At 45.4% G+C, this 116,321-nt stretch overlaps 2 protein-coding genes across 2 annotated transcripts; both read right to left on the reverse strand.

Annotated features, from left to right (window-relative positions):
- Positions 1–34,545: 34,545 nt before the first annotated feature.
- SELENOH (selenoprotein H) lies at positions 34,546–73,054 on the reverse strand. Its single transcript, XM_030186150.1, has 7 exons — positions 73,049–73,054; positions 65,081–65,088; positions 56,445–56,487; positions 53,185–53,343; positions 52,624–52,769; positions 44,890–45,017; positions 34,546–35,609 (listed from the first exon to the last, which is right to left on the reverse strand). The coding sequence occupies exons 4-6, from the start codon at positions 53,334–53,336 to the stop codon at positions 44,920–44,922; spliced, it is 396 nt and encodes a 131-aa protein (XP_030042010.1). The 5' UTR covers positions 53,337–53,343; positions 56,445–56,487; positions 65,081–65,088; positions 73,049–73,054; the 3' UTR covers positions 34,546–35,609; positions 44,890–44,919.
- Positions 72,581–114,915, reverse strand: TMX2 (thioredoxin related transmembrane protein 2). The gene is made up of 8 exons (XM_030186137.1): positions 114,669–114,915; positions 112,869–112,929; positions 102,895–103,008; positions 102,588–102,664; positions 102,365–102,471; positions 98,392–98,457; positions 76,293–76,422; positions 72,581–73,911 (listed from the first exon to the last, which is right to left on the reverse strand). The coding sequence occupies exons 1-8, from the start codon at positions 114,855–114,857 to the stop codon at positions 73,738–73,740; spliced, it is 918 nt and encodes a 305-aa protein (XP_030041997.1). The 5' UTR covers positions 114,858–114,915; the 3' UTR covers positions 72,581–73,737.
- Between the last annotated feature and the right edge of the window lie 1,406 nt (positions 114,916–116,321).

Consider the following 116,321-nt stretch of genomic DNA (forward strand, 5'->3'; position numbering starts at 1 on the left):
CTCAGCTGTTTTTTTCCAAGCTGAAGAGCCCTAGCTGCTTTAGCCTTTCCTCATAGGGAAGTCGTCCCATCCCCTTTATCATTTTCGTCGCCCTTTTCTGCACCTTTTCTAATTCCACTCTATCTTTTTGAGATGCGGTGACCAGAATTGAACACACTATTCAAGGTGGGCACCAGACTGCAGAATTCACTCTCTACAATAGGAATTGTAAAAGACATTGCCCCACTGTCTGGACTAATGTTGCAGGACTTGGTCTGAGGTTGAACTGAGAGGTTATGCTATATTGTCTGTTTCCTTGCCCCAATTCAGCAAGGAGGAGAAAAAAGGACCCCCTCTAGGAAAGAGAGCCTAACATCACCCCATGTTTCTGTTGTTTTCCCCAAATGACTAGACCACCTCGATTCAGTTTCCCTGGTGTTCAAGCTAGCTATGAGCTATTGGCCTGGCTTCATACTGTGGAGAAAGGTATAAATCTTTGGGTCTAGATAGCAGCCAGGAACCATTGGATCAGCTTTGAGGTTTCAAAATGGGTCTCAGTAGCAGCCAGGAACTACTGGAACAGCTTTGAGGTTCCAAAATGGCCTAGTTCACTCTTAACATTTAAGAGCTGCTGGAGTGTCTGACTAATCACTGCCAGTTCCACAGGCCCTGGACCCCAGAGCAGCTGTGTAAATTAAGCATGCACTTGTCCTCATCCTGACTCTGGGCTTCAATACTGCCATTTTGTTTTGTTTACAGGCAGGATGAAATCAGCCACTCTAATGATTAATTTCTTCTGATGTGCCAGCACAGGCCCCACTCTTTCTAAGTGACTACAAAAGGGCTCTCTGAGCATGTTTAGGATCTATTTGACAGTACAGTTAAGAGAGACAGTCTGATTTAAAGGTCTTTACTTGACCCTCCAAATAGTCACTCAAAGGAAGCATTCATATGCTTACTGCAGATTCTTTCCCTATAACCAGAAGTCATATTTTCCTTTTTAGTGTCGGAGATTTCAACCACTTCAACCCCAGCAGCTGCAGAGAGAGACACAAGATTAAATGTCAGCAGCAACCTCAAGCCCCAAAGATAGTGCAGAAGGGCTGTTGGAAAAAGTTTACATTTTTCTGGATGGTACCAAAATCTGCAACAAGATAGACATTCTGAAAGGTGTGAAAAACATGAAGGATTTAGCAAAACTTGAGGAATGGTCTAGATTTTTTTTAAGCACATAAAATAAAAAGCAAAGTAATACATTTTGGCTGCAAAACCCCAAGGAAGTGGATACGGTAGAGAGAGACATTCTGTGCACAAAACAAACAAGATCCAAGGGTGATTTGTATCTGATGTTAATAAGGTAGCCAAACACACAAAGTGAGAGCAAAAGCCACAAGGATGGCTGGGGGTGTGTAGGGAGAGGAATGCTCAGCATAAAAAAACAAAAAACCCAAGGTAAAAATAAAGTGATGTTGCTTCTGTATAAGTCTCTGGTGAGAGACCTCATTTGGAGTACAGTTCTGGAGATCACACTTTAAAACTGCTGACCATTTTAGTAGCTTCTGCCCTGAAGCAACTTTATCTGGTTTATATGTTCCTGAGTCATAAAGCATAGGGCCTTGCCTTTGACGAATCCCCTCTCCAAAGCAGAGTTTCTGATTTTTGCTTTTTATGTTCCTGCTTCCTTTTTCCTTCTTGCCCTATCAGTGCACATTAGAGTGATCTTATGCCACATTGCTCCTGGTGGAGCAGTCTCTCCTGATATCTCAGGGGCTGATGCAGCCTTGGAGGAGGTTCATTTACATGACAACAGTGGTGGCCAAAAAAACGATTTCAGTTCTGGACATCTGAGGAGCCTGTGCCTTTCACGTGCTGGGTTTCAAGAGTGACTGAGGTGGCTAAATACGAAAATATGTTTTATTCACGTGCCTTAAATGCGAATAATAGACAGTACGCGGCTCTCTGTCTGCGACGTCTTGAGATCTTGAACCACCATAATTCTCAAACACTGCAACCCTGACGGGGAGGGTGGGGATGAAGGGGAGGGGGGTTAATGAATGGAGAGGATGGATGCATGGTGAAATGAACGTTGGCTTTTCTCCTAAGTAAGTAAATGTGCATGATTGGAATAGTTGGCTTGTTAAATATAAAAGTCAATATGGGATTGTTATCCTTCGGGCTATTGTGTAACTTCTGTCAATGACTGCTGATGACATCTGCAATGTAATAGTACCAAATGTAATCCCTGTGTGAGTACTTTACCTCTATTGACATGGAAAGATATAAATTAAAAAAAAAAAAAAAGAACTTGGTACTTGATAGATGAGAGGCTGGCACAGATGCAGCTTACACTTCCACGGACACCCCACAGAACTGCTTCCATCCCTGCGGGAACCGCGCAGGAACTGCCTCCGTCCCCGCAGGAACCCCGCAGAACTGCTTCCGTCCCCATGAGAACCCCACAAAGCTGCTTCCATCCCTGCGGGAACCCCATTCCCGTGCAGCGCTCTACTATTGAATTCTCCTGGACCTGATGGGCTGGGAGCTGAATTGTACGAAATAGTAAGTCAGGGCTGTCCATCGATTAAAAATTTTAATTGTGCGATCAGTCGCATGATCCAAATATAAAAGAGTTCAAATAAATTCAGCATGTACACGTGGGGGCGTATTTCCAAAACACGTAGGCTTACAAAGTTACATAATAACGTATGGAACTTTGTAAGTCAAAGTGCTTTGAAAATGAGCCTACTACTACTACTTAACATTTCTAAAGCGCTACTAGGGTTACGCAGCGCTGTACAGTTTAACACAGAAGGACAGTCCCTGCTCAAAGGAGCTTACAATCTAAGGGACAAAATGTCAAGCTGGGTAGTCTAGATTTCCTGGGTAGAGGTAAAAGGTTAGGTGCCGAAGGCGACATTGAAGAAGTGGGCTTTGAGCAAGGATTTGAAGATGGGCAGGGAGGGGGCTTGGTGTATGGGCTCAGGGAGTTTATTCCAAGCATAGGGTGAGGCGAGGCAGAAAGGGCGGAGCCTGGACTTGGCAGTGGTGGAGAAGGGTGCTGAGAGGAGGGATTTGTCCTGTGAGCGGAGGTTTCGGGTAGGAACGTAAGGGGAGATGAGGGTAGAGAGGTAATGAGGGGCTGCAGATCAAGTGCATTTGTAGGTTAGTAGGAGAAGCTTGAACTGTATGCGGTACCTGATCGGAAGCCAGTGAAGTGACTTGAGGAGAGGGGTGATATGAGCATATCGGTCCAGACGGAAGATAAGACGCGCAGCAGAGTTCTGAACGGATTGAAGGGGGGATAGATGGCTAAGTGGGAGGCCAGTGAGGAGTAGGTTGCAGTAGTCAAGGCGAGAGGTAATGAGAGAGTGGACGAGAGTTCGGGTGGTGTGCTCAGAGATGAAAGGGCGAATTTTGCTGATTTTATAGAGAAAGAAGCGACAGGTCTTGGCTATCTGCTGGATATGCGCAGAGAAGAAGAGGGAGGAGTCGAAGATGACTCCGAGGTTGCGGGCAGATGAGACGGGGAGGATGAGGGTGTTGTCAACTGAGATAGAGAGTGGAGGGAGAGGAGAAGTGGGTTTGGGTGGAAAGACAATAAGCTCGATCTTGGCCATGTTCAGTTTCAGGTGGCGGTTGGACATCCAGGCAGCAATGTCGGATAAGCAGGCCGATACTTTGGCCTGGGTTTCCGCAGTGATGTCTGGCGTGGAGAGATAAAGCTGGGTGTCGTCAGCATAAAGATGATATTGGAAGCCATGAGATGAGATCAGCGAGCCCAGGGAAGAGGTGTAGATTGAAAAAAGGAGGGGTCCAAGGACAGATCCCTGAGGAACTCCAACAGAGAGCAGGATGGGGGTGGAGGAAGATCCATGGGAATGTACTCTGAAGGTACGGTGAGAGAGATAAGAGGAGAACCAGGAGAGGACAGCGCCCTGGACCCCAAATGAGGACAGTGTGGCAAGAAGTAAATTGTGATTGACAGTGTCAAAAGCGGCAGATAGGTCGAGGAGGATGAGGATGGAGTAGTGATCTTTGGATTTGGCAAGGAACAGGTCATTACAGACTTTAGATAGTGCCGTTTCTGTTGAGTGTAGAGGACGAAAGACGGATTGAAGCGGATCGAGGATGGCATGAGAGGAGAGAAAGTCAAGGCAACGGCTGTGAACGTTCAAGTATCTTGGAGAGGAAGGGTAGGAGGGAAATGGGGCGGTAGTTGGAGGGACAGGTAGGGTCTAGTGATGGTGTTTTGAGGAGTGGTGTGACTGCAGCATGCTTGAAGGTGTCAGGGACAGTTGCGGAGGAGAGAGAGGTTGAGGTTATGACAGATGGGGGGGGGGGGTGACAGTAGGAGAGATGGTGTTAAGTAAGTTGGTGGGGATGGGATCAGAGGAACAGGTGGTGCATTTCGAGGAGGAAAGAAGGTGGGCGGTTTCCTCTTCGGTGATATCAGGAAAAGAGGAGAAGGAGGCCTGGGTTGGTTGGTTGAGGGAGTGGGTTAAAGGGTGGAGAGGAGGAGGTGGCTTGGTGGTGAATTCGAGGTTGATCTTCTGCACCTTGTCGCGGAAGTAGACAGCTAGCGATTGAGGAGAGAGTGAGGGGGTGGGAGCGGAGGGGACTTTGAGGAGAGAGAGTTAAGGGTGGCGAAGAGACGACGAGGGTTAGAGCTGAGGGAAGTAGTCAATTGGGTGTAATAGTCCTGTTTGGCAAGGAATAGGGAGGACTGGAAAGAGGATAGCATGAATTTATAATGAATGAAATCGGTATGGGTGCGAGATTTCCTCCAGAGGCGTTCAGCCGATCGGGCGCAGGAGCGAAGGTATCGGATGCAAGGGGTCAGCCAGGGCTGGGGATTAGTACGTCTTGTGGGATGGGAGATGAATGGTGCAAGGGTGTCTAGAGCAGAGGAGAGAGTGGCATTGTAAGCGGAGACGGCCTCGTCGACAGACTCGGAGGACATGATGGAAGGGAGGAGATTACAGATACTAGAGGATGGGGGGGGGGGGTCAACAACCTGGAGATTTCTGGAAGTAGTGGTTAATAGCCTCATAGTTTACATTTTTTATTGATCCTAAATATTCAACCAGTAACTTGGATTCCATCTCCCTCTCCTCCCATCCCTTCCCTCCATTGATGATTACCATTTTTTCCCTTCTCTTTTTCCTCCCCCCCTTCTATTGGCACCATTCTCTTCTTTGATTCTTCCATCCCCTATTTCTAGCATCTGGCCCTCCCACCCCCTCACCCATCTTTCTTTCTCTCTCTTCCTTTTTTATTCTTATGGCACCTCTTTTTACCTCTCAGGTGCCCGCTCACCTGCCCGCATCTCTCTCTCTCCCTCTCTCTCTCTAGAACCCCCTCCTCTGCATCTCTTGCTCTTCTCCTCTTTCTCCTGCCGTGGCCCCCTCTTCCCCCCGCATCTCTCATGCTTCTTTTTCTCCTGCTGCTACCGCTGCCACCCTGCATCTCCGACTCTTCTCTTTTTCCTGCTGCCACTATTGCCCTGTCCTGACCTACCCCCAGTCTGCATCTTTCTCTCTGTCTTTTTTTTTTAATGCTGGCAATGGCACCTCTTACCTGTCCAGCACTCGGGCAGCACCCTCTCCTCTGCATCTTCTTCTCCCTGCTCCTCACAGGTGCTATAGTGAAAGCCCACTGTGTCACCTGTGCCAAAGCCTCTCTAACAGAAAGTTCCGCCTCCTCTGACAGAACTTCCTGTTTCAGAGAGAGGCTTGGAGCTGGGCAACATGCAGCGTGCTTTGAGTACAGTGGCCATGAGGAGCAGGGAGAAGGAGCTGCAGAGAAGAGGAGAGTGCCGGAGAGGTAAGAAGTGCAGGTGGGGGAGAGACACATTAACTTGCATTAAAAATTGTAATGCAAGTTAAACATTTAACATTTTAAATTTGCAGCCCTGCTAATAACAAACCCAGTGAATGGAATAATTGAAAATACTCTTTGCATAGGAATTTTAGGCAGAGAAAAAAACCAGTACATTTTGCTGTGAAAAATGGTAAAGACTATTATAAAGAAAAAAATTACAGAGCATCTACATAAACATGGATTAATGAGACAAAGCCAGCATGCATTTAGTGACGGGAAATCTTGCCTCACCAGTCCACTAGATTTCTTTAAAGGGGTGAACAAACGTGGATAAAGGTGAGCTAGTTGATATTATGTATCTGGATTTTTAAAAGGCACTTGACAAAGTACCTCATGAAAGACTCCTGAGGAAATTAGAGAGTCATGGGATAGGAGGTAATGTCTTATTGTGGATTAAAAACTGGTTAAAAGATAGAAAGAGAGAAGGGTTAAATGGTCAGTATTCTCAGTGGAGAAGGGTAGATAGGAGGGTTCCCCAGGGGTCTGTACTGGGACCATTGCTTTTTAACACATAAATGATCTAGAGATGGAAATAACTAGTGAGGTAATTAAATTTGCTGATGATACAAAATTATTCGAAGTTGTTAAATCGTAAGAGGATTGTGAAAAATTACAAGAGGACCTTATGAGATTAGGCATCCAAATGGTAGATGACATTTAATGTTTTTACTCTTTTTGACCATCTTTCTTAGTTTCTATCACTGTTCATCTCTTTATTTTCACTTGGTGATAAACGTGTCTTTTGTTCTATTTTACCTCTTTCTATTTCCCCTTTTTTCTGTCCTTATTATGGCATATGCCTGTTCAGTTAGCTGTTTTATGTTCTGTTTTATTTATGTCTTGTATATTATATTATCTTTAGATCTCTGAGGGAGGCTTTAAGCAAACACGGCCCATGTGGTGTCACTTGATTTATCCTTTCACTGCTTTGTGGACTACTGCTTGTGAATTTTTAAAATAAAGTTTTTAGACGCTTCAGATTTTGCCTGTGTCTTTTTGGCACAGTCTTCCTTCCATGTTTGTTTTGGTACCTTTGGGTTTTTGTGGAAGTTGTATGGACCCCCTGTTTTGCTTGTACTAGCACCTTCTGGGAGTTGATCTAGCACAAGCCAGTTCTGGTCCTGTCAGACAACGCCACAGCGGTGGCTTATGTCAACAGGCAGGGCGACATGAAGAGCGCATCCTTGGCCAAGGAGGTGCTGTTCCTCTGTCAGTGGGCGGAGATGTGGCTAGTGCTCCTCTACATGGCCCATATTGCAGGCGAGCTCAATGTGCAGGTGGACTTTCTCAGCCGCAATGAGTTGGACCTGGGGGAGTGGGAGCTCTCCCTGGAGGCGTTTCAAGTCATCATGGCCTGTTGGGGTTGACCGCAGATGGATCTCTTGGTGACAAGGCGCAGTGCCAAGGTGACCTGGTTTTTCAGCACACACTGGAACCGAGAGGCAGAGGGCCTGGATGCTCTTCTTCAGCCATGGCCGGCAGAGGGTGTAGTGTATGTGTTTCCTCCATGACATATGCCTCCTGGGTCGCGTCCCAACCTCGTGGTATTGGTAGTGCCGGACTAGCCTCGTCTGTGGTACGCGGATCTGATGTGACTCTTGGTCGATCATCCCCTATGCCTCCCAGTTAGGAGGGGGCTCCTGCAGCAGGAGCCCATCATCATGGACGATCCCCTCCCCCATTGGTCTTATGGCTTGGCTCAAGAGGGCGCGTTGAGTCATAAGGGGTAACCAGAGGCAGATTACTACCTTGCTGCAGGCGCAGAAGAAGTCTACATTGGCTTGCTTATGCAAGGATTTGGAAGGCCTTTGAGATCTGTTGTGCCTCTAGAATGCTGGTGGCGTCCACATCTTCGGTGGTGGACCTGCTTGCCTTCCTTCAGGAGGGCCTGGAGAAGGATTTGGCCTGAATTCTCTGAAGGTGCAGGTCGCAGCATTGGCCTACTTTCACAGGTGGATTAGAGGGTTCTCCCTGGCAGCACACCCCAATGTAGTGCGCATTCCGCGAGGCATTAATCTTTTATGTCTGTGTCGGAGGCCCCTCTGTCCCGAGTGGCAGCAAAATGTAGTGCTGTAAGCATTCCAGCGGGTACCCTTTGAGCCTCTCAATCGGCTTTCTGTGAAGGATTTGACTTTGAAGATGGCATTGTCTTCTGCATGGTGCATCTGAATTGCAGGTGCTGTCATGCAGGGACCTGTTTCTTTCATTCATGGAAGCTGGAGTTTATATACGGACTGTTCCGTCCTTTCTGCCCAAAGTGGTTTCTAGTTTCCATGTGAGTCAGTCGATCTCTCTCCCTGCCTTTTGGCAGGAGGATTACACAGAGGATTTCCGCGCACTCCGTGTAGCTGTTGTGGCCGCTTCCTCGTGCAGTTTGGGCTTCAATACCCATGCACATTCTCAAGGCTCTCGGGCTGACCTCTTGGAGGAGGTTGGTGTTCTGGTTTTGTGGAGGCAGCATTGTTCAGTTTTCCTGCTTGGGTATCGATTATACTGAAGTCAAGGCTGCTGTACAGGGTACTATATGGCAGAGCTCTGCGTTCTCTCTATCTCCACCTGCTGGTAGACAGACATAACCCACAAGTCTCTGTATTGATCTATCGGGACTAATGGAAAGAAAATTATCAGGTAGGGCCTAATTTTACCTTACTCTTTCCAAAAATACTAGGACTAGGGGGCATGCAATGAAACTATTAAGTAGTAAATTTAAAACAAATTGGAGAAAATATTTATTCATTCAACGTGTAATTAAACTCTGGCATTCATTGCCAGAGAGTGTGGTAAAATCAGTTATCTTAGCAAGGTTTAGAAAAGGTTTGGATAACTTCCTAAAAGAAAAGTCCATAAACTATTGTTAAGATGGACTTGAGAAAAATACATTGCTTATTTCTAGAATAAGCAGCATAAAATCTGTTTTACTATTCTGGGAATATGCCAGGTACTTGTAACCTGGATTGGCCATTGTTAGACAGGATACTGGGCTTGATGGACCTTTGGTCTGTCCCAGTGTGGCATGTTTATTTATTAGGTCTGCCATCTCTGTTGCGCAGCGGAGCCATGGCCCTTTTACTACCCTGGACAGAATTGTCCATCCCCTCTAGGTACTTAATTACCCCAACCTTGTATCTGCACATGTCAGTTTTACACAGAGCAGCAGCAGGCTCCCCAATTAGAGAGAAACCCAGTAGTCAGTAGATATAGTAATATAGTAATATAGTTTATTAGCATTGATATCGCACCCAAAGATAGTACAGGCAGATCAGGCATTTACATGATGGAACAGCACTTCACGACACGTCTGCAGCCTTCTGGAGTCCTCTGAAGCCTTCTTTCTCTGATCTAATACCCCTCAGACTGCTCCTTTTATACTATTTTGGCCCCATTGATTCCAATGGACCCTAGCTTTGTCACCAGGGCTCTTGGCCCTTATCAGTTGATCAGAATGACTTTACATATTCTCAAGTTCTAAGTATAAACAAGATATGTTCAGAGCGCATCTGTGAGATGACTTCACAGGTCATCTTGCTCTCTTCAGCTCCCTCCTCCCTCTACTTGCATCTGACCCTCTACTGTCTTTCATTTTAATCAAAACATCTTAGCTCATGACTTCTTGCAGGTGCCAGTCTCAGGATTGTGGACAAGAGCAAATGCCCCCTCCCTTGCCAGCTCTCAATTACCTCATTTCAGCACTTGCCACAGTGAAATATAACTGTGTCAAAGGTAATCTCTGATTTTTACAGGCCTAGCTCTCTGGGAACTCATTTCAGCTTGAGCTGCAGTGAAATATATTTTGTATCAGAGATTATTTTTGATTTTAAGAAGCCTAGCCCTTTAGCCTGAGCCATTGGCCTGTATTTTACTGAGAGCAAGGGCTAGCATATTTCTACATTTCCCTCTTACCGGACCTCCAAAGGGCCGGCACACATGACTACTAGTGGGTGTGGCCGTCCTTTCCAGAGGGCTCTTAAGAGTCCTTTGGGGGGGGGGGTGGATGTGTATATCTGAGGTGACAGGGGTGCTCTGACATAGTGAGGGACAAGGCCATAGCAAGAGTCAGCATGTGGATACATAATTATATGCTGGATGAAATGCAGAGTTGGGATTCCCCATTTATCAAAACCAACTCAAGGGGCCTAACTATCCTACAACGACCCTGTTTCCTTGATTTCTTTGTAACACCAATTGTATTCTCTACCCTGGGATGGCGATGCCATAACAGGTCTTTGTAAGCCACATTGAGCCTGCAAATAGGTGGGAAAATGTGGGATACAAGTGCAATAAATAAATAACTTGGAAACATGAGAAGTCAAGTCTAGGTATCATACAATGGACTCAATAAATGTAAGTGTATATATGATTGCAATCAACTAATATATCATTAATACAAAGCCACTCATTAATCAAATTTTGATTGTATGAATATGGCTAAAACTGGTGTTAATAGGGAACAAATATTTCATTTTAGCATTTAAAAAGGGTTAATATTGGCCAAATAATGAATAACTACTGCAAACTAAAGAGCATTATAATTATGAGTGTTGCACTGTTTAACCTGCAGTAGTTTTATAATTATGGGCAAGATAATAGTTTTGCCATTATCTTACTGCTGGGTGTAATAGATCTAGATCATATATGAAGGCACTGTTGAGTTATAGTGTTTTTGGAAAATACATAGGAACATAATCTTCTTTCTTTGTACAGAAAATGAAGCAAATCAATTCATTTCTCTCTTGATAGTAACATAGTAGATGACGGCAGAAAAAGACCTGCACGGTCCATCCAGTTTGCCCAACAAGATAAACTCGTATGTGGTACTTTTTGTGTATACCTTACCTTGATTTGTATCTGCCATTGTCAGGGCACAGACCGTATAAGTCTGCCCAGCATTAACCTCACCTCCCAACCACCAGCCCCGCCTCTCCCCACCGGCTGTACTACTACTACTCAACATTTCCAAGGCGCTACCAGACTCACGCAGTGCTATACTGCCACCCAATCTTGGCTAAGCTTCTGAGGATACCTTCCTTCTGAACAGGATTCCTTTATTTTTATCCCACTTACAAACTAGATAGACAGACAGACAGACAGACAGACAGAAAGGGGGGATTCTATAAATAGCGCTTTCAAAAACGGGTGCCAAAAAATTGGTGCTAAGTGCTACTCTATAAAGAGCACATGTCCTTAATAAAATAGCGCATACCACTGGATCCTATATATTGTGCCTAGCTTTCTGCGCCCAAATCCAAACATATTCTATAACAACTTGTGTAATTTAAGTGGCTGAACAAGCTAACTCGCCAAACGTATTCTGCAAAGCACAGCGCCTAAATTCTAATGCACCGAGCCATAAAGGAGCATGGTTATAGGCAAGGAAATGGGCGCTTCATGGGCATTCCAATATTTATGTGCAGTTATAGAATATGCCCCCCTGCGCCTAAATCTACATGTCAGTATTTATGCCACATTTTCATTGGGGTAAAAAATCATCAGCAGTAGAAGACAGTCTGCTTAGTTACCATTTGAGGTACAACAGTTTAAAAATGGAAAGAAAACAATCTAAACCTGTCTATACAAATTGGCAGAATATAGCAAACTAAAAAGAAACATATGATAGTTCAATTAAACAGCTTAAGCAGAATAAATATCTTCCTTAATAAAAGAGGTATACTTGCGTTACAGGCATTAAAAGTAAAATAGGTAAAATAAATAGCAGTCCTACACAAAATTTATGATGAAAATGTAGTTTGTCTTGTACTAAGAGTAATGCACCAGACAACAGTATCAACACCTGATTTAGTAGCTAATTTTGTTGGCTAAGGCAAAAAGGTCTTGTAATGCCTTTATAACAGAATCATCAGTGTCAGTATTATTGGGAATTTAAGTGCAACAATGATGTCTGGCTTTAAATTGATCAAGTACCCCTCTTGATACTGCTACAGCATTTATAGTGACAATAGAGGTACGGCACCTGTTAATCCGTTTGCGGAGTAAAGTTTATAAATTTCAACATATCTATTTCCAGTTTTCCGGATGAAAAACTAAGGATGCCACCCACTTTGAACAATGTTATAAGTGGCATACCAAAAATATACAGGTTCTCTGGTAGAGAGTCTGATTGTTGGATGTGTACTCTGTTCAATTTTAATTTGTCCACATTCCTGGAAATTTTCAAAGTTATCATACACGGACCTAATAGATACAGTAGTCCATGTATCAAATAAAGGGTATCAAATCTAGTTAAAGGGTCCCAGTTGTATGGTGCACTAAGGCGTGTTGATTTTTCTCCAGACCTCGACCTGGTGTTAAATGATCATGCCTAAATTTCAGCACACGAATGCGGTTTTATTTATAGTGTTTCAAGCGTGTCCAGATGCCGTTATACAATTGGTGCTCAGTGTGCACCATTGTGGCACCTGCATCAAGGTGTCAGGTTATAGATTTTCCCCTAAGTGACATGCCCAAGGAGTGGGAGAAGCAGGATTTGAACCCTGGCTTTGAGCTTACTGTTCTAATCACTGGAAGAATATTCTGGAATCATGGAGGTAGATGTGCTTGCGAGAGCTCTTGCATATTCTCAGAAGGACCACTTTGGTCTTCCTAAGGTCTGAGAATGTGGGGTCTGTGTCAGTGTCATCAGACAAACTGTTCTCCAGCACAGTAGCCTTAGTACTGAACTGAGAATTGCCACTGAGTGGTTTGTCTGATTATATATTCTGCTTTTTTGTGAAGAGCCTCCATTACAGGTAAGCAAAAAGGGTTGGGGAGAGGAATCATTAAGGAAGGGTAAGGAGAGGACTCAGAAGGGGACAGTGGTTGGGAGGAAAGAAGATCTAGAAAAGTTGGCAGAGAAGAGAAAGAGGAAATATAGAGGGGAACTTGTAAGAAGAAGAGGATCCTGTGGAGAGGGCATTTGGGAAAAGAGGACTGTATACAACAGTGCTTACCAATCATTTTCAAGCCGTGTCCCCACTGAGGTGTGTTGTAATGACACACACGTACTTATGGGCCAGGTTGTGACCCCAAACGTGCTGTGCATGACCCACAATTTGGGAAGTGGGGGGATTCAGGATAGAAGATGGCAGTGGGAAGATGAGAGAAAATTGAAATTGGATTAAGATATGGATGGCACACTGGAAAAAGTAAAAGAGGGCAAAAAACAGTGGAAAGATTGAAGACTTGGAAATGGAGGAAAGTGTCTTTATTTTTTTTCTAAACTATACTGTATGATTCTTTTATTCCACTAAGTTCAGAGCAGATTCTAAGCGGATTACAAACAAGAGTTCCTTCATTCAGGAGAATTACAATAGAAACGTCTAAAAACTTAAATCTAAAATATATCCCTCATCATCACTGTAAGACACCTAACACCCTTTTCAACAAACAAAAATGACTTTAGCACTCTTTGAAAAGCATAGTACTGTACAGTGGTATTCTCCAAATTTCTAGGGGCAATCTGTTCCAAAGCTTCACTCCCTGATATAAAAAGGACAGCTCTAACATGAATTTCTTTTGAATGCCCCTAAAAGATGGATAATTTATTTCAAATTACGTTCTGATCTAGCCAAGGAACAGATGATGGAAAATCCAAATAATTAATCAAATTACCAGGGCCACAACCATGTAACAATTTATGTATCATAAAAGCTTTCTTAAATTGTAATCTTGTGTACACAGGAAGGCAGTGTAATTCCTTTAATAAGGGGGATGCTCTTTCATATTTTCCCAAACCATAAATCAATCTTGCAGCTGTGTTCCATAGAAACTGCAACCTTTGTAACACCTTTTTAGTAAAACTTCCAAATAGTGAGTTGCAATAATCCAAATATGGGAAGTAAAACTGCCACTGTTCTAAAACTATCGGAGTGGAGCTTAGAGCGAATTGCGCTTAGTTGCCGTAATTGAAAAAAAAATGTTTAGACAAGGTCTTCCACATGTAACTCAAAAGTTAGACCTGAGTCAATTATAACGCCTAATACTTTTAATCTTAAAATTTAATCTCACACTGGGCTAAAAAAAAACCCAGGACGTTTTTCTACAAGGTCTTTTGAAAAAATTATTTTGCATCCTGTATCCATCTCAAATGAGGAAGGTGCATGAGGGGAAGCAGAGTGATGCAATATCAGACCCAGGCAGAGAAGGGAAAATGGTTGTTATTTTTTGCAAAGCTTGATTCATTTTGCTTAAAGGCTAAACAAACCCTGGCTGCAGTAGAGAAGTCTTTGTTGAGGAAAAGTTGCATTGCTGCTGAGCAAATCCTCTGGATCATAAAACTTCTGTAGAGGACTCGGAGCTAAGAGTGTAGTACAGGAAGTGTTAAGGATGAGAGATTTTGCTTTTATGCTGTGTTCTGTGTATAACCTTTGCTCTTTCTCCTGCAGAAACTGGAACTTGGCCACAGAAACATGTCTGCTGCTCCAGTACCTAAGCTTTTCTATCACAACTCCCGCCTCATGCGTACAATCTTCCTGCAGCTGCATCGCCAGCAGAAAGACAACACTTTCTGTGATGTCATCCTACAGGCGGAAGGTATGATGGTAATGGGAGAACAGGGGGAGGCTGAAATCTCAAGGGAAAATACATAAATATGTGGGGATAGTTTAGTATAAGCTAAGATGCCCCTTTCTCCATAACATCCTTGATGAAAGAGAAAGTGTCAGTGTATTCATATTGGGTTGTGACTACAGGATAAAGTGACTTGTCCTCCTCTCTCCCTGCCCCCACCCCTCCCTCTCCTTTAAATGTGTGGTGAAGGTGAGATTTTGATTGTTCATTTCTCCACAGGTATTCAGATTCCCGTGCACTCCTGCATCCTATCTGCTTGCAGCCCCTTCTTCACTGAACGCTTGTCCCTCATGAAGCCAGTGGCCCAGCAACTTGTAGAGCTGTCAGGGATGAAGGCCAGTGCTTTGTCTCGACTAGTGCAATACATATACACGGCTGAACTCGAAGTGACGCGGGATGAGGTGGAAGAGGTGTTGGCAGCAGCTCGCCAGCTGCGTATCCTAGAGTTAGAGGCACTGAGTTTAGAAGGTGGGAAGCTGGTGAAGACAGATCTGGGCCGTCGCCTGAACAGAGACTGTTTTCAAAGTCGGACATACTTCCCTCGCAGTGGTATTAGCATCTCTCCAGTCATAATACCAGCTGTTGCAGTCAATTCTCACGTTATAAAGGGGTTGTGTGACTCCACAATCAGTAGTAGAACAGGGCCTTGCAGGGAGGTGGCAGTGACAGCTCCAGAAACTTGTATCAAGCCCCAAGAAGCACCAGCAACAAAAAAGGAGAAAGTAGACCTGCCTCACAAAGACTTTGACTGCATCATGCAGAAGCCAGCAGTGGCTGAGAGTGGCACTAGTAAATGCCTCGCCCATAAACTGTCTAGAGCTGTCTTCAAGAGGGATTCAGATGACAAAAATAAGAGGAATGCTGATCTTTCCATGGCAAAGCCCAGCCATGCAAAGGCTACCATGCTGGGGAGCAGCTTGTCCAAGGCAAGTAATGCAGCAGATATTGGTGGATTGCAGCCAGGCAAGGTAAAGAACAAATCCCTGAAGTATCATGCACCTGACACCACAGTCACTGGGATTAGTGAGTGTTCCATTGCTGCTTGCATGGAGGGTTCAGAGTCTGTGGCTAAGTATGCCAGGGAACAGAAAATGCCAGTGAAGGAGGTGGCCAAGGTCTGCCCACAGTGGGAAAGTGAACCTGATCTTAACAGGCTGTCTCATACTGAGCTAGCCCTATCTTCTGACCACCTGGCCCTTCCCAAGCCAGATGTCTCATCCAATCCTGCTAGTTTGGTCCTCCATGAGATGGGCGTCCCCTCGGACCACACCAGCCTGGCCCTGTCTGTACCAGAACCCTCCTCTGTCCTCACCAGTTTTAATGCTGCGATGAGCTTTCCCATCCACTTCACTAACCTCTATACTGCATCCCATTCAGAGCTGTCACCCACTACCCAGCGAAAAACCTTTATCAAAAGCCCCTGCATAACTAGGAAACAGAGCACTAGCAGTGACACCTCTGGAGATGAAAGCCCTGTGGGACGCATGAAATTGAGGAAGCGCGTTAACAGTGCTTTATGGGAGGTGGTCCATGAAAGAGAACCAGAAGAGGAAAAACAGGGCCAGAGTGGAACCTGTCTCAGAGAGGCAGATACAGCAGTAGACCAGTTCTTGAAGGTCAACCCTGCCAGCTCTGATAGCAGGGTTCAGAAGGAGACCTCGTCTGTATCAGCGGCTGTAACCACCTCAGAGCTCCTACATAGATCATTGGTGAAGCCAGCAGAAGAACAAAGCCATGTTGAGTTTGCAATGCAAAGCTCAGACCAGCTATGCCAAGCAGAGTATAGCATAGGAAGTGCTCAAGAAGTCGAGGAGCTGCTAGACATTGTACTTAGCACATCTGAGGTTAGCGAATTCAACTGCGTGACCCCTGATCTAGAAGAGTACATCATGACTGAACCAGCAGTAGCAGAGTCCAATAATAAGGAGGAAGGAAAGGAAAGTATTCCATGTAATCAGCAAGTGACAGCAGCAAATCATGTCTTCAGCTGTGATGAGGGAGCAGAGGGGAATGTCCCTGCTGATCAGCAGAACATGGTTCTCGAGCATGAGAAGTATACCTGCTCTGGAGAGAAAGATCAGATGCAATGTTCAGGTGCTGAATCTGCTCCCTCAATGCCAAGATCCCCATCGCATGGAGGCACAAGCAACCTTAAAGGCAAACTAGAAGTGTTGATGTCATCGCAGAATAAGCCAACAGGTGCCTACACCTCCAGGAAACAACAGCAAGCCAAGTCTACTACAGCATCCTCCTCTGGGGACTGCAGTGATAGTTGTAGTACTGGTCTAAAGCCCGAAGTTGCTCTACATCACCGTCGTAGCCTGAGGCAGATGAGGAAAAAAAAGATGCAAACACCTGATGGTGCTGTGGTGTCTCCAGCAAAGTATGCAGAAGCATTGCTCGTGACAAATTGGTGTGGTTCTGATGAGTGCATCATGCCAAAACGAAGGTGGCACTCCAGAACCCCAAGGTGTGTTGAGTCTGTGGAATCAGGGAAGGGGTCATTGCTGTCTCCCAAAACCTCAGGGCTTAGAGAAACTGCTGACTGCCCTTCCCTTGGCAAGCAGCCCCTGACCTCCAACTCATCTCCCGAGGTAGCACAAACATTGTTGGACTCTGAGGAAGAGATTGATATCTTGGGTGTAATTGGAGGGGAATTGCCTATCATACCCTGTGGTATAAGGCCAGAGCCATCCTCTGAATCGGACACAGATACGGTTATTGTGGACTGAAGGGGTCCAGCTCCTGCTGCTTCCATGACCTTGTCCTAATAAGAGATTCACAAAGAACTGAATAGAGACACTAACTGAAGCATTCATTATCACTTGTTTACAGCAGGCTGCCAAACTTACATTCCCAGTTCATGGGAATTCATTGTCTGCAACCTCATGTCTTTGGAAATGCCATTCTTCTCTAGAGAGGGAGCTAGGTAAATGTGCCTGGAGGTTCTTGGGCTGTTTTGCATACATTCTGTTCTGTGGTGTGTTGTAAAGCTGAGCCGTGTGACATCACATAAAAGCTAGTGAGGACAACCCTTGGCAAGTATATTCAATTATTATAGATTAATTGAAGAGGGTCCTAGTGGTCTGTTAACCTGAGAAACAAGTGTCTATTGTGATAGAAGCTTGTGTAAGAGTACTTCTTTGAGAAATACGGCCTTGCATGCAAGGGGAGGAATATCGATTGATGAAGGCTTCATCAGTCTGTCTTGAAGCTTTTGTATTAAATATATTTTGAATTTCTAGCTTCTGTTAGACAACAAAGTTACATAGTAGAAGATAGTTGGACCATTTGCTTCAATTAGCCTGCTCTGTTCTTCTGCCTACACTCCTATACTTTAGGAAATATAAGTATGAACTAGTTATGGCTTAGCTGTGAGCCCTATATGTTTGACCGCCTGCACTGCTGCTGCTTTAGGCATTATAGATTAGGATGACATAAGTATCTTCTAGGTGGGAACTGTACAAGCTTAACCGCCTTCAGAATAGCTCTTCTTAATCAAGTCAGATTTTTTCCTTCAGTCTTCCACTGCCCTTGTAGATCAGCATATGTGTTTCCATACCTTGAAAATGTCTCAGAACAGCTGCCCCCTCCCCAAAATATTTTCTTTAATTCAGCCTCTCGCCACTCTCTGTGGCTTCATTTCTGTCACAGCTTTGGGCACTCCAGACATTAGTTACCATTGTGGCCCTGCATTTCTTAACAAGCTCTCTCCCTCCAGCTTCATACCTTGAGCTTTCCTTTCTATGGAAAAATGCACTTGTATGTTCACTATTAGAAAGTTTCCAGTCTTCTTGAAATTCAAATCACTGATGCTAGTTCCATGTCCTAGGCCAGTGCTTCTGAAATCTGTCCCTGCGACACCACCTATCCAGTCAGCTTTTCAGGGTATCCACAATGAATATGCATGAGGGAGATTTGCATTCACGGTCTCCACAGTATACAGATCTATCTGTTGTCTGTTCATTGTGGATATCCTGAAACCTGGGCTGGGTTGAGAAGCACTGCTTTGAAGGACGGAAACATTCATAGGAACTATAAAGTGACTTAGTCATAGGCTAGAGCCCAGCACACTGGGGTAGCTTTGGACAGGAGCAGGGGTTAACCAAAATGCAGAATGACATACGTGATTTCATAACTGGCGCAGTGGTGTAGCCAAGGGTGGGCCCAGGCCCACCCACTTTGAGCTCAGGCCCACCAGTAGCAGCACACCTATGATGTGGCTGGCAGAGATTCCCAAGCTGAAAACTCCCAACAACTATCCCTCCTGCATACGTTACAAATAGCAGATCTTCGCCTGCAGGAAGCAGCGACTGATACATACTGCTCACACTGACCCCAAAGCCTTCCCCTCTGATGTATTCCCGCCTAAGGAGAAAGAGGAAGTTGCATCAGTGAGAAGGATGTGGGGCCAACATGAGTACTGTGTATTAGTTGCTGCTTACTGCCGCTGAAAATCTGCTATTTAAAAGGTGTGCAGGAGAGGGGGGATATTTGAGAGACCATATGGCATGCAGGCGAGAGAAAGAGAGACCAAATCACCTGTGGGATGGGGTGGGGTTCTGCCCACATCTTGGGCCCAGGCCCATCCAAAATTGGGTGTCTGGCTATGCCCCTGGACTGGAGGCAGATGTAGAGAAAGAGGTCTTAGGAGAAGAATGATATGTTTTGTAGCACCAGTGTGTGCAGATAGATGCTGCATGTTTCTAGTTGGATGTAACTGCACTAACTTAAACCAGGCCTAGTATAATCGTAACATTAATGAACTGATACGTCTGTAAATCCTGAAGCAAGATGCTTGCTTGTTTAGGCACATTTCTACCAACCATTCTGTCTCACACACTCAGCTCTTATCAGCACATTAGCCTTCTGCTGTGTTCAAGTGTTCCCATAGGTCACCCCTCATGTCATTAACCATTATTAATGGTAGTTCTTGAGTGACACATGGCAATAATGAGCCTTCTATGCAGGAGCACCTTAACCTAGTACAACACTTCTAGGTCCTGTTTCTCATTTTCATGTTAGCGTTGTGGCTTTGGAAAAAAAAAAAAGTGATTGCAAACCAGTAAACTGAGCAGCTCTTACAATGAATATGCCAAACAGTCCAGCATTAAACCCATGGACTTTTGTTTTCAGTTCCCAGAACTACCATGGAAGAGTGTAGCATTTTGCTCCATTGAAAGGCAATTGAAGATGAGGGTTTCAAATACATAAGGTTTTCATGATAAAATAAAAATAAGTATAAAAGTGTGTAAACTTTGACTTAATGTGATAGTTTTGTATAGCCCTTGGCTCACATTAGTTGCTAACTCACTGCTGGCTGATATGGAGAAGTGAACAAGGCTGTACAATGTCAGTATTATCCACAACTTCTGGACCTTCCCTTCATTTGAGACATCTTAATCATGCCCTAAGCTAGGAAAGAGAGCATATGCAGTGTTGTGTTACCAGTGTGCATGGAAGCTGCTACTGAAGGCTTTTGAAACGTGGATGGAGTAAAAGAAGACCCTGTGGTTGAGTGGAACGGAAGACACCCTGAGGTCTAGGGGAGGAAATAATGGGACAATTGTAATACAACAGTGCATTTTGACTGCTAGATAAAAAAAAAAACTTGTCATTTGTACACATAAAGCAATGTTTGAACTTTTTATTCCTCATTTCTGTCCTTGGATCAACTGGGTGAAATTTGGGATACCAGTGAACAGCAACTTGACTCAGTTGTTGTCATTAATATCTTGTATATTAGCTTTTTACATGATCATATATAGTAAAGGCCAGCTTAGGTCAAACTTCCACAATTGTCATAAACTTCCACATTGACCAATCAGCTTTTTGAACCAGTTGCTAAGCAACCAGATATGTACTCCACCACCATGTGGCTCAGAATCCCACTTGTCTCTTAATTGCTGAAAGGATGGCCTTTTGTTTACCCTCCCCCCCCAAAAAAAAAAAAAACAAACAAACCCACAACAACTTAAATTCAGAAGAGGTGATACTGTTGACCCATTCTGCTGAGGTAAGGGCATGAGCTGTTGGTTAGGGCAATGGCTGATGTAACATGGGGAAGGGGGAATTAAGGTGGATTGGCGTAATGAAAATGTACTTATACAATTGTATATACACATTACACCATATACCAGAGGAAGTTTAATGAATGTAGTTAGTATTCTAATAGTAAATTTGAGAGTTTGAGATTGCATTCAGTATACCTGGCTTACAAGCAAGGTTATATATGCAAAGCAAACTGATTTGGAGACTCACAGCCTCACATCAAGAACTGATACTTTCAGGGTTGATGACCTATTCCACTGAGGTATGGAAATCAGCTCCTGGCTAGAGGACTGAGGTGAATCAAGTGGGGGTGAAGAGTTGAAAACACCCATTAAAAATTCATTTGAAGATACGTAAATGTAGATACATTCAGCACCTTTTCTGCCTCCCTCTCCTGCATCTCAGGTTACAGTTTTCACCCAGCAGGAACTCCAGCATTCATTCTCCTCTCGCCTCCACAACTTTCTGCCCTGCTCCCTTCTACCTTTCTGCAGGACAATAGCAGTTGTTTCCTCCCTTCAGGCCTACCCATGTCAAACCCTTCTTCCAGGCAATGCACCAGCTGCTAGGGTCTGAGCCCTCTCTGAGGTTGTGCAACTATTACAGGTGAAGGGCAGCGTTCCTTACACATGAACTGTGCCACGCTCAAGGTTCCTCACAGTTGCCACACAAAACTTCTACAGTGTAACACACAAAACAGATTAGTGGAAACCACCAACTTGCATGGCCTGGTCTATTAATATAATTTACTTGTAGGAGAAAAGACCTCGTGGCCAGCAAGTGAAAATTCACACACTTCTATCTATAATCATAGGTCAAAAACTTCCATTGTTACAAAACATTTATTTATTAACTTTTTAGTTGATTGATGTGCTTTTAAAAACAGACTTTATTCAATTGTTCATAATATTTATTTATTATGGCATTCTGCTTAAATTACTTCTAGAGTTCATAGTCACAATACCAATCCTCATCGCACAGGTTATAAATTCAGTTGAAGTGGCACTTATTGTGACTTTTCTATCCCAATGGGGATCTCCGTTTCACCAACAGCTTCATCAAGGGTTAAGTAAATAATGCTGCCTCTATCCTTCAGTATATAACATTTTTGCTTCTGAAGCACTCATCTTGAAACACCAACACAACAGAGCAATTGATGAAACAATAAATAAACTAATAATCTTTAAATCAATAAAACTTGACCCTTGATGCAACCTTCGGTGCAAAACATTGCCAGGTTGGGTCTTATCTATTTAAAGCTGTATTAAAGTGTATTTATTGTTTGACCTGTTGGACCGCTGTATTGGTGTTTACAACTGCTATATCCAATTTAATCTGCCCCATGTGAGCCCACTTTCTAGATGTTTGTGCAACAGACAAACGCTGTTCTGCTTTACATAAGTTCTTACAGGTGGAATTAGCTAGGTAGGAACTCTTACCCATTTTAGTAGGCCACTACATCCTGAATTTTTGAATATTTGGACTTTGTTTTGCACTATATTTTTGGAGATTGTGAAAAGAGGTCTGTGCTACAGTGGAACACAAAGCTGAAAGGTTCATGGCATGGTACTAGCAGTCACATTTCACCCTTAAATTTATCAGCTGGCTGTGATCAATCAGTTTCTAGCTGGGAGGCCCCCAACCCCTATTGTTTGTTCCTAGCAGTGACCATGTCTTAATAGCTGGCATGTGGACAGAACATAACCAGTAAATGCTGCTTGTATTATGATTGACTTTGAGTAATCTAAACAGGCTCCAGCTTGTTCAGAAAACTGCTGCATGTATGGTAGTTAGAGGTAGAAGAACTGATCATGTAATTCCTATTTTGAAAGAATTACACTGGTTGCCTGTTCCTGCTGGAATTGCTTTTTAAGACTTTGTGTTTTGTTTTTAAAGCTCTTTTCCTGAATTATTCGGGTTGTCTTTCTGTTGTATTAGTTAAAGAAGAACGTCAACGCCTTTTTCTGGTCTCTTCTTAACATTGTTTATTACAACTTCCTTCACTTCAGGAAATCAAATTAACAACCACAAGGAAAAGAACTTTCTGCTACATGTACATTCATTGTGGAACATGTTGCCCCATAATGTTAGTATCATGAACAGTTATTTAGGATTCTGTAAGTTACTGAAAACTTGAATGTTTGAAACTCATTTTAATTGGTCACTGGTATGACTGCCATCATGTTTTGTATAGTGTTGCGTTTGGATTTTCTCTTTTTTTTTTTAATGTTTTATGGTTTATTTTATATTTCAACAATTTTATTGATGGAACATTTCACAGTACATAGTATCCATAATATACAGGACAATAAATGTGATATTATGGTTTATTTTAATTGTGTTTTATATTTAATGTAAACCACTTTAAAACTTTGAATTAAGCAGTATATTGTTAAAAAATCCAATACAAGCCAAGTACATAAAAAAAGATGCAAGAAAAGAGGAGCGGAGGGTCAGAAAATATAAACTCAGCATGGTATTGTCTCTCTTCTGTATGTGCAGATGTAGGCTACACTGTGGGTTTGAGTATGACGTGCCCTGAAAAACAGGCCAGTTGTTTGTAAGCTTGTGCTAAGGCTGATAATAATGAAAAAGAATTGAAACTAATCATATATGTATTTTACTCTAAATTTGGCTCTAACTCATATAGACAATGATTCATAATAACTATCAAATGGAACCGCAACTGCCCTGGGGTGCCTACAGCGATGGACTACCTCCACTACAATGACTATTATCACTGGTACCAATACAACCTCAAACTCACTGCAAGAAAAACAACTCCATAATGAAGAGAAAACCTTACAGTCAAAAAAACAGGAGAATGGCAAAAATCCAAATGTACTAATATAATGAGAGTCAATAATATGTTCCTGACTTAAATATGAAGTGCACATAGGGAATCCTGTTCACTTAGCTTAACCATCTGCGTGGTGACCGTCGACTTTGAAACTTCAAAAACAGTATCCAATTCATCCAAATCCCACCGGGAGTCGGTTGAGGTATTCCAACTGTAGCACTATATAATATCCCCAACAGAAGGCCTCCAGTTTCGCTTCTGCATCAGAAAGACAGCATTACGCCAAACACAGCAGGAATACCAAGCCATCCAGCCCAGAGGCATGATTAATCATGGCATTAAAATTTTTAATCGTTCACCCCTAATTATATAGAATTGGGGAAAGCATGCTGAGCATGTCTCATGGAAATCTTTTTAACCTCGTATGTGCATGCACCTACACCTTGTAGCTATTTTGTATGTGTATTTCTGTGGGCTGGTATGTCTTTGCTGTTCATATGTATGTGTGTGTGGCTGTGCATGAGTGGGCGTGTTAGTATGTGTGTGTTTATAGCTGGGCTGGTTCTCTGTGATCAGGAGCAGAAAGAATAGGGCAGCACTATTTGAAAGGTGCAGTTCTATAGATAATTGTGAATGTAGAATTCAGCAGCTGTTGGAAGAGAAATGGAGCCACTTCCCAGCTGTAAAAAGAAGCTCCATCTCCCACCACATGGAAATAAACTTCTGGCTTGATATTTAGCCGGCGGCAATCAACGTTTTGCTGATTGCTGTTGGCGTTATACCCAGAAATTCAATGCCAGACCATGTCCAGAGTCTGGCATTGAATTTCTGGGTATACAGAGCTGGCAAATAATACAGATTATGTGTGATATTTGGTAGTTAACTGGCTATGAATAGCTACATAGAGATAGGCCTGTGTTTTATACAGTCCTATTTATGGTTAACTTAACCAGCTAAGTACCAACTCCACCCCCCTGAACACCCCAAATGATACACAGGGCTTAAAAATGCAGTACAGCACAGTTAGGGAATTAGATGTAAGTTATTCTGATTTATATTTGGTTATTTCCACTGTGGCTGAATTACATTGCTTGGCTTTATCGGTTCCTGTGTGTAGTGCTAATATTTGTTGCCATGGGCAGAGCTACGTTGAGGCATTGGTAAACTAGGAACATACCTAGAGTCCAAAATTTAGAGGAGACCTGTCAGATGTGCTTAGGACTCGGGGTTAGAATTGACAAATGTTTTGGATGATGTTGATTTTTACATTAATGTCTGGAAGCTAGAAGGATAGCAAACGTTTTGGACATTTTTCAAAATTCCCGGGTGAGCCTGCCCTGCCTGGTTCCAAGGTAACTAGCAGTAGAGAGTGTGGGTAGGATCCAGCCAATGAAAAGGCTGAGGAGTGAAGCACTGGAAGGCAGCTCTACTCACAGAAAGGGAGGTGATGAGCTCTGTGCTGTAGTTACTCAGTTGTAATGGGGGATTCTCCTTGGACAGCAGGATAAACCAGCCATGCATCAACGATAGCACTCGACAGCGCCTATTGGGTTTGATTTACCAGAGCCCAAACAACTCTAGAAAGCTTTATAAGTATATGCAAAGGCCCTATCCTAGTGGCTGTAGCACTCTTTGTCAGTCTGTGCCAGAATTGAAGACCAATTGGATAATTCAACTATAGAGGGAGGGATAGGGTAGCTGGCGTATCTTGCTGTCCACAGAAAACCTGTTACAGGTAAGCAAACTAATGGTTTCTGTGGGCAAGCCAAATAAGGCTGCCACATATAAGTAACTCCAAGCTGAGTGTATAAGATGTGGTACAGCTTCTGCATAAATTCTTACACCTGCTCACTGGGACAGGTTGAATTGGAAATGCATTAAAAGGATCTAGCAAACTGGAGAAAAATCTCAAACATGAGAGAAGATGTTTATTGTAGAACGGTGGGAAAACACAAAGAGGTTGCACAGGAACTATAGATTAGTTCCTTATCCAGGAAGACCAACATATGAGTTTATTGCATTACAAGAAACTCTGCAGCATAGTCTGTCTGAAACTAGCACCTGAACTAGACTGCTAGTAATAGGTAATGAACCGATGAGCAGGTGACAGCTTTATAAATGTGACCGAGGGCCTTCACAGATGTTCAGAAAACATTCTAAGATTTCAACTCTAATAGAGCAGATACAAGTACCATCAAGTGGTGTCACCTAGGTGTGGCTGCCTGCTCTAGCTTATGTGTGTGATTTGATATACTGCTAAATCAAAATATCTAAGCAGTTCACATTTAAATATGAGTGCAGAATATATATTAGACAAAAAAATAAAGATAGCCTTAGGTTAAAATGGTAGTATTAAAAGCATTAATGAGAGTAATAAAACACATTAGCAAGGCAGCTAGCTAGCTGGGCTAGGAAGGCTTGGCCAAATAAGTTTTCAGAGCTGTTTTGAATTTCTTACAAGATAGAAACATGATGGCAGATAAGGGCCAAATGGCCCATCCAGTTCTTCCTATCCTCAGTAACCACTAACTCCTCCTTTTCCTAAGAGATCCCTAGTGCCTGTCCCATGCTTTCTTAAATTCTGACACAGGCCTTGTCTCCATGACCTCCATCCAGAGGCCATTCACTCATCCACCACTCTTTACGTGCAAGAGTATTTTCTTAGATTCCTCCTAAGCCTGTTTCTTCTTTAACTACATCCCATGCCCTTTCATTCCAGAGTTTTCCTTCATTTGAAAAAGGCTCACATCCTGTATATTAATGCGTCTGAGGTATTTAAAGGTTTCTAACATATCCCCTCTCGGCTGCCTCTCTTCCAGTGTATGCATGTTGAGGTTCATAAGCCTGCCCCTATATGTTTTATGACAGAGACCACTTACCAGTTTTATAACTGCCCTCTGGACCGACTCCATCCATCTTTCTGTAGATATGATCTCCAGAATTGCACACAGTACTCTAAATTGGACCTCACCAGAGACGTATACAAGGGCACTATCACCTCTTTTTTTTCCTGCTGGTCATCCATCTCCTTATGCACCTGAGCATCCTTCTGGCTTTTACCGTTGCTTTACCTGTTTCACCACCTTAAGATCATCAGACACAATCACCCCCAAGTCCCGCTCTTCTTTCACACACAGAAGCACTTCACCTCCTATATTGTACCATTCCCTTGGATTTTGTAACCCAAGTGCATGACACTGCATTTCTTAGCTTTAAATCTTTTAGTTGCCAATTATTGGACCATTCTTCAACTTTGCTAGATCCTTTCTCATGCCATCCACACCCTCTGGGGTGTCCACCCTATTACAGAGTTTGGTATCATCCGCAAAGAGACAAACCTTACCAGACAGCCCTTCCACAATATCACTCACAAAGATGTTAGAAAGAGCCGGCCAGAGGACTGATCTCTGCAGTACACCACTGATAACATCCCTTTCCTCAGAGAAAGCTCCATTTTCCACTACCCTCTGTCTCCTTCCATTTAACCAGTGTTTCCATATCATCAAGCTGATCAATCCATAGACTGGTGGGTTGTGTCCATCTACCAGCAGGTGGAGATAGAGAGCAAACTTTTGCCTCCCTATATGTGGTCATGTGCTGCCGGAAACTCCTCAGTATGTTCTCTATCTCAGCAGGTGGTGGTCACACACAGCAGCAGCTCTGGCTAGGCCTCCAAGCCTAATTTTTAGGTTTTGTTGAGTGCCTGGGGTTGAGGGCTCTTTTGAGCAAGTGCAAACCTGGTGGTGCCAGGTCCCTCCTTTTCTCCCCCCTCCCGCTGGCTCCGTTAAAAAAAAAAAAAAAAAAAAATTTTAAACATCCTTAAAGGCGTTTATTTCGACGTTTATTTAAACGTTCATTGCAGCTACTCACTGGGACACCAGTTCGTTACAGCTCGGAGCGGACAGCAGGTAATTTTTACCTTTTTATAGCGGGCAGGGGGTTCCCCGATTCTTCTCCTCGTGGCATATGGCGTCGGAGGGCGAGGGCGCAAAGGGTCGCTCCCCGGATCGCTTGAGCGCTTCTAGAGGGGATGCGGGGGTCTTACAGCCTGATTCGCCCTTGTTGGGTGACAGTTTCGTGACCGATGAATGTCCCGGTCCTTCCTCCGGCGTGGCGGTTTTTCCCGCCATAAACGCCCATCCCCCGCTCCTCGCCTCCGCCATCTTGGCCGGCCACGCAGCTCGGACGGCTTCTTCGTGGGCCGCCCTTGAGGTTGGAGACATTAATGCCATGAACGCCCTTAATTTGGGCGACGGCACAAAAGCGGCTAAAGTTAAGCGCCGTTCTTCCCGCGCGGCTCCTTCGCGGAGTGTCGCGCCGGATGCCATTTTGGATGCGCAGCATGTCTCTCCCCCGCTCTTGCAAGCGCCGGTTGAGGGTGCGTCTAGGGCTGTTGCCCAGGCTGCGGAAGTGCACAGTCTGGGGGGTTTCTCCCCCGAGTTTGTTTTGCTGCTGCATCAGGCTTTCCTCATGCAAAACGCTGCCCCTGCTCCCTCGTCTGGTAAAGAGGTTGAGGTTCCCAGAGGTAAACGCCCTCGGGTTGATTCCCAGGCCTTGGAGGAATTTGTCTCCTCCGATGTAGATGAGGGCAGCGTGTCTGAGATCTCCCAACGGTCCTTTGCAGATTCCTTGGAGGAGACGGATCCCCGCTCGGATGGAGCGGATGACCCCTCTGCAGCGCGGCTTTTTAGCCCAGAGGATTTGCCCAACCTGTTGTTACAGGCCATGGACACTTTGAAGATTTCCTCTCCGGAGGACGTCTCTCCCTCAGCCCCTGTTGGCTCTGCCATTATGCTGGGGACGAAGCGCCCGCCTAGAACCTTCCACGTGCATGATGCCATGCACACCCTAATTTCGGCTCAATGGGATGTCCCAGAAGCGAGCCTTAAAGTGGCTAGGGCTATGTCCCGCCTCTATCCTTTGGCTGTGAGTGAACGTGAGGCCTATCTGTGGCCTACCGTGGATTCTTTAATCACTGCGGTGACTAAGAAAACGGCGTTGCCGGTGGAAGGTGGCACGGCCCTAAAGGACGCCCAAGACAGAAGATTGGAGGCGGCCTTAAGGTCGTCCTTTGAGGCGGCTGCTTTAAGTTTGCAGGCCTCAGTTTGCGGCTCCTATGTGGCCAGGGCGTGCCTGACTATGGTGCAGCGGGCTTCCCCCTCGGATCATTCCTTGAGGGCTGATTGGCCGGCCCTGGAACGGGCTTAGCCTATTTGGCAGACTTGCTGTATGATGTCTTGAGGGCCTCAGCGAAAGGCATGGCTCAGACAATCTCTGCGCGGCGGTGGCTTTGGCTGAAACATTGGTCTGCTGACCACACCTCTAAATCCCGCCTGGCTAGGTTGCCTTTTAAAGGCAAGCTGCTCTTTGGGGTCGAGCTGGACAAAATCGTGACCGATCTCGGCACGTCTAAGGGCAAGAAATTACCAGAGGTCAGGGCTCGGGCTAGTACTCGTCCTGGTACCTCCAGAGGACGGTTGCAGGAAGCCCGTCGGTACCGCCCGGGCAAGTCGGGTTCCTCTGCCCCCTCTTCCTTCAAGAGGAATTTCTCCCCCAAGCAGCATTCCTTTCGCAGAGACCGCCGTCCCGGAGGTGCTCCCTCCGGTCCTCCCCCAGGGTCTCGTACCCAATGACGGGGTCTTGGTCCACGCCCCAGTGCAGATTGGAGGACGGCTGTCCTCGTTTCTGGGCGAGTGGACCACAATAACTTCAGACGCGTGGGTGCTGGAAGTCATCAGAGACGGCTACAAACTAGAGTTCTGCCGACCCTTAAAAGACGGGTTTGTACTCTCTCCCTGCAAGTCTCCGGTCAAAGCTGTGGCAGTGCAGCAGACCTTGGACAATCTGATCCGCCTGGGCGCGGTCGTTCCGGTGCCAGAAAGTCAGCTTGGCAAGGGACGTTACTCCATTTACTTTGTGGTACCAAAGAAAGGAGGTTCTGTCCGGCCTATCCTCGACCTCAAAGGGGTCAATCGGGCCTTGAAAGTGCGGCACTTTCGCATGGAGACTCTCCGCTCTGTTATAGCGGCAGTGAAAGCAGGAGAGTTCCTGGCATCCTTGGACATCAAGGAAGCGTACCTGCATATTCCCATCTGGCCTCCTCATCAACGCTTTCTGCGTTTTGCAGTCCTGGGACGACACTTCCAGTTCAGAGCCCTCCCTTTCGGGTTGGCTACTGCTCCGCGGACCTTTTCCAAAGTAATGGTGGTCATCGCGGCCTTCCTACGAAAGGAAGGGGTACAAGTCCATCCTTATCTGGACGACTGGTTGATCCGAGCCCCCTCTTATGCAGAGTGCGGCAAAGCTGTGGACTGGGTAGTTGCTCTTTTGAGCTCCCTGGGATGGATCATCAACTGGGAGAAGAGCCAGCTGCGCCCGACTCAGTCCCTGGAGTACCTGGGAGTTCGATTCGACACCCAAGTGGGCAGAGTGTTCCTGCCAGACAATCGGATTGTCAAACTTCAGGCTCAGGTGAACCAGTTCCTAGTAGCCTCTCCCCTTCGGGCTTGGGACTATGTGCAGCTGTTGGGCTCTATGACGGCCACGATGGAAGTTGTGCCCTGGGCCAGGGCTCATATGAGACCACTTCAACACTCTTTGCTGCAGCGCTGGACTCCGATGTCGGAGGATTATGCTGTGCGCCTTCCCTTGGACCCAGCAGTGCGCAAGGCGCTGAGCTGGTGGATGCAGACAGACAAGTTGTCTGCGGGAATGCCTCTGGTGACCCCAGAGTGGATTGTCGTCACGACGGACGCCTCGTTGTCGGGCTGGGGAGCCCACTGCTTGGGAAGGACAGCGCAGGGGCTCTGGTCTCCTGCAGAGGCAAAGTGGTCTATCAACCTCCTGGAACTCAGAGCCATTCGGTTGGCGCTTTTGGAGTTCATCCCGGTACTGGTGTTGAAGCCTGTACGGGTCCTGTCGGACAATGCCACGGCTGTGGCCTATGTCAACCGCCAGGGAGGTACCAAGAGCGCCCCTCTAGCCAAGGAGGCTATGAATCTTTGCCAGTGGGCGGAAGCGAGCCTGGAGCAGCTTTCAGCGGCCCACATTGCCGGAGTCATGAATGTCAAGGCGGACTTTCTCAGTCGCCATACCTTGGAGCCCGGAGAGTGGCAGCTATCTGCTCAGGCGTTCTTGGACATCACGAAGCGCTGGGGCCAGCCGAGCCTAGATCTGATGGCGTCATCGGCCAATTGCCAAGTGCCGCGCTTTTTCAGCAGAGGACGGGACCCTCGATCCCTGGGAGTAGATGATCTTCTCCAACAGTGGCCGACACAAGAGCTTCTCTATGTGTTCCCGCCCTGGCCCATGTTGGGCAGGGTGCTAGACCGGGTGGCAAAGCATCCCGGCAGGGTAATCCTGGTGAGTCCGGATTGGCCCAGGCGTCCCTGGTATGCGGACTTGATCAGGCTCTCAGTCGACGATCCTCTGCGGCTGCCAGTGGAGCAGGGCCTGTTACATCAGGGTCCCGTGGTGATGGAGGATCCCTCCCCCTTTGGTCTTACGGCCTGGCTATTGAGCGGCAGCGTCTGAGGAAGAAGGGCTTCTCAGACAAGGCCATCGCCACTATGCTGAGAGCAAGGAAGCGCTCTACTTCTACTGCTTACGCCAGGGTTTGGCGTATCTTTGCAGCGTGGTGTGAAGCAGGCTCACTTTCTCCCTTCACTGCTCCAATTTCTTCAGTGTTGGCGTTCCTGCAAGAAGGTCTGGAGAAAGGCCTGTCGCTCAGTTCCCTTAAAGTCCAGGTAGCGGCTCTGGCTTGCTTCAGGGGCCGCCTGAAGGGTGCTTCCCTGGCTTCGCAGCCAGATGTGGTGCGCTTTCTCAAGGGAGTTAATCACCTGCGCCCTCCTCTGCACTCAGTGGTGCCTGCGTGGAATCTCAACCTGGTACTAAGAGCATTGCAGAAGCCGCCTTTTGAACCCTTGTCGAGGGCATCTCTGAAAGACCTGACGTTGAAAGCAGTCTTTTTGGTGGCTATCACTTCAGCCAGAAGAGTTTCCGAGCTCCAGGCACTCTCATGTCGAGAGCCTTTTCTGCAGTTCACTGAGGCAGGAGTGACTATTCGCACAGTGCCTTCCTTCCTGCCCAAGATTGTTTCTCGCTTCCATGTGAATCAGCAGCTCTGTCTCCCTTCCTTTCGTAGGGAGGACTACCCAGAGGAGTACTCTGCTCTTAAATATCTGGATGTGAGACGAGTCATCATCAGATACTTGGAAGTGACCAATGATTTCCGGAAATCGGATCATCTGTTTGTCCTGTTTGCAGGTCCTCGTAAGGGTCTGCAGGCTGCTAAGCCTACAGTGGCAAGATGGGTCAAGGAAGCCATTGCAGCGGCTTATGTGGCCGCGGGGAAGGTGCCGCCTATCCAGCTGAAGGCTCACTCCACGAGAGCTCAGGCGGCCTCGATGGCAGAGGCCGGATCCGTCTCCTTGGAAGAGATATGCAAGGCGGCAACTTGGGCTTCGGCTCATACATTCTCCAAGCATTACCGTTTGACTGTGGCTGCACGGGCGGAGGCCCGGTTTGGAGCTTCAGTGTTGAGGTCAGGGATTTCAATGTCCCGCCCTGGGTGAGTACTGCTTCGGTACATCCCACCAGTCTATGGATTGATCAGCTTGATGATATGGAAGGTAAAATTATGTATAATCATACCTGATAATTTTCTTTCCATTAATCATAGCTGATCAATCCATAGCCCCTCCCAGATATCTGTACTGTTTTTATTCTGGTTGCATTTCAGGTTCAAGTTTAGTCTTCAGTTACTTCAGAAAGACTTCGTGTTCAAGTTTTTTCACTTAGATTCTTCAAGAGTTAAGACGAGTTTGTGTTACAGTGAGCTGCTGCATTCCTCTCCCCTCCGTTTTACGGGGCTGGATTGAGACTTAAAATTCTGCCGGCACTCCCTCCCGCTTCGTGCGGCTGTAGGGCAGCTTTGTACCCCTCCCGCTTCGGCGGTGTTAGGGTCAGTCAGCTCCTCCCGCGGTTGCGGTTGCAGGATAAGCCAGATCCCCCCGCATCGGCGGGTGTGGTGTCCCTCCCCCGCTCCGCGGGGATGAGCTGGACGGATTCCCCTCCCCCACTTGTGTGGGGATGAGCTGGGTTAATTCCCCTCCCCCGTTTCGGCGGTGGTGAGCTGGGCAGAGTGTCCCTTCGTGGGTGTAATTCTCTAAGTGCTGAGTCCTGCGGATGGAGCTTTGATATCGACATACTGAGGAGTTTCCGGCAGCACATGACCACATATAGGGAGGCAAAAGTTTGCTCTCTATCTCCACCTGCTGGTAGATGGACACAACCCACCAGTCTATGGATTGATCAGCTATGATTAATGGAAAGAAAATTATCAGGTATGATTATACATAATTTTACCTTAACCCACTTAGTCACTTTAAGTACCATGCCAAGGGCACTCATATCAGTCGTCTGTGCGGAACCGTGTCAAAGGTGTTTCAAGATGGATATCTAGGGGTAGACCGTTCAAGAGGTTGGTGCCACTACACAGAAAACAGGAATTCTTAGTACAGTCAAAATAACTGATGAGAAGGGATAACCAGGAAATTATGTTGTGATGAGTATGAGCTGGAATATATAGTATAAACAAGTGGAGGAGAAGCCTAGTGGTTAGTGCAGCGGACTTTGATCCTGGGGAACTGGGTTCAATTCCCACTGCAGCTTTTTGTGATGGTGGGCAAGTCACATAACCCTCCATTGCCCCAAGTACAAAATAAGTACCTGTATATATATAAACCGCTTTGAATGTAGTTGCAAAATACCACAGAAAGGCGGTATATCAAGTCCCATTTCCCCTAAATAGGAAAAAGGGTAATCCCAAGATTTTTTTCTTTTTGTTTTCCTTCTATATTTTTTTATAGTTACGTAAACCACTTAGTTGCCTATGTGTAGGCCTTTTAGCAGTATATCAAGAGTTCAAAATAAGTAAATAAATAAGATCTTAAATGGTATCCAAAAGGAATCAGAAGCCAATGTTCTTTGGCCAGAAGGGGAGTTAAGACAAACATTTTTTATAGCTCTGAATAGCAGTTTAACAGATGTGCTGTGATTTAACTGTAACCTTCTACTGTGAGGAAGTTTTGAGCTCTGAAGCAGTAAACCTCAATAGTCTAAATGTGACTGTAACATAGTAGATGACGGCTGATAAAGACCTGTACGGGCCATCCAATCTGCCCAACGAGATAAACTCATAGTAGAAGGTATGATATGTATACTTGATTTGTCCTTGCTATTTTCAGGTCACAGACCATAGAAGTCTGCCTGGCACTGGCCTTGTTCTCCCTTTAAAATCAAAAGGAAAATAGATAGGAAATCGGATGGCTCCCAAACCTGATCCTGGAGGCACCCCAGCCTGTCAATTTTTTGGGATATCCACAATGAATATTCATAAGAGAGATCTGCATGTTTTTTTTCTGGTTTCCTTGTAAATGTGTTGAATCATTCACAGATTTTTTTTTTTTTTTTTTAACTTTCTCAATTCTTTGTTTTTGAGTGATAAATTAGTGGTTACTGGACAGGCTCCTCCAGCTAGGATGGAGGATCCCCAACCTTGAATATATTAGCCATCTTGCTGGAATATTTATGTATTAGGTCAACCTCTAGGGTGTATTTCTTATTTTCTGGTGTATAGTGATTGTGCTGTTTTTTCTTAACTCAATTATCTCTCGTCCCCCTTACTATTGTGGGCTGGTTCAGCAACCATGTTTTATTTACTTTCTTGGATTTTCATTATTACATCATTGATTTTGATTGTAACAGGTTTTCTGTACAAGTACATTTTACTTATTTATTAAAAAGTTTTAACAATAAACTATTTTAAAAAAAGAGAAGTATCTGTTTAGCACATTCACTTTATCATCATCACTTTCCACATGGCTATTCTCAGAATCTTTCAGTCTAGCAATTTCATTCCTAGCTTTTCTCTTTACATCTTTAGCCATTTTTGCTTTTGCTAGTCATATTTCCCTCTTCGCTTCTGAGTTTATTCCGGTAATTTGTTCCATGAGCCTCTTTGTTTTCTTCTGTATTTTTTGAACACAGCCTCTTTTGCCTTTATTTTATTTCAGCCACTTGTTTGGAGAACCATATAGGTCTTCTTTTTGTTTACTTTTACATAGTACTACTACTTGTACACAGTACTAAGGAGCGATATAAAAAAAGGGAGACCATGATTTTAAAAAATGTAATATCTATTCAATTTTGTAAGGATAAAACAAGGATTTATTTGTAAAACCTGAAAATGTATAACAAAATTTAAATGCCTATCAAAAGTGATCCCCACAACTTTAACTAAGTCATAAAATGGAATGTGAACAGCATTAGGCAACAGTTGCTAGGAGCAAAGGGAACATAACAGCAATTGATTTTGCATGATTCAGTTTAAGTCCATTCTTTAAAAGTCAGTTTCTACAGATGGTAAGGGACAGAAAAGAAATGGAGCCACTCCCCCTATGGGAAAAGTAGTTCTAGTACCTTGCGCATACAGATTCACAGTATTACAGAACTGCACCTTTCAAACAGTCCTCCCTTCTCCTAATCGCATGCACACAGAGAACCAATAGATATAAATGCACACATTCACCCACCTGCACACATACACACAGGGATGCACATGACAAACACTTCCATATATGAACAGCAGACCACAGTGATTAATTTTGTACTTTTTGAGATTCCAACCACTCTGCATGTGTGTAAAAATTCCACAAGTTATACACTACCTGCTTTCCCTTTTGGTTACTATAACACACATACAAGCAGCAAGCGTCTGGAAAAGGAAAAAAAAAAAAAAAAAAAAAAAGGAATGCCCTACAGCAAGATGTCAAGGCATGAAGCTCCAAGCAAATACTCAAGAGCTGACAGAAAATATTTCTTCTAAAAAAGGGGTGAGCTCCAAAGAGAAACCATGAATACAGAAGTCAAGAAAACATGGATAGCCACAGAGGCTCCCCTAGATACAAATTTAAGGTAAGCCCAAGAAGTAGCTAGAGGGTCGCAAGGAATTAATCCAATGGACGTGAGGAGCTTTGCAGTTTTCATCTATAGTTTCCCCACCACGAACTCAATGCTGCAGAACACACAGCTATCCTAAAACAAAGCCTCTTATGTACTGCTCAATATTATTTATTCCTTTATTTTAAAAAAAGTAAACAAAAGCAAGGACTCTTGCCCAGCACCCTTTGCATTTGGTAAGATCCAAGCTTTATCTTCTCGGCCATCTTCTCATCTGCCAGAGCTCCAAAAGGCATCAGAGGTACGACTGGGTCTGACAGCCCATTAGTCGCTTCTCGTCACAAATGCTCCAGTATCTGGGATTTGATGGCTCTACCTGGAAAGAAAATACATAAAAATATTTCAAAAATGTACAGTGCAGCTCCTGGGCAATAAAGTGGCAGGTTCGGGAGAATTCTACACAATGTAGAATTTGTGCAGAATTCTGCACAGAACCCAATGCAGCTCAGCATTAGGCTTGCTTAAGAGTCCCCACATCCGCCTCCAGCATGCACTGCTCCATTTTCTATTTATTTCCATAGGCCCTCCCCCATGTTCAACACAAGCGAAAGAGCAGGAGTAGAGCAGCTGCATGTCAGGCCGCATCCTCATCTGCTGTTCTAATTCTCACTGCTAAATTCTGAACCATGCCAGATATCATAAAGCCTCTGAATCTCCTTTAGGAGAAAAAAGGAATGTTTATTAAATACATTTTACTGTAACACATTTTGATGGCTTGAGCAACAGAGGCAGGAAAAAAAAATCAAATCTTAATTTGAACAGAAAGAGGAAAGTTCATTTTCAAATCCTTGATGAATGTTTTTTTTTTTAATATTGCATCTGATCTGTGCAACTAATTTTAATACCTCAGGTAAGCTGATTGACGGTCACACCATTAGGAGCCATCTTGAGACTGCTCCTTATAATTTTTATGTATCTAATTTTAAAAAATGATGTTCAGTCTTTCCACACGTCACTTAAGACGGCTACACCGTTATTCCTTGTATATACTACCGGTTCTGCACCAGACCTAGATTTTGTGACATGCAAGTGTGAAGAACCACATCCAATGTCAGGGACAGTGGGGTGCCACTGCTGCCATCATAGTCTGCTACTACCCTGTTCAGCAGCAGCAATTCCTAAAGATAATTTAGTGCAGGGTATGCCTCCAGTCTCAGCGGCCATTTTGAAGAGCGATCCAGCAGCGGGGGAGTGCCGGCAGCGGGCAGGCAAGACTGGGGTTCTTTCGTGCCTGCCCCAAAGAATTCGCTGGACAACCTGGGTGGCTGGAGGGGGGGGGGGCAGGGGAGAGAGGAGAATTGCTGGACATAGGTGGCTGAAGGGGGGTCAGGGGGAGAGGAGGGGCACTGGACATGGGTGGCTGGAGTGGAGCAGGGGAGGGAGGAGGGTCGCTGTATAGTGCTGTGCACGTTTAGTATAGCGCTTCAGAAATGATAAGTAGTAGTAGGTGTTGCGGTTATGATCAGCTGACGTCGGGAGAGACCTGTGACGTGCCGCGCATGTGCAGAACAGCTGCTCTCTACTGCGCATTTCCGTGTGAGTCGGTCACCTCTCATTTATATAGTTAGATAAGCAGCATAAAATGTATTGTACTGTTTTGGGATCTTGTCAGGTACTTGTGACCTGGATTGGCCACTGTTGGAAACAGGATGCTGGGCTTGATGGACTTTGTCTGCCCCAGTAAGGCAATACTTATATTTCTAGGAGATATGACATCCAGTAGCCTATCTACCACTACACTCGGCTCAGAGGTATTCAGCTCTATACTGCAACAAGCTCTGCCCCTTCAGAACTACTGCTGAACTGGAGTTGGGTCTTCCTTGTGCATTTTCTCTGCCTTTGGGAATGCGTCACTTGGAGCCAATGGTGATTTGTAGGCAGAGCTAATGACACTAGAGGGTGAAGCCCAGTGCCAGAGCTGAGAAAGCACGGCAGAAATATCAACCTTTCCCTTAGTCTCTCAAGTTGAGGTATGGACATTTTTGAACTAGGATCTCTTTGTGGAGGAGTAGCCGAGTGGTTAGTGCAGTGGACTTTGATCCTGGGGAACTGGGTTCTATTCCCACTGCAGTTCCTTGAGACTCTGGGCAAGTCACTTATCCCTCCATTGCCCCAGGTACAAAATAAGTACCTGTATGTAAACTGCTTTGAATGCAGTTGCAAAAACCACAGAAAGGCGGTATATCAAGTCCCATTCCCTTTTGTGTTAGATTAAACTGATAATTTGGGGTTTTTTTTTACATTTAATAACATTTCCAATTTCCAACCAAGAAACATCTCCTACAGCAAAGTTTAGCTATCCAACATAATTACATTTTTCTACTTAAACACTAAAGTAGCTTAACTCAAGTCCACAACTATTGATCCAAGATTACATATAGTAGACTAATAAGAGGAAAATTTTTTTAAATAGAAATTTAGCTCAGATATACTAGGAAAACCCCCTTTTAAATTAGAGCCATTTACCCCTCGGTCCATTTGCCTGCAAGAAAAAGAGCAAGTTGGGAAGGTTCAAAAAAGAACATATTTTACATCTTGATGCCTAACTACACATTTACAAGAATATCACAAGTAAAATGTAGCTCCTATCTGAAGAACACCTGGTTTAAGTAAAAGAAATTGTTGACATTTCTTTTGGGTTTCCCTTGTTACGTCTGGGAAAATTTGAACTTTAAAGCCCAGAAAAGTTTTTGGCCTATTTAAAAAAAATAATTTCAACAGTCAGCCTTTATCTGGTGCAAGGGTAATAGTTACAAGCAATGTTGAAGATAAGGCAATCTCAGTGTCCGAGGACTCCAAAATATCTGAAATATTCAAAGGTAAATTATCCTGAACCAAGCCTTTTTGCTGACCCTCTAGATTTTTACTTTTTTCTGGCAAGTAATACACTTGGGAAAACGGACGTATATTGTCTTCAGAAACCCCTAAGATTTCTTTAATATGTTTTAACATCTCTCTAGGAGATATAGAAAAAATCTTTGGAAAGTTCAAAAAACGTAAATTAGTTCTTATGTTCCCCAATGTCTATCTTCCTACGGAGATCAGTTATATCTTTAATTATAACTTCCTGTATCTTCTGTATATTTTCCATTTCTTTCTCCTGTTTTTAAATTCGTCCCTTTAATTGCTTAAATTCAGTCAACAATTTCCAACTTTTTATCTTGAGACACAATTTTTTAATTTTTTTTAAACTTGAGGACATAGCTCTTTACCCAGGTTTACAATTAGGACTCAAAGAGTGTCCAAGGGTTACTTCAGCTGGTTTGCTAGTCAGAAAAGAAGAAAATTGTGAAGAAGGCATCAAGTCTTGTATCTGAGGACTTACTTCTTGCTCACTGTCTGCTGCAACTGGAGCGCTCACATTAGCTGAAATTCCCACTGCATCAAGCTGTGGGTCCGTAAAAACTGTCACCCCCTTGTCCGATGCTGGCTGGTTAAGGGCCTCTCGGCGTCAGGTCTCCTCCATGCTTCCCTGCATGGAACTGCTGATTAGCGGCTGTGAGGGGGGAGCTCTACCATCGGGGCTCAAGGTGACTTCCAGCCCAGGAGACGCCACTCGATCTCTACTCTCTCCAGGTGTCTCAAGCAGGTTTCCTCTCGACCGAACTGGGTTTCCTGGCCTCACCACAAAGGACTCCATGGAACCGAAGACATGCGGGGGCGGTCACAGTGAGGCTCCAACCACCGACTTTCCCCTATGCTTCGGCATCGCGGACACTGAGAACAATGAGGAGAGGCTCAGCGTGTACCAGATGCGTGTCGCCATCTTGGATCAACACACTCCCTAACAATTGAATTTAATGTCCATTTAGCAAAAGGCTCTTTATAAAGTGACTGACTGAATGTAGCTTGCCCTGACTGATCACAACTGCAGATGATAAAAAGAGAACCGTGAGGAGAGAGAAAAATTTGCAATGTCTCCAAATGTTTCCAGAGTTTTGGAAGTGGATCTTGACTTGGCTCCTTCCCCAATGTCACCATCAGTCTGGCTGTAGCAATCCTCACTGTGCATAAAGAAAAACTTTTACAACTCACCATACCACCTTTAACCACTTTTTATTGGCAGGGTACTTCCCAGGGACAAAGAGGAACCCAAGACAGTAGATTCTGGATAATAGGAACACATTGGGACTCCAGTACTTTTTCCAATTAAGTGGATGACCCAAATAAACAAAGTTTAAGTCCAGAGAGCATAGCCAATTGTCTTTCTGAAATATTGAGAGAAGGGTGCCCACGAAAACAATCCTGAACTTTTCTCAGACTAGGAATTTGTTCAGGGCCCTTAGGTCTAGGATGGGACATATCCCCCCCTCCCCCCGTTTTCTTCTGCACAAGGAAGTACCTGGAAAAGAATCCCTGCCCTTCCTCCCCTAGTGGAACAGGTTCGACTGCACTTGCCTTCAGAAGGGCGAAGAGTTCCTCTGCAAGTACTTGCCTGTGCTGAGAGCTGAATGAATGAGCTCTCAGTGGGCAATTTGGAGGTTTGAGATTCCAATTGAAGGCATACCCGAGGAGGACTATACGAAGAACCCACTGGTCGGAAGTTATAAGAGGCCACCTTTGGTGAAAACATTTTAACCTCCCTCGACCGGCAAGTCGTCTGGGTTGGATACTTTTACTGCGGCTATGCTCTGCTGGAGCCAGTCAAAAGCCCGTCCCCTGCTTTGCCTGAGGAGCAGCAGGGGTCTTAGGCGCACGCTGTTGACATGAACGAGCGCCCTGGGGCTGAGTCTGAGTAGGCTGGTGAGCCACAGGATTGTACCTATGCCTAGGATAGTAGTAGAACTGTTGCTGGGCTTGCCAAAAGTTCTAGCTGAGGAGGTGAATGCAGAAGGCGCCCGGTGAGAGAGAGTAGAAATAATATCGGTGTGTATCTTGATTTGGTCAGCGACCTCCTCAACCTTCTCTTCAAAAAGGTTATCCCCCCGGCAAGGGGCATCCGCCAATCCCTGCTGAACAGAATATTCCAAGTCAGAAATACGCAGCCATGAGAGTCTGCACATTCCTATACTTTGAGCAGAGATCCTGGACGCCACATCAAAAGTGTCGTAAGTGCCCCTGGCCAAGAATTTTCAATTCACCTTCTGCTGCTTGACCAATTGGTGAAAATGCTTGGCGTGTTCTGGAGGGAGCGCATCGACCATTTTCATCAGCTGTCTCACCAAGTTTCGCAGGTAGATGCTCGTGAAGAGCTGGTAGCATTGTATGCAGAAGATGAGCATTGAAACCTGGCACATCGTCCTCCCCCAAAAATCAAGCGTTCTAGCTTCTCTTTTGAGAGCAGACTCCACCATCATGGAATTGTGAGGTAACTGAGGCCTAACAAAACCAAGTTCACTGTGGATCCGATACTGGATGTCAATCTTCTTGGGCACGACAGGGACCGATAGAGGGGATTCCCAGTTCCTGACGAGGACTTGAGTACCTTGTGGAGACGGCAATCACAGCCTCCTCAGGAGGAGATGCTCGAGGTTCTGGACTACACATCTTTGCCCTGGGCTCATCCTCTACTTCCAAAGGAAATGGAATTTATTTATTTATTACATTTGTACTCCACATTATCCCACCTGTTTGCAGGCTCAATGTGGCTTACAGAGTGTTATTATGACATATTCATGAGGGAATAGTAGATATAGTCGGTGGTAGGACGAAAATATTTAGAGAAAGAGAAGAGGGTGTTGAGTAGGGTGATGTAGGAGGTGTAATTGGTTGTGTGGGTGGGTTGTGTAGTGATTTGTGTTTTTAGAGGGTCTTTTTGTAGGCTCTGTTGAAGAGATGTGTCTTCAAGGATTTGCGAAAGTTACTTAGATTGTCCATGGTTTTTAAGGTTGGGGGTAGCGCATTCCATAGCTGTGTGCTTCTATACGAGAAGGTGATGGCGTATGCTTGCTTGTATTTAAGCCCTCAACCATTTGCTTAACAAAAGATGGAAATGAAAGTCTCCACCAGAGAGCCTGTCTTTCAGCTGGAGGGGAGGGGTTCAGAGGGGATCCCATAAGACTCATCTGAGAAGTATCTGGGATCCTCCTCTGAATCCCATGAGCGCTCTTCCTCGGCGTCGGACAGTATCTCTCTATGGGATTGCAGAGGCCAAACCTGCCTCAATGCTGAGGAACCATGCCCTTGAGAGCGGCGTCAAGAAGTCAGCTCCTCTCTTGACTCCGGCAAAGCTTCCTCCACCGACGAGAGGGTGCCGGCTTCGGGGTGCCACAGGCTGAGGGCCAGGCGGGGCCGCAATGGGATGTATGGCAGGCACAAGCACCCCTGATACTGATGCACACCGCTGCATGAAGCCATCCAGCAGCTCTGGAAGCAAGGCCCGGATGCGCTCATCGAGGGCAGACACCGGGAAAAGATGGGCTGCCAGTTTGAGGCACAGGTTGCAGAACTGCTAGGGTTGACGCGGGAATAGGATCTTGGCTGCTTGGAGAGTTGCATCGGCACCTCCTATGTGGAGTGAGAACGATCCTCCCAGCGCCAACGCTTCCTGGGTGCTGAATCCTTCGACGCCCTGAAGCTCACAACACCATGTATCAAGGGTGACCGATGATAATGCTTCTTGGCCTTCGCCTGAAGTGTTTCACCAAGGCTCCTCGGTGCCAACGAGGACAACGTCGAATCCTTATGTTGCCTTGGGGTCGGGTCTGACGATGGACGGTCCCGGGGGCCCTGAACAGAAGGGAGGCCTCGAGACAGGTGGAGACCCACTTGATGCCTCACTGCTCCCAGTGTCTAAGGGTCTCGAAGCAGCCCTACTTACCGACGCTCCTGATACCAGTGCGATGCTCGACGCCTCCGACTTTGATGCCGAGGAACCAGACTTGGCTCCAAAAATCTTCTCTTGTTGAGCCTCTCAGGAAAGCAGGGTCCTCTTCTTCATACGAAGACAGAGAACACAATGAGCAGGGCTATGGTCGGGCCCAAGGCACTGCAGACACCAAGAATGGGTGCCCTTCCCTGAGATAGTCCGATTTCACCGGGTACAGTGCTTGAAGCCACTGCGAATCTTTGTAGACATGGACAGGAAAACTTCACCGGTTAAATCAAACGACTCAATGGTGCCTGAAAAAAGGAGGCAAGGCACGGAGAAAAACCCAAAGAAAGAACCCGGCCGAAGTCAGGGCCTAAAACCGGCCCGATGACAAAAAACTAAGAAAACTTAAAACCGGGCAAAATGTAGTAAAAAAATAAGGGAAGGGTAGAAAAATGATTCCTACAAGAGCCAAAAAGAAACCAACAAAAAAACAGCCGGAAGGCACAAAAAAGAAAGTGCTTCGACTGGACGTGTGAGAAGACAAAAACAGCACCTTCTTCTCAAGTGGAAAAAAAAGGGAATCGAGGGGACCGCATTTGTGCAACAGGTGGGAAGGCGCTCACGCTCCACAAAGCTCATTTTTTAGCTTTCGCAAAATGCCGGACCAGGTGACACGGATCAGTGTCACCCACTTGTGAGAATATAGAGGCCTGCTTGTCCTCAGAGAAATGTGATAACACTTTCCTGCAGCTCTTTTGTACTTCCAGCAAAACTGGAACCAATTTATAACTATTCAAGGATTCTTCACTGCCTTATTTTATATTCCTCCATACACCCAATCCATGCCCTTATCCACCTGTACTAAGCCATGCGGTTGTGTCGGCATTAGTGCGCAGCTTAGTAAACAGGGAGGAGCTAGTCTAATCAACAGGGGCCATGTGCTGGGCTCCTACTAGATTTGGCCACAAGACCACCTCCTCTAGGGGCTGTGAATGCTGCATCTACAGCCTTGCCAGCCAATCCAGGGCCACTTTTGACATTTAACTTCCAGCCTCTATTTTCCTAAGATGGCCTTCCTCTAGTACAGTGTTTACCAAACTTTTTATTATACGTTCTCTGTGTACATCTGTATGCTGCACAAGCCAGCATGTTTGAAAATATAAGCAAGATTAAATAAAAAATGCTACCAACAATAAAGAATGATAACGTGGATGCAGCAGCTTATAGGTTGGCTTGCTTTATTTTGAATGGGAAGGGGAAACAGAGATTGACTTATTGGCTTCAACCTTTTGACTTCATCCCATCTCCTAGGCAGCAAACCTGAGTCCCGAAGGCTGTCTGCTGTGTTCCCTGTGGCCGTGACAAAAAACACACACAAAAAAAAAGGTAAACACGGGGTCACAGCAGCCTTCAAGCATACGCTGTCGGCTCTGCTGGTCCTCTGCCCCTGCTGTTGTCGGGGCAAGAGGACCGGCAGAACTGACTGCACATGCTTGAAAGCTCCTGCAGCCCTGTGCTTGCTTTTTTTAAAAATTGTTTTGCCACCGCTGATGTCTGCAGTTCAGGTGGTGGCAGGAGGGAGGTCAGGATTTGCTGTGGCACCCGAGAGAGTTTGCTGCAGTGCACCAGGGTGCCGCGGCACAAAGTTTCAAAACTGCTGCTCTAGTATTTTGACATTGAAAAAGTTGTCTTGTTTTCAAAGAGAAATTTCTTATCTGGGATCCCAGATCAGGATTTTTCCTGACCCAACAAGAGAAACCCAGGAAACAAGGAAAAGTATCTTATTGCTTAGACCCGGCGTTCTCTAACTGGGGGCACTTTTTTCCCTAAAATATCCAGAAAAGTGTTGAAGTTGGTTCAAAAAGATGTATTTAACTTTCTCAGCTGTCGAGACAGCAGCAGTTTAAAGTCTGCTATATAAATTAGAGTGATACACGCTACTAGTTTGCTTTGTTTGCTTGAGTATTGTATTTATCAATTTTTCTGGGCTTGATGAACCTTCTTCAGTCTGTTCCAGTATGGCAACGCTTATGTGCTTCTCCCCACAATGTTATGGACTTGATTATAAGTTTATTTCATTATAATTATCTTAGCATAAAATTTCCTACAAGTGATCAAGCACTGGTTTTACAGTACAGTCTCGACTATCCAACGTAAATGGGACCAACCTGTTGTCAGATAACACAGAAAACACTGCGAAAATCCATCAATGCATAAACAGTTCCCGGTTTTCAAAAACTGTTCCTCCAAAACAAAGATTTTTAATAGAAATAAATGTGATGACATCAGGGAGGTTTGTCAGATATGCCGGATGGTCAGATAATTATCTGACCATCCGGTATATCTGACAAACCTCCCTGATGTCATCACATTTATTTCTATTAAAAATATTCTATTAATAATATTAATAATATTCTGTATGGGAACAATAGCACACCAGCAATTTGTAGCTTGTTTTCATTGCGTTGGAATAGGTGGCAGGCTTTCTTTAAATTGTTTCCTAACCACCACCATGCAATGAAGACAGTTTTTATTATTTTTTTTTAAAGTTTTTGACATTTGTGAAATGTAGTACACACTCTATTTCACAAATGTCAAAAACTAAAAAAAATAAAAACTGTCTTCATTGCATGGTGGTGGTTAGGAAACAATTTAAAGAAAGCCTGCCACCTATTCCAACGCAATGAAAACAAGCTACAAATGCTGCTGGTGTGCTATTGTTCCCATACAGAATATTAATAAAACATCACCAGTGGACAGCATGCTCTGGATAACAGATTTGTTAAAATACTGCATAAAACCCAATGTAACTTCTCAAACTCTGCAGTATCACTGTACTCACCTTTCTTAAATATCATTAAGACCTAGGCTCTTACATATTCTCTCTTAAAATACTGACAACCTGAATGGGCTCTGGAAACTTCAGTTTGCGTGGAGGTCCCTTCTTAATCCCTGTCCACAATTCCACTGCTAAAATTCAGAATAAGAGAAAGAGGTCACACAAACAAAAGACTAAACTAGTACTACCACAAGGATGCTTGCATCAGAGACTTGACATGCAATACACAACTTACCGATTACTTAAACAATTTTTCAATATTACATGCATCTCAATCAGGATTCCGAACCAGTCATAGCACTGAAACAGTGCTAATAACACTGTTAACTAAATTTAAACAAATAATTGCAGAGGGCAACAATGTTCTCCTTTTACAATTTGACATGTCCAGTGCGTGTAACATGGTCAACTATAATATTCTATTGAACATCCTATTTTGGTATTGGAGGTAATGTACTAAATTGGATTAATGGCTTCCTAACCGCAAGAACATATCAAGTGATTTCAAAGTCGATTACATCATCACCATGGAAACCTAAATGTGGAGTGCCTCAGGGATCGCCGCTTTCACCATCTCTCTTCAACTTAATGATGACTCCACTGGCCAAATCACTATCACATCAAGGCCTCAACCCATACATCTATGCAGACGATGTTACGATCTACGTCCCGTTTAAAAATAATCTCACAGAAATCACAAACAAAATCAATCTCAGCTTCCAAATAATGACCTTATGGGCGGATGCATTCCAACTGAAGCTTAATGCAGAGAAGACACAATACATTATCCTTTCATCGAAATATAACAAGATCCATCACACCAACATAAATACCCCAAATTAAAAACTCTTCCTATTTCGGACACCTTGAAACTTCTGGGAGTCACTATTGACCGAAATCTCACACTAGATTGCCATGTGAAAAATGTAACAAAGAAAATGTTCCACGCAATGTGGAAACTCAAAAGGATAAAACCTTTCTTCCCGAGGGAGGTATTCCGCAGTTTGGTGCAGTCAATGGTGTTGAGCCAAGTGGATTAATGCAATTCCATCTATGCCGGATGCAAAGCACAAATTATTAAGAAACTCCAAACAGCCCAAAACACGGCAGCCAGACTCATATTTGGAAAAGTGAATGATACATACCTGTAGCAGGTGTTCTCCGAGGACAGCAGGCTGATTGTTCTCACGACTGGGTTGACGTCCTTGGCGGCCCCCACCAACCGGAACAAAACTTCGCGGGCGGTCCCGCATGCAGGGCACGCCCACCGCGCATGCGCGGCCGTCTTCCCGCCCATGCGCGACCGTTCCCGCTCAGTTGAATGACAAGCAAAGGAATGAGGAAAAACGCAACTCCAAAGGGGAGGAGGGAGGGTAGGTGAGAACAATCAGCCTGCTGTCCTCGGAGAACACCTGCTACAGGTATGTATCATTCGCTTTCTCCGAGGACAAGCAGGCTACTTGTTCTCACGACTGGGGTATCCCTAGCTCTCAGGCTCACTCAAAACAAGAACCCAGGTCAATTGAACCTCACAACGGCGAGGGCATAACAGAAATTGACCTACGAAGAACAACTAACTGAGAGAGCAGCCTGACCAGAATAAATTCGGGTCCTGGAGGGTGGAGTTGGATTCAAACCCCAAACAGATTCTGCAGCACCGACTGCCCGAACCGACTGTCGCGTTGGGTATCCTGCTGGAGGCAGTAATGTGATGTGAATGTGTGGACAGATGACCACGTCGCAGCCTTGCAAATCTCTTCAATAGTGGCTGACTTCAAGTGGGCCACTGACGCTGCCATGGCTCTAACACTATGAGCCATGACATGACCCTCAAGAGCCAACCCAGCCTGGGCATAAATGAAGGAAGTGCAATCTGCTAGCCAATTGGAGATGGTGCGTTTCCCGACAGCGACCCCTTTCCTATTGGGGTCGAAAGAAACAAACAATTGGGCGGACTGTCTGTGGGACTGTGTCCGCTCCAGATAGAAGGCCAACGCTCGCTTGCAGTCCAATGTGTGCAACTGACGTTCAGCAGGGCGGGTATGTGGTCTGGGAAAGAATGTTGGCAAGACAATTGACTGGTTAAGATGGAACTCCGACACCACCTTTGGCAGAAACTTAGGGTGAGTGCAGAGGACTACTCTGTTATGATGAAATTTGGTATACGGAGCATGAGCTACCAGGGCCTGCAGCTCACTGACTCTACGAGCTGAAGTAACTGCCACCAAGAAAATGACCTTCCAGGTCAAGTACTTCAGATGGCATGAATTCAGTGGCTCAAAAGGAGGTTTCATCAGCTGGGTGAGGACGACGTTGAGATCCCATGACACTGCAGGGGGCTTGACAGAGGGCCTTGACAAAAGCAAGCCTCTCATGAATCGAACTACTAAAGGCTCTCCAGAGATGGCTTTACCCTCTACACGATGATGGTAAGCACTAATCGCACTAAGGTGGTTCCTTACTGAGTTGGTCTTGAGACCAGACTCTGATAAGTGCAGAAGGTATTCAAGCAGGTTCTGTGCAGGGCAAGAACGAGGTTCTAGGGCCTTGCTCTCACACCAGACGACAAACCTCCTCCACTTGAAAAAGTAACTCTTTTTAGTGGAATCCTTTCTAGAGGAAAGCAAGACCCGGGAGACACCCTCAGACAAGCCCAACGAAGCAAAATCTACGCCCTCAACATCCAGGCCGTGAGAGCCAGAGACTGAAGGTTGGGGTGCAGAAGCGCTCCGTCGATCTGCGAAATAAGAGTCGGAAAACACTCCAATCTCCACGGTTCTTCGGAGGACAATTCCAGAAGTAGAGGGAACCAGATCTGACGGGGCCAAAAAGGCGCTATCAGAATCATGGTGCCATGGTCTTGCTTGAGCTTCAGTAAGGTCTTCCCCACCAAAGGTATGGGAGGATAAGCATACAGGAGGCCGGTCCCCCAATGGAGGAGAAAGACATCCAACGCCAGTCTGCCATGTGCCTGTAGCCTGGAACAGAACAGAGGCAGCTTGTGGTTGGTCTGAGAGGCGAAAAGGTCCACCGAGGGAGTGCCCCACTCTCGGAAGATCTTGCGTACCACTCTGGAATGGAGCGACCACTCGTGCAGTTGCATGACTCTGCTCAGTCTGTCGGCCAGACTGTTGTTTACGCCTGCTAGGTATGTGGCTTGGAGAAGCATGCCGAACTGGCAAGCCCAACGCCACATCCCAACGGCTTCCTGACACAGGGGGCGAGATCCGGTGTCCCCCTGCTTGTTGATGTAATACATTGCAACCTGATTGTCTGTCTGAATTTGGATAATTTGGTAGGACAGCCGATCTCTGAAGGCCTTCAGTGCGTTCCAGATCGCTCGGAGCTCCAGGAGGTTGATCTGAAGATCCTGTTCCTGGAGGGACCACAGTCCCTGGGTGTGAAGCCCATCGACATGAGCTCCCCACCCTAGGCGAGATGCATCCATCAGCACCTTCGTGGGCTGCGGAATTTGGAATGGACGTCCCAGGGTCAAATTGGTCCGAAGTGTCCACCAGAGCAGCGAATTGCGGCAACTGAGGGACAGGCGGATGACATCATCTAGATTCCCGGTGGCTTGCCACCACTGGGAAGCTAGGGTCCATTGAGCAGATCTCATGTGAAGACGAGCCATGGGAGTCACATGAACTGTAGAGGCCATATGACCCAGGAGTCTCAACATCTGCCGAGCTGTGACCTGCTGAGACACTCTGGTTTGGGAAGCAAGGGACAGGAGGCTGTGGGCTCTCGCTTCGGGAAGAAAGGCCTGAGCCGTCTGTGAATTCAGCAGAGCTCCTATGAATTCCAGAGATTGGAGTGGCTGGAGATGGGACTTTGGGTAATTTATCACAAACCCCAGCAGCTCCAGGAGGTGAATAGTGCACTGCATGGACCGGAGAGCCCCTGCCTCTGAGGTGTTCTTGACCAGCCAATCGTCGAGATATGGGAACACGTGCACTCCCAGCTTGCGTAGATACGCCGCGACCACCACGAGGCACTTTGTGAACACCCGTGGGGCAGAGGCGAGCCCAAAGGGCAGCACACAATACTGAAAGTGCCGTGTCCCCAGGCGGAATCTGAGATACTGCCTGTGGGCTGGCAGTATCGGGATGTGAGTGTAAGCGTCCTTTAAATCCAGGGAACATAGCCAATCGTCTTTCTGAATCATTGGTAGAAAGGTGCCCAAGGAAAGCATCCTGAACTTTTCTTTGACCAGGTATTTGTTCAGGCCTCTCAGGTCTAAGATGGGGCGCATCCCCCCCCCCCTGTTTTCTTTTCCACAAGCAAGTACCTGGAATAGAATCCCTGCCCTTCCTGCCCGGGTGGTACGGGCTCGACCGCATTGGCGCTGAGAAGGGCGGAGAGTTCCTCTGCAAGTACCTGCTTGTGATGGGAGCTGAAGGATTGGGCTCCCGGTGGGCAATTTGGTGGAGTGGAGGCCAAATTTAGGGTGTATCCACAACGCACTATTTGGAGAACCCACTGGTCGGAGGTTATCAGAGGCCACCTTTGCTGAAAAAACTTTCAACCTCCCCCCGACCGGCAGGTCGTCTGGTACGGACACTTTGATGGCGGCTATGTTCCCATTGATCCAGTCAAAAGCCCATCCCCGGCTTTTGCTGTGGAGGCGCAGGGGGCTGCTTGGGCGCAGCCGTTGACGGGAACGAGCGCGCTGGGACTGTCCCTGTGCCTGAGGAGGCCTTCGGGCCGGCTGGGTGTACCTACGCTTGTTGTAGGCGTAGGGCGCAGCCTGCCTGGCCTGGGAAAAACGTCCACCTGCTGAGGTGGATGCTGAAGGCGCCCGGTGGGAGCGCTTGTCGAGAGCGGTTTCCTGCTGGTGTAGTTGGTCCACCAACTGCTCGACCTTCTCGCCAAAGATGTTATCCCCCCGGCAAGGGACATCCGTCAGTCGTTGCTGGGTGCGGTTGTCCAGGTCAGAGGCACGCAGCCAGGAGAGTCTGCACATCACTATACCTTGGGCCGCAGCTCGAGATGCCACATCACAGGTGTCAGATACCCTTGGACAGGAACTTTCTGCACGCCTTCAGCTGCCTGACCACCTCCTGAAAAGGCCTGGACTGCTCCGGAGGGAGCTTATCGACCAGGTCCGCCAGTTGCTTCACATTGTTCCGCATGTGAATGCTCGTGTAGAGCTGGTATGACTGGATGCGGGTCATGAGCATGGAAGATTGGTAGGCCTTCCTCCCAAACGAGTCCAGAGTGCAAAACTCCCGCCCCGGGGGCGCTGAGGTGGTATCCCTCGAACTCCGTGCTCTCTTGAGAGCAGAGTCCACGACCGCCGAGTCATGAGGCAATTGGGGCCGCATCAACTCTGGGTCAGAGTGGATCCTGTATTGGGACTCCGCTTTCTTGGGGATGGTGGGGTTAGATAATGGCTTCAGCCAGTTCCGAAGCAATGTCTCTTTGAGGACATTGTGCAACGGCACCGTGGAAGACTCTCTAGGTGGTGATGGATAGTCGAGGACCTCGAGCATCTCAGCCCCTCGGCTCATCCACAGAGACCATGGGGAAGGGAATGCAAATAGACATGTCCCTGACGAAGGAGGCAAAGGAGAGGCTCTCAGGGGGCGAGAGCTTCCTCTCCAGTGAAGGAGTGGGGTCGGAGGGAAGGCCCTCAGATTCCTCTGAGGAAAAATATCTGGGGTCCTCCTCCTCCCCCCACGAGGCCTCTTCCTTGGTGTCTCAACTGCGAGGAACCATGTCCTCGATGATGGCGTCGAACGGTGGACTCCCGCGCCGGCGGGGATGAAGCTCCCTCCATCGACGTTGACTCCACTTGTGTGGCGGTCGACACCGGTGCCGCAAGCGGCGTCAGAGGCCTCGGCATCGGGCTAGAGCACGCCGGCGCCTCCATCAACGGCGCCGGGGCACAAGCACCCCCGGTGCCGGCAAAGCCTGGCGCATCAGCCCTTCCAGAATCCCTGGAAGGATGGCTCGGAGGCACTCGTCAAGGCCCGCTGTCGGGAAAGGCAGGGGGCCCGGAGTGGGTGTCGGTGCCGGAAGCTGCTCGGGTCCAGGAGACGGTACCGAAGCACCCATGGACTGACGCAGCGACACTTCTTCGACCGAGGGGGAACGCTCCTCTCGGCACTGCCGCTTCCTCGGCGTCGCATCATCTCTGGAGGCGCTGGAGTTGGTAGTCCCGTGCGCCGTGGGCGACCGATGACAGTGCTTTTTAGTCTTCTTTCGGTGCCCGTCATCGGCGCTCGGCGGCAGAGATGAAGAGGAGGTAGAACCCCCCCCCCCCCCCGGCCTCGAGGGATCGGGTCTGACAGGGTTCAGTCCTGATGGCCCTGGGTAGAGGGAGTGGCCGGGGCCGATTGCCCGCGCGGCCGCTCACCCCCGCCGGTAGGCCAACGGTACCTGTACTCCTGGGGTCGGTGCCGATTTCGTCGACATCGGTACCGAAGATCCGGCCGTAGACACCGATGTCGACGTCGAGGGGCTGGTGCAAGTTCCAAAAAGACGGTCCCGAAGAACTTGCCTCGCCACCTGTGTCCGCTTCCGCAAGCCGAGACACAAGGTGCACGTCTTGGTATTATGTTCCAGCCCAAGGCACTGGAGACACCAAGCGTGGGTATCGGTTTGCGAGATCTGCCGGCCGCACCGACCACACTTTTTGAATCCGTTCGGGACCTTCGAGGACATTGACGGAAAAATCGAGTCGGCGAAGTCAAAGTCGTCGATGGTGGCGGTGAAAAGCACACCCGAAAAAAGAAACGACCGTGAGGCGCCCCTGCGGCTAAAGACGACGAGGGGACAAACTTTTTTTTTTTTTTTTTAAACAGAAGAAAGAAAAGAGGCGCGAACGCGCACGAAAAGAGAAAAAAAACTATCCGGTTTCCGGGGCTGACAGAGAGAGAGACGATAACACGTCTCTCTTCAGCGCAGAATCAAAAAAAACTGAGCAGGAACGGTCGTGCACGGGCGGGAAAATGGCCTCGCATGTGCGGTGGGCGTGCCCTGCGTGCGGGACCGCCCGCGAAGTTTTGTTCCGGTTGGTGGGGGCTGCCGTGCACGTCAACCCAGTCGTGAGAACAAGCAGCCTGCTTGTCCTCGGAGAAAGCGAAATACGAAAGAGCCAAACCCCTCAGAGAAAAATTACACTGGCTCCCATTAAGAGATCGAATTACATTTAAAACCTGTACCCTGGTTCATAAAATTGGCCATGGCGAGGCCCCGGTTTATATGTTACACCTCTTAGACCTACCAGCAAGGAATACAAATAAATCATCACGCACATTTACCCCAACTGCAAAGGCCTCAAATATAAATCAATTTATGCATCTAGCTTCTCCTATATCTGCACGCAACTTTGGAATGCATTACCAAGTTCCATAAAAGTAACGCACGAATTGCTAGCCTTCCGGAAACTATTAAAGACTTACCTGTTCAAAGAGACTTATCATTTGGACCCGTCTCAATGAACTATCATCACAACTTTACCAGAGCAAACTAACATTGAACTCTTTTTATTTGTTTACTTTAATCTCATTGATATTATTGAATGTTATACTTTATCCTTGTTCTCAAATATCTGAAATGAATTGTATATCTACTCATTTCTACTACATTTTCTGTACCTTAAACACAATAATATTCTGTATTTCTCATTCCGATAATGGCGATTACCACGCTGAGCCTGCAAAGAGGTGGGAAAATGTGGGATACAAATGCAGCAAATAAATAAATAAATATATATATATATATACTTACAGGTTCCACTTTCCTTTACCAGGGTCACCTCAAAACTATTTCTTCTTGGCTTGTTTGGATTCACCTCCACCTTAAGATCGGGAAAGTCTTGGCGCAGTGCCTGACTCACTGCATCAGCATTGCGCCCATAAACACGTCAGCTTTTACTGGTAAGAAAGTGAAACATTAACTGATTATTCTGCTGGAGGAAAGGAGGTTCCATTGGGGGTAGGGGACATGGTACAGGGAAGGAAAGAATAACAAGGAGCAAGCAGTGTGCATAGATGAGAAAGGGGAGAGAAGCTGGGAAATTCGAACTACTACTACTTATTTCAATAGTGGTACTAGATGTATGCAGCGCTGTACACTGAACATGAAGAGACAGTCCCTGCTTGACAGAGCTTACAATCTATTTAGGATACATAAACAGGACAAATATGGGATAAGGGAATTACTAAGGTGGGAATGAACATAGAGAACTGCAAGAGGTCTGCTTCAAGAATAAGGCATTATTTTTGTACCAAATCTCAAGATTGAGTTTGTAACATAACTCATGAGATACTGGGGATAACACTCACTCACCAGTGTTCAATAATGATGTGACTGGCCATAGTCTCACCACCTAAGTGGGGGGTTTTCTGTGCCCTCGCCTCAGTACCGCTGGCTTGTGTATCTGCATTCCCATTTTTTGGTGCAGGGCTCAGAGCCTTCCTCTTCCTGCCCTTTGGAGCCATTATATTTCTGCAAAGACAGCAACTCATATTCAATCACGTCTTAAATCTCTTACTCTCTTTACACCTCACCCAAATTCTTCTCTCACAAATTGAAGCAGTTGATATATCCAGGGGTGAGGTACAGTCCTGCAGGTTTCTCCTGTTCCTTTGGGCTTCCAAATCAATCAATAAGTAGAGGAGTGTGGTAGCCGTGTTAGTCCACTCTTAAGGTTATCAACAGAAATCAAACAAAATAAAACATGGATAAGATGATACCTTTTTTATTGGACATAACTTAATACATTTCTTGATTAGCTTTCGAAGGTTGCCCTTCTTCGTCAGATCGGAAATAAGCAAATGTGCTAGCTGACAGTGTATATAAGTGAAAACATTCAAGCATTACTATGACAGTCTGACAGGGTGGGAGGATGGGGGTGGGTCGGAGGTATGCATGGGGACATATCATTGATATTCTAACAGGATGGGTGTGGATAGGTGAGGGGTGGGGTGATCAACAGAGAAATACAACTTTATGGTTTATAATGGGCTAGGAACCCCAGGTCCTTGTTAAGTCCTTTCTGTTGGGTGTTAAAATATTGAATCATTCTGACTTCAAAGGTCTTACGTTCTTGTATGGTTTTAAAGTTACCTTTCAGTATTCTCACTGTGAAATCACTGGTACAGTGTCCTGGTTCTGTGAAGTGCTGTCCCACCGGGGTGGGGGCCCTACTGGCTGTATTGTTCATGTGATGTCTATGTAAATTGAATCTTGTCTTAAGCATCTGGCCTGTTTCTCCAATATAGCATCCTTCGTTACATTTTTTACACTGAATGATATATACCACATTGGAAGATGAGCAAGTGAAAGATCCCTTTATGTTGAATATCTTTCCTTTGTGGGTAACTGGACCATCAATACTCACCAGAAACTATTACAAAATTAATCAAATTCATTTTAACTCACAACTACTTCCGCTTTAACAATGATATCTATCTGCAAATAATGGGCACTGCAATGGGCACCAGGACAGCACCCCAATATGCCAACCTTTTTATGGCTGAGCTGGAAGAGACATTTCTGAATACACACCAGACCAAACCTCTAAAATACTACCGGTACATCGATGACATTTTTATGATTTGGACGGAGGGTGAAGAAACTCTGAAACAATTTTATTCTGCCTTCAATACATACCATCCTACAATCAGATTCAAAATTGACTACTCCCCAGAAAAAGTCAATTTTTTGGACACCACGGTCTCAATCAGTGATGGCTGTATACAAACATCTATATACAAGAAACCCACAGACAGATGCAGCTACCTCCACAACTCCAGCTTCCATCCTTCACATACAAAAAGATCCATCATTTACAGCCAAGCCACAAGATACCACCGTATCTGCTCTGACCCAGGGGACAGAGACAGACACCTTAAAAGCCTGACTGCAGCCTTCAAACAGAAAGGCTACAACCCCAAAATAATCTCCAAGAATATTGCCTCCTCCCTCAAAACACCCAGGGAGAATCTGCTACAGTACAAAGAGAAAAAATCCACAGACAGAATTCCCCTTGTAGTGACATACAATCCAGAGCTGGAAAAACTGAGGAAAATCATAAGAGATCTACAACCTATACTCCAGGAGGATGAATTACTGAAAGAGATATTCCCATCCCCACCAGTACTGGCCTTCCGACAACCACCCAACTTAAAACACAAGCTAATCAGAAGTAAACTTCCATCACAGACTGAAAAGGAACAGAAGGGCACACGTCCCTGTAATTTATCCAGTTGCAAACTATGCCAAAATATTTCACAGGACCCCACAGTTACCCACAAAGGAAAGATATTCAACATAAAGGGATCTTTCACTTGCTCATCTTCCAATGTGGTATATATCATTCAATGTAAAAAATGTAACGAAGGATGCTATATTGGAGAAACAGGCCAGATGCTTAAGACAAGATTCAATTTACATAGACATCACATGAACAATACAGCCAGTAGGGCCCCCACCCCGGTGGGACAGCACTTCACAGAACCAGGACACTGTACCAGTGATTTCACAGTGAGAATACTGAAAGGTAACTTTAAAACCATACAAGAACGTAAGACCTTTGAAGTCAGAATGATTGAATATTTTAACACCCAACAGAAAGGACTTAACAAGGACCTGGGGTTCCTAGCCCACTATAAACCATAAAGCTGTATGTCTCTGTTGATCACCCCACCCCTCACCTATCCACACCCATCCTGTTAGAATATCAATGATATGCTTTGATGTCCCCATGCATACCTCCTACCCACCCCCATCCTCCCACCCTGTCAGACTGTCATAGTAATGCTTGAATGTTTTCACTTATATACACTGTCAGCTAGCACATTTGCTTATTTCCGATCTGACGAAGAAGGGCAACCTTCGAAAGCTAATCAAGAAATGTATTAAGTTATGTCCAATAAAAAAGGTATCATCTTATCCATGTTTTATTTTGTTTGATTTCTAATGATAACCCTAAATCAATCAACAGAAACCAGAATAGGGGTCTGGGCTTTCATTTAAAACTCCGCAACTAACTTAGACCAGTCATTGAATCTTCCCAATTGCAGACCCTAAATCTGGCCACTAGAAGACGTAGTTGTGAATATATGGCTCCATCTTCCTCCTCGCCCTCAGGGGCTATAAACGCTTCTGCTATTAACATATCTAGCCAGGGGCATAGGAGCCGACTCTGTGGGTGCTTGAGCACCCCCAATATTGAGAAAATTCCTTGTGTCTAGGGAAGGATTATATCCACTGGGTTTAGCACCCCCAATAATTTTGAAAAGTTGGCTCCTATGGCCAGGGGTGCCAACTGGTTCCAGAGTCACCTGGTGGAGTAAACCCAGGATTGAATGTACCCAATTGTATGCAGCGGTTTGTAATTCCGTTTGCCTAGAAGACACCATGTCACACACATTCGACTGCCCTCACACACCGAGCACCTCTCTCCAACATGCATTCGGGAACCGCTCTCCCCTCCCTGTGGTCTGCAGTCTCTACCTCTCTCGTTCATGCTCCCGCTGCACGCGATAAGGCACCTCTAGCTGAACAACCCCACCTCACATCACATCCTACCGTCAAACTCATACCCGAGAAAGTCGCCCACCACCACTACTCGCAGCAGCTTTGCTTCTTCCACTTCAATTATGGGCCGCTCCCTCGAATACTTCCCGCCTCGCCAGAAGCAGAAAGTTAACGACAGAGAAAAAGAGGACGCAGAATTGAAAAAGCTGGGTCACAGGAAGGCGGACGCCGCCAGCGGCCAGACTCGGAGCTGCAGGGTATATCGCAGACGGGGGAAGCAAGCAAGGACGTTTGATTGAGCAGAGGGTCGGCATGACGTCACAAAGTTGAAGCTAATTTGGTTAGTATCAGTTTCCCCTTCCTCGCGCAGCCGTCCTTTTGCGTTCACTCAAAGCAAAGCAAGCAAACGTATGAGCTGCTGCATCCTACTCCTACTATAAATCACTTCTATAGCGCCAGTCGCATCCACCACGTTTGTCGTTCTTTATTGTTGCTGGTAGCATTTTTATTTAGTCTCACATAAATTTTCAAACATGCCGGCAATAACGTTTCATAGGTAGAGTACATATTATAAATCATATTCGGTGTGTCATTTGGAGGGGTTGGTTATAGGGACACCCTAGCATCAAGGGCGTAGCCAGACACCCAATTTTGGGTGGGCCTGAACCCAAGATGGGTGGGCAGAAGAACTCCGCCTTGTCCCACAAGTGATTTGGTCTCGCCCTCTCTTGCCAGCATGCCATATGGTCTCTCAAACATCCCCCTCCCCCGTATACCTTTTAAATAGCAGATTTTCACCGGCAGTGAGCAGCAACTAATACACACTGCTTATGTTGGCACAACAGCCTTCCCTCTGATGCAACTTCCTGTTTCCACATAGGTGGGAATACATCAGAGGGGAGGCTGTGGGGCTGGTGCGATAAGTATGTATCAGTCGCTGCTCGCTGCAGGCGAAGATCTGCTATTTACAAGGTTGGCAGGAGGGACAGTTATTGAAAGTTTTCAGCTGGAGGGGCTTCGGGATCCCTGCCAGCCACATCATAAGTGTGCTGCCACTGGGTGGGCCTAAGCCCAAACTGGATGGGCCTGGGCCCACCCTTGGCTACGCCACTGCCTAGCATGCGTTATATTCATGCAGATTTTTTTCTCTTGGTAAAGGGCCACTAAAACTGACATCATGTTGTGAGAATCAGGTAATCAACATTCAGAATATCTAATCTATCTATTTTATGACATTTATATGCCATATTCAACATGAATTAGGTTGAAATCTGGGAGCATTAAAAAAATGTTTTTTTTTCCTGTGCTTAGATCAAAACAGAAAGATGGTTTGTGGGAGCTGGCTCCTTTTGGTTTTGTGGAATGCAGTGATTTATTATAAAAATGCACTTACTATTGTTTATTACTAATATTTAAAAGAGATATTAAATAATGAGGGCAGAGCTACTTTCATGCAGAAGTCCATAGTCAGTCTAAATGTGCCAACATTTTTCAGTTCTGTGATATATATTTATTTCTTCTTCAAGTCATTTTTCAACAACATTTTCTCAATTACCCAAATGTGAACACAATTATAATCTTAATTAATACATTTTGGATGTTACTGAATTCTATTATTCTGTCTCACTGTATGTCTAGTTTTGGCACAGTATAAGTCATCATAAGGACAAAATATAAGAAAAATAATAGACTGCAAGAGGGGCTTATAGAATGAAAGAAAATATTTATTTTTATTATTTTGACTTATGAAAACCACTTGGCTCTGAACATGCTCAAAATAGAATAATCAAAAGAGATGAGGTGAAGATGTGATTCCATGTGCCGCAATGAAAGGAGTGTTTAATTTTACTTCCAATCTTTATAACAGGCGTCCCAAGGCAGATTACAACAAGTTAAGATGAACTCATCAGAAAATAATTTAAGGTGTCGCACCCTCCAGAAATCTCATAAGTAGTTGAAGTGGAAAACTTTAGATAATTATTTATCTAGCAAATAACTCACAGAGGTCAGCATTATGTTAACCAAGAATATTTACACTTTTATCCTAGATATACATTCCCCAAACTCATGTTTTCCCTGTAGCACTTTGTTGTACTGGTTTTTTTTTTGTTGTTACATTTGTACCCCGTGCTTTCCCACTCATGGCATGTGGCTTACATGGGGCAATGGAGGGTTAAGTGACTTGCCCAGAGTTATAAGGAGCTGCCTGTGCCTGAAGTGGGAATCAAACTCAGTTCCCCAGGACCAAAGTCCACCACCCTAACCACTAGGCCACTGTTCTTGTTACTATTATACATTTGTAACTTGTTTATACCTGAATTCACTCTTTATTTTTGTATTTACTATTATATCATCTCCTGTTCTCACTCTAACCTCTTTGGCATGGGATGGGGTTTTTGGGAATGTCACGGGGATAGAAATAGTTTCTGTGGGATTCATGTGGGACTGTACAAGCTTCTCAGTGGTCAACTACCTACCAAGGGTTCTCCAAGATGTCCAAATACCCCCTCCTTCTTCCTCCAATAATTCAACTCAGCCGCACTTGCTCTGTGCTCGGGCTGATGCAGCCAAGAAGGTTATCAAAAAGCTAAAGCTGTATCCCCTGCACAGCCACCATATTGGTGTACCCAACAAAATCTATGAGCTGCTGCATCCTTGTTGGCAGAATTTTTATTTAATCTCAGTTATAGAATTATGCTGCTGGTTTGTGCAGCAAACGGATGTATAGAGAGGCACCATCAGAACAGAATATCCTTTATTATAATTAGGATAACAAGAGCAATGTTTTCTTTAGAGTTTTAATTACATTCTATTAGTTTATGAGAAGCAAACACTAAACAAATTACACATTATACCATTTAATCTTAAGGCTCTTTATATTCATCTAATATCCCTAATACCTTAAGAAGTTTTAATTAAACAGCTCTCTAATACTAAGATGCAGACAGCAGTCCAGCAGTGAGAGGGATGCTATCCAGTCTTTTGCACTGAGTGTCAAATGTATGATTATCTCCCAGTTAGGGAGAGGTTATATGTGTGTGCTAGATGCAAGGAGCTCCTAGCTCTCAGAGAATGAGTCTGTTCTCTTGAGGCTAGAGTAGAAGACGGAGGAGCTAAGGGAGACAGAGAGGTACATAGAGGAGACCTACAGGGATGTTGTAGAGAAGTCCCACCTCCACTCTGGCAAACCCTGTGCTATCTTGGAGGAGGGAGGTCTCCTAAAAGGAGAGCATCACCCTGGTGAAGTTGGAAGTAATCCTGTAGCCAGGACCAGCTCACCATAAACATAAGAGTAGTCATACTGGGTCAGACCAGCGGTCCATCTGGCCCCCAGTATCCTGTTTTCCAAACAGTGGCCAAGCCAGGTCATAAGTACCTGACAGAAACCCAAATTGTGGCAACACTCCATATTACAAGCTTCTCATGTCTGTCTCAATAGCAGACTATGGCCTTTTCCTCCAGGAATTTGTCCAAACCTTTTTAAAATCCAGATATGCTAACTGCTGTTACCACATCCTCTGGCAAGGAGTTCCAGAGCTTAACTATTCGTTAAGTGAAAAAATATTTCCTCCTATTTGTTTTAAAATTATTTCCTTGTAACTTCGAGTGTCCCCTAGTCTTTGTACTTTTGGAATGAGTAAAAATTTGATTTACTTCTACTCGTTCTACAACACTCAGGATTTTGTAGACCTCAATCATATCTCCCCTCATCCGTCTCTTTTCCAAGCTGAAGAGCCATAACCTCTTGCACTCGGGATGTCTCTCATAAGTATTGCCATACTGGGAAAGACCAAAGGTCCATGCAGCCCAGCATCCTGTTTCCAACAGTGGCCAATCCAGGTCACAAATACCTGGCAAGATCCCAAAAAAGTTCAAAACATTTTATGCCGCTTATCCCAGAAATAGTGGATTTTCCACAAGTCCAATTTAATAATGGTCTATGGACTTTTCCTTTAGGAAGCCGTCCAAACCGTTTATAAACTCTGCTAAGGTAACCGCCTTTACCACATTCTCTGGCAACAAATTCCAGAGTTTAATTACACATTGAGTGAAGAAACATTTTTTCCGATTTGTTTTAAATTTCCTACTTTGTAGCTTCATCGCATGCCCCCTAGTCCTAGTATTTTTGCAAAGTGTAAACAGACGCTTCACGTCTACTCGTTCCACTCATTATTTTATAGACCTCTATCATATCAACCCCTAAGGTGAAATTAGGCCTTACCTGCTAATTTTCTTTCCTCTAGACCCTCCAGACCGGTCAAGACGCGTGGGTTATGCTCGCCTACCAGCAGAGGGAGACTGAGAACACTAACTTCAACTATGTACATATAACCTGTGCCCATCCCACAAAAGCCAGTATACGCTTAGCAAAGCAGAGAAAACCCCCTGCAACCTGAACTCTGAATCTAGAAAACCCCTGTACCTGGAAAACCAATAGTCAACACCAACAGTGTGCTCAGACAGACGGAACGTCAAGCGCCCCGCTCTGTCAAGTACTATGGACGAAGAAAACTCTCCGACCCAGTGAAAGATAAAAGGAATAGTCATAGCAGAACACGGCTCAAATACTTCTGATACGAACAATATCTCTGAAATCCATAGGGCGGGCTCTTGACCGGTCTGGAGGGTCTAGAGGAAAGAAAATTAGCAGGTAAGGCCTAATTTCACCTTCCTCAGCGACCCTCCAGACCGGTCAAGACGCATGGGAAGTACCAAAGCAGTAGAAACTTAAGGGTGGGACCCTCGCAACGCAGAAGACAGCACAGCCGCTCCAAAACATGCATCCTCTTTTGCCTGAATATCAATCCTATAATGCTTCACAAAGGAATGAAGGAACGACCATGCCGCTGCTTTACAAATGTCCTGCGGAGGAACAAAACTACTCTCCGCCCAGGAAGCCGCAACCCCCCGAGTTGAATGCGCCTTAAGTAACGGGGGCACCGAACGCCGCCTCAACAAATAAGCCGAGGCAATAGCCTCCTTCAACCACCTGGCCAGAGTCCCCTTGGAGGCCGCAGCTCCTCTCTTGGGACCTCCAAACAAAACGAACAACCTATCCGAAGCCCGGAATTCTCGCGTTCTGCTCAAATAGGACCGCAAGGCGCGCCGAACATCCAACTTAGCCAACCGACGCTGAGAGGCATCCCCCGAACGATCCCCCAACACCGGTAACGAAATCACTTGATTCACATGGAACGCTGAAACCACCTTAGGAACAAAGGAAGGAACCGTCCTCAAAGTCACTTTCTCTTTCGCAAAGGACAGAAAAGGCTCCCTACAAGACAAGGCTTGCAACTCTGAAACTCTCCGAGCGGAAGCAATGGCCACCAGAAAAACTGTTTTCAAGGTAAGATCCTTACATGTGATGGACGCCAATGGTTCAAACGGAGGACCCACCAGAGTCTCCAAGACCAAATTCAAATCCCAAGGCGGAACCATCGGACGACGGGGCGGCCGAATCAACTTCACTGCCCTCAGGAACCGCCCTACGTCCGGAGAAGCTGCCAAGGAGACTCCTCCAATCTTATCTCTGAAACAAGACAAAGCAGCAACCTGCACCTTCAGGGAAGAAAGGGAGAGCCCCCTGTCCAAACCATCCTGCAAAAACTCCAAAACCTCCATCACCGAAGCCAGCAAAGGGACAACATTCCGTTCAAGACACCAACTCTCAAAGATGCGCCACACCCGCACATAAGCCAACGACGTGGACTTCTTACGCGAACGCAACATTGTATCAATGACCCTGGCCGAGAAACCCTTCTTTCTCAATCTGTGCCTTTCAAGAGCCAAGCCGTAAGCAAGAATGGAGAGGGGTCGGCCATCTCGATCGGCCCCTGCACCAGTCTCACCCGAGACCCCAGGGGAAAAGGATCCTGCACTAACAACCGCACCAGATCTCCATACCATGGCCGACGAGGCCAATTGGGCGCTATCAGAATCACTAAGCCGGGATGACGACCGATCCGCTGTACCACGCGGCCCACCAGCGGCCACGGCGGAAACACATAGAGCAACTGCTGAGTCGGCCACGGCAGAACCAACGCGTCGAGACCCTCGGCTCGAGCATCTCTTCGACGACTGAAGTACCGCGCGACCTGCGCATTGTCGGCCGATGCCATGAGATCCAACACCGGCCGACCCCACTGCAACACTATCCGCTCGAACACTGAGGGATGGAGAGCCCACTCTCCGGGATCCAACATGTGCCTGCTCAGATAATCCGCGTCCACATTGTCCACTCCTGCTACGTGGCCTGCCGAAAGAGCCTGAAGATGAGCCTCTGCCCACCCCAACAACTCCGCTGCCTCTACGGCTAATCCCGGGCTCTTCGTCCCCCCCTGCCGATTCACATAAGCGACGGCCGTGGCATTGTCGGAAAGAACTCTGACCGCCTTGCCCTCTAGCAGACTCTGGAAGGACCGAAGAGCCAACCAAATTGCCCGAGTCTCCAGGCGGTTGATGGACCACGCCGCCTCTTCCGACGTCCAGCGCCCTTGGGCCACCTGCCCTAGACAATGCGCCCCCCAGCCTAACAGACTCGCATCCGTGGTCAGTACCACTCAATTCGGCACCTCTAGCGGCATACCCTTCGCTAGATTCGGAGTGTGAAGCCACCAGCGGAGGCTGCGCCGAACCCTCTCCGGCAGCGCTAACCGCTCCTCCAACTCCTGGGACTGAGGGGACCAACGAGTCAACAACGAACTCTGCAACTGTCTCATGTGGGCCCTGGCCCAAGGTACTACCTCTATAGATGCCGCCATCAGACCTAACACCTGAAGATACTCCCGCGCCGCAGGCGCCCTCTGAGCTCGGAGCTGACGTATCTGAATCTGCAGTTTGGAAATGCGAGGAGCCGTCAAAAACACCCGGCCTCGCTCCGTGTCGAACCGAACTCCCAGATATTCTAGAGACTGTGACGGGACTAGGTGACTCTTGGCCAGATTGACAACCCAACCCAGCGACTGCAAAAAGGACACCACCCGGGCGGTAGCCTCCTCGCTCTCCGCCTGCGTCTTGGCTCGAATTAACCAGTCGTCGAGATACGGATGCACCAAAATGCCCTGCAACCGTAACGCCGCTGCCACGACCACCATCACCTTGGAGAAAGTGCGAGGAGCTGTAGCCAGGCCGAATGGGAGCGCACAAAACTGAAAGTGACTCCCTAACACCACAAAACGAAGAAAACGCTGGTGCGCCTCTAGAATGGGGATGTGTAAATAAGCTTCTGTCAAATCCAATGAAGTCAGAAATTCCCCTTCCTGAACCGCTACAATGACCGAGCGCAATGTTTCCATCCGAAAGGAAGGGATCTTTAGAGCCGCATTGACCCTCTTGAGGTCTAAAATGGGCCGAAAAGAATCCTCTTTCTTTGGAACCACGAAGTAAATGGAGTAACAACCGGTACCTCGTTCTTCTGGCGGAACAGGCACCACAGCGCCTAACTACCAGACGTGACAGAGTGTCTCGCACTGCCCTTGCCTTGTGCCTTGAATGACAGGGAGAGACGAGAAAGAAATCGGACAGAGGACCGTCGAACTCCAGCGCGTACCCGTCTCGCACTATCTGCAGTACCCACTGGTCTGACGTGATTTGGGCCCACCTCTGGTAAAACAAGCGTAAGCGAGCCCCCACACGAACCAGAGGCTGGACCCCCAAACCATCATTGCGACCCACGGGACGTACTGGCCGCTCCAGAAGAGGCAGCTCGCCCCCCCCAGCGGCCCCCACGAAAGGGCTGGGTTCTCTGAAAATAACGACCCCGGAACCCCCCCGAGGACCTACCCGGCCGATACCGTCTAGCTTCCTGAAAACGGCCTCGCACCGCGGAGCCCCTAGACGCCTTGGGCCGAAGCTCTGGAAGCCGCGGGATCTTAGTATCACCAAGACCCCTAACCAACTTATCCAATTCGTCTCCAAAAAGCAAAGCGCCCTTAAAGGGAAGCGAACACAACTTTGCCTTGGACGCAGCATCTGCCAGCCAGCCCCGCAACCACAGGGCCCTTCGAGCCGCCACTGCGAGGGTCATGTTCTTCGCCGATGCACGCAACAAATCATATAGCGCATCTGCCAAGAAGGACGAGCCCATCTCCAACTTTGCCAAATCCTGCACTAAGGCGGCTCTATCAACCTGCGGAGCATCTAGCAGCCGCTCAGCCCAGCGGAAACATGCTCGAGCCACCAGACCTCCACAAACTGAAGCCTGCAAAGCCAGCGCCGATAAATCAAAACTGCGCTTCAGGAATGTCTCCAATTTCCTGTCCTGAGGGTCCCGCAAGGCAGCCCCTCCATCTACAGGAATTGCAGTAGCCTTAGTCACCGCCGTCACTACGGCATCCACAGTCGGAGGCTTTAAAGAGTCTCTATCTTCCTGCGGAAGGGGATAGAGCTTAGCCATGGCCCGTGCCACCTTACAAGGCGCCTCTGGCGAGAGCCATTCCTGCGTTACCATCTCTCTAAGATCCGCATTCATAGGAAAAGTCCGAGATACCCTGCGGATCCCCTTAACCAACGGGTCCTGCTTTTCAGAGGGAGCCGGATCTACTGCCGGGTCAAACTTGAGCATAGCAGACACCTGCTCAATAAGATCCGCCAATTCCTCCCTGTGAAAAATGCGGACCACCGACGGATCCTCCCCGGGCACTGTCTCTCTATCTGGCCCGGACAAGGACCCCTCCTCCTCCTCCAGGGGACTAAAGTCGCCCTCTGACTCTGGAGGAGAAAAACAGTCCAGGTCCTCAGCCCACTCAACACGTGGCCTCTTAGCGCCCAAGCCCCCCCCCCAGACTAAGGGGCTCCGTGCGCGATGGTCCCGCCTGCCAGGCTTGAAATAAGGACCAAACAAATTCCGGAGGGAAACCCATCCTTCCCGAAACGTCCCCTCCAGAAGCACCAGCCACCGGGCTGCCCTGAGGACCGCCGACTAAATCCGGTATTCTCGGGCCCAAATCCAAGATGGCGGCGGTTCCCGCCAAAACCGGGACCGCCGCTGAACCGCTAGCCGAAGCCCCTGCAACCTCCTGCAAGGCTGGCGCGGGAAGCTCCGCCGCTAACACCGGCGGAGCTGAGGACTGAGGCTTCGGTTCCCCGCAAAAGCGGCAGGAACCGCCAATCGCATCGACCCCCCGACGCGCGCAAAAACGACAGCGAAGCGGCTTCGAGGCCATCTTCGCGCCAAAAACTCCCCAAAGGTAAAAGAACTGGGACTCACCCCAAAGAAGTCACTCACAGCCCAACTCGAACGGCTGCCCAGCTCCGGCACTCCGGAGTGCAGCTGCACCGCTCTCCACACTGTCTGGGTCTTTATGAAGTTTTTTTTTTTTTAACTTTATTGCAGCCCAATTTGAGCCCTGCTGCTATTAAATCCCTGGCACTCAAGGCTGCAATATAACAAGTGCAGCCGAGGCACAAAGCTGCCCAAACTGGAGAGCTAGCTCGGGGGAGGGACCCGGCCACCCGGGTGTGACACCCCAGGGGGGACAATGGCAGGCCCCACTGGCACCACCAACCCCCAGCACACAGAGTAGTCCAGGCACAGGGATGTTCCTCAGGAATGAACAATAGACCAGGCTAAAACTCTCCTGATCCCTGACTCCTACCAGACCGGACAAGCTGCACAGGCTGCCTGTCTACCCTCTGCTGAGACTGAGAAAATACTGGCTTTTGTGGGATGGGCACAGGTTATATGTACATAGTTGAAGTTAGTGTTCTCAGTCTCCCTCTGCTGGTAGGCGAGCATAACCCACGCGTCTTGACCGGTCTGGAGGGTCGCTGAGGAAGTCGTCTTTTCTCCAAGCTGAAGAGCCCTGGCTGCTTTAGCCTTTTCTCATAGGGAAGTCATCCCATCCCCTTTATCATTTTTGTCACCCTTCTCTGTACCTTTTCTAATTCCACTATATCTTTGTTGAGATGCAGCGACCAGAATTGAACACAATATTCGAGGTGCGGTCGCACCATGGAATGATACCAAGGCATTATAATGCCCTCATTTTTGTTTTCCATTCCTTTCCTAATAATACCTAACATTCTATTTGCTTTCTTAGCCACAGCAGCACACTGAGCAGAAGGTTTCAACGTATCATCGACGACGACACCTAGATCCCTTTCTTGATCTGTGACTCCTAACGTGAAACTTAGCATGACGTAGCTATAACTTGGGTTCCTCTTTTCCACATGCGTTACTTTGCACTTGCTCACATTAAACATCATCTGCCATTTATACAACCAGTCTTCACAGTCTCGTAAGGTCCTCTTGTAATTTTTCACAATTCTTCCGTGATTTAATGACTTTGAATAACTTTGTGTTATCAGCAAATTTAATTACCTCACTAGTTACTCCCATCTCTAGGTCATTTATAAATATGTTAAAAAGCAGCGGTCCCAGCACAGACCCCTGGGGAACCCCACTAACTACCCTTCTCCATTGAGAATACTGACCATTTAACCCTACTCTCTGTTTTCTATCTTTTAACTGTCTATGCTTATGGCTATAATTTATGAACATGTGGTATCATTAAAGGACAGACTTTTAAATGCCCAGTTTAGGTGTGTGTGCTTATCTCAACTTTGTTAAATGTTTCAGTCATATCCAGCTACTTGGTCCCATGATGTTACTGAATTCTATTAATGTCCAAAGGAGAAACAGGAACCAACCTCTACAGGGATGGAAGAAAAAAACAAAGAGTACAGGATAACAGAACGACTTCCAAACCAGGAGTAGAGCTGAACAATTCTTTATTGAAGCACCAGAATAAGATCGGACACAGGGCCATGTTTTGGCGGAAACAGCCACCTGCCTCAGGGGTCACAACAAACACTTTGGAGATTACAGCACTGTGTTTGGTATCTGGGGCAACTGCTGAATTATTCACAAGAGATCAACAGGCCACACTTCTCACTATTGCACAGTGCCTAGAACTAAACCAAACGCCATCGGTTTGGAAGTTGTGTCATCCTCTACTCTCTTTGGTTTTACTGAATTCTATTATTTTGTCGCACAGTATTTTCAAATGTAAGCCACATTGAATCCAAGTTTGCTTGGTATAATGTGGGTTATACATGTGAAAAAATAAATAAATCTTTTATTCTCCACCTTTTAAGACACTGCCTATCCAACTGGATGGTGATGGCACAAGGAAAGCAAGTTTGGTCCAGTGAAGACTAACTCAAAATAACCTGTTCCTTAGCTGGGTTCTAGTGTTGCCATATTGAAAATGCAACCATACCATGCCTCTGTGGTTATGTTCCACTAATAAGTTAAATGATAAACTGGCTTTCTTGAAAGGATTATATAACCTTTGGATTCATGACTAGAAACAAAAACATATTTATTTAATCCCACAAACAACCTTTTAGGGTGGATAGTGTTCACAATGAGCACCATTTATTATCCATTAGAAAGGAGAGGTAAGAGTTGTCAGTTCTGGCGCAATATAAGTCACCATAAGAAAACCAATATAATGTATTAGGGGCTTATAGCCCATTTAGTTATTTTTAAACAAATGAGAGAACGGCATAACACAAAATATTTATTTTGATTATTTTGACTTATAAAACCACTTGTCCCAGAAACATCTCAAAACAGAATCCATTTGTGTATCTAAAATGTAAACTTCTACAAAAGAGATGAAGTGAAAATGTGACTCCATGTGCCCCAATGAAAGGAGAGTTTAATTTTACTTCCAGTTAATTTCAATATATTCCATCTTTATAACACCAGGAGGGGCATAATCGAATGGGGCGCCCATGTTTTCATGAGGGCGTCCTCGCAGGACGGCCCCGCGAAGGGGCGGGGAAACCTCTATTAATCGAAACAAGATGGGCATCCATCTTTCGTTTTGATAATACGGTCGGGGACGCCCAAATCTCAACATTTAGGTCGACCTTAGAGATGGTCGACCTAAATGTCGAGATGGTTGTCCCCAGTTTTCGGCCATAATGGAAACCAAGGACGCCCCGGTTGTGGGAGGAGCCAGAATTTGTAGTGCACTGGTCCCCCTGACATGCCAGGACACCAACCGGGCACCCTAGGGGGCACTGCAGTGGAGTTCACAAATTGCTCCCAGGTGCATAGCTCCCCACAACTGTACACCACTACCATAGCCCTAAGGGGTGAAGGGGGGCACCTACATGTGGGTACAGTGGGTTTCAGGTGGATTTTGGAGGGCTCACATTTACCACCACAAGTGTAATGGGGGGGGATGGGCCTAGGCCTGCCTGGCTGAAGTGCACTGCACCCACTAAAACTGCTCCAGGGACCTGCATACTGCTGTCATGGAGCTGGGTATGACATTTCATGCTGGCAAAATTTTTTTTGACTTTTTTTTTAGGGTGGGAGGGGGTTGGTGACCACTGGGGGAGTAAGGGGAGGTCATCTCAGATTCCCTCCGGTGGTCATCTGGTCAGTTCAGGCACCTTTTCATGGCTTGGTCGCAAGAAAAAAATGGACCAAGTAAAGTCAGCCAAGTGCTCATCAGGGACACCCTTCTTTTTTCCATTATTGGCCAAGGACGCCCATCTCCTAATCACACCCCAGTCCTGCCTTCGCTATGGTGCCGACACGCCTCCGTGAACTTTGGTCGTCCCCACGACGGGAAGCAGTTGAGGATGCCCAAAATTGGCTTTCAATTATGCCGATTTGGGCGACCCTGAGAGAAGGATGCCCATCTCCCGATTTGTGTCGGAAGATGGGCACCCTTCTCTTTCAAAAATAAGCCTGCAGGCTGCCCAAGGCAGATTACAACAAGTTAAGATGAACCGATCAGGAAACAGGATATCCTCACTGAAATTTGGCCATGTATTACTGTATTCTCTACAACAGTATAGAAAATGAGCACAAAATACAGTTTATTACTGCTGTTTCTACCAGCTACAATAATCTTTTATGCTGTTTTAGGGCCTCTCTTACCAAGCTGCAGAAACATGAGCCCTGCAGTACTGAGGCCCCTTTTTCTGCAGCAGATAAAAGGCAAAAAAAGAAAAAGAAATGGCTGTGAAGTAAGTGCACACTTGCCGTGCAGCCATTTCTAGGGAAAGCCCTTACTGCCACCTATTTCAAAGGCAGTAAGGTCTCCTGCGCCAACTCAGTAGTAAAAAGAAAAAATTTCACTGCACCGGAAATGGCGCAGAGTGGCACTACTGCCGGCTTTTGGGGAAGGCCAGTGGTCGTTCTGGATTGGCGCACAACAGTTCCCCAGTAGCTCTTATCGTGGCACTGTTATTTTCAGTTTTATTTCATGATATATGTGTACATATGGAAAGGTTTGAAATAAATAAGCTGTCGGGGGGCAAAGATGAGCTCGAAGAAAGATGGATGCCTGATCCTTTTGCTCCCTTCTGCTCTAAGAATCCGGCGAATTCAAGTACTTAACTTCTGATACAACCGCTTCTAATAACTTTATCAGATAAGCTTAATAATGTCTGCAAAAATCTGAAATCGCTCTTTACCAGCACCTAAATGGCAAACACAAGTGCCTCACTCTCCAAACAAGTCGTCATTTTAAGAGGTTTGCCTATAGGTGTTCCCGAGGTCTGCATCTGGGTGGAGCTGTTGTAAATCTGTGTATTTATTTTATAAAATAGGTATGTGCCTGCATTAGAGTTCATACATATATCTGGAGGTGTTAGCATGGTGGAAAGAATTCAGCTCATTTGGCTGGGGGGGGGGGGGGGGGGGAGTTCTGTTGGACCCTCTCACTGGGAAGTGGTCACAACAGATTCCAGCCTGGTAGGCTGGGGAGCACAGTGACGGCAAGGTAATGTAGGGCAAATGCTCTTTGAAGGAGGTACTTTGGTCTATCAATCACCTAGATATCCAAGCTACCTGCTTGGCTCTCAGGCTTTTTTTCCCAAGCCTGGCAGAGAAGGGTAATGTTGGACCATGTCACCATAGTGGCTTATATCAACAAGTAGGGAGGGACCAGGAGTGTAGTAGTAGCTCTGGAGGGTGTGTCACTGTGTTGGGCGGAGAACAAGTTAGCCCTCTCAGCAGCTCAAATGGCTCGGAGAACGCGCTGACAGGATCCAGGGGAGTGTGTGTTGATTCTGGAAGGGTTTGGTCTCATTGTGGATCACTGGGGGTTCCCTTGTTGAGATCTTATAGTCTTGTGGTGGAATGCAAATTGTGAGCTGCTTTTCAATTACACATGTGGGCTATAGAAAAATTGCAGGAAGACCTTAGGAAATTGGAAGACTGGACATCCAAATGGCGGATGAAATTTAATGTAGACAAATGCAAAGTGATGCACATTGGAAAGAATAATCCAAATCATAGTTACCTGATGCTAGGATCCACCTTAGGAGTCAGCACTCAAAATAAACATCTAGGTGTCAAGACAATATGCCAAACTCTTCTGCCCAGAGTGTGGTGGCAGCCAAAAAAGCAAACAGAATGCTAGGAATTATTAGGAAAGGGATGGTTATAAGACCGTGAATACTAATACTATAGTGCTTCTGTATCGCTCCATACTGCAACCTCACCTTGAGTATTGTGTTCGGTGTTGGTTCTGTTCACTGTATCTCAAAAAAGATATAGCAGAATTAGAAAAGGTTCAAAGAAGAGCGACCAAAATGATAAAGGGGATGGAAGTTCTCTCATATGAGGAAAGGCTAAGAGGTTAGGACTCTTCAGCTTGGAAAAGAGATTGCTGAGGGGAAATATGACTGAGGTCTACAAAATCCTGAGTAGTAGAACCAGTAAAAGTGAATTGATCTTCTACTAGTACAAAGACTAGGGGACACTCAATGGAAATACTTTAAAAACCAAATAGCAGGAAATATTTTTTCACTCAACAAATAGTTATGTTCTGGAACTCAATCTGGGTTTAAAAAAGGTTTGGACAAGTTCCTGAAGGAAAAGTCCATAGTCTGCTATTGAGATAGACAGGGAGAAGCCACTGCTTGCCCTGTGATTAGTAGCATGGAATGTTGCTACTATTTGGCTTTCTGCCAGGTACTTGTGAACTGGATTGGCCACTGTTGTAAACAGAATACTGGGCTAGATGGACCATTGGTCTGGCCCACTATGGCTATTATTATGTTCTTATATTCCATGGCTTCTATTGCGAGGGTGATTAAGGTGGCTATTGAATTTGCCTACATTGACATGGGTCAACTAGTGTCTCAAGGACTGAAGGCCCACTCGACCAGGGCTCAGGCAGCATCTTGGGTGGAGGCCTTGGCTGTTTCACCTTAGGAGGTTTGCAGGGCGGTGATATGGTCTTTGCTCCATTCTTTCGCTGCTGGTTAGCTGTTCTATCAAAATGGCAAATATCGTAAATATATACGTATGGAACCACAATTATAACGCCAATGTATGAGACTGGCTCCTAATTCATCAGCTTATTCAAAACCACAGTTCATAATCACTTATATTGTTCATCTATTTTAATGGTGACCTCAGTGGTGCTCATTGCTAATGCATGGAAATAGCAATGTATCCAGCACCCACCTCTTCATCGGCTCACCTGATTACCATATATCAAAATATCTTAACTGATTTTTTATATCTAATTTTTCTAACTTTTAGCTCAATAAATAAGTACTCATCTTTTTGTGTGTCAGACTAAGGGGTTAAAGCATCTGACACGCATGTTTTGCCCAGATCCACTTCTCAAAGCATCTACTATTGATTCCTCCTGACCGGCAGCCTAAGAGCTGATACCACACTGCAAAGTACCAGCTCTTCCCCTCCCAAGACACATCTCCTGTTAATGGCCCTCTCCATCTATTCACATGCTCTTCTCCCTTTCCATCCCATGCTCTCCTGCTGGTGGCTATCCACTCCTCTTCCAACTTATGCCACATCTCTCACCAGCAATTCGCCCTTTCCAATATCTCCCTCTCTCAAGAGCTCTTCCAGCCTGTGCTCTTAACCCCACCCCCTTTTATCTCATGTCTCACATCTCCAGTGGCTCACCCCCTCCTTCATCTGCAGCCCTCCATTCCATATCTTCAAGCATTGACCTTTTCTTTCCACTCATCCCATACTCTTCTGTCCATGATTCTTCTTCCACCTCCAACTCCCCCCACAATGCCCCACGTCACAGGCCATTTCTCTCCTTCTACTCCAGGCTCCTCTGCTGTCAATGATTCTTCTATCATATGCCTCTTCCTAGCAGTTCTCAGTAAATGGTGCCTGTTTCTACAGTTCTAGCACTTCTGTTCCAAATATATGTATACAAAAATAGAAAACATACACACCGGAGAAAAATCTGATCGTTTTATTTATTACAGACTAAGCCAAAGTAAGTGGATGAGATGAGGAATAGCTCATTCTTTCTGTTTCCACTCTGAAGGCGGCAACCTTCTGGAGCAAAAGTGGACTCCAGTTGTAGCTGTTCCAAAACACCACTCCCCCTTATCACACTCATTCCAGAAGTCTTTAGCTATGTTATCACAAGCAATCACTTACATACGGCCTCCCTCCTCACACCAGGTTCTTTCCTGGTCAAAATCTCTTCTCCTGGCGACCCCCAGTCCTCTGTAAAATCAGTCATGGTTAACGGCTCATTTGTTTCTCATTAAGTTCACTTGATTTCCAGAGAATCTAAATAAATAATAAGTAATAAAAGAAAGGCAGTCACCTGTACATGTCCATCCCATGGCTGCAGCAGAGAATGCAGTGCACAGCCTAGAAAGGAAAAACTGGGAAGCAGAGCATCCTGGGGTGCACCCTCTTCCACTGGTCCTCTACCTACTGCTCAGAGATTGCTGTGTAAACACAAACATTTTCTGGCTGCTTTGTGACTCTCAGCTCAGACCTACTCAGCTTCCAGATGAAAATCCCTTCTTTTGTTCATATTCAGTTGGTGCACAGAAAATATAGAATTCAGAGCTCATGATGTAATACTTTCTGCAGTGACATCATAAAAGAAACTCAGGGTCAGCACCTGCTGTTCAGGAAAGACCAAAGCCTGAGCTTCCACTTCAAATTTCCCTTTACAGTCACTAAGACCTACAAAAGCTTTACAGTCAAAAATAACTGGGCAGATCTGATCTTAGAAGTCGCAAAGCAGGTCCATATAGACATTAATGAAAGGTTTGTTTGCGTTTGGGAATTTGTTGGCACACAGATACTGGAAATGACCCTGGGACTAGGGGAAAAAGATGGGAACACGCTGTGGTGACATCATCAAGATGCTTCCAAGAGGATAATGCATCTTTGTCTTAAAGCTCTTTTCCCATTTTTTCACTTCCCAAAATTACTTTTTCTCTGCTGTGTGACTTGCCTGAGTGATTAGCGAAAATACTACAGCTTAAAACAATCTCCATCTATCCCACCACCGAAGTTCTGTGAGTGCTGCATCAGGGGAGTGATAGAAGCTGGAGTATCAGTGGTGAGGGATGGGTATCTACTGGGGGTCATTTATCCTTCTTGCTCTCTCCATTGGCCAGGCTATCCCCAGACTGCAGAGTGTCTGGGGCTCTGAGATCCTCCTCTATTACAGGCTCCATAGCAGCTCCCTCTCGCTGCTTCGAAAGCTTTTTTGCCTTCTGGAATAGCTCATTCAGGTTAAACTCTCGGATTACATTTTCCTAGAGAGAAAGGGAGATCAGGGCCAGGTTTGAATATGAGCCTCATTAAAAAGATGAAATTAAACTGCAGTAAAGTCTCGAGTATGCGACCTAAACAGGAACGATCCATTGTCGGATCAGATAAATGAAAAGTCTGATAATACGGAAAACAATGGTAACCCCTCAAGCAATGCACAAACAAAGGCAGTAAAAGTAGGGTCCCGGGTTCAGAAAATGGAAAGAGAAGCTGCATGACGTCACTGGGGAGGGGGGGTCTGTTGGATACGCTGGATGGTTGGATAAGCGTAAGTCGGATAATCGAGACTGTACTGTATAATGTATAAATGGTTGTTCACATCCTGTTTTGTATTATCATTGGTTATGGTCAGTAAAAAAGACCTGAACTAAATATGAGCCTATTAAAAAAAATGATACAAGCTCCTTACTGTACCAGTATTACAGACTATTCCCTGAAAGATAAAAAGCCATTATCAACTTGCTCTGTCACTGCAAGCACCCCCTTCACACTCCCTTACCACCTTCTTTCTCTCCTATCCCTAACCATTTTCCTCTCCGTTCCCATCTTTCTCCTAGGTCTAGTGGATAAGTGCTAAAGTAAGGGCCTAGGGTGGGAGACAGGCCAAAATATAGAAGTGGGGTGAGGGAACGAAAAATGGTGGACTACGGAGAATCCTCCTTATCCCTAACCACTTTCCTCTCCCTCTTTCCTTATCCATTCACTTTTAATCTCCAGTCTTCGGTCCATTGGTTTATCAAATCATACACTAGCTTGCCATTCTTTCCGATCAAGTTTTCTCCATTTTAACTTTTAATGTCCTGTCCCCTGAGGTACCCCTGAGTAGTGGTGTGCCTTGGTTCTGTACTCTCTCAACTGCTGTTCAACATTTTCAATAGCTCCTTAGCAACTCTCCTACAGGACCACAATATCTCATTTATTTTAAATCTACGCCAATATCTTGTTAATTTACCCTGCATCCCCTCTCTCTTTGAATCTAAACCCTATACAGACTGCACTGCTGTCACTCTCCAGCTGGCTGACATCTCAAACTTGTCCTTAACCCTTCCAAAACCACAGCCTGTTGGATATCCTATTGTTATGCTGTTAACAAAATTGTAAGTTTTATGTTAAACTGTACCTGCTCTACAAGGCCTTGGATGAATCTCTTCATAAAGGCGGTTAATAAATCCCAAATCAATTACTAAATAAAATATCAGGATCCTTGAACAACCCAACTATTCCACTTATCTTCTTTAATTTACCAATCTCTCCAGTGGACTCCTATCGGGACCTTGGCATTATTATTGACTCTAAACTCTCTTTTCATAAACAGATCTCTCAGGTAGTAAAGAAAGATTTCTCCAGGCTATACCGTCTGTGTTCTGTTAGACACTTCCTTGATTTTCCCTCACTACATACTTTGATCCATGCTTTCCATGGTACAATAATCCATGCTGTATTATTGTAACATTGTATATGCTGGTTTGCCAAGGTTTCAATTACATCGCTCCAAACTTAACAGAACTCTGCAATTCGCATGCTCTTCAAGGCTAAATGCTTCAACCCAGTAACTCCACTGTTTGCCAAATTGCACTGGCTGCCTATTCAATATTGCTTTTGATTTAAAGTTCTCCTCCTTGTGCACGAGACATTACATCTAGGTAGCCCAGTCTTACATTGCTGCTCTGATTACCCCCTATACTCCATTCCATACACTTCGATCTCTTGATTCTAATTGTTTGGTAGTAATCTCTTCTAAACAGGCTTTCTATGAATCTACTTGAAATTCTGCTTTTTTTCTTTTTAGCCCCCTGCCTCTGGAATAGCTTACCTTCAGATATCAGATTGGAACCCTACTTTGACAAATTTAAGATGAAGCTAAAAACTATTTTTGGACAGCTTTTGGAAAAGATCCCATTTAAAAGATTATCCTATGTTTTTTGCATAGACACACCTCACTTCGCAAAATCTATCCTTTTCCCCCACCTTCTCCCTCCTTTCTTCCTTGTCCCCTTGAATGTGTATGGTTGAATTATTTCCTATTTTAACTGGTGTTCTATTTCCTATGATTTTATGTAATGTTAGTATTGTTAACCACTTTGACCTTCTTTTAAGAAAAGGTAGTGTATATCAAGTTTTAAATAAACATATATCCCTAACCACTTTTCTGACCCTTCACACTTCTGTTGCCTCTGTTTTCTTTCTTTCTTTTTCTTCTCTCTTACTGCTTTTCTTCTCTCCTCCCATCTCTCTCCTCTGCTATCTTTATTTCCATCTTCCTCTTCATACCTCTAGGACCTGGTTTTCTTTCCTTCCCTCCCTGAACCACAGAGAAGTTCAAGCACAACTCCCTCCTTCCCCCGTCTCCATCTCCTCCTTGTACCTCAGAGAAGCTCCAGGACACGGCTCGTCCCTTCTTGTCAATCTGTGGCCGCCGGAGGACCTCCTTTCCGCCCTGAAACAGGATCAGTGTGGGGAGCTGCTTGGTGAGGGGTGATGTGCTGACCGTATACCTATAGAGAGGAAGGGAAGGAGCAGAAGAAAATACTGACTAGAAATGTAAAAAAAGTTAAATGGTTTCAACTACAATTTCCTACAAAAAATGTGGAAATCAATCAATCAGATGCTACAGTGAGCTGGCCCCAATCACTCATCCTGTTCGGTATATGATAAGTGATGTACTTGAGACATAATAAAGGCAATATTCAAATACAAACCATGTGTCTACATTTAGGTGTCTAACTTTTCCAAATATAGTCTCCTAAGTTTACTGAAAATAAGTGCCAAACAAGATGCACATAAAACTGAGGCTGCTACATCGAGACCTGCTATTCAGCCCCCCCCCCCCCCCAAAAAAAAAAAAAAAACCATTCAGCACTGACTTCTGGCATAACTTTGTTCTCCTGACCTCTTTCTCCAAATGTTTTTAAAGCATCTAAATGTAAGTAATATGGGACAATTTTCAATTTGTCAGATTTAGGTGTCTAACCCTCTGAAATTGTGTGCTTAAGATTTTTTTTTGAATATCAGCCAATGGGGTTACATATCCAAAGCTTACCTGTGCATACATCAATTAGATGGTTGCAGGAGGGAGGAAATGACATCATTGCATCAGATGGCGGCTTAGGAGAGGAGATCCACCACAATCCCCTTACAAATATAGCAGCTGTTGATCCTGTCATACTCCAAGAGGCAAAAAATAGCTTGAAAGTACCTCCAGACTGTCAGGAATTTCAAGATAGCTTTTGAAAAGATACCCAGCTTGAAAACGGAGCACAAGATAGCATCACACAAACCCACTGATACTGCCTTGGTGGAGCTCTCGCAATCAGATGGCTCAGCGGTACATAAGTATTGCCATACTGGAAAAGACCAAAGGTCCATCGAACCCAGCATCCTGTTTCCAACAGTGGCCAATCCAGGTCACAAATACCCGGCAAGATCCCAAAAATGTACAAAACATTTTATACTGCTTATCCCAGAAATAGTGGATTTTCCCCAAGTCCAGTTAATAATGGTCTGTGGACTTTTCCTTTAGAAAGCTGTCCAAACCTTTTTAAAACTCTGCTAAGCTAACCGCCTTTACCACATTCACTGGCAACGAATTCCAGAATTTAATTACACGTTGAGTGAAGAAAAATTTTCTCAGATTCATTTTAAATTTACTACATTGTAGCTTCATCGCATGGCCCCCTAGTCCTAGTATTTTTGGAAAGCGTGAACAGACGGTTCACATCTACCCGTTCAACTCCACTCATTATTTTATAGACCTCTATTATATCTCCCCTCAGCCGCCTTTTCCCCAAAGCTGAAGAGCCCTAGCCGCTTTAGCCTTTCCTCATAGGGAAGTCGTCCCATCCCCTTTATCATCTTCGTCACCCTTCTCTGCACCTTTTCTAATTCCACTATATCTTTTTTGAAATGCGGCGATCAGAATTGAACACAATATTTGAGCTGCGGTCGCACCATGGAGCGATACAAAGGCATTATAACATCCTCATTTTTGTTTTCCATTCCTTTCCTAATAATACCTAACATTCTATTTGCTTTCTCAGCCGCAGCAGCACAATAAGCAGAAGGAAATGTTAAGTAGTAGTAGTTTCAATGTATCATCAACGACGACACTTAGATCCCTTTCTTGGTCCGTGACTCCTAACGTGGAACCTTGCATGACGCAGCTATAATTCGGGTTCCTCTTTCCCACATGCATCACTTTGCACTTGCTCACATTAAACGTCATCTGCTATTTAGATGCCCAGTCTCCCAGTCTCGTAAGGTCCGCTTGCAATTCTTCACAATCCTCCCGCAAACAACTTTGAATAACTTTGTGTCATCAGCAAATTTAATTACCTCACTAGTTACTCCCGTCTCTAGGTCATTTATAAATATGTCAAAAAGTAGCGGTCCCAGCACAGAGCCCTGGGGAACCCCACTAACTACCCTTCTCCATTGAGAATACTGACCATTTAACCCTACTCTCTCTTTTCTATCTTTTAACCAGTTTTTAATCCACAATAGAACATTACCTCCTATCCCATGACTCTCCAATTTCCTCTGGAGTCTTTCATGAGGTACTTTGTCAAACGCCTTCTGAAAATCCAGATACACAATATCAACCGGCTCCCCTTTATCCACATGTTTTGTTCACCCCTTCAAAGAAATGTAGTAGATTGGTGAGGCAAGATTTCCCTTCACTAAATCCATGTTGACTATGTCTCATTAATCCAGGCTTTTGAATATGCTCTGTAATTTTGTTCTTTATAAGTCTCTACCATTTTCCCCGGCCCCCGACGTCAGACTCACCAGTCTATAATTTCCTGGATCTCCTCTGGAACCTTTTTTAAAAATCGGTGTTACATTGGCCACCCTCCAATCTTCCGGTACCACGCTCGATTTTAAGGATAAATTACATATTTCTAACAATAGCTCCACAAGCTCATTTTTCTGTTCTATCAGTACTGTGGGATGAATACCATCCGGTCCAGGAGATTTGCTATTCTTCAGTTCGTAGAACTGCCCCATTACATCCTCCAGGTTTACAGAGAACTCATTAAGTTTCTCCGACTCGTCAGCTTCGAATACCATTTCCGGCACCGGTATCCCACCCAAATCTTCCTCGGTGAAGACCGAAACAAAGAATTCATTTAATCTCTCCGCTACAGCTTTGTCTTCCCTGATCGCCCATTTTACTCCTCGGTCATCTAGTGGTCTGATTCTTTTGCCGGCTTCCTGCTTTTAATATAGCTAAAAAAATTTTTACTGTGTGTTTTTGCCTCCAACGCAACTTTTTTTTCGAAGTCCCTCTCAGCCTTCCTTATTAGCGCTTTGCATTTGACTTGACATTCCTTATGCCGTTTCTTATTATTTTCAGTTGGTTCCTTCTTCCCTTTTCTGAAAGATTTTCTTTTAGCTCTAAAAACTTCCTTCACCTCACTATTTAACCACGCCGGCTGTCGTTTGGTCTTCTGTCCTCCTTTTTGAATACACGGATGGTGTTTTTGAACAGCATCCACTCCTGATGTAAATTTTTGACCCTCGCAGTCGCTCCTCTAAGTTTTCTTTTCACCGTTCTTCTCATTTTATCATAGTCTCCTTTTTTAAAGTTAAACGCTAGAGGGAGTCACGTGATGCGGTGAGAGAGGAAGACGCGTGTCTTTGCTCTCCGAGGCCCCACTGCCAGACTTTACCCTAAAAATCACAAAAAACCCACGCTAATCGCCGTGACAACAGCGGAAGATCAATAAACAGCTGATGGATAAATTTGTGGAAACTGGAACAAAAGCGATGCCGGCACGCAGCGCAAAAACGGCGAAGGACAAGGCTAAGGCGGCGGACCATGCTGAAGAGAAGGCCCCGCCACAAGGCGAACAGAACTTCACCGCGTCTCAGCTAGCACAATTGACTGCCGCGGTGACACAAGCGCTAGAACCGCGTCTAGCAAAAATCTCGGCGCAACTAGAACAGTATGATTCCCGCCTGGAGGACGCGACGCAACGAAGCGTATTGGAGAGCTCGAGCGGCGAGTGTCAGACATAGAAGACGCGCAGGCCCCCCTACATAGCCAGCAGCAAACCACAAAAGCGACGGTGGAAACGCTGCAGCAGAAAGTAGACGACCTAGAAAACAGGGGCAGACGGAGCAACTTACGCTTGATCGGCATCCCAGAATCAGTAAAAGACTCAGTGCTAGCAACAGTGGTTGAAAAATGGCTGACAGATGAATTCGCGCTGTCCGATCACGCTGGAGCTCTATGCTTAGAGAGAGTGCACCGAGTAGGCCGGTTTCAAGATGGCCGCCAGACTCCACGTGCAGTTATTTTAAAAGTTCATAATTACCTGCACAAACAGGAGATTTTGAGGGGTTATCGCTTAAAACGAGATGATACCAAATTTGAAGGGAAAATTGTAAGAATCTTCCAAGACTACTCAGTGTCCCTACAGGATCGCAGAAAGAAATTCACACCATTATGCCGACGGCTGCAGGAGCTACAGATCCAATTCATGCTGATATACCCTGCGGTATTAAAGATTCAACAAAGTGGAAAATGGAAATCATTTGATTCAGAGGCGGCTGCCAAAGATTATATACACAAACTAGAACAGAACAGACAACAGTTGGCGGAAGGACAATCAGGAGAATGACTGGAGATTTCAGCTGGTGAGATATGATAAGAAAATTGCTGTTGGGCACACATTACATAAAACAGATTAGGGCGCAAACACATTAGGTCTGGTGGGGGGGCCTCGGGCATGGCAGGGGCTCCTACAGATTTGCTGTTAAGAGAGTTGGGGAAAGTGGATAGTTGGAGTAGAACAAGGGGGGAGGGCAGGGTGGGTAGGAGGGATTTAGTAATAGTTAAAACTAACGCTGCAAGGTATTCTCAAGGGAGGAAAGAATCTATACAACACAGTCTCAAAAAACAACAGAGGAGTTTAAAAGATAGGGTGGAACACACGCAGAAATGGAAGAGGAGGGTCTTCGGGGCCAGGCTGGGAGCCCGGGAGCCACAGGCTAAAATGTTTGCCTCGGCAATAGTGGAAGCTTACGGGTGGGGTGGATAAGACAAGATTAATATCTTGGAATGTGTGTGGCATCACATCTCCCACCAAAAGAACCAAAATATTATCGGCTCTTAAAAGACACGGGGCGAGCATAGCTTGCCTACAGGAGACTAGACTCTCAAAAGAAGAGAGCGAAAAACTAAAAAGAGGATGGGTGGGAGAGGTATTTTATTCCCCGGCAACAGGAAGAAGGGGTGGGACGGCTATCCTATTACACAAATCTTTGAAAGGAACCGCGAAAATGCTGTTTAAAGATGGGGAGGGAAGAATTGTGGGAATACAGCTTAACCTGCAAGGGAAGCAAATGCTTCTGATCTCAGCATATGGCCCCAATACATCTGCTAAACGTTTTTATGCGCAGCTACTAACACATTGTCATACACACGCAGGCCTCCCCGCGGTGGTTGCCGGGGACATGAACCAAGTGCTAGACCCCCTCCTAGACAGGACGAGGAAACCGAGTTTTGGAGCCGTATCAGACATTTCCCTTTTAGATTCGTTCTGTCAGAAAACGGGCTTGCTAGATCCATGGAGGATATTACACGGTGAGGAGAAAGACTACACTCATACCTCCCGTGCACACCGCACCCAGTCCCGCTTGGATTATATACTAACCTCCCCCGACATATTTCAGAAAGTAACAGAGGCGGTCATAGGCCCCGAGGAAATCTCTGACCATGCCTTGATATGGGTTGATTTGGAGGGAGAGGCATACTTTAGGCAGTCCCCGGGGTGGAGATTCCCGGCATACTTATACGCATCGAAAGAATTTGCAGAACATTTACACCAGCACTGGGAAGAATTTCACACACATAATCAGGCACATGTAGAAGACCCCATTCTGTATTGGTCTGCAGCCAAGGCGGTCTTGCGGGGACAGGTCATAGCGTATGTGAGCAAACGAAACAAGCGAATGGCCCAAGGCATAGTAGCTCTGGAGAGGCAGCTAAGAGAAACAAGAAAGCAGTATGCCAGACACCCCTCGCAATATACCTATGAGCTTCTTACATCTACGAGGGTGGCATTAAACAGCTTACTCCAGGAACGAACAGCACGCTCAATGCTGTTTAGAAAATACAGATTGTTTAAATATGGAGATAAAGCAGGGGGGATGCTTGCGAGACTTGTTAAAGGCACGCGAAAGACCCACTACATCGCAGCGGTACATGGACAAAGGGGAGAGATCATCACTAAACCAGATGAGATAGCCCAAATCTTCCAGCAGCATTTCGCCACACTATATAAGGGGGAGAAAGAGACGGGAGGCATTCAGGAAGCCATCAGAACATACCTAGATAACGCTAACATGGGGAAAATATCTCCGGAACTACTCGATCAAATTAATAAACCGATTGGAGCAAAAGAGCTCCAGAAGGCTATAGGTGCACTAAAAACGCACTCAGCACCAGGGCCCGATGGACTATCTAGTGAATTCTATAAAATGCTTAAACAAAAAATACTGGGGCCCCTGACGGAATATCTTAACGAAGTGGTGGATAATGGTCGATTCCCCTTGCATGCTAATACGGCCCTGATAAGCTTAATTCCAAAAAAAGGGAGAGACTCACTACAACCTAGCTCATACAGACCAATCTCCCTGATCAATGTGGAAGCCAAACTATTGTCAAGGATATTGGCAGACAGGCTGGCACCTCTTCTTCCACAACTGGTTAAAGAAGATCAGTCTGGATTCGTTAGGGGGCGCCAATCAGTTCTGAATGTGCGTAAATTCATATTAGCCACACTAGTAGCTCCTAGCACACATTCTCAAAAATTGGCGGTGAGCCTCGACGCAGAACGGGCATTCGACCGGGTGTTATGGCCCTTTCTGTTTGAAACATTAAAGTGGATAGGTGTTACGGGATGGCTACTACAGGCCGTCACAACACTATACACTGACCCCCGGGCCATGCTATTAGTTAACGGAATTCGAACAGAGGGATTTGACATCGAGAAAGGAACACGTCAAGGCTGCCCGCTATCCCCGTTACTCTTCCTGTTGACCCTAGAACCCTTGCTGAATAAGATCCGACTACACGAGGGTATACAGGGGGTCAAAGTAGGACAGCATGAGATAAAGGTGCTGGCATACGCTGATGACCTGCTGTTGCTGCTGAGCACTCCCCGAACATCGTTAAAACACCTCCTAGACACTGTACACAGCTATGGCAGGCTCTCGGGCTTCCAGTTGAACCTGACAAAATCCCTGGCACTGCCCCTAGATCAGGGACTGAGGCATGAATGGGGAGAAGTGTTTCCTCTGCAATGGGCAGAGGATCAGATTAAGTATCTGGGGGTAATAGTTCCTGCTGACATGGGGCGCCTATACGACAGGAATGTGCTTCCAGTCCTACAAGAGACCAGACGCGTGTTAAACCTATGGAACACATGCCCACTTTCATTATCAGGACGCATAGGATTAGTTAACATGATGATAGCCCCTAAATGGTTATACCTCTTTCAGATGCTCCCATTATATTTAAGACAGAGAGAGGAAAAGGCCCTCAATAAAGTGATTCAGACATTTTTGTGGAGGGGGCGGAAGCCTCGGCTCCCCTTGAGTGTTATTCAGAAGCCGAGACTGCATGGGGGGATGGGCCTGCTCAACATAAGATATCTGACTATAGCATGCTCGATGAGACACATTAGAGATTGGCTAACAGGACATGGAGAGTTTTCAAACACACAAATAGAGCAGGCCCTCTCACCCACAACACATTTAGGGTGGTGGCTACATGCATCGGGCAGCAGCAGAGTTAAACCCAACTTAAGAAACAATCCATTCGTCCACTCAGCAAGGGCGGCGTGGAGATGGCTGTGCAGGAGACACTGGTTCAAGTGGTCTGCGACCCCCTTTTTGCCTCTGCTTCATAACCCAGATTTTACAGAGGGCACAACCTCAGCGATGTTTGCTAGATGGAGAAAAAAAGGAATTCAGTATCTGTACCAGCTGTTGACGGAGGAGGGCAGAGTACGACCATTCCCGGAATTGCAAACAGAATTCAACCTACCAGAGACTGATCAGTTTGCGCATTTGCAGATACAACACTACTTATCTGAATTGGGCTGGACCAACTTAAGTGAGGATGTACAGGACACTTTAAACACAGCATTGACTTTGGGGGCTCAAAACAAAGTGCCCCTGCGATTCCATCACAGATATCTACAAGACTCTACAGAGGACATTGATTACAGAGGCAGAGCACAGAAATGGGCAATGGATTTGAATGCGGAGGTGTTGGAGGAGGTATTGCAGAACTTTTTACACCTGGCAATACGCACCTCAATATATTCCAGACACTGGGAGATACAATACAAATTTGCACTACGACTTTACATCCCACCAGCTAGGGCGTTCAAGGCAGGATATGGTGGCACGGGTGCATGCCCTCATTGTGCCCAGGCACTGGCGGGATTAGGACATATGTTCTGGTCTTGCCCTCAGGTTGGGCGTTTTTGGTCCCAGCTGTTAGCGGCCGTCAAACAATACTGGAGCTGCAACACAATACAGAGGCAGCCTTTACTGCTCTTTGGAAAATACTGCTACACGGGACATGCCCCGCCAGGACTTAACTCCTTTCTGCACAGGGCAGTGCTGATCGGCAAGAAGATAATACTGCTCAATTGGAGAGCGAACGAGGGGCCCACGCTGGGAGCTTGGAGGACCAATATGATTGAACTCTTAAAACTGGAACGATGTGGAATTACAGACATTTCCTCTGTGGAGGGCAAAAAGCTGGAAACCACCTGGGCGAACTTTTGGAATACTCTACAACCACACGCAAAAAGTAAAATCCTAAATTGAGAGACTGTGTGGATACAAATGAGAGACCTTGAATACCTGTAGACTGATAGTAGGCCATTGAGAAACCGGGGGGGGGAGGGGGGGGGGGAGGGAGGGAAGGGTGGGGGGGAATTATGAAGGGGGGGGAAGATGGGAAGAGATAGAAGAAATGTTAGATAGACACATTGGAGTGCATCGTTGTAATAGTGTTGGTTCAGATGTTAACCCTGCAAAGATCATTGCACACTTGTACACTGTTTATTGAAATTTGCAATAAAAATGATTGAAACATAAAGTTAAACGCTAACGTATTTGATTTCCTATGTATACTTACTTCAAAGCTAATATCAAATCTGGTCATATTATGATCACTATTATCAAGCGGCCCCAGGTAGATGGGGATCAAATGCCATGCCGATTAGAGCTCTACTGGTGGCTTAATGAAATGTAAATTGAAATAGTAAGTGTGAGAGCAGACATTCATTCCTGTCTGGAGGAGCTGTGGGCTGACTTCAACAAAATAAGCTGTAGGAAAGGTGGAGGAATAGGGGGATGCCACTGGCGCAATACTGCAATGCTTGCTAGAGCTGGAGAGAGTTAATGAGGATGCCCTTCGAAGACCTGGAGAACTGCTCCAGGCATAATAATCTCTGCTTTTGTGGGGTGCTGGAGGATCTAGAAATTTCCTGTATAGAGTTAAAAAAAATCATTATCAAGTTCTTGTGAGCAGTGGGAGAAAAGGACAAGTTTCCCAGAACTGAGACTGAGTGGGCTCACTGAATGTTGGGCCCTAAAGAAAACAACTGGTCTCAAGATGTAGTAACATGTTTTCTTCATTATCTGAACAGGAAGCAAGTGTTGCAAGCGGTGAGAAAGATTGGTCAAGTCACTTGGGAGAATCATAAAAACGAATTATTCATGGATACATCTCCTACCACACTGTAAACGAAGGGAGTTCAGAGCGATCACAAAAAAAGTTGTGCAGCAAAAATAGCTGCTATAAATAGCTGTATCCCTTTGGAATAGGGTTTCTATCCAAAGATAAATCCTATAGAATGAGGCTATTAAGATTCTGCTGGATGCTAGACGAAAGGGGCTATAGGAGGTGATCCCAGACAAATTGGGGACCAAGCACCTAAATAAGATCTCTGTACGAAAACGGCAAAAAGCTGAAAAAGGAGTGACATGATCAAAGAGGCAGTCGGGAGAGCCTAGCACCTCTGCTGGCAGTGATATGTGCGTTTTTTTGGAGCTGGAAGATTGATGTGCTGAACTGTGATAATGGTTCGCAAGATCCTATTGTGAAATGCCTGATGACTGCCTCAAACAGGGGCAGGTATTAATATGAAAGATATGATAAATGCACCAAATCCTATGTGGAGACTGCTTGAATATGTTTGACTGGGCATATAAATAGCCAATAAATGGCATAGTGTGTTGGAGGAAAAGACTGTCTAGTGGGTATGCGCTTCCACTAAAGGCCTGGGGTGGGAGAATCTGACTGTAGAGGCGTGGAATGTGACTGGAGGAGGACGTGTGGAGGGCTGTGCTGCTAATGAGTGTGGTGTGAGACAGGAAAGTGTTAGTGTATGAGTAAGGATGGTTTCGTTAGACTTATGGCAATGAATGTTAGAAGCTTACACCCCACCCCCCTAAATGGTGACATTTTATAAAGAGGTAACTCATTTGAAGATGCAAGTGGGTTTCTTGCAAGAAACTTCCCTACTATCTAGGCATGAATGCCTAATTGCACACGTGCTCCCCCCCCTTTTTTTGCATCTAACAAGACAGGGCAAAAAAACAAACAGGGTGGGGGTAATAACTAGCACAGGAAGTGGTGTGTGCAGTCCATCAAGTGCTATACTGCAACAGGACATGTTTATCCACTCCTACCCTAGCTGAGATAATATTTAACCATTTCTCTGACCTCATGTGCAACTTTCTTTAAATCAATCACCTTACTTTCTAACTCTTCCTACTTTACCTATCTATGTGTTACATCTTTGCTTTACCCTTCACTATCAATTATGTTCTATTATGTATTGTGTTGACATTGTAGATAGTATACCATACCATACTTTGTATTGTTTTTGAATATTTTTACTGCTGTAATTGTCTATTGCTCATGTTTGATCTATTCTTACTTTACACTGCCTTGAGTGAATTCCTTCAAAAACGCGGTAAATAAATCCTAATAAATAAATAAATAAATAAATAAATAAATAAATAAATAAAGGTAAGAACAGAATGGAAGATACATTTTTGTTAAAATAATCATATAAGGATTACTTTACACCTAATATCTTGTGATCTAAATAACGAATAAGCACCTTTCTTTGACTTAATGGAAAATAAGATACTGGGGGTTGCAGAGGGTCACCTAATTATAGGACAGGATTTTAACGTTACAATTAACTCTGGTATGGGCAACACAAATGGAGGGGTATAGGTTGGAGGGGATGCTATACCAAATTAAAAAAAAACTTTGGGTCAACTGGTGACAGATGCTGGACTTTGACAAAATATTGGATAAATTTGATTTGGAAGGTAAAGCATTTTGTGGAACAAAGGGCAATGAGAGATCTTATTTGGGAGCATTAGGGCTAGGTACTGTTAAAAGGGGGAAGGGAAGAGAGACTTCCTGACTGTATAAATCATTCAAATCCCTCCCCCCTCCCAATTCCTGATACAGAATTTATCAACATTGTAAAAGAAGACTTGAATCTACAAATAGACAAGCATTTGCAGTATAGCGCTGTTGAGTCACCTAAAGGGAACTATGGCATCCAATATGATAGACAATGAATATAAAGGTAAAATTATGTATAATCATACCTGATAATTTTCTTTCCATTAATCATAGCTGATCAATCCATAGACTGGTGGGTTGTGTCCATCTACCAGCAGGTGGAGATAGAGAGCAAACTTTTGCCTCCCTATATGTGGTCATGTGCTGCCGGAAACTCCTCAGTATGTCGATATCAAAGCTCCATCCGCAGGACTCAGCACTTAGAGAATTACACCCACGAAGGGACACTCTGCCCAGCTCACCACCGCCGAAACGGGGGAGGGGAAATAACCCAGCTCATCCCCACACAAGTGGGGGAGGGGAATCCGTCCAGCTCATCCCCGCGGAGCGGGGGAGGGACACCACACCCGCCGATGCGGGGGGATCTGGCTTATCCTGCAACCGCAACCGCGGGAGGAGCTGACTGACCCTAACACCGCCGAAGCGGGAAGGGTACAAAGCTGCCCTACAGCCGCACGAAGCGGGAGGGAGTGCCGGCAGAATTTATGTCTCAATCCAGCCCCGTAAAACGGGGGGGAGAGGAATGCAGCAGCTCACTGTAACACAAACTCGTCTCAACTCTTGAAGAATCCAAGTGAAAAAACTTGAACACGAAGTCTTTCTGAAGTAACTGAAGACTAAACTTGCACCTGAAATGCAATCAGAATAAAAACAGTACAGATATCTGGGAGGGGCTATGGATTGATCAGCTATGATTAATGGAAAGAAAATTATCAGGTATGATTATACATAATTTTACCTTCCATATCATCAAGCTGATCAATCCATAGACTGGTGGGATGTACCGAAGCAGTACTCACCCAGGGCGGGACATTGAAATCCCTGACCTCAACACTGAAGCTCCAAACCGGGCCTCCGCCCGTGCAGCCACCGTCAAACGGTAATGCTTGGAGAAAGTATGAGCCGAAGCCCAAGTTGCCGCCTTGCATATCTCTTCCAAGGAGACGGATCCGACCTCTGCCATCGAGGCCGCCTGAGCTCTCGCGGAGTGAGCCTTCAGCTGGCTAGGCGGCACCTTCCCTGCGGCCACATAAGCCGCTGCAATGGCTTCCTTGACCCATCTTGCCACTGTAGGCTTAGCAGCCTGCAGACCCTTACGAGGACCTGCAAACAGGACAAACAGATGATCCGATTTCCGGAAATCATTGGTCACTTCCAAGTATCTGATGATGACTCGCCTCACATCCAGATATTTAAGAGCAGAGTACTCCTCTGGGTAGTCCTCCCTACGAAAGGAAGGGAGACAGAGCTGCTGATTCACATGGAAGCGAGAAACAATCTTGGGCAGGAAGGAAGGCACTGTGCGAATAGTCACTCCTGCCTCAGTGACCTGCAGAAAAGGCTCTCGACATGAGAGCGCCTGGAGCTCGGAAACTCTTCTGGCTGAAGTGATAGCCACCAAAAAGACTGCTTTCAACGTCAGGTCTTTCAGAGATGCCCTTGACAAGGGTTCAAAAGGCGGCTTCTGCAATGCTCTTAGCACCAGGTTGAGATTCCACGCAGGCACCACTGAGTGCAGAGGAGGGCGCAGGTGATTAACTCCCTTGAGAAAGCGCACCACATCTGGCTGCGAAGCCAGGGAAGCACCCTTCAGGCGGCCCCTGAAGCAAGCCAGAGCCGCTACCTGGACTTTAAGGGAACTGAGCGACAGGCCTTTCTCCAGACCTTCTTGCAGGAACGCCAACACTGAAGAAATTGGAGCAGTGAAGGGAGAAAGTGAGCCTGCTTCACACCACGCTGCAAAGATACGCCAAACCCTGGCGTAAGCAGTAGAAGTAGAGCGCTTCCTCGCTCTTAGCATAGTGGCGATGACCTTGTCTGAGAAGCCCTTCTTCCTCAGACGCTGCCGCTCAATAGCCAGGCCGTAAGACCAAAGGGAGAGGGATCCTCCCTCACCACGGGACCCTGATGTAACAGGCCCTGCTCCACTGACAGCCGCAGAGGATCGTCGACTGAGAGCCTGAACAAGTCCGCATACCAGGGACGTCTGGGCCAATCCGGACCCACCAGGATTACCCTGCCGGGATGCTTTGCCACCCGGTCTAGCACCCTGCCCAACATGGGCCAGGGCGGGAACACATAGAGGAGCTCTTGTGTCGGCCACTGTTGGAGAAGAGCATCTACTCCCAGGGATCGAGGGTCCCGTCCTCTGCTGAAAAAGCGCGGCACTTGGCCATTGGCCGATGACGCCATCAGATCTAGGCTCGGCTGGCCCCAGCGCTTCGTGATGTCCAAGAACGCCTGAGCAGATAGTCGCCACTCTCCGGGCTCCAAGGTATGGCGACTGAGAAAGTCCGCCTTGACATTCATGACTCCGGCAATGTGGGCCGCTGAAAGCTGCTCCAGGTTCGCTTCCGCCCACTGGCAAAGACTCATAGCCTCCTTGGCTAGAGGGGCGCTCTGGTACCTCCCTGGCGGTTGATATAGGCCACAGCCGTGGCATTGTCCGACAGGACCCGTACAGGCTTCAACACGAGTACCGGGATGAACTCCAATAACACCAAGCGAATGGCTCTGAGTTCCAGGAGGTTGATAGACCACTTGCCTCTGCAGGAGACTAGAGCCCCTGCGCTGTCCTTCCCAAGCAGTGGGCTCCCCAGCCCATCAAAGAGGCGTCTGTCGTGACGACAATCCACTCCGGGGTCACCAGAGGCAATCCTGCAGACAACTTGTCTGTCTGCGTCCACCAGCTCAGCGCCTTGCGCACTGCTGGGTCCACGGGAAGGCGCACAGCATAATCCTCCGACATCGGAGTCCAGCGCAGCAGCAGAGATAGCTGTAGTGGTCTCATATGAGCCCTGGCCCAGGGCACTACTTCCATCGTGGCCGTCATAGAGCCCAACAGCTGCACGTAGTCCCAAGCTCGAATAGGAGAGGCTACTAGGAACTAGTCCACCTGAGCCTGAAGCTTGACAATCCGATTGTCTGGCAGGAACACTCTGCCCACTTGGGTGTCGAATCGAACTCCCAGATACACCAGGGACTGAGTCAGGCGCAGCTGGCTCTTCTTCCAGTTGATGATCCATCCCAGGGAGCTCAAAAGAGCAACTACCCGGTCCATAGCTTTGCCGCACTCTGCATAAGAGGGGGCTCGGATCAACCAGTCGTCCAGATAAGGATGGACTTGTACTCCTTCCTTTAGCAGGAAGGCCGCTATGACCCCCATTACTTTGGAAAAGGTCCGCGGAGCAGTAGCCAACCCGAAAGGGAGGGCTCTGAACTGGAAGTGTCGTCTCAGGACTGTAAAACGCAGAAAGCGTTGGAGAGGAGGCCAGATGGGAATATGCAGGTACGCTTCCTTGATGTCCAAGGAAGCCAAGAACTCTCCTGCCTTCACTGCCGCTATAACAGAGCGGAGAGTCTCCATGCGAAAGTGCCTCACTTTCCAGGCCCGATTGACCCCTTTGAGGTCGAGGATAGGCCGGACAGAACCTCCTTTCTTTGGTACCACAAAGTAAATGGAGTAACGTCCCTTGCCAATCTGATTTTTTGGCACCGGAACGACCGCACCCAGGCGGATCAGGTTGTCCAAGGTCTGCTGCACTACCACAGCTTGACCGGAGACTTGCAGGGAGAGAGTACAAACCCGTCTCTTAAGGGTTGGCAGAACTCTAGCTTGTAGCCGTCTCTGATGACTTCCAGCACCCACGCGTCTGAAGTTATAGTGGTCCACTCGCCCAGAAACGAGGACAGCCGTCCTCCAATCTGCACTGGGGCGTGGACCAAGGCCCCGTCATTGGGTACGAGACCCTGGGGGAGGACCGGAGGGAGCACCTCCGGGACGGCGGTCTCTGCGAAAGGAATGCTGCTTGGGGGAGAAATTCCTCTTGAAGGAAGAGGGGGCAGAGGAACCCGACTTGCCCGGGCGGTATGGAGGTATCGGGACGAGTACTAACCCGAGCCCTGACCTCTGGTAATTTCTTGCCCTTAGACGTGCCGAGATCGGTCACGATTTTGTCCAGCTCGACCCCAAAGAGCAGCTTGCCTTTAAAAGGCAATCTAGCCAGGCGGGATTTAGAGGCGTGGTCAGCAGACCAATGTTTCAGCCAAAGCCACCGCCGCGCAGAGACTGTCTGAGCCATGCCTTTAGCTGAGGCTCTCCAGACATCATACAGCAAGTCTGCCAAATAGGCTAAGCCCGATTCCAGGGCCGGCCAATCAGCCCTCAAGGAATGATCCGAGGGGGAAGCCCGCTGCACCATAGTCCGGCACGCCCTGGCCACATAGGAGCCGCAAACTGAGGCCTGCAAACTTAAAGCAGCTGCCTCCAAGAACGACCTTAAGGCCGCCTCCAATCTTCTGTCTTGGGCGTCCTTTAGGGCCGTGCCACCTTCCACCGGCAACGCCGTTTTCTTAGTCACCGCAGTGATTAAAGAATCCACGGTAGGCCACAGATAGGCCTCACGTTCACTCACAGCCAAAGGATAGAGGCGGGACATAGCCCTAGCCACTTTAAGGCTCGTTTCCGGGACATCCCATTGAGCCGCAATTAAGGTGTGCATGGCATCATGCACGTGGAAGGTTCTAGGCGGGCGCTTCGTCCCCAGCATAATGGCAGAGCCAACAGGGGCTGAGGGAGAGACGTCCTCCGGAGAGGAAATCTTCAAAGTGTCCACGGCCTGTAACAACAGGTTGGGCAAATCCTCTGGGCTAAAAAGCCGCGCTGCAGAGGGGTCATCCGCTCCATCCGAGCGGGGATCTATCTCCTCCAAGGAATCCGCAAAGGATCGTTGGGAGACCTCAGACACGCTGCCCTCATCTACATCGGAGGAGACAAAAGTCTTCCAAGGCCTGGAAATCAACCCGAGGGCGTTTACCTCTGGGAACCTCAACCTCTTTATCAGAAGAGGGAGCAGGGGCAGCGTTTTGCATGAGGAAAGCCTGATGCAGCAGCAAAACAAACTCTGGGGAGAAACCCCCCAGACTGTGCACTTCCGCAGCCTGGGCAACAGCCCTAGACGCACTCTCAACCGGCGCTCGCAATAGCGGGGGAGAGACATGCTGCGCATCCAAAATGGCGTCCGGCGCGAAACTCCGTGAAGGAGCCGCGCGGGAAGAACGGCGCTTAACTTTAGCCGCTTTTGTGCCGTCGCCCAAATTAAGGGCGTTCATGGCATTAATGTCTCCAACCTCAAGGGCGGCCCCGAAGAAGCCGTCCGAGCCGCGTGGCCGGCCAAGATGGCGGAGGCGAGGAGCGGGGGATGGGCGTTTATGGCGGGAAAAAACCGCCACGCCGGAGGAACGACCGGGACATTCATCGGTCACTAAACTATCACCCATCAAGGGCGAATCAGGTTGTAAAACCCCCGCATCCCCTCTAGAAGCGCTCCAGCGATCCGGGGAGCGACCCTTTGCGCCCTCGCCCTCCGACGCCATTGCCACGAGGAGAAGAATCGGGGAACCCCCTGCCCGCTATAAAAAGGTAAAATTACCTGCTTGCCGCTCCGAGCTGTAACGAACTGGTGTCCCAGTGAGTAGCTGCAATGAACGTTTAAAGAAACGTCGAATTAAACGCCTTTAAAGACGTTTAAAAAAATATATATATATTTTTTTTTTTTTTTTTTTTTTTTTTTTTTTAAACGGAGCCAGCGGGAGGGGGGAGAAAAGGAGGGACCTGGCACCACCAGGTTTGCACTTGCTCAAAAAGAGCCCTCAACCCCAGGCCTCAACAAAACCTAAGGATTAGGCTTGGAGGCCTAGCCAGAGCTGCTGCTGTGTGTGACCACCACCTGCTGAGATAGAGAACATACTGGGGAGTTTCCAGCAGCACATGACCACATATAGGGAGGCAAAAGTTTGCTCTCTATCTCCACCTGCTGGTAGATGGACACAACCCACCAGTCTATGGATTGATCAGCTTGATGATATGGAAAGGCTTTTGTTTTGATATTATACACCTGAAAGACTGGAAAAAAATCTTAGGGGTGGGAAGAGCAGAGTGTTGGTGTTAAGTATGGCTAATCTGATTGTTTCAATATGTTGAATTCCTTAATGCAAAGGTGGGGGGGGGGGACATTTGAGTAAATTGTGTATGAACTATGGAATTAATATGATCTGGTTCATTTTACTATCTGTAACAGTGCTCCATGCTTTGGACTATAACTAAAACCTAGGTTGAAAAAAAGATTAGATGTTGGCACATAAATGGACTTTCAGCTGCCTAAAAAGTACCCCTGGAAGTTCTTACCTGTAATCTGTAAACCTCCTACGAGAAATTTATTTTGTTGAAGACTTGTTTTTTTTAGGAAGGTTTTTGCGGATGCAGTTTTGGGGTGCCATGAAGGCTCCTATGTTTGTTTGATTGTTTGTCTGTTAGATGTGTCTTGTTTGACTGTTTTTTTTCCATTTCTTTCCTGTTGATTGTTCCTTTCACATTTTTGCTGTTATACCTTTCAAACTGCTTAGACCTCCTGTAGATTTGGCGATACATCATCAAGTTTAATAAAAGATAAAGATAGTACCACAGAAAGGAGGGATATCAAGAATCGAAGGAACTAATAAGGCATTCTATAAAGAGTCAGATCCAACTAATGCAGCACAACTGACAGAAAAGATTGTAAGTAATGTGATCACATCACGCCATTTCTGCAAAAACTTCATTGGTGACCAGTACAAGGCCCTTAAAGGAGATAGGCCAGAGCACTTGAAAACCAGATCACCCCTCCAAGGTCGCTAAGATCCTCCTAAGAAGTTCTCTCTAAGCACACCTTCTCCAATGGAAATCACATGATACCTTCTCTGGAGTATTCCCCACACTCTGGAAAGCACTATTTGAAAGGCTTCGCTCAACACAAGACTCTCTATACTTCAGGAAGCAGGTGAAAGCTTGGCTCTCCACTCAAGCCTTTAATGGAAGAAGCAACTAACTAGCAACACACACACACACAAAGATTAACATTAGCTGCACTTACTGCAGCAAGATGTTTACCATACATGCACCTTTTCTGACCCCATGTGCAATTTTTCCTTTAGTCAGTTACCCTTATCTTCTAACTCCTGTTACTTAAGACATTTTAATGTGTATTGTGTTGACTTTGTAATTAGCATACCATGTTACAATATGCACTATCTGAATAGTTTTACTGCCATAATTTTTTATGACCTATGTCCGAGTTAAACTTGCTGTACACTACCTTGAGTGAATTTCTTCAAAAAGGTGATAAATAAACCAAATAGAGGGGTCAATATTCAAAGCAATTTAACTGCCAGAAATGGTTCATGACCGGGTAAATTGCTTATTCAGGGCTATCCACTGATATTCAGCAGCACTTAACTGGCTAGTCCCACTGAATATCACCAGAGATCGCTAAACCCAAAGATGGCTATTTCGTGGGTGGTCTGGGGGCGGAGTCAGGGTTTATTTGGTTAAGCGTCCCTATTGAGTACTTAGCTGCCTAAGTTTAGTTGTTAAATTGGACCACGTAGAAGCCAGTTGCATCTTTACGCGGTGTCGTTTAGGCGGTTAAGTGCTGAATACTGCAATTAACTCCATAAGAGATAACTAGCTGCATAAACCCACATATTCAATGCCGGTGTCCAGACATGGCCCAGCATTAAAGATCTGGGAATAATACCAGCGGTGGCTAAACAAAATGCTCACTGCTGCTGGCTGAATACCAACCTCAGAGTAAATAATAGAATCTTAATAGAAAGATAAATTTGGACATACAAAAAGATATTCCATGGGAGGAAAAGTGATTTCAATGCTGAATTATGAATTTACATGTGTAACCTTAGCATTATCCCGTGGTTTCTATAAAGCACGACCGAAATTGCTTGAGCAAAACTGGTCATATTCTGGATTTGCATGCACAATTTAATTACTTAACAAGCTAATCAGCGCTAATTGCCACTTACTTGACACTAATTGGCTTTAACTGAATTTACATGCACAGCTTGCTAAGCGTGTTCTGGTGCATGCAAATTCTAATTCATGCTACCAAAAAGGGGGCGTGGAATGGATGGGCCATGGGTGTTCCAAAAATGTATGCGCAGAGTTATAGAATACATCTGCTCCATGCCTAATTTAGGCGCCAGTACCGGTATTTACACCAAGTTTTACTTGGCGTAAATGAACGCGCTTAGAGTTATGTGCAGGCATGGCTACTAGGCATATTCTATAAACCGCACCTAAATACAGAATACACCTAGGCGGAAATATTTTCGGTGCCAATTTTTCAGGCACCATATATAGAATCTAGTCCTATGTGCATAACCAGCAGGCAATATATTATGTCAATAGTTTAAACTGAGAGTTACGATTATACACATAACATTTAGCAATATCTTTTGTGTGGACTTAAAATTATGAGTGTAATTTTGCAAGCAAGGTGCACAACTGAAAATTTACCCCAATATGTAGAGATTCTGATTCAATCAGAACCCACATATTTGCATACCACACTTGTAATCTACAAGGCTGCGTTCATTAACCTCACGCCTTTAAACAAATGCCAAAGGCAGAAAAGTACCAAGGCCACTGTATTTTCTTTGCTGCATATCCCACAGTTCAATCTTGATTTGCAGTTTGACAGTGAAGTGGTTTGGTTTGGTTTCTGTTAGTAGTAAAAGCACACCTTAAAGTCTGTACTTACAGAGCAGCCATGTGTGAAGCAGTAAACAGAATTTCACTTGGAACATTTCAATACACCGCCTTGGGTGAATCGTTTCATAAAGGCAGTAATAAATCCCAAGAACTAAACTAAACTAACTAACCTGTCCCCCTAATTCTATGTAGTGCACTATATCTATATAAATAAATAAATACAAATTAGAGGTTCCTGTTTGGGCCTTTATTTTTGAGAAGCAATTTGTTTTACATGGTGTATATGTTTGATGTATATTGACTTTTCTTTGTAGCACTGACTTGAGCTTCTAATAAAAAGACCTCTACAAATTAAAAAAAAAAAGTGCCAAAATGGAGAAAAACGGACATTATGGGCCAGATTCAGATAATAGTACTCAAAGTTAGGCGCCAGTATGATCCACACTAAGATAGCATTCTTGTGCTTGCTCAGTGCACCCTTTACAAAATACTCACTTGGAGTACTTCTCGTGCCTAATTTTGGGCGTGAGCCCTTATGCCTGCCAAAAGCTGGTGTAAATGATCGTGTCTAATTGATGGTATTCTATACATCATGCTTAATTTCTGGGAATCCCCTGACCCACCCATGCCCCCTTTTGAACTGCACACTATGAAATTTAGGTAGATCCACACATAACTCCTAATTACTGGGAATTAAGTGCTTGTTCACTCCAATAACTGACAGTCAGCGCCTAATTGACTAATTAGTTTACGTGCAGATCCGGGATCTGCACCCAAATTTGGCCGACCTATACAGAATCTGAGCTTATGTACTTAACTATGCTATTAGTCAGTGCCTAAGTGCTTTAGCATGTAACAACAGACAGGAGGAGGGGGCAGGTCGTACACTTATGCGCTAAATCTTATATACTACTATAAGCAGTGTGCGTGGGTCAACACTTAAGGCACAAATGTTTACACCTACCTTGTAAAAGGCGTAATTGATTGCACCTAAATATTAGCATGCAAATGCCTACCTACGCACTATTCTATAACAGAATCTGTTATAGGATACTATCAGTGCAGAGGTTTTTGGTGCATACTGACCCCTATGTCTTGTATATATTGCCTGCCTATAAGCTTCCCAGGCAAACTAGCTCACTCCTCATACAAGGGCTGATGCAGAACATCACGTGTCAGAGCCATGTGCCAATGGCTGACAGCATAGCTGTTTTCGTAAATGCAACACAAAGGTTTTGTTCTCTAGTGCAGTAGACTAATAGCATTCAAATTACACTGCATTAAAAAGAGTGCTGTCAGAAAAAAAAAAAAAACACCAGCACATGCCATGGCAGTACTAAGCAGATATTTGCTGCTAAAGAGCAAAAGAACATCTCCATTCCATTCAGTGCTTGAGTCAATTGAGGAAAAAATAATAATTGCCCGCTCCTGCATGAGGGGTTGCCTCAGCCTCTGCCCTCCCCCACCATGCACAACAGGTGGTGTATACTACTGTTGCTGCCACCCCCTCTCCACCTTAAAAAGTATCCATTAGTCTAGAGGATTCTCCTCCCCATGTACCTTGAAGGAAGTGGCAGGAGTGATGCCCACTCGCTCCCGTCTCTGCGCCACCGCTTTCCCTCTGGCAGCGCCTGACCTTATATGGCCCGTCCTGGGATGCACTGCTTGAAGTTACTCTGCCAAGTAACAGATTTTTTTCCTTTAGTTGGTAGTCTAGGTAAAGACTACCAAATGAGGCAAAAATTCCCCTATTTAGCAGACTAACTCCATGCGGTGCATCCCAGGAGGAAAAAGGTCAAGTATTGCAGATGGAGGTGGGGGGGGGGGGGGCTACTAGACTACTAGGGATTTTTTGATTAGCATCTGGAAGAAGGTGAGAGTGAAATCAGAGGATGATCTCACGGGTACAAAAAGGCATTACAGATGGTTCTGTAATCCTTTTTACATCTCCTCAGAAGGCATTAAAGCTTCTGCCTTGAGCTCAGCCTTAAAGTCTTCCATGCACTTCTCTGCATCAGTGATGCATTGCTAATGGCTTCATTAACATTGATTTCAATATGCTGTGTGCCAGTATCCTATGCGCAGATTCACACAGCGTTATCTTCTGTGGGAAATGCCTCTCTACATCGCACGGCTACTGCATGTAGACGTCACTCTAACCTCGCATCAGTCTGCAAAACCATTCTGCATTATCTCCCCAGGAAAATGTGGGACTTATTTGTGATGAGCCAGCAAGAAGTGGGGTTCACACACACACACACACACAGATTGAGTTTCACTCACTTGGTGCTGACCTCTTGGTAACGTCCCACATCCACTTTCCCGAATTTCAATCCAGAACAGTTATATCTGGGGTGGAAGGAGGAAAAAATGATCATATGCATGCAGGGTTGCAGAGACTATATCACACTTGGGTCTAAATGCAGATATTGAATATCAATATTTTTTGTGAAGAGCATCAGAAGCATTTTTATGGATTTTTTTACACATTTCGAGTTATTATATTATATATTTAAAATTGTTTTGAATTATTAATTTTTTATATATGCGTTTTATAGATATATTTTAATATATATTTGTTGATTACATAAACATATATTATATTTTTTATATTGTTTTTTTGCTATTTTGTTTTTATTATTATTATTTTTATGTTTATTTTTATTTGTATTTCCATTTTTTATTTTTTTTATTTTCATATTTAATATTGTTTAACTGATATGTTGATGTATCATTCATAAGTGCATGTACATAGATAATCCTTTTTTAATATTCCTGATTTATATACTAAGGAAATAAGAGAATGGAATATCTCTCTATATAAAACGCACCTCCAACGTTCTGAAGCCTCCACAAGTCCCAACATTCTAAATGCATGGTGGTGAAACCTGGAATTCAACCATGAGTGTTGGCCCCGCCCCTGCATCAAACGTCATGTCGTCGAGGGCGGACCAATGACACTCAACCAATCGCATCACGAACCCGTTACTAAGCGACAGAACGTGACATAAGACACATCGCAAAACAATGAAAACCAGCAGCACACAGTTGCTACGCGACGTCAACAGCAACGCTAAAAGGACCATATAGATCTCTGCTCTCCACACAAACAACGGACACGGAGGGCATAGGAGGGAAGGAAAAAAACCAGCACATACACACACACACTCTCACTCTTAACTGGCTATAATGAGCAACTGACCTGCCACTATCACAGGGACTGCTAGCACCTCTCTCTCTCTCACACACACACACACACACACACGGGACACAGAGGGTATGGAAGACAAGGAACGAATCGTTGGGTATGGAGGGGGCAGCAGGGGAGATAAGCAAGAACTGCCTCAAATGTTTGTGCTGGGCTATGTACAATTATAATGCTGTCTCTTCATTTTGACCCTACCCTTTCACACTCTCTTTCACACAGACGCACACACACACACACACTTACACTGTCTCTATCTCACACACACACGCACCCACACACATATACACACTCTCTCACACAGACACACAAACACGCCTCAAATGGTTAAGCTGTCCTATGTAAAATTTCACTGCTGTCTTCATTTTCACCCTACCTGTGCACACTCTCTTTCACACACAGACACAGACACACACACTTTCTCTGTGTCACACACACACACATACATATACACACTCTCACTCTCTCTATAGCCTTGCTAGCGCCCGTTTCATTTGTTTACGAAACGGGCCTTTTTTACTAGTATATATATATATTTTTTTTTTACTCATTTTTTCCTTTTTAGTTATTAGTTATGCATTGATTTATTATTCAACATTTTTTATTTCCATTGGTACTTTTTCAATATATGTAATTATTATATATTTTAATTGATTTTATTAATATTATTTTTATTTTTCATTTTTGGTGTCATTCTTTTAACAATGAATTAGTTTATCTTATAATTGAAGTTGCTTTTTATTGGTAATTTTGAATTTTTATTTTATATAGGCATTTTTATGTGAAAACATTTTACTTTTTTTATTTAATATTCTTTTACTATTTTATTATTTTCATTATTAATTTTTAAAATATTTTATAATGTATTTTTGAATTTCTACACATACGATTTTTGGATCTAAGAGTCCTGGGTCAAGCTATAGCTTTTTTAAAAAAAAAAGACGACGCGTTTCTCTGCAGTTTCCCTCCATTTTCCCAGCGTCCTTTGTACGTAATGTCCTACACCTGGCGTGTTAACAACTTATGATCTGAGCATGCTCAAAACTTTATTTTGGCACGCCTTTTCTCATTTAAATAATGGACTTTTTAGTCACATCCCTTTCCTTCATTGAAGCTATTGCTACACTACGGTGCTCTTCTCTGTTCTGACAGTGGTAAGTTTTTTTTCATTTATTATACAATTATTCAAGTATCTATTTAGGGGACTTTTTACTTTTTTACTTCACTTTTTTTACATATATATGATATATTTAGACCAGTTTTTTTAATAGTTTTTTAGAACCTGGTCCAATATATATGTCTATTTTTTGTCTCTTCTCTGGTTTTAGTTGATAATAGTTCTCATTTTTTTGCGTGTTCCTTCATTTCATATCTACACCTCCATTTCAAAACATATGATACATATAATTTTCTTTACACATTTAGACTCTTTACCTTAACCTCCTTATTGAATACAAACTATATACATATGGTTAGTACCTATAAAGTGATTCAATTTGACTTTCACTCTATATAGTACACGTTTTCATGTATAAAAAAATATATGGTGGGTACATATATATATACATACATTTTAGATACAGAGGACCTGTTGGATTGTATTTTATACATTTTTTATTTCACCTGCACTAGCCATTTAGAAAATTTTCTCTTTATAATAAGTCAGCCTTGTGTTTTATTTGTAGGAAGTTTATACTTTATATGTAAGTTTTTTTGTAACAAACTATCGACTTTACACAATCAGCTATACATCATAAGATTAGTAGATTTATTGGAACATACTGTATTATTTCTTAACCTTTGCTTTCTTTTTTTGTGTATATCTATTTGACAATTTGTTTTAAATATGGTTTATTATTTTGGTTATATAACACTATATATATATATATATATATATATATATATATATATATATATATATATATATATATATATATATATATATATATATATATATATATATATATAAATTGTTTTGTTCTCCCTTTTCCCTTTTTTTCTTCTTTTAATTTGGATAGGTCCTCTTATGTGTTCATATGTAGTTATTATTGTGCAATATATAGTTACTACATTTTTGTGACCCATTTGTGTTTTTTATGCTTGTATACAACACCATTGTTTCTTATAGAAATAATATTTTATTCACAACTTTTATTCTACATTGTTGTATTAGTCAATTTATGTAACACAAATATACATATATATATACTTTAATTTTGAGTTTTAGTTATTCATGTACATCTGTTGCATATAATATATTTTTATCATCATATGTCCATATGCTGTTATAATTTTATACATTTGTGGATAAATTTATATTGATTTGTTTATATATAAAAAAGTATTATTTCTGTTGATGTTTTGATATATATGTTTTTAATTCCTATACATTTTTATTACAAAGATATGTTTTTCTATCCGTGGTATTAGGCATACTTTGATTATTTGTTTTTGTGTTTTTATAAATCTGATGTTTTAGACTCCTGAAGAAGGCGCGAGCTAGCGCCGAAACACAGCTGTGTTGAGTTGTCGTCATTTTGCTTGCAATAAAGAATTGTTTCTTTATAGACATCTCATCCGGTTTTTAGAAGAGCCTACCTTTCCTACTTCTTGCTTCTGCAACCTTTTATGTAGGAACCAGTGTACCTCCACCCCTTTGGGGTAGTTTTCTTTGCAGAGGGTTTACCAGCCACTGCGCAATAATGATACCTACTGGACACACTCAGGGCACAAACATACCAGATCTCAGAAGGAGACACAGAGTCAATGTTTCTAAGTTCAATATTGTGCGAGGGATAGTTGGGCTATAGGCAGGGGGTGTTTAAAATAGACAAGAACCCAGAGGCAGTTGTAAATGAAGGTTCTTAGTTCCACTAGGTGGCCAAAGGACAGAGGAGCAGGAGAAAACACCTGGGCAACCCCCCCCCCCCAAACATCCACCAAAAAATCATCCCAAGTGCTTTTTTTTCTAATGGTAGCAATTCCACAGCTACCATTCCTCCTGGGTCCCATCCCAGCCCCCCCTTCTTCATCATCCAGTTACAGACTCACTTAAGAGAGAGATCAGCATAGATGGGAGCAAAGGACTGACACTCTGAAGACCAATTGGCAAAGAACTCAACAATCCATGTCACTCTCCGGTCACTTTCAATCTCCTCCTGTGAAAGACACAAGTGTAAGAATAACACCCAGAGGCCATCACTCTATCCTCATTCCTCCTCAGACAGAGGAAGAAGAAAGTCATCCTGACTGCAGTGATGAGGACAATACTTACATCAATGGTCTTATCATTGAAATATTTAATATACTCCGGTCCCATGTATAGAGGAGGTTTACAGGTCATTAGGAAGACTGGAGAGGGAGAAAAAGAAATAGCATGACAAGTCTTTGATAAAGACTACTGAGGAGTCAACCTCCAAAATAAATGCTGAATCAATCTTGCTCAAGGCTTTACACAAGAAACAAGGTGGGTCTTTCACCAAAATGCCAGGTGAGGCTCAGTGGGGCCTTTAGATGAGATGCCAGATAATGTATGGCAGTTGCTCACAAAACAAAAGGGAAAGAATTACACAGTTCCTTACCAAGACAGAGGGTGAGGTAGAGCAGTCCCATTCGGATATCCAGGCGGAAGAAGAGAATAGCATTGGCCACTTTACTGAACATGAAGATGTTTCCAACATGCTGTTCAATGGTGACTATAAGGAAAAATACAAAGATAAAAAAAATTCAGTAAGACAGAGAGAAGAAAATGGGACAAACTATTACCATCATTACATTCATTCACACTTTGAATCGTAGCAACCTTCTGTATACTCAAAGCAACCTATGTAATAATTCATAAGTACATACAAGAAGCAATAATGGTCCTCAGTACATTAATCACTTTGACAGCAGCAATGATCACTTTGTAGGATTACTTTGTAACTTCTTTCAGTTGTTCTCTTGAACCTGGGAGCAGACATGCTGAGAATACTGTTGCACATTACCTCACATGCAACAAGCCCTGCAGTGCATGTGTTGGTATTTGTGACAACATAGCCAACAATAAGCGCAAACCTATCTGAGATAATCCATGAGGCTCAAAGGAGTGGAATGGCTTGGAAACTCAGAAACTACAACTTAGCCACATTTACTTTTGATGCTGGGATAATTCTAGTGTAGTAAATTTAAAACAAAATCGGAGAAAATATGTTTCTTCACCCAACGCATAAACTCTGGAATTTGTTGCCGGAGAATGTGGTGAAGGCGGTTAGCTTGGCAGAGTTTAAAAGGGGGTTAGACGGTTTCCTAAAGGACAAGTCCATAAACCACTACTAAATGGACTTGGGAAAAATCCACAATTCCAGGAATAACATGTATAGAATGTTTGTACGTTTGGGAAGCTTGCCAGGTGCCCTTGGCCTGGATTGGCCGCTGTCATGGACAGGATGCTGGGCTCGATGGACCCTTGGTCTTTCCCCAGTGTGGCATTACTTATGTGTTTAATAGTAGTACTTTCTGGAAATCTCCACAGCACAGCTTTCAAACTTCCTTGGACATTATTCATAAGAAGTGAATTCCTACACTATATTTATATGATCAGATTTAGAATAGGGAAAGATTCTGCTTCTTTTATTTGAAACTAGTAAAAAAGGCCCGTTTCTGACACATATGAAACGGGCGCTAGCAAGGTTTTCCTCATAATGTGTATGTTTTGGAGAGTGTATGCGAGAGTGACTGTGTGTGATAGAGAGAGTGAAAGTGCAAGTGTGTGTGTGTGTGTGTGTGTGTGAGAGAGAGTGAGTCTGGGTGTGAGTGTGTCTGTGTGAGAGTGTGTGTGTGTGAGAATGAGAGTGTGTGCAATTGCGTATGGGAGACACAGTGTGATAGAGAGAGAGAGAGTGTGTTTCACACAGATACAGTGTGTGCGAGAATGAGAGTGTGTGTGAGGCACAGATTGTCTGTGAGACTGAGTGTATGAGACCAAGCGAGTATGTAACTGACTGTGTGACACATAGAGAGTGAATGTGATACACTGTGAGACATAGAGTGTATGAGAGTGAGAGACAGAAACACATTGTCTGTGGGAGAGAGAGAGTGTGTGAGAGAGAGAGAGAGTGTGTGTGTGTGTGACAGAGATACCTCCCTCCCTCTCTCTCTATGGTGTCAGGCCCCCCTCTTTCTGTGGTGTCTGAGTTTGCTGCCACTGCACCTAAGCAATTGGTGTGCTGGAGGAGAGGAAGAGAGAGAGAGAGTGTGTGTGTGGGGGGGATGTGTTGGAGGGGTTCAGCTTGGAAGAAGAGGGGTGTGGGGGATTCAGGATGCGCTGCCAGATGAAAGTTAGAGAGTGAGTGTGTGTGTGTGTGTGGGGGGGGGGTTCAGGAAGCAATGGCAGATGACAGAGTGAGGGAGTGTGTGTGTGTGTGGGGGGGGGGCAGGGGGTACAGGAAGCGCTGCCAGATGAGAGAGAGAGTGAGTGTGTGTGTATGGGGTTTCATGAAGCGCTGCCAGTTGAGAGAGAGTGAGTGTGTGTGTGTGGGGGGGGGGGGGTAGGGGGGGTTCAGGTAGCGCTGCCAGATGAGAGATAGAGTGAGTGCGTGTGTGTATGGGGTTTCTGGAAGCGCTGCCAGATGAGAGTGTGGGTGTGTGTGTTTTGGGGGTGTGTTGGGGGGGTTCAGCTTGGAAAAGAGGGGTGTGGGTGGTTCAGGAAGCGCTGCCAGATGAGTGAGTGTGTGTGGGGGGGGGGGGCGGTTTTTCAAGTTTTGCCAGATGATAGTGAGTGTTTGTGGAAGCACTGGCAGATGAGAGAGTGAGTGAGTGTGTGTGTAGGGGGGGGGGGGGTTCAGGAAGCAGGGCTAAATGAGAGTGAGTGAGTAAGTGTGTGTGTGTGTTGGGGGGGGTTCAGGTACGGCTGGCAGATTAGTGACTGTGTGGGGGGGGGGGGGTGGCAGGGGTTTCAGGAAGCACTGGCAGATGAGACAGAGTGATTGTGTGGGGGTGGGGTGCGTGGAGGGGGGGGTTCAGGAAGCGTTGGCAGATGAGATTTTGTGAGAGTGTGTATGTTGGAGGGGTGTGGGGGGTGTGTTGGGTGGTTCAGTTTGGAAGAAGAGGGGTGTGTGGGGGGTCTGGAAGCGGTGCCAGATGAGTGTGGGGGTGGTTTATCAAGCTTTTGCAGATGACAGTGAGTTTGTGTGTGGGGGGGGGGGGTTCAGGTAGCGCTGCAAGATGAGAGAGTGTGTGTGTGTGTGTGTGTGGTGGTGGTGGTGGGGTGGTTCAGGAAGTGTGGCTAAATGAGAGTGAGTGAGTGTGTGTGTGTGAAGGGGGGGGGGGGGGGTTCAGGAACAGGTGCCAGATTAGTGAGTGACTGTGTGTGGTTGTGGCAGGGGTTTTAGGAAGCACTGCCAGATGAGAGTGAGTGTGTGTGTGTGGTGGTGGTGGGGTGGTTCAGGAAGTGTGGCTAAATGAGAGTGAGTGTGTGTGTGTGTGTGTGTGGGGGGGGGGGGGGGAGGGGGGGGTTCAGCAACAGCTGCCAGATTAGTGAGTGACTGTGTGTGGGTGTGGCAGGGGTTTTAGGAAGCGCTGCCAGATGAGTGTGTGTGTGTGTGTGTATATGTATATGTATGTGTGTGTGTGTACGTGGTTTCTGGAAGCGCTGCCATATGAGACAGAGTGTATGTATGTGTGTGTGGGGGGGGGGGGGGGGGGGTTCAGGATGCGCTGGCAGATGAGATTTTTAGAGAGAGAGTGTGAGTGTTGGAGGGTTGTGGGGGGTGTGTTGTGGTGTTCAACTTGGATGAAGAGGGGTGTGGGGGGGGGGGTCTGGTAGCGCTGCCAGATGAGTGAGTGAGTGAGTGTGTGGGGGCAGGGGTTTCTGGAAGCGGTGCTTTGAAGATGAGTGAAGGAAGCGCTGCTAGATTGCAGGGGTTTGTTTTTTTGCCTTCACTGCCTCCTCGGCGCGATGTTCCCCCCCCCCCCCCCGCCGCCGCCGCCGCCATCCCACCCAGCACGATAGTCCCGCTGTCGCCGCCATCCCACCCACCGTTGCGTAGTGTTGCTGGCGGGGGACACGAAACCCCGCCAGCATAAGTCCTGTCTTCAGACTCCGGCTTGATCTTCAGCATTGCTAGCCTCTGCTGGGCGGGGTTATGTGCGTCTGACGTCCTGTACGTGCAAGACGTCAGACGCACAGAAGCCCTGCCTGCAGAGGCTAGTAATGCTGAAGATCAAGCCGGAGTCTGAAGACAGGACTTATGCTGGCGGGGTTTCGTGCCCCCCGCCAGCAAAGGTACGCGACGGTGGGTGGCTTGGGGGGGGGGGGGGTGTTGCACCTCCTGTCTTTTGTGGGATTTCTTTTCTTCTGTTGAGGTTTGTTGGTTGTTTTGGGGGGGGGGGGGGCGTTGCGCGAGGGGGGCGGGGGGTGTTGGACCTCGGTCATTCTCTGGCGGGGCTCCATTTTATGTATGTAGCTTTTGGGTGGTTTTCTAGCCAGCGTTTCCTTGGCAGGGGGAGGAGTGTTTCCCTACTCCTCCCCCTTCCTTGATGCGGTCCCTTCTTTCATTTTATGTTGGTTTTCCGCCCTCGACGTCATGACGTTTGACGCGAGGGCGGGGCAGCAAGTTGTTCAGTGGCTTCACCACCACGAACTTACGAACCGTTCTGGGACTCTGACTGACTTCAGTGACGTCAGTGTCCTCAGAACGTTGAGGTTGCCTTTTATTATAGTAGAAGATTAGATGAGCCGTAGGTCCGCCCCTTCTTTTGTTTGATAGGTGCATGACCCGTGATTGCATTCCGTTGCGTGGCAACGGCAACTGACGCCTTCGCCTCAGACGCTCCTCCCTTGTTGTATTCCTATTGGTGTGTTGCAGCTGTGACGCGCTCGTTTCAGATCATGGCGGCGCCCAGATGTACTGTGGTTAAAAGTGGTTACACAGCTTCGAACATTCAAACTTTTGAAGCTTCAAAGTGTGGTTCAGAACGTTCATGGTGCTTTTTATGTCCAGTTGGGGCGTGGCGTAGGTCGCAGATGGGGCGTGGCTTAGGGCGGTGGTGAGTAGTCCGAATAGCCAGGAGGACTACAGCAGTTCAGGACTCACTGCCACAGTTGGAGGGAGCTTCAGAACGTTCAAGGTGGGATTTATTTATATAGATGCTTGTTCCTTGATACACCCTGCACAGTGCTTTGAACACAAACGAAGAACCAATCAGACAGAACGGAACTTGGAGGAGGAAAGTGGAGTGGATTGAATCTCTAACAAACAATCGTATACAGGGAGGTACGAACATCAGTGGAGGCAAGTGCACAGAACAGGAGGGATAATCACTTTGTCACTCACACACATCACACACACACTCAATCACTCTGTGTATCTCTCTCTTACACTGTCTGTAAAACACACTGTCACTCTCAGTCTCTCACATGGGCAACTGTATGTTGTATTCTCACGAGTAAGGAGCTCTTCTGATGTGATTGTTAAACTGATTGAAGGGCCTGAACAAGGAAAACTTTTACCACATTGTAATACAGTTTACACAACAATATTGTATATAAAGAAATCTTACACATGTAAACAATTATATTCAGAATACAACCGTGGAAACATTAATGGCAGGAACTCATTACATTACTAGTGCCCGTTTCATTGCGTTAAGAAATGGGCCATTTTTACTAGTTTCACAATAAAGGGGATAATGGAGCAGGTTGTTGCGTCAATTAGTCTTCACACACGTTACAGCCTTTAATATCATTCGGGATAATTTTGTGCATACTATGATGGGAATGAACCTCACCCTTATGCCAGGGTATGCTGGAGATCATCTCAAGCTTCAGAGTCACTGCTAATACTCATCTCTACACTGGTGTTATACAAAGGAGAGCTTCCTCCTAGAATTCATAGGCTGTAATATGACCACGGAACATATAAAAATGCGCCTGAAAATTCTTAATTAGGCTAGGGGCACCCAAATATATTTGGGATAAATTTCTGTATCTTTCTGCCACATTTTCTTAGTCTCTGATTGCATTTGTTGGTACTCGAGTATTTTCTCTTTCTGCACACATACATTTACAGAATAATTTCATTTGGTACCGACACTTCTAGTACTAATGCTGCTCTTGTATTTTTCTCCTGTGCCACAAATATCTGGTTTTCTTGAATTTGTATCATTGGAAATATGTCCAAGGTGATCACACAATTCTTTCTGGGTTGTGATCACAGCAATTTTATAGTGTTTGCACAGTTTTCTGTATATGAGGTAAGCTCCCTTTTTTTGTCTTTCTGTATGCAATTTTTCTGATCTTAACAAGCTGTACCTAGCCATGAGACATGTTGATTTTTTTCTAGTCCAGTGCTACAAAATCTGCATGTCTATTTTACCAGTCTTTCCTTGTCTGAAATCCACGATCATGTGCTGCAGTTATCAATTTCTCATCTTTAGGTTTAAATTCACCTTTCCTTAGCCATTCATACATCAAGCAGCAAAATGGTGGAACAGCATGCATAAGTACTTACGTTTTGAAACCAATTATCAGAGTTTTTGAAAATTGTTAAAAACTTGGCTATTTCACAGATTTGTTGTGATATGAACTAGGATCAATTATAGATTGTCATTATTTTTGTTTGATCTAGGGTTTACCTTGCTCTTGGTATGTAAGCCGCACTAACTAAACAAGACTGCTGCAGGAGGTCATGGCAGCCATTTCGACACTGGCGATGGCATGGGCAGGAGTGTGACTGGGGATCACTCCTGTCCCGACCAGCCACTAAACCGTTTCTACAGTAGTTGTTTAATAGGGCCCAGGGGGAGGGGGGAGGGAGGGAGTAGGACTGTTCCTATTCAGGGGCTGGGCTGGGCCAGGCAGGCCCTAGGATAGGAGATGGTTTCAGTTTGGCTACCCTCTATTTTGATACAGTTATAGTTTCTAAAGTAATTCTCTATTTCATGCTGTATTGTTATATAGACAGTATTTTATTTATAAGATTTATATCACTTTTATGATAAAACCATTAAAAATGATATCTATACATATAATTCTCACCGCCAACGTTCTGACCTCCAACGTTCTGAACCTCACTTTGTGGCAGGGAAACACTGAAGCCCTGTAGTCTTCTAGGCTGTCAGCACCACTCACTCATAGACCCGCCCTCAGCCACGCCCCATCCACACAATTCACAACCCCAACATTCTAAATGTAAAGTTGTAGTTGCAAGATCCCATGAGTGTCTGCCCCGCCCTCGCGTCACAACATGATGACGTGGCGGGCAGGGCTATGACACTCAGCCAATCGCCAGTTCCACCGCCCTCCGACGCAACCCCCCCGACGCACTGCGAGAAACAGCGGCCTATGCAGGGCCTCCACCCCCCCGACGCACAGTGACAAACACCGAGCTACGCAGGGGGAGGAGTGCCGTCCGGACACCTGATCCGCCCTGACGTACTGCGAGAAACAGCGGCCTACGCAGGGCCTCCACCCCCCCCGACGCACAGCAACAAACACCGAGCTATGCAGGGGGAGGAGTGCCGTCCGAACACCTGATCTGCCGGGACCCCGAAGCTGCCGCACTCCCCCCCAAAAAATACCCACCTGCACCCTCCCGACGCTGCCGCAGGTAAACCTTGCTAGCACCCGTTTCATTGCTCAGAGAAACGGGCCTTTTTTTACTAGTACATCAATATTTAAAAAAAAATCAGGAGGAAAATGAGTAGAAAAGAGATCAAAAGCGTACAGAAATTCAAAATTAGAGAACAAAAATGTATTCAGCCCTTTTCAAAATGATAAAAGAGAAGACGACAATCTCAAATCCAAAAGCGGTTTATTCCAATCTAAAGGACCTAATTTAATCTAGGATTTATATTCTGCTGAATCCCGTGAGGTACAAAGTGGATTACAAAAGTAGTAATACAACTACAAGAGCCAACAAATTAACTGGGAAGTACAAATAAACTGATTAAGCTAAAATGAACATAAATCACAGCGCAATTAAAATCTTTAATCGCGATTATTATTTTTTCCCCACGGCCAATGATTAATGCATTAATCGCATAGTTAACGGCAATGTGTATTTTTATAATATACCCTTGCATTCCACAAAACAAAAGGAGCAAGTTACCACAAACCATCTTTTTCTTTTGATGTACACAGGAAAAACAATGTTAAATGCTCCCAGGTTTCAATCTAATGACTGTTTTAAATAAACCTTTGTACTTATAAATAGTAACTCTGAATGTTGAGCACCCGATTCTCATAACATGAATATTTTGATGGCCCTTTACTAGGTGAAAATATCTCTGCACGAATAACCAGCCCCTCGAAATGACACAATGATTACGATTTAGAATTACTAATCTAACCAATGAAACCGATACTTCCTCTTTGTACATCCATATGCCGCACAAGACAGCATGTTTGAAAATATAAGTGGGATCAAATAAAAATGTTACCAACAATAAAGAATGACAGCGTGGATGCAGCAGCTGATAGGTTTGTTTGCTTTGTTTTGGGCACACAGGGATGACGGCTGAGTGAGAGAGAGGGAAATGGAGATGGAGACAAGTCGAACTGGCTTCAGCTTTTTGACGTCATGCCATCTTCTGTTCTCAATCTAACCTGCTTGAATACAACCAAGAAAAGCCCCTTTGTTTTGTCTCTGTGCTGCATCAGGGGATATGATTTTTGAAATCACCCATTATTATGTGCTGTGAAATTTGCTGGATTCCTAATTTCTGTTAGCATTTCATCATATGTTTTTTCATTCATAGCCCACTAGTATTGTCTTTCCCTTCACATGGAATTTCTATTCATAAGGATTCCACATTACAATCTATTTCCTACTAAGTTTTTAATGTTTGACTCAGTTCCCCCTATCATGTAGCACCACCCCCTCCAATTTGATCCAGCCTATCATTGCAATATTATTTGTACCCTGCTAGCAGTGTGTTTTCATTGGTTATCTTCCTTCCACCAGGTCTCTCAGATACCTATTATATCTATATCTCCATTTAGGGCTATATATTCTAACTCTCCCATCTTATTTTTTAGGCTTCTTGCATTCGTATATAGACATTTCAAAGCATATTTCCATTTGTATTCACAACCTGCTTAGCAGATAACAGGGATAATTTGCAATCTCCACCTGCTGTTCCCTCAAAGGCATCTGGCTTACTTTTATCTTTGTTGCAACCTTTCTACTGAGATCTCCTAACTTCCCTATTTTGATTGCATCTTTCAAAGATACCTTACTCCAAACCATGCACATCCGATCTACTGTTGGCTTTCTCCTGGGTTCTAGTTTAAAATCCTTTTTAAATGTTTATGGCAGCAACCTGGTTTCAACCTGGTAAGGTGCAGCCCATCCTTCTGGAATAGGCTTCCTCTTCTCCAGAACACTGCCCCGTTCCTAACAAATCCCTGCATCATTGCTTTGAGACTCCAGGGCTCTGCCTGCCTCTAAGGTCCTGCATGAAGTACGAGAAGCATTTCTGGAGATTCTGATTTTAAATTTTCTACCTAATTTTGGCGTCCAGAACCTCCTTCCCACATTTTCCTATGTTGTTAGTACCCACATGTACAAGACAGCAAACTCCATCCCAGCACCGTCTAAAATCTTATCTGGGTGATGCTTAAAGCTCACCACCTTCACATCAGGCAAGTGTCCAAAAAATCTTCACATCCACCAGTAACCCATCTATCTACATTTCAAATACTCATATCTCTAGCTAAAACAGCCAAAGCAGAAGCTCCTAGAATTGCTTCTTGCATCGCCACAAATCATGCCTTGGTATAAGAGGAATAGTCGGGGAGGGGGATGACAAGGCAACAGCTGCAACATTTAAGTTGCAACATGTTCTTAGGGGCATGTGGAATTCAGATTCTATCCCTCATATAAGAGGAAACTGTGCTCAGGACAATCATGATATGCTTATGTATTTTTCACAGCCTCAAGGCATATGTTTGTAAATGTGGGGTATTGAACAGAAGATAAAGTAAGAAAATGCATAAAAGGAAAAACTGAGTTCAAAGATTACCAATGACATTTAATATCAAGTAAAATAAAAAACAGTGTTTCTCAACATCGCGCTGATCTCCACTGAAATAAGTGAGCTTCTGTTCCTAACCATGTGAACGACTTATTAAAGCAAAACCAACCAGGGATTCTTTCAGAATTAAAGGAATATGAAATGCTGCTTTGGAACAGAGAATCATAGTGCACAGGACACTCAGTTGCTGAGGGCTAGAAAGGGCCCCAAAGTCGGACTCTGTGCCAGTTTGTCCAGGGTTCAGGAGGTATATGAGACAATGCTACAAGAAAACACATACATGATCCATTGTCTTCTCCTCCCTCACCCTGTTTTGTCTGTCCCAAGCATACTTAATTTTTGTCACCATTTTGACTCCTATTATTTCCTCTGCAATCCCTCTCAATGAAAAACTAATTTCCTTGCATTATTTTTCAGCTCTCTCTCCCTAAATACAGAATGCAGAGAGCATAAATGCAGGGGAGTATAAATATATCATTACATGAGGAAATGAGAACATTTTGTTCCCCCCCCCCCTTGAAAAAAAGTTCTGACTTACTGGAGCGTCGGTTCTTCATCATGACGATGGCACTAAGGAACATCAGAATCTCTACCTCCCTCTAGAAGAAAGATGGTACAGTCTGAGACTGGTTTATATCAGCACACTGAATGAAGAGGATGAAGTGGGCAGTATCAATTCTCTATCTTATACTTCAAAAAGAAAAATATTGATTACACCAGCACAGCAAGTGGAGAGAATGAGGATAGCCAGAAAAGCAAAATTAAGGAACAGCAGGATCTCCATCTTCAGCTTAGACAATAAAATAGGTTGCCAAGGGCAAAGACAAACCCTCAGGAACAGCACAGGAGAGGAGAAACCCAGGCCTGGAGAATCACAAACTGGGTTTATGTGCAGGATAGTTAAATGTGTAAAAAAAAGTTACAGATCAAATGTACGAAAATCAATCTGTTATCCCTTCACTGCAGGGAGGAGGGGTGGACCTATATGTATTTTTGCCAAGTTTTCTTATGGGGAAACAAGCTTTGTAAGATCACATTGTCTGTCTCCAACTAATAACTTTTGCATAGATTATCCACTTCAATTATGAATTGTGCCACAAATGTCCAATGACAAACAGGTCACGCTTTTCATGTGCCCCTAATATGTAGAATCCCTTTTACTTCTATAAAGAAACAGGACAGCACAGCTGAAATTTAAGGGAGAGGACATTGTCATGCCATCAAATATTTTAAAATTTGCTCAGTCATTAGCTATTCATAGTAGATGATGGCAGAAAAAAAAACCTGACGGTCCATCTAGTCTGCTCAACACTAAAGTATTTATAAAGCTGCACTGCCATTGGGTAGTGCCTCTGGTCACCAACCAACTTTATTTCTTGCCTGGTTTCCTATAGGGAACATCTTCCTTAAGGTTATAACGATTACTATAAATCATGTAAATACGCCTAAGGGAGACTGTGATTTAGGAAACAGCATCTATTCTTAAAAGTTCTTCCTTTTATGTACTTTGAACATTGTGCTTGTGCTTTGCTTTGCTTCCAGTGGTACAGTAATACAGGTGTAGTGAATACAAACAAATTTGCACATTTGTACACCACTTCACCCAATAGTAATTATAAAGTACATCTACATAAAGATCTCAAGATCTCTCCATTCTGGGCCCATTTTCTCATCCAGCTAGAATAGCATAGATCCTTCTTTATATCAGGCTTCACCTTTGTTTCATTGCTGCTAATATTCATCTGTGCTTATCCCAGGATTTCTTTAATTTCAATGCTGGAATTTTTTTCCCCTCTTCTACTAGGTGGTGGTTCAATGCGGTCACTACCTTTCTGTGACCAATTATGTCTTTTATGCTACTCCGAGTCCTAAGACACTCCCCCTTTCAACCTTGACCATGACCTTACTCTTGAAATTCCTATTTATTCTGTAGTCTTTATCCCTTTAAACCAGGGGTTCTTACCCCTTTTATTGTTCCCACACTCCTTTAACTTATCAATGAAATCCTCGCATCCCCTTCCTAAACCACGTGTTCACTAGTGACAGCTATGTATGTCGTTGTTAGCTGCTAACGTGTGGATAAAATTATAGTAGAACATATTTTAGTATGGGAGAAAAGGACCTCATATGGCCATGCACAACGACTTCAATAGCTTGAAGTGAGTCTGCATATAGGCCCCTTTATAATCATAGGCCCGGAAAAACTCCCCTTACATACACACAGCCATCTCTCATCCACATGCTTATGACGTCATAAGCGCACGTCTCGCCTCCGTGACGGTGAAGTCACAAGCGAAGGAAAAGAGTCACAGCGCTCGAAAAGCGACCAGCCCCATACCCAGTCAAAGTCGCAGGGGTTTCCATCCTCTCGCTGCGTCGGCAGCCCCAAGCAGAACGGCGGCACCTTCCTGACCAACGGGAATGCCACGGAGAGCAGGGCCGAGATGAGATAGTACGGCTGTGCGAGCCAGCGCGACAGGCGCGGTACAGAATACAACAATGCCACTAGCGGCGCAAGCACCGCCATCTTTAGAGACCTGCAGGGCTGCTGCACACGAGGCCAAATCCCTGGAGGCGGGACGGGCAAGCGTCGTCGAGGCAACGCTGTTGCCATTGGCACGCTCCACATCCATAATCTGGCTCACCACATTCCGATTGGTTATGGAAAGGGAGGCTCATTTTTCATTAGATGAAAGGAGACCTCATCTACCAACCGTTTTGTTTTCTTTGCTATTGTGAGGTAGACTGATCTCGGTGATACGATTGGATAGCTGTACACTTCAGTCAACGTAAACTTTAAATTGCGCAGACTCAGTTATCTCACAAGGAGGTTGGATAAACTGGAGATGAAGTGAGCCTATCCATTGGATAGTATCCAATCTATCGTATGAGCTGAAGCCAGTAGGAGGAACTTGCCGCGGTTTTAGTGCGCCCAAAACAATATCAAAAAATTATTAGACAGGTGTGATAGCCGTGTTTGCTTATTTCCGATCTGACGAAGAAGAGCAACCTTCGAAAGCTAATCAAGAAATGTATTAAGTTATGTCCAATAAAAATGGTATCTTATTTTCTTTTTCATGTTTTATTTCTATGCGTGGTCCATCTGTAACAAGTGTAAAGCTATTCCAGTTGGATAGGCAGTACCTTAAAAGGTGGAGAATATATATTTGACAGCTTTTTAATTTATTTGAAAGCTTCCTATATCTGGATATAAATATCATGAAATAAAAATTGAATATCACAAAAACAGCTTTAAAATTATTGTAGCTGGTAGCAAAAGCAGTTATAAACTCTGTATTTTGTGCTAATTTTTTATAGTGTTCTATGCAATACAGATGGCCAAATTTCAGTGAGGATATCTTGTTTCCTGATGGGGATCACATTAACTATTGTAAAGCCTGGTGTTATAAAGATATATTGAAATTAAATGGAAATAGAATTAAACTTCTTTCATTGGGGCACATGTTAAGTAGAGGAGTGTGGTAGCCGTGTTAGTCCACTCTTAAGGTTATCAATAGAAATCAAACAAAATAAAACATGGAAAAGAAAATAAGTTATGTCCAATAAAAAAGGTATCATCTTAATACATTTCTTGATTAGCTTTCGAAGGTTGCCCTTCTTTGTCAGATCGGAAATAAGCAAATGTGCTAGCTGACAGTGTATATAAGTGAAAACATTCAAGCATTACTATGACAGTCTGACAGGATGGGGGTGGGTAGGAGGTATGCATGGGGACATCAAAGCATATAATTGCTATTCTAACAGGATGGGTGTGGATAGGTGAGGGGAGGGTGATCAACAGAGACATACAGCTTTATGGTTTATAATGGGCTAGGAACCCATAAACCATAAAGCTGTATGTCTCTGTTGATCACCCTCCCCTCACCTATCCACACCCATCCTGTTAGAATAGCAATGATATGCTTTGATGTCCCCATGCATACCTCCTACCCATCCTCCCACCCTGTCAGACTGTCATAGTAATGCTTGA

This window comes from Microcaecilia unicolor, chromosome 1 (assembly GCF_901765095.1).
Source record: "Microcaecilia unicolor chromosome 1, aMicUni1.1, whole genome shotgun sequence".
Lineage (NCBI taxonomy): Eukaryota > Metazoa > Chordata > Amphibia > Gymnophiona > Siphonopidae > Microcaecilia > Microcaecilia unicolor.

Coding starts and splice junctions, on each gene's coding strand:
- TMX2 (XM_030186137.1), bottom strand. CDS start 114,857: ATGGCGGTGCTTGCGCCGCTAGTGGCATTGTTGTATTCTGTACCGCGC. Junction 102,472..102,587: donor TCAATGATAAGACCATTGAT/GTAAGTATTGTC, acceptor TGTCTTTCACAG/GAGGAGATTGAAAGTGACCG. Junction 98,458..102,364: donor TATGCTGATCTCTCTCTTAA/GTGAGTCTGTAA, acceptor CTTCCACCCCAG/ATATAACTGTTCTGGATTGA.